The 121896-nt window shown below is 33.5% G+C and overlaps 3 protein-coding genes, 1 non-coding gene and 1 pseudogene across 5 annotated transcripts; 3 read left to right on the top strand and 2 right to left on the bottom strand.

The window, feature by feature from the left end:
- Nucleotides 1-703: 703 nt before the first annotated feature.
- On the top strand, nt 704-31625 carry LOC136983372 (uncharacterized). The gene is made up of 10 exons (XM_067280088.1): nt 704-818; nt 5899-5941; nt 6278-6406; nt 12539-12762; nt 13263-13392; nt 14011-14151; nt 20326-20502; nt 25666-25900; nt 27309-27437; nt 31082-31625. The coding sequence occupies exons 1-10, from the start codon at nt 763-765 to the stop codon at nt 31432-31434; spliced, it is 1617 nt and encodes a 538-aa protein (XP_067136189.1). The 5' UTR covers nt 704-762; the 3' UTR covers nt 31435-31625.
- A 4519-nt stretch (nt 31626-36144) lies between these two features.
- TRNAG-UCC (transfer RNA glycine (anticodon UCC)) lies at nt 36145-36216 on the bottom strand. Its single transcript has one exon. It is a non-coding gene; the product is annotated as a tRNA-Gly (tRNA).
- A 14-nt stretch (nt 36217-36230) lies between these two features.
- On the top strand, nt 36231-71352 carry LOC136983440 (leucine-rich melanocyte differentiation-associated protein-like). Of its 2 annotated transcripts, none has more exons than XM_067280174.1 (7): nt 36231-36485; nt 51983-52083; nt 54839-54965; nt 56268-56407; nt 60591-60717; nt 69306-69393; nt 71247-71352. In XM_067280174.1, exons 1-7 carry the CDS (start codon nt 36375-36377, stop codon nt 71324-71326), a joined length of 774 nt encoding a protein of 257 aa, XP_067136275.1. In that variant the 5' UTR covers nt 36231-36374; the 3' UTR covers nt 71327-71352. The 2 variants fall into 2 exon arrangements, with proteins under 2 accessions (XP_067136275.1, XP_067136276.1); XM_067280175.1 differs by lacking the exon at nt 36231-36485 and adding an exon at nt 49045-49508.
- A 2288-nt stretch (nt 71353-73640) lies between these two features.
- LOC136983371 (cation channel sperm-associated protein 1-like) lies at nt 73641-75386 on the bottom strand. Its single transcript, XM_067280087.1, has 2 exons — nt 75342-75386; nt 73641-74874 (listed from the first exon to the last, which is right to left on the bottom strand). The coding sequence occupies exons 1-2, from the start codon at nt 75360-75362 to the stop codon at nt 73858-73860; spliced, it is 1038 nt and encodes a 345-aa protein (XP_067136188.1). The 5' UTR covers nt 75363-75386; the 3' UTR covers nt 73641-73857.
- A 30232-nt stretch (nt 75387-105618) lies between these two features.
- Nucleotides 105619-121896, top strand: part of LOC136983427 (QRFP-like peptide receptor) — a 17616-nt pseudogene continuing 1338 nt past the window's right edge.

Raw genomic sequence — 121896 nt, 5'->3', positions numbered from 1 at the left:
CTCGTGTGGAGTCGGTATTTATAACAAATCGAACGGGCAATTAACTACCTTCTTTCTTTCGCCGGATTACCGAATTGTTTCCGCTGTCGATCTCGTCAATTTTAATTCAAATCTAGTCGGTAATTTGGCGCACGATCGACGTCCCGTTACAAACAACAACATTCTTTACGGGATTCTATCGTTTTCTGCCATGCCACCGCCGCTCGTTCCTAAAAACACGTCGTAGATACGACAAATTCTCTGTTTGTACTGAGTATTTACCGGGGAACTTCCTACGTATGTGTTCGAGTTTCGGTTTCGGGTGTAACCGGATGTGGGGGAACTGCGTGGTTTAAGTTGGAAGAGGAAAGGAACCGCGATGGCAGTCGTCTTTCGGTAGAAACGACTGGATTGGAAGGAAAAGGAAAGCGAAAAAGAGAATTGTCTCCACCCCGGTGGACGAAGGTCTGTGTCAGTCGGCGGCCAGCTGGGAGAGGAAAGGAGCCCGAGCCCCAGAGCCCGGAAGGGGGCGCCGGGGCCGCCTGGCCGGCCCGGACGGCCCGGGCCGGAGACGGAATTACGAATCGAACCGCGTATCGGAGCCGTGACGTCAGTCCGTGGGAAAGGCGAAAGCTGGCGATTCCGGGACTTTAACGATTTCTCCCGCGTGTTTTCCGTTCGTGCCGCGGGGTCCGGACGTCCTCGCGCCAGTCCGTGCCCGGGTCCGACACTCGCTCGAACGGCAGGAGCCCGCTCCTCCGGCAGATAGGGTCGGCCAGCGCCATGAGCGAGTTCCGGGCTCCCTTCCATTCGGCTCTGGACCACGTCCTCGACCGCAGGTAAGCTGCCGCTTCGGACGCCGCGCGCTTTAAAAACCCGACCCGGCCGTCTATTAATTAGCGGCCGGCGCGATCGATGACCCTTCGTCCTCGTCGGAGGGTAATCGATTCTACCGGAAAGACGATACGCTCGCGCCCCTTTTCTCCCTCTTTTCGCGCTTCCGGCCCGCTCTTTCTTTCCGTCGCCGGCGGGTGGCGTCGTCGCTCCTCCCGGCGCGCGTCCTATTCCGCGCCGCGTAAAGAGAATCTCCTTTCGGACGGAAGTCGTCGGGACAGGTGACTAGCTCGAGAGGTAGAGTTCGGCCGCTTCCGGATGCCGTTCCCTTCCCGTCGAGATGCCCGCCCGTCTTACGCCCGGCCGCATCGTAATTGCGCGTGCGGCGCGCGCACGGTTGCGGTGTCTCCGAGGAAGATGCGGAACTGTCCATACGAGAAATTCGAAAGAAAACAGCGGCATTTTCTCTATCTCAAAGGCAAAAGAAAACGGTTCCGAAGATTGACAACTTTTGTGTTGTCGCTCTTCCTCTTCCCTCGGAAAATTAACCTAGAATAACACCGGAGAAGAGAAAGGAGTGTTGACGAAGATCCAAAATCTGGTCGTTCTCTTCCGTTTCCGGCGATCGATGGTCAGGGAGACGGGTGGCGAAAAATCCGGGATTAGAAGGTCTCACCCCGATTAGTCTTACGGGAAACGAATCGGGATTTTCGCTAGATAATTTCCGTTTTCGACACTCTCTCTTCATCTGTAAGAATACGATCCCCGTTTTGGAGAACCTGCGATCTCCCGAAACTTCGCTTTCCTTTAATTAATATCGAGTTAATAACATCGAACGAATACCTGTCGAAAGACCCGCTTCCGGTTGAAATTTTTTCAATTGTCTAAAGCATTCTCGTTACTTTTACGTTTCCATTTAACTTTATGCGCGGTTGTAACGTAGTTTATAATAGCCGCATTTAAATTCGATCCACTCCGCATCGCCTCGATTATACCTCTTCCTTTTATAAGTATTAATTATTCTATATATGTGAAGTTAAGATTCTTTCTTCACCCTTCGAATTATACTCCGTAGCATCCGAAATTCCGTCGGATCTTTCTTCCTTACTATGAGAGAGAGTAAGGCTATAACTTTCTTTGTCTAAACACTCGTAGTTATAGTAAACACTCGATATTTTCAACCGTCGTAGTATCGTCTTCGTCTCTATACGTGTCGCTTACCCCCAACAAAATGTATTCTTTCAAAAATTGCGTTTTAAGTCGGAGGAGCGAGGAGCGTGAGAATGATCCAGATCGCGTTAATCGCTCTACGACGTTCGAATGTCTCGTTAAAAAGATAGTCGATGGAGAATAACTACTTCCAGTCTTCACCTCGAGAACGGGAACGAATTATTTCCGGTGTAAATCGATTAAAAACCAACGTTAGATCCTATCGAAAACAAACATTCCTAATCGGATGAAAGGTGAAGCCGCATTTTTTTTTCGAAACGACTTCCGTTGGTGGTGAAAAATATCGGAATTCTTCGAGTATAACGGCCTATAACAAACGAATGTAAAGGGTATTACGTCGATTACGCTATAAAACAGTTACCGACCGTTTTATACACCACGTCGACACCTTTCAAACAGTTAACGTTAACGTATTTCTTATCGAAGAAATTTTAGGAGGAGAACCGATCCAGAATTGCCACCGTAGGTTCTTCTACGCCAACAAATATCGATTTTTCTTTGGCCATTATACTTATTTACGGGTAATTCGAAAATATTTACCGGAAATAATTTAGTTTCTCGTAGATTTTTATTCCGGATTCTACCAGAAGCTTATTCTACGAGATATTCGGGTAGTTAATACAGCATCTCTGTCTAGACGATCAGCTTACATCTTAAAGCCGTGTGTTTAACGTCGAGTGAAAAATGTTCAGAAGTTTAAATCTTAAAATTATACAGCAAACTTGCTAATTCTCTTTACTAGGAAAGGATAATTACATTTATAATAATTTCCAGATATTTTTCTTCGACGGATTGTTTGGTTTGATGGCATAAGACGAAGCAACGTAAGGGCGATCTGCTCTGCCGAGGGAGCCAGTTTTTCGTAGAAAATCCTTTCCGAGAGGACTTTCTATAGGAAATCGGTTCCTATTTGGATGAAACTTTAGTCACTTGGTGTTAGTTAGACAGGTGAAGAAAACCCGAAAACTCCAAGCTCCCTGCCCGTCGGTGGTCGCAAACCCGCAACTGACCACCAGTGTCGAGTAATTTTATCCATCCAGCTATTTGTAAACCTATTTTTCTTGACAATTATGAAGCTATTTAGCTAATCAGAATCTTCTTTTTCCTCCATTTTCTAATTTTTTTCAAATATTTAATTACCGTCAAAACGAATCAGAAAATTCAGTAACGAAATACGTAACGATAATTTAATGGAAAATACTTAAATAAAACAATGGAAAACTCTTCAAATGTCTTTTCAAAAGCTTCTTGAATGTCGAGAAATTGTGAAGAACTACTTTTAATTGTAAAATGTGCAAAGAAATGATCCGATTAGAGAAATTTTGGTGTTTTAAACTATTTTATAAAATGATTTATCCGTACAATTTAGCGATGATTTCTGCTTGTATTACCTTTCTTTTATTCTATTCTGTTATATATAAAAATTTTACTTATCAGTTAGAATTGAGGAATTTGAAACTTTTCGAACTCGTTCCTCTTAAGAGGAACAGTGAAAAAGTCCACTTCGTAATTAATCAAACTTCGAGGAATTGTTACGGTGGCGAGAATGAAGTCCAAGTAATTGAAAGTTCCGATCAAATAATTCGAAACTGCAAAAACGAATTCTTTTCGCTTTAATCTAATAAACTTACCGAGGAAAAACTAATCGAAAGGAGAACGTGGCAATGGAACGAGCACAAATTTTCTATCACTCCTAAGAAAGAATGAAACACGAGAGAATAATTATCCTACAACCACCGAGACATTTTCGTGAGTATTTGAAGACCGGTCGACAGTACGCAATAATTTTTCCCCCTGTAATTGCTCTTTTTAAGACGTTTCGCGACGATTCTGGGAACGTTGAATCCAGTCGCAGGTTTTCTGGCAAGAAATTTGTTTTCTTTCGATTCTCCTCGATAGGAAAAGCATTCTTTTCTTATTGAAAGAAGGTCTCGACGTAATTTCTTTGTGTCTAGCAACCGAGTTTCGATCGTAATGATAATCAGACACGAAAACTCTCGAATATATCGTAACGGTGGCTGATTATTCTTTCTCCTACGATACCAATTCGTATTTACGTGTTAAAATAGAAATATCGACACTAATCATAATAGAAATTGCACAGGATAATTAAATATAAGTACAAAATACAGCAAACTTCAATGATATTAAATTCCTAACATATTTAATTTGAATATTTTAATAATATTTGTCAAACTCGAGATATAAACGAACGAACCATGGATAGAAAAATGACACAAATCGACAGTGTTTATAGTTACAAAAGAGAAACTATCGTTTGAAATACAGAAACACGGCGTAAAATTGATGCTGCAAACTATCTCGATCAACACCGATGCGTAAAGATAAAAAAAATATTCACTTTGAAATATCGACGTGAACAGATGGAAGGAAAATAAAACATTTCACCAAAAGCGAGCTTTACTCATCATTCAAATTTTCGGTTAATGTAACCCTTGGTGCCAAGATGGCGGCTCGTCTCTGATTCCAGCAAGGAAACAGTGGAAGGTGCCTCCTACTGTTTTTTTTGCTGGAATTAGAGACGAGTCGCCATCTTGGCACCAAGGGTTACATTAACCAAATTTTCTAATTAAATACACACACCCGAACTATTGTAGATAAGAAGTACAGAAAATTAAAACAATATAACAAATTCGTATTTATAGAATAAAGCTTTTAACACCACAAAACCTATACATCTTATAGGAAGTTGCAATCGCCTTGTTTAATAAGTTTAACAAACACATGATCAAAAGTAATATCAAATGAGATCCGTTTTTCTTTGTATTCTCGCAGAAAAATCATTGAATATTCCTTTGTTTTTTTTTTAAATATATATATATATATATATATTTATAATAGGTCCGATTTGTATTCGATGTAACAGGAGACGAAGGCGTTTCTCGTCCGAAACTTCGATATTCGATCTTTGTATTTCTTACAAGAGAGAAGGTCTTTTTCTTTATGCTATAGATAAACTCCGTTCTACACCCATTCATTAAGCGAAGCAACCGCGGATGAACGTTCTTTTTATTGATTTTTCGAGTTTTATTTATTTAAGTATGGCTAAAAACAACCAATGAAGGTTATTTAAACTTCTATAATTAATACGTGCGCTTAGATACAAGAACAGATATTTTATACTTTATACAAATGGGATATTTTCTTTCGGAAAGGCAAATAATGCCTTTCCGAAAGAAAATATCCCAATTAAAATAAATGCAAATAAACCCGAGATGAATAATAAAGTAGCAAACGTACAAAATAATTAATTAAAAATGTCGTAAAAAACGTAGACGTACGAGTAAATACGAGTAAATAGATAATGTGTCGAGAGATCCTATAATTTGTATTTGGAGTGTTCGTTTCGTTGGAGGACGTTTCTTTCTTAAATTCTTCTTATCTTAAAGAATATTTCAAGTTATTTCTCGATCGTTCAAGTGTTTTTCCTATTTCTCGAAACTTTTTTATTCCGGAGATTTGTAGATATCGTACACTCTCCACATGAATGTTTGGAAGGTAGCACGACACTCAGGCACTCACCCTTCGAGTGGCCATCCCCGGTACAACTGGTAAGTTAGAGGGGAAGCGGCATTTTCGGGAGCGAATGGGTGGGCGAGTGCGGAACGTCACGAACGGAGATAATCCATCGTTTCCGGCCAGAAACAAAAATATTCCTTTGCTCTAATAGTGTCACGAGGGCGAGGGAATGGTAATAGAGGGGAAGAGAGAGCCGATCTTAAGAATACATTAGCGAAAGAATGAAATAGTTTGTGTAGAAATCGCGAAGGACTGGAGCGTGCATAAAAACATGCAGATGCGGAAAGTAATTCTGCTTTTGTTTTTTTTTTCCAGGTTTCCGGAATCGTTGAGAGCGGCCGGAGAACGAAGATCGAGGGTAAGTGAAGCGTTGGAGGGAAATAAGGCGCGCGACACGCTACGCCGATGCTCCTTTCGCGTGCACTTTTCGTGATTAACTGGATTTTTTTATCGTCCTACGAATCGAAAGATCATTAAATCGAAAGTTCGACCCGATTAGGCCCTATTCGGACCTTAAATGATCTTTATTCCAAGAAGAGCATTCGAAAAGGATAGGTTCAATGGTACTAGCGACACTCACTCATCTGCGGTTAAACATCCGAAAGTAGAAGAGAGATGTGCAAGATAAATCCCTTAAATGAAGGATTTAACGTAAGAGGTACGACTTATTAACCTAATAATGTTTGTTTGACAGGAGAGAGGAAAGCCGGTCAATGGGAGCCAGTCGCCTCGCATAAGGACCAACGACGCTTACGTCCGCGAATCGGAAAGTAATTCGCTCACCATGGCTTTGATCGGTTGTCTGCCGGACAACGTACAACAGGTGAGTCTCTGACCTTTCTCTATCGAGTGCCGTCTGTCGATCGCGTCTATAATTTCGTCCGCAGGGGACACACTTTCCGATAAAATCCATCGATTGTCGGCTTTCCGCCACTCGTCCATCTGTCACGTTCTCCCTCCGCCCACCTAATTCGAGTTTCCCTCCATTAGCGCTCGTCAGACGTCGATTGTCCCAAACTAGACAAAAAGTGTTCTGACCGGGAGCTTTCTATTTGTTCAAATGCAGACACTACTATTAAATAGACGTTTAGTAGTGATGATGTGACGGGATGAACCTCTCGAGTGTTTCTTTGTATCTTTCGACCTATCTCTTTACTCTTCGTCATTGTACGATGCTTCAGTTTATTCGAGACTGTGAAATTTAAAATATTTTTGGACCGATTTTTGTAAATTTCGACTATTGTAATTTAAGCGAAATCGCTCGAGCTATTTTCTCCCTCCCTACAGGCATCTGCCTACGAAAAAGAAAAGAAAATAAGAGGCAGCAGCAGCTGTCAGACCGCATTTATGAGCGGCGAATTTCCAATTCTACTTAAAATAAAATGATAAATTTCATAAACTCGATGAGAAAGTCATGTGGTTTCGGAAAATATTTTTAAAACGATTTATATACGTATAAGTTACTTCAGCAAAAAGCGTGTCATGACGTTGTTCGCTGCCGATCTCCAGTACACACTCTCTTCTATTGTTACTGTCCGGGTTAACCGTACGATGGTCTTGTTGACAATTCTTTTTATTGTTTCAGTTGTCACGATTCTTGATGTTATTCTCGAAGTAGTTCAATGGTTTCGAAGCGTATTTGAATTCGTATTAATAGAATGTAAAATACTAAACTCTGTTACAATTGTAATGGCAATAAATACGAAAGACTCTTTAGCAGCTATAAAGCAAAATTCATAAAGTAACGACTGGAAAATAGAGGGTAATTTTAATATAAATAAAAGCGAAATGGGAGCGAAATGCATAAAGGATTAAAGTATACTGTACACGATGAAAAGAAGAGCGCTTAATCTCAAAATTTTCCACATTAATAGTTTAAATAATAAAGACCGAACGTTATCTAGAAAAGACAGTCGCCGAATACTATACATAGAAAAGCTTTCTTCTGCGTGAATGCTGGCAAAATGTCACGTCGATAGACAATAAGGAATACAAGGCGTGGAGTCGAAAGATTAAAAAACAACATTTTCGTCGAACGAAATCGTTGCCTTTTAATATTATATTACTGTTACACGGAAACGACAGTTTTATTGCGATTGGGTATAAAAATCCATTACGTAAAAACATAAGAGGACTTAAAAAACAAAAATAACTTACGTCTGACTATTTTTATTTAAAACAATTCAGTCTATTTTATTATTCGAGTAGTCGATAAGATGATTTCTATATAAATCGAATGGTTCAATAGTAAAGTCTTTTATATGTATACTTATACACACCTATTTTTTCTTGTTTCTCTTAAAAGTCAAATACAGTTTAAAGTTTAATTTAAAAAAAAACAATTAACTGTAAAAGATAAACGACGCCATTGCACTATTTTGTAATTTGTATTATATATTAATAAAATGCATTCTTCGACCATAGGAAGGGGCCCGTAAAGGAATAGACTAAGAAAAAAAAATCAAATCTCGGGACCGGCACTTTCCTCATCTCCTGAGATTTGCTTTAATCTTTTTTATTTGTTTTTGATTTTTAAAATAAAAAACTTTCATAAAGCGAAGTATTTTTTAAGATCATATTTATTTTACTTTATACTGAAGTAACTTCACGAGATAGGCCCTCTACTTCACCTTTAAGTCATATGCACAAGATGTATTATTCATAAGAGTCCACGATTTACAGTGTAGTTCTTGTTTTTTTTTTTTTTTTCTCCTGTTTTGACGTATATTTATTATTGACTTTTAGAAAAATAGACGAAGATAATGTAAGCAGAAAAAAAATCTATTATAGAATAAATGAAATGATTGTTACACGAATTAATTAACTAAAATTAGATGGTTGTAGTAAATCAATTCATTGGTTAATTAATGTAAATCGTTAACTTTATCCCTCCCGAGACCAAATCCTGCTACACTCTTGCTTCGAACGAACAACATTCAAACAATCGTCATTAAGTCCGACCTTACTCGACACCCCTTTATCTCTCCATCCCATCGACTTTTAACTACCAAAATTTAATAGCATTAACCCTCCTCCCAATAGACAAACCTTTCTACATAATTTCAGAAATTTTCGACTAAAAGCGCAAGAGTTATTAAGCTTCAAAGAGGGTGAACAAAATCGTACTTCACACACACAGGCACACACATATAGAAAAAAAACCCCCCCCCAAAGTCCCAAAAATGTAAAAATCTTGGAGGGGTCATTTTGTTAAAAATCAGAAGCCGCCCGACGAAATGTCTGATATGTAGTTTAATCTGGAAAACACTAGAGAAGTATTCAAATGACAATCCTTAATTGACTTCGATCGATTCGGGATTACTCGTTTAAATCAATTCTATTCAGACAGATCCGTTTATGCCAGTAGTTCTATCTTCCTCGATAGTTTTACCAACATTCAAATTCGAGTTTCGTGAAACTGTTTAGAATTTAAGTCTTTAATAGAGAAGAGATGACAACGGATGATTAACAATAATTAACCTGCAGTGTAACGAAATACCTAATAAGCGAGAATATATTTATAATATCGAGGAAATCTACCGATTGAAACAAAAGTATAAGTTAACGATTGATTTAGTCTATACGACATGGAATTGATGAATAAATGTATCTTCTTTCTGTTTTGTATTGTTTCTCGCTTCATTTGTCGTCCTTTCTATAAGTGCCTTGTTCTCGATGTAATATTTAAGCTGGAGTTCCAATACACAATACCATTCCCTACGGAGGAATTATCATTCTCTTTCTACCGTGTTAATTCGGTGAATAAAGCAAAAAGAATCTTCAACACACGATAACTAAAAACGGATTTTCAATTTTTATTTTATCGGATTGTTATTCGGGTGAACTCTCTAACGACAACATAAATACTTATTCGATATTTTGGTTTATACACTCTTTTTTTAGAGACAATCGATAAAATTTAGATTAGAAAAGTCAACGGAAATGAAAAACAAAATTACACTATACATTTTACTAGTCACGTAAATACAGTATAGCACGATTAAAATTCCAAATGTTGTCTCACATTGTTGTTTATTTTATCAAAATTCTGAATATTTAGCATTGTTAATTATAAACAATGAATTAATTACGTATAAAAATTCAGTTATTCAGTCTAATATATAAACTACTTTTGATAATTTTCTTATATTTTTAACAAAGGAACAAACGAAATTACAATTCGTATACTGTATCTTAAATAATGAAAATATACACTTTAACGAGTCCATACTGATTTTATTCCCATTTTATTATTTACATTTAATTAAGATCTAATCGAATATATGTGACGTGATTTAGGATTTTCAGTCTAATTAGTCGTTAATAAAAATTACTTAAAATATTTTATTTTATATTACTTTGGAACATTAGCGATGAGACATTATTTACGGAGAAAAACAATTAACGAATAGCGAATGTGACGACACACAATCGCCAAGCCGCTACTAAACAGGCGAAAATGAAATAAGCAATCAAATTTTCAGGCGCTGTTTCCAAGTATTTATTAGGTAAATTGCAAATACGAATGAATAGATTTATCCGTATAAATTTAGGATTAAAATACGGTGAGAATATCTCTCGACATTACAACTCATTGCAAATTAATAATACTGTATATTCAGTTGGATAAATTGAAATGTTGTACAGTACGTAAAATGTGTACTGATTTTTCCATAAGTTCATACATTTTTAAAGTGATGATCCTTCTAGTAAAGCCTTTGCGTATTCTGTTAGAAAATACATCGACTTGTTTTATCAAATACAAGTTAACTGTCAAACAAAATAACGTAATCTTAGATGTATTAAGCTTTGGAACAGATTCCGTACCGGATTTTTAAGGTTTTAATAACCGTTTTGTGTTAAAAAGTTACTTAATAACGTTTGTAATTATTAATTTATTGCAATCGTTTTAACAGTATTTGTGTTGTGTATTAAATAGTATGGTCCATTTCCTGTGTTTTCGTTTGTGCGTTGAACCCGAAAAGAATCATTCGCAATGCTCCATCTTAAGTTATTGTAGTAAGGAAATTTCAATTTCAAATACTCGTGAGATGGACAATAACACAGTAAAACACAAAAGCTATTAATTAGTTTTCATTAAAATGCAAATAAATGCATAATCTGCATAAAACGAAGAAAGATAAAGGTTTAAGTCAAGCAGAATAGAAAGTTAAATGTCTTTTTACGAGTAAAGAAAAATAATTGATGACAGAGCAAAAAACGAGTTCTAAGCAGCAATTATATGCAATTATCTGATATTTACAATTACGATTTGCGTAAGATTTTGTAAGAATCTGGTGTTTTCGATAACGTTCTTAAATTCTTTCGCGTGTGGCAGAGAAACTCTCCTTGTAGAATTGCGCTTTGTATTTTGATCAGTAAATCGTTGTATATTTATAAAGATACAGTTTAACCGAGCCCTTTCCTAATTTATAGTTAAGAAAGGGCACTCCCGTTTCCATTTATCCTAGAAGAGCAACGCATAGTGATACACGTTCTGTAGGTTGAAAGAGAATGTATCCATCACAAACTCTCATTGAATACTGTAAATTCGTAAATACTAATTTTTTTCTAGTTTTCTATCCGCCTTATTCTGCATTTCTTCGGATTGTATAACATTTATTTCATGTGGATTATTTATAGTATATAATTTGTCGCTTTCTCCGAGGAAGATGCCACAGACAGTCGAATGAATGATCTGCAACCAGTCAGTGTTCTTCTTATTTCGCTTTGCAGAATGTTAGATTTGTCCGTAGATATCGAATGTGATTCGGTAAATGATTCAGCAATTCTCCACGTCTCTTCGAATTAAAGCGATTTAAATAGAAAACAATGAAGTTATTGATAATTTTACGTAAGAGAAACGGAAAAGTATGCTGGCGATGACAACCAAACCTTCGAATTCTCATCTTTCCCGCCACTACGATAACGATTTAAGCTGGGCCAATTTTCGACTCCGTCAACATCGTTAGGTTAGCTTTTTAGAAACGATCCGGCCAACTGCAGACTTTCCCACGACTCGGCGCAACTATATCCGAAATACAATTAGACCTACCTCGATCGGTATTTTCTCCTTTTATACTTCTCTTCCCGTTTTAAAACGACGTTTCTATTAACTCTAACACTAATTTTCGTCTTACCATCCGATCGCGTACGAATCTACGAAATAAGAGAAGAGACACCGCCGTAACAATACCGTATTGTTTTATGAACTCGACAATAATAAAATGCATTGCCTGAGGAGAGCACTTCTATGTTTTATAATCGCGTTTAGTTTATAAAGGCGAACAACTGATGAACAATAAAAAAAAAATCCATGCTCATTCGCTGTGAATTTTATAAGGAAAATTAAGAGGAAAGCGAAAAAATGTATTCATTTGAAAAAAATAGTGGCGAGTTATCTTAAATGGAGTCGAAGGAATTACGAATTTAATGTTGAATGACTATAAAAATTGAATATCGTGGAGTAAAACGTATAAAATAAAGAAGAATAAACTTTAATTATTTAAATGGGAGAATGTTTCCGATCTTTCGCTATTATTCGATTGCATTTCTCTTCTCTTACTCTCGTCAATTATGAGTTTCGAACGGATTATTTTTCTCTCGTTTCATTCATTTTATATTTAGATATTCTTTATTGTGATAGTATAAAATGCCTTATTGAAATTGGCCATAAGATATTTGTGTTATCTACCTCCAATTTTACAATGCTATAGCCTATATTTTACCTAAGTCTTTTGTTCTAACTTCAATCGTTTTGTTTTTCTTTTCTTGTGTGTTGTGTACTGTTATTCTGTGTTAAAACGGATAAGTGAAAAAGAAAACTATTTGTTATGATATTCCTCGGTCCCGAAATAAAAGTAAAATTTAAATTATGTGTTCCATTGTGTTACTCGTTTTAACGTCGCTATGAAACACTCTTTACAATACGCTGTTTTATTTCTTCCTCGTACAGGCAATCAAGAGTTTCTCCATTCGTCCCGGTAAACAGCACATCACCTTCGCCTTTCCCTTTATGGAAGAAGCCATTCGAGGTTTCTGCGACAATCGCCAAACAACGGACATCGGGGGGAATCAGGAGAGACCTCGATATATCGCTTCGGGACTGTTCTTCGACGAGTGCTTCGAAGTCATTCACGGATTTCAGACCTACGTCACCATCGTTCCACACGTCAACAAGTACGTACACCACCGCGAGAATGCAATTTCAATAGCCTAGATATTTTTTAACGATATTAAAATATACACAGGTATATTTCAGTTTATCATTTATGTAGCGCATATATATAGTACGGTATACTGATATCAGAGAAGGTATATAAAAAATACGGAATAATGGATTTTATTACATAAAAACGTAGTAGAATCGTACGATAATTTCGGAAATGACTTTATAAAATCATATCCTTCTCCGGCATAAACGTCATAAAAGCTTTTCTGGTGATTTCGGAGGCGGAGGATGGTCGAAGGCGGCCATTTTCCGAAGGGAAAACGGCCGTCGTTCGATCAGAAAGACGTCCGAATTTGGAAAGGTGTCGCGACGACGGATGAAAAAGAAAATTTCGATTTTCCGCGCGGAGAAGGGAAAAAGAGTTTAAAAAGCAGAAGAAAGAAAATAATTAGAAAGTAAGTATTTTATTTTCTGTAAAATGCGGCTAAATCGCATCGATTTTACGCAGGAACAATCTTCCTGTTGTCCTGCTGACTCTGGCCCAGAGAGACAGCACGGAAGGCATCTGTCGACATTTCCAGAGTCTCGTGAGAATCTTGCTGGAGAAACCATCCTTGCCAGGATTATGGAAACTACCGGTAGGTGATCCTCCTCCTCCTCCTCCTCTTCCGCTTCTTTCGCATCCATCGAGTCACGCGCCTCCTCCTCCTCCTCATCTCGTTTATTCGCTCTAATCCTGGAATTACTCGGTGCGCAACTTAGTAACAGTCTGAGTCTAAATTATTCCTAGAAGTTATACGGGTTTCTCTATATAAAATTTAATTAACTGTAATGAAAACGAAATTCTCTCTTCAGATTTCTTCCCATATTTACCGCCGAGTAACAAAACTACGTAGCAAAGTGGGCGGAAGAAACGAATTTCCTTCTGCCAAAGATATAAGAGAAAACTTATTCGCCATACTCGAAGAGGAATACCGAAACGATTTCACTCTGGGAAACTCGGGAGGATTGCGGGATACTTTTTGCGGGACCACCTGATGCGACGGATCGGACGGCAGACGGCTCATTCATATATATCATCGTATAAATTTAAAGGAAACGGCGCCGCCAATGGCAAACGAGACGAGAAGATCCGATGTTGGTGGCTCGTTAGTTTTTCTTGGCCTCTCTGGCAGGTTTCCAACGCTCCTCCCTTCGCGGTTCGATCGCCCGTCCGTCTGTCGGTCCTTCTTCCTTATTCTCGATCTTTGTTACAGACTCTGGTGGCCGAACTCGACTCCAAACATCGGAAACTGGTTCTGGACATCTGCGCGGAGAGCGTGGCCGAACTTCAGGCGAACTCCTTAATACACTCTTTTCCTGGAAAAGCTCCGGAGCAAATCGTCCATCTGGTCAAGGTAAGAGAGATTATTCCCATACATTCTGCTGTTCATCTTTCTTACCTCTTTCCCTAGAAACTGTTAATTAAATTCGGGGAGACTGCCGCGGAAGAGACCAAGAAAATCCCTTCCTCTTTGGCGTTGTAGAAAATCGGTTCCTTCCTCCGTCGATCCACCCCTGGCGGCGCGCGGAGAACTTTCTCTGTTAGGATACGGCTCGGAGAGTGCCACCTGTCGGCTTCCCACCGTCGTCCGTTTCTCAGCGGCCGGGTTCTCGCGCCGTCGGCGGAAAAGATGTAACCTTACCTTAATTTTCCGCTATTTTCCCCCGGGACGCGAAGAGTCTGGCCTCTTCCTTAAACCGACTTCCCTCCCGCCGATAAATGGATGATTTTCCGAAACCCATTTGTTTCGCGGTGCCCTCCCGCGCCCATCTTCGTTCTTTCTTTCGTCCTCAATTCTCCCTTCTGGTCCGGTTCTTTTCCACCCTTCGTCCAGACTTTCCGTCCTCTTGTGTTGTTAGCATTGGGTACTAAGTCGGCGGTACTCAATAGAGGTAGGAAATTGCCTCTCGTAGATTACGTAATCCTTCGACTAATCTTCGAGAAAGAGTGGCTCTACTAAATCGATTAGTAGAGGAACGAACGTCGCTTAGTTGTCGAAAATTTACGATAAGCTCCAACTGCACAGACAAGGGTGGTGATTTCCACAATTGACAACGAACGAGGAATAAAACCTACAATTATAGTTTTAAGTCTTTCCGATAACACGAATTCAAAACGAACTTAGAGAAATCTCAATGATTCTTATACACGTAAACAAGAAGACAAGAACTGCCACAGTTTCCCGTTAGTTCCAAAGAAATAACACAAAGCAATATCAAATTTTGATGCGCGCAGCGTGACAGAATTTCAGGTTTAGTCTTTACAGGAAAAACAAATGTAAGAAAGACAAATGGCGATAACTTTTTTCCCTTTTCAACCGAGAATAGAACTTTTCAACAATGAGCATGGATGGCGTGATTGTTGCCGGTGGTGGCAAACAACCGAAGAGGATAGAGGGTTGCGAATTAACTAACGACGGAAGATCCTATCACTGGTCATAACATTAGTGGTTGCGCCGGGAACAGATGGAAAAAATGAATGTGATTCTTTTCTTAAATTGTTCGAAGGGGTGTGCGTAAGACCATCGTTTCGGGAAACCATCTTGGAGTCCAAGTCGGAGGTTCGAAATTTTCATCTTTTCCACATCTAAATTTAATGCATTAATTAGAAAAGAGTCTAAGAACTTACAAAGCTAATCATTAAAACCCATTGCGTGCCACTAAATTGCCTAATAAACAAGCAGAGGGGTAGATTAGTACCACGCTGCCACCGGAAAGAACCAGGAGCCGTATTCTGGTCACCGTCTCTGGTCTCTCGTCCCTCACAAGCTGGCCGCTGATTGGCTAATCCAAATGATTAGCCAATCAGCGACCGGCTTGTGAGAGACGAGAGACCAGAGACGGTGACCAGAATAAGGCCCCAGGACTCGACCATCTTTGCATTCAAACTTGTCTTCTTTCGGTTCGTTCTTGTCGACGATTTGTTTCCGATAAGTTTTCTTTTCAAAGATTCAAAACGAATGTAAATACTTAATTTACAGAAGCTCCGAAAACAGATAGCGAACTATCTTACATTTGTACTATTAAAAGCAATATTATCAAGATGAGAAATAGCAGATTTTAACAAGATAAAATATTGTAATTTTAAATTATAAACGATGTTATTAAATTTTCCTTCTGTACAGTACAGTACATTCCGGTATATGAACCGAAATCGTTTAACGTAGAGCGAAATTACGGAATAGTTTATAATAAATTTAAAAGAGAAAAATGAAATGTGCATAATTTTGTTAATAAATAGATTCATAAAATCATTACATTTAATTAGAAACAAAATAGGAAAAACACTACAGTACGTTTGCTAGGTATTACTTATTTCTCGTATTATTTCTTCGAAAGTAGCAACACGGGGAAAGGGGGTAGCGTGGAAATTTTATTTATATTTATGTAATTTATGGCATTAAAATACGAACATACGATGGCGAAATAAAACAAATTAACATCTCGAATCCTTTCTATATATTTTAGCCGTGTCTATTAAAACAATCTCTTCGACAAACTAAATGTTTTTGCTGAGAAACTCGGTTGCACTCGTCATCGGCGACGTAACCGACAACAAATCGATTAACCAATTTCGACATTCCCCAATTATTTATTTTATATCTTAGATTTAAAACTAAACGAAAATAATCGAATAGGGAAATGAGAGTTTTCTGCATTTAAATACGAATCGTTTATTTATTATTTGGACGTTTTTATTAGCGATTGACTAGTGTAGTATTCCAATTGTTGTTTATTGACAAGAAACTACTAAATAATCTTTATTTTTTTCATAATTAAGTAAAGGGTACCGGTTTATTTTCTGAAAATAATTCTTCTTCGAGAAGTTCTACCCGAAAAATGAAGTAAACGGGTCGGAACCTATCGATAGATCTTATTCTTCTTCTCGTGATTTAGGTACTATACACTTCAGAAATTTCAGCTATTGGAAAATGCTTAGGATGAATCACATACTCCCAAAAACAGTAATATAATCTGTAAAAATCTGAGTCATCCTCTTCCAAAATACATACAAGTTTAAGTGTGTGAAGTAGAAAAACATTGACGATTCCTATAAAGAGAATTGCAAGAATTTACTTTTAGGTGTAAAACAAATACAGCGAATAGACTAAAAGAAGAGCAATGTGGTTTAAAGTTGTAAACAGAAAATAACCCATTTTATTGTCAAATATTCGCATGATTGCAGCGTACTCATTTTTTATCTTTGGCAATTCGTCTATTCTTCCGAGTGTGTCGTGGCGTGGGGTCGACTCTAATTCGAATTTGCGGGTGTAAAAACTAGTGTCTAATTTTTCCAATTAATTGTTCTTACTATTCGGGTTATTATTGTCGTAGAAATTAGGATCGAAATTCAAATTTCTAAGACGTACTTAGTCCCTTATCTCGTGTATATCCTTTATTTACCACTTTATAAACAAACACCCGAATGCTTTAGGATTAAGATAAAGTTACATCTTCGGTTTTTAGTTTATTTTAATCCTACGAAGCGCTAAAAATACAAAAAAAAAATGTCTTGATACACCAATGTTTAATTTGCATATAGAAAGACACGTAAGCTGTAATTTGTGTAAAAGCTTGACGTCACGCAAGTCGGATAATAATGTTCCGATTCGACCAGAACGTAACTACAAACGAATGCATTTTGAAATTGGGAATCCGGATCGACCGGAACTTCCAATCCTTTTATATTATTAAAAAGCGCGCAAAGAATTGGAGAATTTGCAGAAAGTCATTCGAGGAAGTTTGCCACCCAATTGACAATTCGTCGGAATCGTATTCACTCGAGGGAATAATGTTATACGAATTAACTCCGAAGTAATGTAAGAAAGACTCAGGAAGGTATTATTTTTTCTTCACAAAGGGATGGTTCTTCATTAAGATACGGGACAACACCCAACCGAGATTTGGCTCATTTGTAATCCCACGCTGTAGTTCTTAATTGCGGAAACACTCAAACCGAAAGAACTCAGATAACGGAGATTCCCATTATCGTAAATATTACTTTTGGATTGTTATCGCACTACGTAACAATTAACGATTGTCTTTTTTTATAAATTACGAATCGAACAGTCTATGCTTAAAAAGTGGAAATTGTCGAGTTAGATGACGAAGACAGAAGAAATTAATAGAAGTTTCAGTGGAAGAACTTAAAAAAAAACAAAAAAAGATATTCACTATTTACTTCGAAAGTGTTGTAGTTAGTAAAAATTTGGAAACTTTGATTGGTTGCCATCATTATTCTTTTCTTTATTAAGCGAGTCGACTAAACAAGAATGTGCAATTGTCTGCAAATTGTCTCGGGATGAAATATCGCGTTAAACTCTCCGGAAAACTTTCGAGAACACTCGCCTACACGCGTCATTTGCTTTGGTTAAACGGGAGAAGGCAACACAATACGAAGGCATTTTATGAGAAGTTAACTTCTATTTAGATGTTAGTCTTAGACCAGTGATTTCTAAGCTTTTTTCTGCCACCGCCCACTCGGTTCCCTCGCTTCTTTTGCCCTTTAGATTAACTCACATCCCCTGGGATAGTAGCGCCCATTATGGGAGCCACAGGTCTAGTAGACACACGAAGAAGACCCGGGAAACTCTAAGCGCGCCCGAGTACAGTCCTTTACTAAAAGACGGTGGCGACATCTCGCGTCGAAAAGTCGAATTAAATAAGTATACCCTTTTATCCGGATGACCCTTCGTTCTTTTACGTAAGTCCCGTTTCGGTATCGATCCTTCGAACTCTCTAAAAAGAAGATTGTAAATGTTAAAAGGATCGGAGAATTTTTATCACGTCTACCTTAATTTACGACACGGTAGATACGTAAATAGACGGTAAGCGGACACTCCACCACTCTCTTCCCTTCTCTCCTTACTCAAATTTAAATCGAGATTTCGTTTTCTTATCAAATTCCTTTGGTTTCCCGAATGTTTACCACTTTCCGGTAACGTCGTCCTCTCTTCTTCCGACTCGTTCATCCGGGTTTTTACACTTTTTACAGATTCGAAATGTCGAAAAGTTTATAACTTCTCTCCCGTTACCTAATTAAAATCGATACCGCGAGTTTTATGTTTGCAAAAAAAAAAAAATGCCGCTTTATTAGGGCGATTCTTTTCGCACCGTCGGCGATCTTCCTCGTCTCGAGCTAATACATTCATTAAGCGAAGGTCGAACTTAGACTTAAATAGTCGTTTGTGATGGCAGTTACAACAAATAAACGATGAATTTCCTCAGAATGAAAAGTCTTCCGAAATTCGAATCCCGAATTTCTATTTTTAGATAGGATTGTTGTCCCGAATATGAATCTTCGAAATGAAGATAAACAATCGTGGTGACGAGGGTAGAGTTAGGAAATATTTCGGGTGTTTTCGACCAGGGACAGGCGACTCGTTCGAATTACATAAGGAAGAGTAGCCCCGGGGCATCTCTCCGTTCGATAATCCTCATCGATTTTCGGATTTTTTCCAGATTTTCGTTTCATCCAGATCTCGGACGACTTCAAAAGGACCGTCTTCATCTCGTTACCGGGATTTTCGTCGGTAAACCGGACTAGAACGAAACTCCAAACTGGAAACGTGAATCGATGATAAATTGATAAAATTCCGACAAATCTTCATCTTTTCCAAAGTGTTTGGCTTCCGATGAAATATCCACTTACCTACTTACAATGCTAGCTTATATATAAATATAACACAAGAGCCGAGACGGTAATTTCCTCGATTTACCGATAGAAGAATGAAGATTTTGTTGGCAGGAATTGAAATACCGAAGTGAGGGATGATTCAGAATGTGATTATCTTCAACACCTACCTTTCATTGTTTCCGTTCTTCGAAGATTTTGCAAGAAAAAAAACGAAAATAGTCTTCGTTTCTTAAGAAAGTTCGAGGACGAAATTGCGGACGACAAACCTTTTTTTTTTGTTCGAAAACTCTCGATAAAGAGAGGAAGAATCGATGGCGAAAAGCTAAAGATGCGGGATATCTTCGGAAACAAGCGATCCTAATTGCATCCAGTTACATAATCTCTCATGACGCAATTAAGACCCTCGAAGACGTAATGCGTTGAAGTTTTTATTACATTTTATAGTCCAAAAATTGACGTCATTCTTTAAAATCACACTCTAAACAAATACGGATACTTTAAATAAACTTTTGTTTCGTCAGTAGAATTTCTTTTTTCGTTAACTCTCTCGAAAAGTTAGTTCTACGACTTTTTCTATTACCTTTTTCCGAGAAACCGCTTTTATTCACTCTCCTGTTTCCTTAATTTTGTAATAGTTAAATTAAAAATTAAGGGCGAAGATGATATAGTTTTTTAAACTTTCACCCGTTTCGACCTATTTTAAGTTTTCTTTCGTTTATCGTTAATAGTATACGGATGTGGAAGATGGGGATGAAGATGCCCTCCTCCCCGTGATATTCTTCTCTTAACGGGGTTAACCGGCAGTCTCGTCCCTTTTCGATTTCAATTAATTAAGTTCAACTCGGAAGTTGGAGCCACCCACACCGACTAACCGTAGTTTATCGTTATTTAGGAAAAGTTGTTGAGTCCCTACCTGCTGTCCTACAGGGAAATGTTGCGGAGGAACGTGCAGCAAGTGGTTCGTCAGCTGACCAACACCGATCCCGCTTACTTCCTGTCCGTGACGGAACTGCTTCAGTCTCCCGGATGCAGTCACCTGGACTACAAAAAAGTCGATCTGATGTTCAAAGTAAGTGCCGTCGGCGCCGACGCCAATTTCTTCCGCCAGAGGGAGTTGGCGTCGCATTTTATCTCTTCCGGTTCCGCCGTCCAACGTCCCCCTCGAAGAGGAAGAAGGTCGCGAAATCTTTCGATATTATTATTTTTTATATCTAATGCGCTTCTAAAAATTCCCATTGTTCGCGAATAAGACCCATTTATTAAAGATATCATTTTTTTCGTACTTCGCGAGAGGGTACTTACTTTAAAATAATAACACATATAATAGGCCCACCAGTGGCCAGAAGATTCCATTCCCTGAACACTGGGAGTTCGGTCGTGGTTGACCGGGCGGTCTGACCAAGTGGAGTTTTCCGGGTTTTCTCTACGTCTGTAACGCCTGAATAGGGGCCAGTTACCCTTAAAAGATCTCCCGGAAGGCATTATTATCCGCGTAACGACAATTATTAACGCATACAACTACTGTTACATGACAATCGCGTCAAACTTTACCACGGGGCGATATAACCTAGAAGCTCATCCATTTCCATTGTTGATGAGGTGGATCGAAAAGTCGAGAAGAAACAAGATATTTATCGGCGGAACGAGGACGACGACTTATTCTAACCGCAAAATTTGAATAGTTTACTCGTAAAAGTATAAATAAAGGGAGGAGTGATGTGACGGACGACGTTGTTTTCTCGACTCTGTGACGTCGCGGGTTTACTCCCTTTCGTAAGTGATCATTTAGACTCTAGAATCCGAATCGATAAAGTTTATTGCTCCTGGACTCGAGACAAACTTTGATTAAAGATCTTTTATTATTGAGTTCGAATTCAAATTATTAAACTTGTTTTATCTTAAGGCAAACAATACGTGTATTGATGAATGTTACAAGTTAAGATTTCACTTTCTTCCGTTTTCAATCAATAGCGGAATGTCCGAAAACGGTGCAGGAAGGCCCAGGTTATCGGAAACACTACAAAAGGTTGACAGAAGAAACCCAAAAATTTAAAATGTCGCAACTCTTCGGGGCGCGGATCATTTTCCAAATTTTCTTTGTTGGAAACAGATTATTTGATTTCGATGAAAGACGGAGAAAAGATATTTGGCGCAACGTTTTCGACCGCATTCCAGGAATGGCAGAAAAAGGACCAGGGATGCGGAAATTTCTCGAACGTCACCCGAATGGCGCCTATGGGAGGCGCCAAATCCTAAACGGCCATCGCCCACCGTTTAAACCCTGGTTGGTTCTCTCGAGTCTCGTTTGTGGTGACGGTTTCTCTAATTGTCGCATCTTCTTAGAGTTCTTCCTCCTTCGTGTCCGAGAAATAAACTTTCTACGGGTTCTTTAATCCTCTAGACTAATAGCTTTGCCATCTTTCGGGAATTTCGTGTAGATTTTCCTTCTTTTACGAGAGTCGCGGCCGTTACAGAAGCTAAAGTCGAATTGTTCTGAACTGAGAATTATCGCCGGAAATCATCGCGAAGACAATTTTAAACGGAAGAAGAAGAAGAGTGAAAAAGAAGCTTGACAATTCGAATTTCAACGTTCTCCTTTGACTATTATTTCCGGAGAATGGTACGAAAACTTGGACACCGATTTGTAATACTCACGGACATTTCCGACATCGTTCCGATTGTCTGCCTATGCCATCCCGTAACCACAATATAATCAACCTTTATACCGTTGTCTGTCCAATTTAAAAGGTATTCTCTTCCTCGAATGATAATTTTTTCTTCTTTTATCCTTCTGTAACGTTCTTGTAGATTTTACACGTAATTTATTAATTTTTTGTGAAACCGTGTTGTATTATCTTAGAAGTGTTGAACACGAGATCGTGTTAGTAACAATCACATGCCTTTTTCCACCTTTATTTAGTATCAACTAAATAAAAGTGGAAAAAGCCATGTGATGTTACTAACACGATCTCGTGTTCAACACTTCTACGTAATTTATTATTAATTTAAAGAGAAATTCTTGTTTTCTCTGGTATAAACAGTGGACAAGTGGTGTTTCCAAGATATTGTCATATTCGTAACGCTGTATCCGTCGTAATAAAATCGCATAAATTATAGTAAATAAAACTTGTATCTTCATTAGGTCACTGTAAGCTTAATGAAAAAATCTAAACAAATGCACGTCGCACGTCGATACTCTTTACTATTACAAGAGTGGAGTAGCGAACGATTTATTTGTCGATTGATCGAATCCTAACATTTGGGGAATCAAATTTATGACTTTCGAATCGTGTTATCGATCTTCTCAAAAAGAGAAACCGGTGTTAAAACATAAAGTCGATGTCACTTTGCTGTTATCGAGGGCATCGACTATCCCACGTGTCGATAGCGATTGTATCTTTCGGAAAGGAAAAAGTTTCCGAAAAGAAGGTCTTGTTAATATATTGTGACGTCATTTCCTTTTTTTCGTTTCTTTATTCCGTTGAGAAGCGACCGAACAGATTGGCTTACGCTTCTTTATGTAAATTTGCTCGTTAATGTATTTAGATAAACAAGATCGAGAGTGGAAGAAAAGAGTTCGATTTGCATTAATTAATCATAAACAAAGAAGACAAAGAAAGAAACGAAACTTGACTATCTCAGCAATATAATTGCCAAAGCAGCAACCTCCGTAGATTGCTCTTTAGCGTTATTAAGAAAAACTGAACAAATAAATTAATAATTATAATAAAGGCACGGAGGTATCCGAGATTCAAAACGTTTATCCTATTTTTTCTCTATTCACTTTATCGGTTTTTAATTATAATAGAACTTTTTTTAATCTAGAAATTGAATGTTTATCGCTTCTATCAATTCTCTTAAGGTTATATTATTAATTTTAGAGTGAGACCATTCGGAAAATGTGGTTAAGGAAACGTATCAAAGTAGAAATAACAGTCGGTTGCGAAAACGTTATTCCCGGAAACGTCTAAAAAAAATCTAATAATAAATTTAACTTTTAGTGATTTTCAATTTTAAAAAGTGGTCGAATCGAAAAGGACCCGTCATAATCCTTTGGAATGGCTCCTTACGGGATCCCCATCGATCGAAGCTAAATGGACTCTTTCTCCTTTAAAACAATGTCTTTCTCTTATCGTTTAGCCAAAGTGTTTTGGCCAAGAGGTAATTGTCTGGAGGTAGCGATTCCGAGAGGCAATGCCTTTCGTCCCGCTTTCACTAAAGATTTAAGTCGCTTCGACTATTCCACTTTCCTCTCGATTATTAGCGAATCGACTTTAACAACAAACTTTTATCGACTAACATCTTTAAACTTTTCAATATTTTAATGATATTTTATAGGAGAGTTTCCGTATGGAGAAGTCGTTCCGTATAAATTGTTACGCTACGTCTTCCTCACCCAGCTCTGCTCCGAATTGCTAGAAACAAAAATAACTTCGTCAAACTTCGAATGCCGCCGTCGTTTTTCTATATATTAATCTATATTTTTAATAAAGTTGACACCTGTTTCAGTCCTCTGTGTTATTTTCTTATAGAGTAATAACGTTATTACTTTGTAAGAAAATATTGATTGGAGTAACGTCATACCTTACGTGATTGGCAAGGTGTGAGTGAGCGAGGAAAGGTGAGCTTTTCTTGCCAGAATATTGTATAGGTTTACAGTCTTATTTATCATTTCAATTGTTTAATTACTTTTTTAAGCATAAATTTTAGAGCCTGTAGTGTATATTAACGTAAGTAAAAACAGAATAAAATTTTAAGAAACTCGAAAAAAGCTTAATGGATCTTAATCCCGATTAATTATTTTCTTATTTCGCCTTAAGTTTTCTTTCCTATTATAATCTATTATTTACCCAAAGAGAATTATCACTACGTGAATGCTGCCGTTCTATAATGTCTTAATTACAAACACCTATCACGTGTCCTACGCTGGATATCGAATTGTCAAATGACGAAACAGGAAATGTTAAAAGAATGAAAAGAAAGGAACTAATGATAAACATAATTGGTTAATTTCAAATAATAATAATAAAACTCATCGAGATCTCTAATTGTTTATTAAAACTAGAATATTCAAATGGTGGAAACAAGAGAACCGTATTATTTGATTTTCCGTATTCTACAGACAAGAAAATGCAAAAATATGGATCCTGTGAAAAGATAATCCAGCGATTATCCTTTGGAATGTCTTCAAAATTCGAAATATATAGTTTCAAACACTATTCTGGTCATTTTAGAAGGCAATAGTAATGTTTTTTTCTCTTGAAACTTTACATAATCCACACAAATCGGGCCTGCGTATCGAATTTCATAGTTTGGAAGGAAATGTATTCTTTTGATAAGAACAAAACTGTTTTATATAAGCTTTTCATTATTTATATGCATTCTTGAATTTACTTGATATTATATACCCGGTACTGCACTGCACAGATAAATATGTAGAGGATAAACTATAGGCTACAATACGTTAAACATGTGAATGATCTCGAGTATCGTCGTTTGCAGCATTTGGGATTGAGGTATTTATACGAAAGACGTCAGGATTACTCGTTGGGATGATGCTTTAAGAATGGGAATGACTAAATGTAAATCATTACAAATTGTGCCACAAATAGAACATCGGCATTAACGTAGACGTTAATGTAAAACATCCGTCGCCAGCATGAAATTTTCAGTTTTAGTAAATTGATTTTGACTTTCTGCCAAGAGAAAAAGAATCTTCGATGCCGAAAAGGAGGGGGGGAAGTCGATTGAGTAAAGATTCGTTGATGTATACATTCTTAGATCGCATTGGTGGGAAGTGAAATGATGCAGAGAGAATTTGAAATTCCCTACATCAATAAACACAAAAATACAATCGTAAGAAACAATGCAAAACGTAATCATTATTAAGAGAATCCATTTAAATGCAAATATCATTATTATATATATGAAAAATGGCTTTCATTTACTTGTCGTCGAGACGTACTTTCCAAATATCTTTCACTAAAAACAATTCGTTACACTTCAGGTCTTTCAGTCGTATTATAATGCAAATTTTGTCAAGTCTTGACTTCAGAAATTCGAATTCATCCGAAAATTTTATTCATTTTGATATTTCAATAATTTTCTTTAATGTAAACGGCATTAATAAATCGCCGATATTAATTTTAGTACACAAAGTACACAGATTGACCTAGTGAAATTCTTCAATATTTGAAACTACCAATCATTTTTGTATGTAATTTCTTTGCAGAACCCGGGAGTTGAACCAGCCATTAGAGAATTTTGGCAGATTTGGGGACACGAACAAATTGCACGGAAAGTATTTCCGGTGACTCTAACGGCTCCTCCAAAATTAGGGCCGCTCGGAGCCATAGTGGGAACGACGGAAGCCATGATGAATGTGGGCCCTTTGTCTCACATCCCCGTAAAAGAAGGTCTTCAGAGCATCATCAAATGCCTCAAATCCCAAGATATATCTTACACAAGTAAGTATTTACTGTAACAATTGTAGAATTTGATTACTCGGTTGATAGTAGGGCCTACAATATATTCTTTTTACAGAATGAATATCCTTAAAGGTTAATTTTTCTTATTCCTTCACTTTGATTAACTGTACTGTTCAATCGAGTAAACTGTAATCCCAAAACTTGTGCATTTATCTCATTTTACATGACCCAAATTACTTTAAGAGATTTATTTCTTCTCTCGGGTTTAGTCAATGACTCTATTATGTAAATAAACTTCTGTAGTTCTTTATCCGTATTTTAGCAATAATATTTGTCTCCATGGAATTTGAAGGAGCGAAAGTAATGCATCACTGTCCATACATGTTTCTCCATAATTGCTCAAGCTATAAAAATAACAACATAATTGTAAATAAAATAAAATAAACATTCTTATTACCAGAAAAAAGATATTTGAACCCATAAATTCATTACAAAATGCAATTTAATTTCGTTATATGTACAGGAAACTTTCTATTGTTTAAAGTAAATAAATTATATATTAACAAAAGAGTAAAATTGGTTAATGTTACCTATGGTTCCAAAATGGCGGCTCGTCTCTGATTCCAGCAAATAGAAGAAAGGAAACAGTGGGAGGCACGTTCTAACCTAACCTAACCTATTCTAATAATTATGTACCATAATTATACAAGGAAAATTATTAGGATAGGTTAGGTTAGGTTAGAACGTGCCTCCCACTGTTTCCTTTCTTCTATTTGCCGGAATCAGAGTCGAGCCGCCATTTTGGAACCATAGGTAACATTAAGCGTAAAATTCAATAATTTATATATTTAACACATCAGAAATAATAAATTTTTGCTAGCAAATTACAAAGTTTGGAACGAAAAGAGAATGAATATTTTTTTTGTCAGTAGCGCTTCCAAATCCGAAATATTTTAAACGTACAGTACTTTTGTTTGTATATAATTTATTATACAATTTTTAAATTAAACTATTCATCACTCATAAGCTTCCATTCGAAAAATATGAACAGTAGAAATTTCACATATCAAGTAGTTTACGAGGACACGGAAAACAGAAGTCACATCGAACGATAAATGGTCATGTAAACTGTACCGTGTAATCTTTATGTGTTACGAAACTTCTGCATATACATTAATGTAAAAGCTTTAATCAAATGAGAAATTCGATTAATTTAAAAGGATTATATCGAGAGATTATTTTTGTTTGAGAACGTGTCTTCGACAATAACATTTCTTTTGTCAACACAATGGCTTTTTATATTCATTAAAATCGATAAATTTAACGAAAATTAAACTTGATTTATTCGATTATAATCTAACAAAACAGTATTTATTATAAATTTCAAATTTACTTTATATATTTGACTGAGTTTTTTTAGTAAATTTTAATAATAATTAAATTCCAGGAACGAAAGAAGATCGTCACGAGAACCAACTACATTCCTGCAATTGTACTATTTGCAGGATCCAACCATCTTCCGCTCAGACGTCCAGATTCAGACTCTATGGAGATCTGTCGAGAAAATTAACTAATGGTGAGGTATTTTCTATTCAATTTATTAAATATTCAGTTTACAATGGTTTCAAATTTATTCATTTAAATAATACCACTTTACATACATACTCAAACAATTGATATTCAGGCTCGCAGCTAGAGAAATAACAGTGACGGTATCTTTACTCAAATACCTCATTCTCTTATCATCCTGCTGTTTTTATCCCACATTTATGTATTCAATATTTCTTATATAATTCGTACAATAGATTCAACACAATATCTTCTGCTAACTAACAGTTACGCTTAAGGATTACAGAATTTTTTTGTGACAGATTATTCAATAATTATCAAATATTCAAATGCAAAAATTGCACCCAATTGTGTTTTTACACGGTATAGGCCTATACGTTCCGGAAAGTCTGTGAAAAATGGAGTTCATCCGGATGGGAAAATGGATAATTGGGTTTCATACAGCAAAACCCAGAAAAATAATATGATAAATCAACTATTAAAGTATGCTGTATTTAAGCAAAATATTTAAATTTTAGTTAAGGTGACGCTACACGTGGGAAATCTGCTAGCGGGGAGGATTTTCTGTGAAAAAAATTAGTCTCTATTTAAGTGTTACACGTGTGAAGAACACCCGGAAGACTCCATTCGGGCACCGATGTACCCCGTATTTAAAAAAAAAAAGTCAAAAGAAATGCAATTTCTCAAATAAGTCGTCAAACCTCGAATTTCATTTATGACTGCTTCAAATGCAGAATAAAATAGGAACGAAAGTCCTAGTGTCTGTACGTTCAAGAAGTAAAAAGCAACTAATTTATTAGAGTAGTCTTTAATGCGAATTCTAAGAAATTTTCTGTAAAAGAGAGCAATTTTCTAGAAAAAAAAAAAAAAGTTAATATTTCTAGAATTTAAAATCAAATGGAGATTTCTAAAATATCTATAGAATGAAGGCAAAATGTAATATTTAAATACTATTAAAAATTAGTCTTTTTAAATAGTTTTACTGTCTTCAATTTCTTTATTTTTTTAATATTAATACCAGAGATTACTACGTATTTACGTATGATAAATCGATTGAAAACCGGAATAAAAATTTCAATAACTCTACATTTGTTCCAACCGGGAATATAGGCTAAATAGAAAAGTTTAATCGTATCTCTTTTCAATATCTTTTATTTGTTTTGAAAGTAAACCGAAGAAACTTTGCCTCAATCTTTATATCGTATTATAATATTAAATATTCCCTCTACCTTAATCACTCGCATATCAAAGCTTTCGAGAGCTTCGTCTTCAATTCGACTGTACAAATACAGTAAATATTCTTTCTTATTGAATCTAAACTGAATATATTTAATAATTTAATCTGTTCGGCAAATTTATACATTTGATAATATATCGAATGTTGTAAATATTTTCTTTTTTTTTATAAGAAACTAATTGCATTATTTCAGCATCCTGTTTCCGGAGGAACTCCTCCATAAAATTTCAAAATTTGGAAAGAGATTTGTCTTTACTGATGTCGAAGAAATTCGATTATGTCTTATTTATATTATCAGATTATCTTTCTCTCTTATATAACTTGGTTTGTGTAATTCTTATGCAAAACAATCGTTTCCTCGTATTCGACGTGCAGAATTTTAGGAACTTCAAAGCTTCTTTTTTTGACTAAAGTTAATCGTAATGAATAATATTTCTGTATCCTCGAATACGCGAAATATGCGTATATAAATTCCGCATAAAACAAGACCGATATAATAAACAAGGAGTTAATTTTACAGAGTGGAGTAAAGGGTGCCACGGACGGCCGGATGGCCGAGCGGTAAAGGTGGCAGCCTACCGCTCTGGGGGACCTGGGATCGAATCCGAACGGGTCGAATAATCCCCAGGAATTTTTCGGGGGGTGGTTCGTTCGGATATGTCGGGCCCCGTCCCTCACCACCCGGTCGCCCCATTGTGGCCTGGCCGAACCCATAATGGGCCTACTAAAAGAGGCCCTCTTAGTGCCCACAGGGCGGAAAGAGATAAAAAAAAAAAAGGGTGCCACGGAGAGGATTCGAAGATTGAAATGCCTCTAGGATGTTACCGTAAAGAAGAAACTGTTCTTTTAACCCTCTTATGTAAACTACACTAGGTCAAATCCATTCTAAATGTGGAATAAAAGATATAACGATGAAAATATAACAGATTTTTTAAAACGTACGCAACTGATACGTGGAGAATGTCTTCTAGTCTCAAAACTGGAAATTATTTAAGTTAAAATTATAAATCCAAAGCTTAAAATTCAATATATACAACGATTCGAAATGTAATTCGAATGATAAAAGTTTCATCGAAAACAAACACCAACTGCCTACACGCCTGCAACTTCTCTAAAAAACAAAAACACAGAAGAAACTATTTAATAATTGAATAAATTGCGTAAAGCATCGCAAATCCGATAAAATACTTTTACGTATTTGAAAATATATATTCGTTTAAATGTTAAAATTACACCAGAAAGATCAATACTTTGTATTTAACATTTATAAATTGAAAATCTGTTTACGATTTAATCAGGAGTAAATTAATGAGTGAATGAGAAATAATTCTTCGAAGTAACAATTGCTGGAGAAGTATACTAGAAATAGTAAAATAGGTGAAAAATCGTTGGAATTAAAATAAACCTGTGTAATAGAACAAAATCTACGTTTATCGATGACAAGTTTGTCTCGTAGGGATAAATAATTCTATCTGTTACTTTACTTTATATAATTATATATATTTTTTAAACAAAAAAAAAAACAATTTTTCTGTGACTAAACCGTAAAAAAATGAGGATAAATTATTAAATTGTAGTTAAATAAATTAAATAATATGGTGACTTTTCATTCCTCGCAGGTTGTCATTATCTTTTCATTTTTCGTTTTCGAGTTTTATCGCCGTCAGACATTTATAGAGTATTTTTCTTTGACTATAATGAAACAATTAGTTTTATTGTTATACGAAAAGTTCTAACTTTATTGCTACAAAGGATTTATAACGTGCACTTTCTTTATTGACTTTTATTATTAGTGTTTCTGTAGATTTTTCTGTCAAATTAACTCGCTTATTGGTTTAAATGCCAGACAGTTTTTTCTCGGTTTTATTTCTAAAATTATTTAGCGTAAAATATAAAATTACTAACAAATATTATAATATTTTATAATTATTTCACTTGTTTTTAACAATATAAGAAGAAAAGTTCGTTATCCAGGAGATAAAATTTATAAAAGATAAAGCAAAGATAAGATATTCTCAGGGTTATTCCACTTTGCCAATAAATAATTACTTCATTAACAATGGAAATTTATTTCTCTGTTTATGGAGGAGCTAAATGAAAATCCCTAATACTAAATTGAATAAAAGAAATATAGAATAAAAATAATACTAAATCATTTCATTTCAATAAAAACACTAATTACAACTCAAAACAACAAATGCAGAAAAGTAAAACAATTGTTTGTGTTATGTTTATTTAAAGAACCGTATATATATATATATCTTAAATAAACAGGAAGTAAATTTAATTAATTAACATAAGTCTACGTTATGAATTTTATCATTTAGATTAATTTGGGAGCATTGTGAATTCATTTATTGTCTCCTAAACACCACGCCATTTTAAAAAATTCACTTTAAATGTTATTTTTTTAGGTTCTACGGAAGGTTCGGCATTCCACCTTCCTATTCAGGAGAGAACGGCATCGAGCGATCAAGAAAATTATGCGGGAAAATTTCGTTTTTCGTCTACCTATCAGCTTTATTCCGATTCGAGGATCCGAGACGTGCGCACGTTCAAGTGTTCCAAGGATCTACCTTATTCCGTTCAGTCGTCTCTGGTGGATTCCAACTCGACGAGAACGAGTTACAGTCATCGGTCGCTGGTACAGCCCGTGCCTCACTACTTTCCGATCAGTCTTAAAGCCTTCTCCCAGCCGCTAATGTACAATTACCCCATGCTGAACAAGCCTCATTACGCACTCGCGCTGAATCCTCAGCAGCTATAAAGGGGAGGAAACGAGGATTCGCAAAATTCAGTAATATACGTTGTAATTAATATCCCGCGGGACAATGTCGTCGTTCTTCGAGATACGTGTGCGTGACCGAATGCTTGATGTCCTTCGATCGATCCGAATTTCATTTTATATAAAAAAAAAAGTTAAAATTTGATGTAATAAAAATTTTGCTTATTTCATTACCCATTCTCTTTTCTTATTGTTACGTATACACATTTATTGTTTCAAGTTCAATAGCCTTGTTAATTTCCATAAAACAATAGATAACTGATTAGTTTGTTTCACCAATAAACAACTGAAGTATTGTTGTATCAATTGAAAGTTGACAACAAAGAAAACATTGTAAGTACAGTAAGAAATGAATTTCAAATTGAATATAACATAAAATTTAATTCCAGAATTGTCAATTAAATAGTTTTTTAGTATCAGTAAGAAAGTATGCCAAAGAAGAGACAATTGGATCTCGAAGAAAGAGTGCAGATTGTACACGAGTGTAAAAATGATGATTCTCTTGCTATTATTGCAAAAAGGCATCAAGTATCACGAGAAGGTGTCAGACAAATAATGGAAAAATATTTAAATTACAATACAGTGAGAAATTTACCACGATGACACCGTCCTAAAGCCACAACATCCAAAAAAGATGCAATGATTTATCGCGAGGCCACCAAAAACTCTTTTATAACAGCTAAAGAAATAAAAGAACAGCTTGTTCTTGAAACCAGTGTATTCGAATTCACGATCGCGTGAAAGCAGTAGATTACAAACAGATACTTGAAGACAATTTAATGGCATCAGCAGGGATTGAAAATGAATTTGTCTTTCAACAAGACAATGATTCCGAACATACAGCATTGCTTCTCAGAAAATATTTCAAGGAAAATGATAGCAAAGTTCACGAATGCCCACCGCACTCACAAGACTTAAATTTAACAGAACATCCATGGGACGAATTAGATCGCTGTATTCCTATTAGCCAAAGAAGAATTATTTAAGATTTGGGCAGGATATCATTGATAAATTAATTAACAGTATGCAAAGTCGACTTCTTCGCGTAATTCAGGCCAAAGGTGGTCCAACATACTTCCGATTTGACTCTTTCTCGGTGTTTTATCTCGTGTCAACTTTGAAATAATCTTGACTGTATATTCGCCTTTGAAGCTATATGTAATTTTAAAATTTGAAATTTTGATAGTGTTTTTATTCAAGAAATATTCAGCACACAAATCCACGTTCAAATAGTACCGAAAACGATTTTACATTTGTAAAAGAGGAGAAAATCGACTAGCGATGTTGGAATTTGAATATAATCAATAAAGCTATGTGTAATGACGAATAAGATAAGTACGTGAGAAAATATTGCGACAAAAGAATTAACACAACTGCTTGGCAATAAGAATATAAATGTTTACTTTCGGTGCTTTAATTTTGCAATTTATGGCTAATTATTTTATAATTTATGATAAAGTCTGCGCCTAACGGGAATATCTAATTATATTTAGTTAGAAAATGATATTAATTCCAAAGTGTCGTGTGCACGTTCATTCTCATTTCTTTTTCAGAAATGTCTACGCCATTGTAAATCATTCCTTCCCGTGGATAAATATTTTTGAAAAATAAACTGGGTTGTATATTAAGTTATTTTTAATATAAAATGTGAAACAATTTCCCCATCAGAATGATTAAGATCAATCATTCTCGTTTAACTTCACTTGACTATGATGGACTTTTAAAAGGTAACGAGAAGAATCCCGCTTAAATACCGAAATACTCCAATCATTATAATTATTATTTCCCTTAAAGACTTTTGTATTAATAATTAGGACTTCGGAAAAAGCTTTAATTCTGTGATGGAAGTAACGTATTTCGCCTAATTTAAGTTTACCCGTTCATTTTTTTCTTTTAATTATTGTTTTAAACTATTATATAGAACATTTAGTTCTGTTATTTTTACGTTAAATTATGTGTATTTACTTTTTAAGTTATCAAAATGGGCATAGTTTAGAGTCATTTTCCATTATTTCTAATGGAAAAAAATGAATTCGGGCTTCGAATAATTTGGAGTTCAAAATGTCTCTTGGATCGAATTAAATTCGAAATATTAGGCATCACTGTAATCTTTTTATTTTATACAATCAAACACTTAAAAATATGCTATTATATTAACACTAGCTGACCCGGCCACGCGTTGTTGTGTCTTATATTGTCGCTTGACAATTCAGATGTGAGTATTGTAAATGTTTCAGCTTTGATAGTAAGACTGAAACGGAAACATTATCAGTTGTATACACAAATTATGAAGTAGTACATTATACTATATGTACTGTACACAGAGTGTATGTAAACAACTTTCCAGCATTGCTCGAATGTATAGGGGAAATACGTACAAAATGACATGGCAACATAATTCGAATTTGGCGGTCTCAAGCGCGCAACTGACCACGACACCACGTTATCCGAGCGGCTTTTACTAACCTGTCAAAACGTGAACGCACTCCTCTCGTTCGCCCGGGTGCCATGGCCTACGACAAACATTGATACATTACGAGTTTTTTTCCTTGCAACAAGTTTTTTGTATAGATGGTAAGTTTTACACTATTTTATCTATTTGTGTAGCATCTATTTCAATCCTATGTATGTCGTTTTGCCTATGTATGTATGAGGACATAATGACATAGGTGTGTCATTATGTCCTCATAAGATTTAAAATTACCGGTATTTGGCCTCTAAATCCTGAAATATTTCCCGATTATAAGTACGAGCCTGCGGAGACTACAAACATACCGCTGCTGGAAGACACCTCCAATGAGCAACGTCATCAGCAAACAAGTCCTGGTCTAGTTTCCATAGCTGGGCCATCTACACAGCAGCAAGATGATTCATTTTCGCTTCCTGTATCCAACATTCTTCGGGTTGCTGCAACTACACGACCTCAATATCAGCTACAGAGATCCCGTGCCGCCACACTTAACGACAACAATACAGCCGAAATAACAGTACCTACCGAACAACAAACCGATAATTCATCTCAGGTTCCATCAGCAAACACTGAGCGAGAACTTATTTTTAACTCATTCAATTCAATATCATTCATCCGCTGCTACTAAAGAACATCCATCGTCCTCTACTCTTGCTGTGTCTATTGAGGAGATTTCTCCAGTCCCAAAAGGACGTTGTATAAATGGTCAAGGAAAACAAGCCAAAGGCTCGACAAACCTCTTTAGTTTTAACTTCTACTCCTAATACGAAGGCAATTAAATCAAAAAATAAGCCCAAAGCTCCACCAGAGAAAAGGAGACGAAACGTTAATAAAAGGTTACTTGAAAAAGACAGTAAATAAAAAAATTTTGCTGAAAACTCTCGAGATGATGAAGAGGACCGTCCGTGCATATATTGCAATGATCTTTCTCCCGATCTAAGCCTGGAGAAGACTGGTTACGGTGCTTAAATTGTTCGCGTTGGGTTCACGCTTCTTGCGCTGATGTTTCTAAAAGAACCGAGCGTTTCATTTCAACTTTTTTTTTTTATCTCTTTCCGCCCCGTGGGCACTAAGAAGGCCTCTTTTAGTAGGCCCATTATGGGTTCGGCCAAGCCCACAATGGGGCGACCGGGCGGTCAGGGACGGGGCCCGACATATCCGAACGGACCACCCCCCAAAAATTCCTGGGGATTATTCGACCCGTTCGGATTCGATCCCGGGTCCCCCAGAGCGGTAGGCTGCCACCTTTACCGCTCGGCCATCCGGCCGTCATCATTTCAACTGTTATGAGATTTTATCATAAAAACTTTTTATATTATTAATTATTATAAAATGGCAAATTGTAAATGACAATAACGAATAAAATGTTCATTAAGTCCGACCCCACGTGAGGTATAACACGCCTTGCATTTGTAGTTTTGTTTCTTCAGATCCTGGAGATACGCTTTGCATAAACCACAATAGTCCTTTTTGGGTCCGTAAAATGAAAGATTCGTGGATTTAAAAACTGGGCGATATGATGTCTCGATATTTTTGCATTTCTCAACGTAGATAGTCTTAAGTCCTGGAATATCAGGTACTGTATATTCTCCTTCCGAATTAGTTGGCATTTGTCAAACCACATTAAACCAATTTTCAGCCGGTTGTAGGAGGAGATTGCATTAATTGCTTATAGCATCCCTGGGCCATTTGGTACCCTTTTCTTTCTTTCGTAGGTGGTGGGTTTGTGGCTATTCGCCTTTTACTCCGAAAGACTTGTGGTTGATCGCTAGGCGACCGAAGGGCCGGCTTTATAGAAAATGGCCTAATCGCGAGCGGAGAATGAATGCCTTCCGGGCAGCGTCGTAACTAGTCTTTTATGCGCCCGGTGCGAGCTTCTGTAACTACGCCCCAAAACTATGATATAAAATTTGGCCCAGGTCATTTCTACTTTCCTTCAGGGTTTACGCTCTGTACCCGAGCACCGCTGGCACCGCCCTAGTTACGGCACTGCTTCCGGGAGGACTTTTATGGAAAACTGGCCCCATTTCAGGCGTCATCGACATGGAGAAAACACGGAAAACTCCATGTACCATTCCTCCCAATTACCAATTGCATTGTTACAGCATTACACCTCAACTAATACGTAAAAAAAAAATTATTTAAACTACATAAACCAAACCTTTACGATATTTAAAAAATATCTATTTATTTCTAAATATTAAAAAACGAAAAAAAAACTCTGCGACGGCCGGGAATCGAACCCGGGTCAACTGCTTGGAAGGCAGCTATGCTAACCACTATACCACCGTCGCACATTTCAACTCACCTCTTCCACGCACTTAAGAGCATTCGCCTTTCTACGCTCCATTTCTTATCTTCGTTTCGGCTTATCTCCGGTTGATAAGTTATTTTTTATTTATTTCGCAAGGTGACGTCGCCGTCGTCGCTCTATCGTTCTCTTGCCGTCAAGATGGCCACCTCCGACGTCTACGTCTCTTCGGACGACGACGACAAAAACATTCTAAAAAGCAGAACGGGAAGTTACTTCGACGAGGAATTCATTCTATGGAAGGATAATCAGGCGAGTGGAGTTTCTATTGCCATCGAATAACACCCTTACATCATTATTAACTGTTACCATTGCTATATAGAGTATACTTGAATTGCCTACAGATAACAATATACCTGTATACAGTTCAAGTTTTATTACTTATTTGATGAACACTTGGTACCTGCACTGTCACAAGCTTGATATTGGGGCCTAGTGTGTGGCTCTTTTGACTTTTGACAAATACTTAGGGATTTTTTGTTTCTTAGTAAAAATAACATTTATTCTTAGGTGTAGGAAACATTACAGGCCCCTAAGTTTCCTTCATTCCTGCTTGGTACAGAGATAAAGTACAAGTCAGGATAGTAGTTGATACAGATTACTTATCATTTATTATAACAAGGGTCAATGCTGAAATTATATTCCCAGGATGATATTATGTTAAATTATTTTCCTGCTATAATTTTGCGTTAGGATGAAATTGCAATTCTCGTTAGTATAAACGTGGGCGACGAAAAAGATATCGGTATTTCTTTTGCGTGGATACGGTCGAAAGAAACGAGTCGAGTTTCTTCCTTAAATTTAAAGAAACTTGGCTTTAAATAAATAAATTTCTAGCGTGTAAAATGTTTGTCGAAATTATATCACCCGTCACACTTTTATTTACCGAAATAAATAAAATTAAGAGTGGTTTAATTAAGATTATGTTGATTTGTAACCAAATTGGATCAATCATTTTCAAATTATTATAAGTTTTCTGTCTCAAAGATACAAAGTTAAAAATATCAAAGTTACAATTCAAATACTATAAAAAGAAATAATATCGAATGCATTTGCAAACTGTAAGATGAACATTCTTAATGAATTGTTAAAAATTAACAGATGAAAGTGTAAATTCTTGTTAATACAGAAAGTTTGTTACAAGTTTTTCAAAAGAATTTTTGACAAAAAATATAAACTAGTTATTAAACATAACTAATATAAATTAGTTATGTTTAATAACTAATAAACATATATGAATGAAATATATGATTATTAATTATTGAATGATATAAACTCTCCTACCCCATGTATAATGTTGGCACTCGGTCCGGTGATGACTTGTCGTACAATAAGGAAGGTTTTCCTTTGGGCTAAAAAGACTTTTTTCAATAATATATTAGTATTAATATTAAAAAGAACTTATCATTATGCTATGTTATATATAAATAATAAATAAGAATTTGTCAGAACAATTTGAATGTAATGATTATTTGTTATTAATGTAAAAAAGTCATTGTAAAAAGTAGCATCTTAAAGAAATGTTAATGTTGCTCACCAAAATAACCCAACTTAGCTACCTGTAAGCAGTGCCGTAACTAGGATTATGGACGCCTATGGCCAAGAATAAAAATGGCGCCTTTTTAATTTTTGTTATTAAATAAAAATAAAAATGATGGTTTATTTCTGAAATATATGTTTGTAGAAATTACAGATAATAAATACTATATAAATATAATTATAGAAGTGTTTTTGTGTTATTAATTTCGAATACATATAATACCGAAACCTTCTCGTTGGCCCCTTTATTAAATCGTCGCCTATGGCTGGAGCCACGTTGGCCATACCCTAGTTACGGCTCTGCCTGTAAGTATGTTGTATGTTGGATTTATGTTCCTTTATCCTGACCCCCATTGAACATTTGGTGGAGCCAACATACATCATTTCCCTATCCATCTTTTGTCTCTGATAGGGAAGCTATAAATACCCAGTAGTCTGTTGTGGTTAGGATGATCTTTTCCATTAACAGTATGTTGAAAATGGATGGGCATCTCCTGTAGGCAATATTGACCCAACAACTCTTTGCAATTGTGGTGTACAGTACAATGATTTTAAATGGGGGTTAAAAGTGAGGGGAATCCTCTCATTATCCTCTTCCTGTTTATCTTTTGTTATTTCTGTCGAACTGAACTGGTGGATGCTTCTTGTGCATTCACATAATCTTTGTACAAGGTCGTCGTAACCATGGGCCACGGCTATCTCTTCTATACTTTTTACTTCCTGTGCTAGCACAGGAAAAGTGCGTGAATAGTCTCCTAACCAAGGCCCTGAATGCTGCTATTTTGTATGGAAAAGGATCACACGACTCAATTGAAATATAAGTGGAGATAACACTTGGTTTACAATAAACAGACGTGCGTATGTCCAACCCTTCAATTGTGATATCTATGTCCAAGAAGTGGACCTTGGTGATGCTGTGTTGTTCCATCTCAATGAACAGTCTGTACGGATTGTCGTTTATTGTGTCAACGAATTGTGTTAGATTCGGTGCTGTCCTCCAGAAAATAATAATGTCATATATGTATCTTTTGTACAGGGCTGTATTGTGGAGGAAGCGTGGTAGGGTCCTGTTTTCTAATTGTCTGATCACATTTCACAGATGTCCCTGGAAACCAGACTGCCCATGAGAACACCTCTACTCTGCATGTATATAATCCCATTAAATTGAAATAGAGAACTATAACACACCAAGTGGGCTAATTTGAGTATGTATGTGTTGGTGCATTGCTCTATCATCAACTAGAGTGGCATGATAGAGCATGACAACACATACAGACTCAAATTGTCCCTGAGAGCACAAAAAATTGGTTATTGTGAGTCGCTCCCTTTTTATGTATTCATCCCAGTGTGGTGCAGTTAAGTACATAAAAATATTTTATGCCTGTAACAGAATCCTGTCCTTTTTTAAAATGATGAGAAAAGTTAAAGAAATAAAGCAGATTTAGTGAAAAGTTTTGTCTCATTCCAGCTCTGGTATGTACTGTAACTAATTATAAAATTCAAAATTATAGTAGTTGAATAGTTTAAGATGCAGAAAATATCGATATATGCAATGATTAATGATGGATGTGTGTTATAAGTGGCAATCCAAATCAAAATGTTCAGAATGAAAATTCATAAAAACAACAAGAATTAAAGTAATACCACTTGCATCTTACTTCTTCACATAGTTTGTAATTCAATGTATAGAAAGTAATATGTGCTGGAAAGAAGTAGGAAGCAAGAGGTATTACTTTAGTGAAAATTGATTTTGTCTATCTCATTACGTTCTACACATTAAATATGTAATTTCACCTTTGTAGGTTGTATAAATACTTTGTATATATAATTATAATGAAGATAAAGAAATAAATCTGTAAATATAGTTAAATAATAAAAAAAGCATTCAATCAGTCTCTTTCAAAATTATGTTTTTTTTCTATTATAGCTTGTTTTATGAATCTCTACTGGGCTATAAAAATGTGCAATAGTAGAGACTAAGGGACTAATCTATTTACTTACTAAAGGGAACAGATTATTGTTGAATCTTTGACAAGGTCACTGTGAATTAACAAAAAGGGCTTTTGAAGTTTTTAAAACTTCCCACCCAACCGAGCTAAGATATATGAAGCAATCTGTATAGAGCTTTTCATAAATTTTAAATTACTATAACAAGATAGATGGCTTAAATACAGTGTAAGTTAAAAGGAATTTCATACTTCACCATAAGTGAGATTAACTTGTGAGAGTTAATAATGTGCAAAAATTACTTCCTTTAATTTAATGCTTTCTCATATTTTACAAATTCATAATTAAATATAATTACTGATTAGGTTATTGTTATAATTATCTGTATATTTCATACATTGATACTATTATTAACACTCAATCATTTCATTATATTCCCAATTTTAACATTTTATTTTTTTATATTTTGAAAAGTTCTGTATTTAAGTACATGAAAATATGTTTAGCTAAAGTATTTGTAAGATACAAAAAATGTAATTTAGTTTAGTACATTTTTCATTTAACTATAAATGAATCTTTCTCTCTTTAGAATTACCTAAATAAATAAACTTATCATCTATGTGACAACTGTGCTATATTTAAACTTTCACAAACATTGTACACATCTGAAGGAAATTCCTATTGTGTGATATGCCTATTATCTATTAATCAGCCTGATTGATTTTACTGATAAATATTTGATTGAAATTTTAAGAAAATACACTGGTTTTATTTACTAAAATTGGATTTTTAATTTTTCAAATTTTTATGTCAACAATTTCTTAACAAAATTACTGGCATTTTAAAATAAGATTAATGTACATGTTATGGACAAAGTGATTAATACGGGCATTACGAATAATGATCAACAAAATTGGGCATTGTAATAAATTTCAATAATTTATCAAATTGACCGGTCATTATGAATACTGCTATCACCTAGTCGGGCAAAGTGATGATAATAAGTTGAAGAGTGATCATACAACATACGCTAGCCAATTGGCACTCAGTTGCGTGTGTTGCGTTTAGTACCGAATTTGGCGGCAGTCGCGACTGTTTGTGCTCTCGACAGATTCCTCCCGGAGGGGATCCGCCGGCAGGCCGCCGATTGTATAACGTCACTAGTTATTTATTCACGGTAGTTCTTGAACACACGTATCAATAACTACTATGTGTGAATATCTAGTAACGTTAAACGATCGGCGGCCTGCCGGCGGCTCCACTCCGGCAGAAATCCGCTGAGAGCACAGTCGGGACCACCGCCAAGATGGTGCACATAGGTTTTTACCTATGTGCACCACTATGTGCACATAGGTTTTGCCATTTAATTAATATAGTTAATAGTACTTAGTTTTAAAAGATTACATGTTCTTTTTAAAATACTTTGAAATAATTCACAAAAAATAAATATTTCTAAATGAAATAAGTGGAGGTTTTTTAATCAAATTTTAAATTCAATACTAAACATGATACACACACACAACTGAGTGCCGATTAACTAGCATATGTCGGATGATCATTCCTCAACTTATTACCATCACTTTGCCCAACTAGGTGATAGCAGTATTTATAATGACTGGTTAATTTGATAAATTAATCAATATTTATCAAATTACTGCCTGCCCTTTTTGGTCATTACTCATAATGCCCAATTAATCACTTTGTCCATAACATATACATTAAAAATTAGTAATACTAATAAGAAGATTGGTATGTAAATGTAGAATAGAATATGAAATTACTCATTTTTCATAAGTATTATTGAAATTAATTCTATATTTCAATTAACGATAAAAATGATTATATTTTTAATTTTAAAAAGATTATTAATACACATCAATACATACACCCATTTTAAGAAATTATGTTTTAGTGTTACAAAAAATTTATTGATAACTAAACTATAGACAACAAAATAAAAAGGTATGTTCCTTAATAAATAAATAATTGTAAAAAAGTAATACCATACTGTAATTGAATGTACTGTACATTTTAAAAACAGTTGACTGAGGAGGGGTATTAATAACCCGAAATGCATATTAACAAAATATGAAATAAATAGAGAATAAAAAAACTGCCTAGTGTCCGATTTATTGCACTTCATCATGCTGAGGAATAAAATTTTTTGAGGATTTAATGAGTTAGTTTAAATATTCTACATTATGAAAAATGTGGCTTCTTTAAAATTATATATAATATAACAACACGGAAGAAAATATTTATAATCAGTATTAAGTTTTAAAAAGTATTATTTAATAAATGGTGTTTATTGAAAGTAATATTTCTAGCAATTAAATTTTGTAAACAAATAATATGCTAATGACTTGCTATTTTAAATCAAACAATTAAAAAATTTGTTTATTTAATTTTAGCTGTATATAGTATTTTTCTTTCTTTGTAGTCACGTTTGTAGTAAAGTAGTTCTTTTTATAGTTTTTGAATATTATCTTATCACAGCACTTGGCTCTTATAATAAAACTACAGGAAGACTTGATGATAAATACACTCATTGACAAAAAAGTTACACATCAAGAAAGAGGCATTGGAATTGAATGAACTTTTATTAGTGTGAACAATAATAAATGTTTACAATATCACAGCCAGTGGTGAAGCATGGGTTTCAAACTAGGGGAAGTGCCTAACCGGTAAAGGACATTTTTTTTTTTGTAACTCTTTCTACTCTGTGAGCACTAAGATGGCCTTTTTAGGCAATCCTATTATGGATTCAGCCATGCCCACAGTGGGATGGTCGGGTGGTGTGGAACAGAGTCCAATGTATCTGGACAGATGACCCCCCGAAAAATTCCTAGGGATTTTTCAACTTGTCCTGATTTGAATCTGGGTCCCCAGAGCAGTAGGCTGCCACCTTGACCACTCAGCCATCTAGCCTAAGCAGGTAGTAAAACAAAACAAATTATTATCTGTTAAATGCATTTAAACAAAATGTAACTTCTTACCTTATCTTTTGTATACTAGTACTAGTTGGAAGAAATTTATTTGAAATTGAGTAACTAGTTAATTAACGCTGCATCAGCATGTAGTCGGAACGAAGCTGCTCGCCCCTTTATTTTCTAGATTATGAGGGAAAAAGAAACAAAGAATCATTCGTTCTCAACAATATATTTGATTTCTATTGGATCATTTAAAGGTACAAATATAAGGTCAGAATAAGCCATTAATTAATTGCTATGCCAATGTTTCACAAAATTCTGTCTGTCACTACGGGCGTGGACTTACAGATTGACTTGTAGCGATCTTTATTGTAACTCTTTAAAAATACTAAGTCAGTTATTTTTTCACTCGACTCAATGTAACATAGGTAAGACTGATAGCTGTCTCTTTTTTCCCTATATCTATTTTGATTTTTGGAAGAGTTAATCCCTGTGATTTATGTATAGTCATCAAGTATGCTAAGGTAAGGGGAAACTGTCTATGAGATCGCAATATACTGCCATCGTTCAAAGAGCGCGTTATGGGGATTATTGGAAACAGATTACCCTAGATGAATTCCACTAAAATAAACAGAGGAAGAGCTGGAGGGCAAGCATTAGGAGCATATATAATGTAGCGTATAGTTCCTAGTGAACCATTGACGAGACCTCCTTGCACCCATAAGTTGACTCTCGGCATGATTCTGGCATTAACTGAGAGATTCAAATACTTGGAGAGACCAAGAGCTGAGTCATCTTTGGATGAAGGCGGGGCAATATCTGGAGTGTTTTCAGATGCTATATAAGCAACAGGGTACTCAGTTGACTACAAGTAGTCTTTGTTGCTTTGTTTAACTTGCTCATTTGTTGGATATAGCCATTTGGAACTGATCAAGTTCATCTCTGGATAAATAGGCTCCATTTCTTGTCATCAGAGTGTTCAGATCTGTATCAGAGAAATCACCCAAAGCTAGATGTTGTAAGACATCTGTGAAGGAACTATCTGCGCTATTTTGTCTATGAGAATTACTAAGTTCAATGAACTTCTCAAAAGAATCAAATGCAAATGTAATGTAATGTCCCAACAAGGTAGGTACCTTGTTGGGACATTACATTGTAAAAAACACTCGAGAGAGAGGAGTATCTTTAACAGGAGGAAGCTGACGAAAATCACCAAACAAATAGACAGAGAATCCACCAAACAGCTCATCTTTCTCGGGGTTTATCTCCCTCAATCTTCTCTCGATCATGTAAAGCATTCTTGCACCAATCATTGACATTTCATGATGATGATGAATTTGAGCGACTTCATCTCAATCTGGAATTTCTGTGCAGCTTCTCCATTTAGAGATTGAAATTTCGTAATAACGATAGGAAGACAAAGGAGAGAATGGATCATAAAGCCATCAATATTGATCACTGCTGCTCCATGTTATAGAATAATAAGTTAAAAAAAGAAAACTTTTTTAAACTTATTATTCTATAAAGATTCTTTATATTTGTTGTGTATCTAGTTAGCAATAACATTTACCTTTCAAAATTACTGTTTTAATGCTTGTCATATTTTTCAACCACTAGATGACACTTCTACACATGCATGCAGAAAGCGACTAACACTTGACTTCATGCATTTCTTGTCAACATTGTAACTCTAGAATGAGTTGTCCGATCTTGATGAAATTTTCTTGGATGACTCACCATCACTCGAGGACGAACTGATTAAAATTTCAACTCTCAAAAATGATCCATACTGAAGAAAAACCCTATCTCCAGTTCTACAAAAACGGATCATTTTTGAAAGTTGAAATTTTAATCAGTTCATCCTTGAGTGATGGTGAGTCATCCAAGAAAATTTCATCAAGATCGGACAACTCATTCCAGAGTTATTTTGTTGACAAGGAATGCACAAAGTCAAGTATTAGTCGTCACTACATTCCGACAATGAAATAATTTCATTTTTAACAAATTGTGAAGATGCGCTGCAGGGGAAGCAGTGCTTCCATTGTTTCCTACCACCCTCCACCACTGATCACAGCAAAGGTACAATTTTATGTGAACAATGATACAATTTAAAAAATACCTTTAATACTTTGTAGGATCTTTTCTTGCCTGGACTTATGCAGTGACATGGTTGAACAAAGAAGCATGCTGATATAAGCACCATATGCTATAACAGATTTGGACATATGTAACTGCTATTCCAACCCCTTACACTTACAAATAACTGAAGTTGGATCCCATTTGGACTTACAAATGCTTGATGGAGGGCATTTGTAAGTGGGGTCAGTGTGCCAGTCAACACCGAGAGTAGGATAACTTGTCACCAGTGGTCCTCTACACTCTAATATGGCTGTTTTCCCTTCCCAGAAACATTTAGGATTCATTGCTAAAGATGATACATTGACAGTCCACAGCAGTTCATGCTTCTTTGTCATGACATCACTATGAACCCAAGTCAATGATGTTGGGGTGCTAATGGTAGGACATGTAGTGGTCTCTGTGCACAGAAAGTTGCCTCTGCTAGACACCTAAAATAATATGGGAAGAGATACAGTTCTGTAGCAAAAATTCCATCTATTTTTGCATAGTGGTAAACATTGTAGCTGTTTGTGCTTGTGTCACAATCAGATAATCATCTCTTCTGGTGGTCTTTCTGGAGCATCCAGAGCCTGGCTGCCATTTAGGTGTTCTCTGACATATCCACTGTCTCCTACACCTCTTCTCAATTAGGTCAGAACAGCCAGGATGGTGGAAAATTTATGCAAAATGGCCAACCTATTTCCCTAGCCTTTTTCAAACTCTGTCATTTGAGCATAATATTGATAAGCTCAAATCAGGCATGCCTCTGTTCAAGTACCTCCAAATAATATTACACTGAAAATTGTGAACAAGGTGAACCTGGTAGTGATTTTAAAGTACTGTAGTGTCATTACCTGGCATGTAACAGACCATAGCTGTAATCAATTGCATAATCTGTCTGAGTATTGTAGTAAACAGACAATCTTGATGCATGACATTTTTATCAATGAGTGTATAATTTCATTTATTTTTAATATATGTTCTTTATAATTGCATATTTCATTTTTATTTAAACTTTAGTGTTTGTCCTTTTTCAGAAAAAGTTAAATGTGGTTTTTTAATGAGAAAACTTATATATGAATAGCACGAAAGATTAATATTAAAGATAAACAATATAAATTAAATTTCAATTCATTTGATTTTTCTTTTTAATTTTTGTTACGTTTGAAATATAAAAATAGTTATAAAGCAAGAACGCAGTATTTTTTTATACCTCGACGAAAACATTGGAAACATTGATATGTTTATTCAATAAGATAAGGATTAAAAAATTATCAAACATGTGAACGAGAAATATACTTTTTCAGCTGACAATAACTTATAGACAGACACACGTATAAATGTTTCCGCGATACTTACGATTGTGTATTTTTCTTTGTAGAAAAATACATAATCGTGCAATACACCCGTTTAATGTATTTAATTATTATTAATTGTCAGAATACATGGAAAGTGTCCTTTTGTCTCCCTTGTATCCGATCTCCTAGTATCCCAGCCCTAAGTGATGTTCTTAATAGGCCAATATGCTTTTGTTATTCGAGAAAAAGTATAACTTTCTTATTATATAAAGGACGATAAGCTTTTCTGGAAGCCAAATCAATGAATTTCTTTAAAAAAAAAAGTTATAAAGAGTAAATTTATGATAAAAACGGAAATTACTTTATACATATAGAAAGGATAAAATTTCATCTTCATTTCCTGTTCCGTATAGATTTCTTAAGTCAGTATAACGAATACAAAAATACATCAAAATAATTTAATACGTTTTCCTTCAATTATTAATCTCGAATATATATATATATTTTAAATTGATACCCAGTTTTCATAAAATTACTAACAGATAGTAAATTTGATCTGCATTATAAGCAAAAAAACTCGGGATTATTAAACTTGATCTGTGTTGATTTCTAACGATTTGTCATATTTTATTAATTCTACTTCACTTACGTTTTTGTAAGTGATACTTAAAGTAACATAACGTTTTGACGAACAGAAACAATTCTTTAAATATTACCGGTACGTAGATTGTAATTGTTCAGACAGAAATAAATGGATTTGAAGAACAAAATTTAAAAAATCCATTACTCGTGATCGATTACAAGTACGATTTCGTTACTGCGATGTTTATTTTTTTCTTTTTATTCCGAGAAAATCTTCAAATTATACAAATATATATATATATGTAGGTCGAGTTTAATTGAAAATTACTAAAATAATTGAAAGTATAAAGCCAATTCAAATAAAAATATCTTGATAAAACTCTCTACTACGAATCTAAGAAACTTAAACAATAGCGAAGTTGAGGCCGAAGTTTTAAACGCGAGAACGTGTACGTCGGACGTTCGGCGCCGCTTTCCTGTAAGCTTAGAAGTTTGACAATGGCGTTTGGAAAGTCAGTGGAATCATGCCCGACATTCCAAACGCCACTGTCAAACTTCTAGACTTATAGGAAAGCGACGCCGAACGTCCGACGTACACGTTTTCGCGTTTAAAACTTCGGCCTCAACCTCGCTAATAGGTCCATGTCATTTGTCTTCAGTTCAACTGTAGGCATGTTTTTAGGCATCCAAAGTTTTATATTAAATTATGAAGTAATTATAAATTATAAGATTAATTTCGAATCTCATTTAAAACATAACTTACTGGAAAGTAATTGTTTTCGCTAGTGACGAGTCGCCCTTAGCAAAATACATATCGTTCGTAATTTTATCGGCTTATATCAGCTTCTATCTCAAATATGATTAACATTTCTTAGTTATTGAGTGATTTTTTTTATTTTTTAATTAATATACTTTGTATACATTTATCACAAATGAAGTAGATACGAGATTGTGGCCATTTTATATTATTTAAAAAATTGTCGCTACCGTAGGTGTTTTTTGTTTCTTTTTTTATAAAGAGGCATTGATATCTTTGCCGGAAATTTCATATATTTTTGTTGTTTTAACTTTTGAATTTGTTTCGATCGGATCGGTTGCAAATTTTATTAGAGTTTGGACGTTTTGGAAATTGCTTCCGTCACTTACAGTCACAGATTTCGACTTTACCCTTTTACGGTTGAATCGAAGATAGATTTTCCTGGATATATAACAAATTTATAAATGGAAATTAAAAATAAACACACACGCACAAAAAACAGGTTCTGTATTAAAGAGAAAAGCTTTCTTTGATATGAACGAAATATAAAAAGAATCTGATTTTGTAAATCTTACCAATGACTTTACATGTGTTAAAAATGGCCATAGGTGGTATTGTTACAGCCTATGTTCAATTAGATTAATGTACAGTACATATTCTATTATCGGAATTTTAGTAAAGTTATATTGAAACCTCTGTAATAAAATTTGTACACAATCGTATGCTTAAAATTCCGTGAATAGTTACTAAGTAGCATTACGTTAATTAAACCATCGCTAATGATATAAGTGTCGGATTTGTATGTCGTTAGCGTAGAATTTGATAGTGATACTTAGAAATAGTTTCAAAAATATCGTTTAATACTGTTTATAAAACGATATTTCAAATTGATTTTTAATCAGTTTTGCGATTAAACTGTATTACGTAAGTATTTGTATCCTGTACCAAGTCGACGTTCATAACTGTCTCGTTCTATATGGGCCTATGTGGCATGGATACGAATGACAATTAAATTGTAAATTACAATAAGATAATGAATTGTGTAGTACGTAACTATTAAAACTATTAGTCTTCCATTCCTAACAACGTTGATTAGATTCCAGTATATCTTTGCGATTTTGTAAAGTTATTTGCATCTAGAGTGGTGGAAAATGATTTTAAAATTATAAAAATTAATAAGCTTACTAAAATAAATTTTAAAACTTTCTCCAATACATTTTTATTTATCAAAATTGCGTTAAATGAAATACATAAAAATGGATTTACGACTTTTACCGTACGAGTTTTATGGTATTTTCTTCTAATTTACATTCTTGTCGTTATAATAATTAATTGTATATTTTATATATTAAAGTTTTAATTCTACAATAATATTCACGAAAAATAAATAAAATGCCTCTACAGTACTTTTAATTATTCAAGTAGGAAGGGATACTACGTGATACGACAATAATTTATTCCGAAGTTAACATTTTGCGCCCTTTAATACCATACGAAGTCGCTTGTATTTATATAAAGTAAATAGGACACCAGAAAGGAAATACTTCATTTTCTTTGCGGAAAAATCGTTTTTGAGCATTCGGATATTCTACTTTTTATGGAATATTTCGATAAATAAAATTTTAAAATGCCGAAGAGGCAAATCGAATGAGGGAAGGTCGAAGGATGTCTTCTCTCGTTTCCGTCTTTCGGATGTAATTTTAGCCAAGGGAATGATCGATGTGTCGCAACTCTTGTCAAAACTTAACATTTCCTGCAGCGTCAATTTTTAAAATTCGGTTAGAATTCCAGTTTGAAGGACACCCACTTCGTTATAATATTTTTTCTTACGCATTTATATATATAGAGCGATAGAGTAATGGAGAAAACATGGCGCGTTAATAACATTACTATGTAAATAACCAAATTTGCTCTCCTAATTAAGCTTTACGTCTGAAATATGTTTAAACTCGTCTTTGCTATATTAATAAATGATCCGGAAGTAAATTGTCCCTCGATTTAGAATCCGAATTGAATCGAGTTCTTTCCTATTCGGATGGATATATTATCCCATCTGTGCGTCGTAAAATCCTGGACCCATACATGTAAATTAGCCGATATTAAGGTAGAGTTACTTTTTCTGTTTCCATTTTTTGCTTAACTTAATTCAGTTATTAAATAAGTTTAAAATTAAATGATAAACAAACTCGAATAATTTGATTAAATCTCCCTTTATGACCACTAGTTAAAACTTTTCTAGTTTAGTTATCAAATTATTATTTGAATTACTTTATACTTTTCTCTGTGTTTACCAAAGTTAGAATGTTTCTAAACAAAAAAGTTTGTTTTAAAATTTTAGAATTTTCTAAATATTTTCCAATATTATGTCACTTTTACCTAGTTATAGTAGTAATTTGTTTATAATCTGTGTACTTCCAAGTGTTTTATAGGAAAACAATAGTAGAAATAGTATATTTTTTAAATAAAATTTCCTTTCAAATTATTCGGCACCCTTTTCTAAATTAGTTTACCCCAATAGTGGTTTAGAGAAATCAAACAATGTAAATCTATTATGTGAACTTACAAATTTGCATTACAATAGAATTATTTTTGGATTAGAAATATAAATAATGATATTTCAATTATTAAAATTTTATTATATTTGAATTGGTATTTAAATTAACATAGTGTATTTAATGTTAGAAGGATGTGCAATATAACGTTTAAAAGGTGATAGCGTCTTCTTGTGCTTTCTGGGTTTCGAGGAAACGTTAATATATTTGCATTTTTTAAAAATAATAAAAACTATTATTTTATTGAAACAAGCTGCATAATAATAATTTAAAAACTGAAGACAATCATAAATTTATTATAAGAAAATTAAATATTCTGAATATTATCATTGTAATTTATGTCTGCTATTCTCATATACTATATATTAATTGTGAGAAATACAATTTCTATCAATACATTTACAAAATTAATTTATTGTGAGAAAGTTAAAATATTTTTATACGAATAAAGTTAATAAAAGTCTCGTACTACTCATTTAATAATTCGTTAAATAAAAGATGGAAAATTATTACAAAAGCTAAATTAATCATATTAAACAAATAGAGAAGCTCTGGTATACAATGATAAGCAGTAGAATGTCACAATTTTAATTGATATCAAGTAATTAATTTCACAATCACATAGCAAACAGATAACAAATCTGTTAGGATATTCAATTAAACCATTATTATTTTGATTAAATCTTTTTTTAGTTTTAGAAATTTATAAATTTCTTTTATCCATAAATGTGTTTTAATGTATTGATGGTTAATACGTTTCAATAATTAATCATTTACGTGATTTCATTTTATATACTCGTTGGAATGAGTCAAGATATATTTCATGTTTTTAATAGTGTGTAATGTTATCTTTATCAAAAATTAAATATCCATTTGAAATATGCAATTTATTATTTAATACATATTCCTCTTAGGACTTAAATGAAAATTTAATTAATTATCTATTATTAAAGCAGTGAAAATATTTATATATTTTTAAATTCACAAATTCTAATAGGATAACACTATGAATGATTAATCAGTGGTTGAAAAATAAATGAAATATCACTTAAAATTTTATGAAGTTCCGTGTTTTCCGTGGCATCGAATAGAATAAATGTAATGAGGTATTGATGATAATTTTTTTATTAATGAATTTTATGCTTTGTCACTGTTAATAGTTTGAATTATACTGCATAATTCTTAGTCATTATTCCATAATATGATGATGATATTGGTATAATTTTATTTTTGTATGTTTATTCAAAGTATGAGTGCATATGATTTAACTGTTTATATTGAAATGGCATCTCTATCTAAAGTCAAGATTCTATGCTTAAGTTGGGCAGATTTTGCTTCTGTTTTCCATAAAAATCTATTGGTTAGAAAATAAATAAAAGATTAATAAATGCTTTACTTATACTCAAAGTAACATGTACAGTACTTATGTACAGTCTGTTTCACTCAGATCATAAGAAACACACACAGTGTAAGGAAATATTTACAGTTTATATAATTGCAAGTCACACATCCTTAATACAAAGTACCCAATTTCTAATTCTATACTCAGAATCCACATTAGATGTGAGTCCCTGACTCAAGCTGCTCTCTTACTGGCATTACTAAGATGATTGTTCCCAGACTCATCTGAAAGGAACCTGCTACCACCATCACTTTTCACTTTAATTAATGTCAGAGTAGTTGTCTGAGACCATAAAACCAGGCCCAATAAAATATTGGTCCACCCTTTGTTATACTAAGGCTAATAATTGATAAAGTTAGGCCCAGCTAACTATATCAAACAAATCAGGCAGCCAAACCGAGATCAGACTCCGATCCCGACACTTATAATTAATTATTTTATTTTAAAATATTTTAATCAATTTAGTTTTGTTAAAAATATCTGTAAATATTATTTAAAACACTAACTATTTTAATTTTAAAATGTACTACAAATAATTGTTTAGTATTAATTTTCAATATCTTAAATAATAAATAACAAGTTTATAAATTGAAAGAATTAACATTGTTCTTTGTTTTAATACAGTTATCTTACATTGGACAAGAATGTTATAGGATACCAGCCATACTTGGATTAACCTATGGGTCTCAAGTGAAAAGATTAGATTTAAGTTATAATTCCATTAGGTAAGTAGCGGAATATGTATTTTAATTTTTAGAGAAAAATTTTTTACAAATTTTTGTATACAAGATGATGAAAGATAATTTAATTGGGTATTTTCATACATTATATTTTTGATTTCGAAATATTTGAAAGTTTGATTTCATGCACAAAATTTTCTCTACTTTGATGTATTAGTTAATAAATCTATTGCAATTTAGTTTAATATCATTAGTTAAATTCATACAAACTGTAACGTTTTTTAAATTCTATTCTTGAAGAAAATATTAATTACTGTTACATTATGATAAATTTTTAACATTTTCATGTTAAACTAAGAATATTGTTCTCAAATTAAATATGGTTTTTTCATAGCATATTCAAATTGTTCCAAAGTTTTTGCATAGTTATTTACATTCCTTTTAATAATCTACATAAAGGAAAGGCCTTTTATTAATATTTTCATTTTTCTTAAGAAAAGTATTGAGTAACTACAAGTTACAATAGTTTTACAATGTACTATTGATAAAATTCTCTAGAGTCAGTTGATTGAGAATTAATCACCTCACATTGTCTGTTGTAGTGTTTTCTAATTTCATCTTCTCAAGATAACATCACGTCACTCCTGTACATCTATTGTCCTAGGTCCAAACTGGAATGATTTCTCTTCATGTAATGTGGCCACATACAAAAGTATAGTTTCTTATATATAATCACACTGTCAACTGAGAACTGTATATTTTTTAATTTATTGTAATATGATTAGTGAAGTTGATCTTAGACATATTAGAAAGGGAACTGAAATATTTTCAGATAGAAGTTTCTAGCTAACTGTTATTGTCAGATTAGTATTGACCTGTTAGTGGTCAGTGAAAGTTTGAAGGGTTGACAATACTTTGCTAATATAAAAAATTTATTTAAAAATATAAAAAATTTTACACATTTTTTTTGCTTTCAAATAAATATAGAAAGATGCATTTAAATTATGTAGGAGACTATTGAATGTGTATTTATATATAATACAGGTTTAAAATTGGGGATATCCCCCTTACAACACAACTTCCGTTTTCACTCTAACATCGTTTTGGAAATCCTCCATACAAAATTTCACAATTTTTAAGTGTAAACTCTGTTATTTGATATCTTTTTTTTATTTAAGTAAGCACGTATTGTCTCAAATTTGCCTACGGATTTTAGAATTTTGAAATTTTCAAATTATTATGTGCTTTTCGTCAGGTTTACTTTAGTGAAAACTGATAGTGCAATTTTTTCTTTCCTTGTCCTAACTTTTCCATCAACCTTGTGCTGTCATCATAGCTTTCAGATTTTAGCCTTTAAGACTGTCACTGTATTTTCTTTTTTATAAATTAATCTTCTTATTAAGTAAAGTTTATTTAAATATTTTTAGGTAGTGCTATTAAACTTTTTTTGATTGTCGGTATTACTTACGTACAAATGATTATTTCATTCATAAAAAGGATGAACTAAATACAGCGGTATCTCGGAACTTGAACAATTTGGTATTCGAACACAAATTCTGGAAAAAAGTCACTCGATATTCTACTTAACAAACGCAACCCACTAGAACAAACATTTGATTAGTAACATATTTTTATTTCATCATCCATAAAAAAATTTTTATGATAAAAATAAAAAGTACAAAAACATTGCTGATACTTCTGACCAAGATCAACAAAAAAGCTGAGATGATGATGATTCTTTGTAAAAAGAAAATACCTAGGTTTAACTAAAATTAATATTAATGTATAATACAGTATTTTTAGTTGTGATTGTTAATTAATTATTGATTTGAAATAAATTATTGATAGCTTTGATAAACATATTTCTCATAGTAATGAAACAGAATAGTATAATTTTGCTAACTTCTGGAATGTAACCCTATGTTTTGCATTAATCCTTTGTTTTGTATAGCATGGATTTGCATAATACAGCACTTTTTCAGAATGTAACTACTGTATTATATGAGGGATACCCGTATAATATTGTGTAATATATAATGTATATAACAGGCACGGGCAAATGTGGCTCTTTTTGAGTTACGTGCGGCTCTTGCCGAAAGTGTTATCCTTCCCAGCCTTACCGTACTATCCATCACGATAGTACAGAACTGCGGCTCTCATGCGTTTTGCAAAACCTACATTTCGGCTCCCACTGAACTCTTGCTTGCCCACCTCTGGTATATAATATTGAAGAGGGTCGATGGAAAATGATTTTCTTAAAAGAGGTCAAAACACAAAAAAGGTTGGGATCCCTTGGTTACATGATAAGCATCAAAAGAGATATATATTGCATTTTTTATTTTTATGAAAAACCTGTACAATAAAAAGTTTTATGAAAATTTTATTCTTTAATATAATTTCAATATGATTCTGTATCTCTGTTATTATATAAAACTAGAGAGACTTTGTCTGCTTGTTTAAAAATTTTGTGACAATTTATGAATTACTTCAAAAATATACAGACATAAAATGTTTTCCTTTATGTTATTTTTAGTTTTTGATTACATTTATAAGTTCAATTTAATAATTATTGTAGTTAGAACTGAAAATTTAATGTAATATTCCAAACAATATAATAAACAAATACTGATTTTTTTACATTAATATTGGTGTAAATTCTTTTATTATTATATCCTTGTTGCAAACTCAGTTACATTTTGAATTTGATTATTCATTTTTATGTGCAGAATGGAATTTATGAAAATAAATTTAATTATTAAAATAAAAATTACGAAAATGTAAATCTTGTTTGATTTTGCAGGACATTAGATGGATTGCAGTTGTTTCCAAATGTCGAAGAATTAATTTTAGATAATAACGATCTTTATGATGGAGTTGAATTTTTCTATAATCCTAATTTAACAACACTTTCATTAAACAAAAACAAGGTTTGTTTTGCATTTTCACTTTATTTTGTTAATGTTGAAGAATTAAAATAGTTCTAATATATTAAATTTTCTTTAATTTATTATTTTTTATATAATTCACATAGCTGAGATTAGTTATATTTTTGCATGTTTTTATGAGAAGCGATTTCTAATTCATTTCAAGCGTTATATAATAATGAACGCAAATTTTTTATATCTCGAAGCAAGAATAATTTTTCTTAAATGTTGTTTATTATTATAAATACAACACGAATAAGTTTTTTTTAAATAAAAAAGCATTTGAAAGATATCAGTAAAGTAATTATATTATAGAATTTTAATAAACTGTTAGAAAAAGTTTTGATAACTTTAGTCAATTTTATTAAATATTCCATTTCAATTATTCTACATTTGATCTACAGTATATCATGCTAAAAACTTCCTGAAGTGAGACAAAATATTTTGTACTAAACAATTTTGATAACCTTAATCAAGTAGTTTTTGTTTATTAAAATCCTATAGTACAGTCATTTTACCTATTTGTTTCAAATGCATTTTTATTTAAAAAAACAAAACTTATTTGTGTTCTATTTATAATAATAAGCACCATTTAAGAAAGATTATTCTTGAATTAAGATATAAAATTTTTTGCAAGATATAAAGTATTAAAGTGCTAAATTTCATGTATTTTTATTATAAAACTATAACCTTGAGAAATTATTTTAGTAATCTAATGTGTAGATTTGTGTATTTTTTAATCATATCTTTACGATGCTAAATAGTGTCTCATTAGATTATTATTAAATTATTGTCAAGTATAATAGATTATTAAATAATTTGATATGTATTGATTATTAGAACATTTCTGCAGAGTTTACAAGTCTAAATTCCATCGTCTTTTGATTGCAGCCTGTAAAATGAGTTTTAAATAATTATCATTTAATGAAAATTATTAATATACTGAATTTATTATATACATTTTTTATTCTTATGAAATAATTAAAAATTTCAGAGATTTAATAGTAAAACATTTGTTTGAACAATTATATAATTTAATTAGATTGTAGTAAACTATTCTAAACTGCTTTGAAGGATTTGCTGATTAAATTTAAATGTAGGAAATATATGGTTCTTCATTTACTTCATTTACCATCACTCTTTATTTTCTCATTTCAATGATTAAAATAAACAGATATATATTTTGCAGTTATATTATGGAAAATAGTTAACCTGTATACACGTAATCTTAATAACTTAATATTTTTGTATTAATAATAATAATATTTTTGGTGAAATCATTTGTTTTATAATGTCTTAATATAGTTTCAGGATTTAGATGGTCTATTAGACAGTATAAATCAGTATTATCCAAATTTAACATATTTAAGTTTTCTTGGAAATCCTGCTTGTCCAGATCAGTTATCCAGTAATGATAAGGATGATGATGATTATCAAAGGTATAGGTAAGTACCATACAGTACATGTTTGGATTATTATTATTGCATTACCTATATTTAAAAATCAAAATTAATTGTAAATTTTATTAATTCATATTTATATAGCTAAGTATATTTAAAACTATAATTAAACAAATCAGTTAATGTAGTTAGGTTACCAGTTAATATTAATAGCAGATGGTAGCTATATTTGTAACTAATATTCTATCATGCAATACAATACATATATATATATATATATATATATATATATATATATATTGTATTGCATGATAAGAATATTAGTTATGTATTTGTTAATTTTCATTCCAATTCTCAAAATTAATAATTTCACGATTCAAAGTTCTAAAAGATGAAAATTTCTATAAAATTGATTCAGTATTTCAAGAATAGAATAGTTTATGTATGCCATTTCATATTTTTGAAATGGCATAAACTATCAATGTAATAAAGTGATTACAGTATATAAATTAATATTAATACATCAAACCTGATAAAATTAAGATAAGGAGTAAAATGATACAGTAGCTATTTTTGATCCTAATAATTGTCATAAAGATACTGTCTTGCTTACTTTATATATTTGATATCTGATGTTTATGAATTAATTATTGCTTACAAAAGTAGTTATATTTTTTTATTGTTACATTTATAATATAATAGACAATAATCTACCAATCTGTTGCCGTTTCAGTTTTGAATTCAAATAGGGAAGGATTATTTTGTTTCTGTGATGATTCTAATTGATTACTTAATTTTACTTATTTTCATTTTTAAATTTCAAGATATCACATGTTTATAAATACTTTTATTTTGTTTATGAAATAACCGTAATGTTGTTATTTTCTAATTTTTTGATAACATGGCACAAATTTTTTCGATCTTATTTCTCTCTGCCAATAAATAAGTTGTGATTTAAATATTATATACTTGTCTGGGAAAATTTTAAAAACTGTTTGCATTCAAACAAATATTTCTGATTCTTTTAATATCTTTATTTTAGACTAAATAAATAAATAATTTTGATAATTATTTAAATGCTGTTATATAAAAATACATTAAATCATATAATTTTATATTTAAAATTGTATGTTTATAAAATATCATTTATCAATTAAGTATTTCATATTTCATAAATTTTAATATTACATCTACCTAAGAAAAGAATAATGTGTAGGTTCATAATATTGCTTTATAGCTGAATTACTTTTATCGATATAAGTTTAATACATTGTAAAATAATTTTTGACCAATGATTTAGCTTTTTATTTTTCTCTATTAAAGATAATACATATTTATTTGATAAAGAGATTTATCTCCTTGGGATAGGAACAAAATGCAAGAAAATAAAATACACTTATTTATTTTAAATCATTATCAAGTTGACATAACAATATTACAAAAGAATAATACTTTGATTTATTACTTGCGATTTAATATTTTAGATAAGATTTTTGATGTTAAATGCTATCAAATTTTTTAATTTTTGAAAGAAATATGAAAAATTAATAAGATTTCAAATATCTCATTCATTTTTCTTGTATGATTTCTTTTTAAAATTTATCGAGAGCCTTGGCAATGACTCCATGACGAGTAAAAAGTCAATGGCTGACTAGAATCGGATTTGCCAATTTTCAGGGGTTGATTTCTCATTCAAAAAATAATTGTTTTCTTGGGTAGTATGCAAAATTTCTGATTTTTCTATAAAGAGATTGCTGAAATATAGCAATCAAAAAATGAAAAATTTGCCAAAAGAGCTGTATTTTCTTCATTCTGTTCTTCCGGCGCTGCAGATGCTCATGGGAAAAATATACTAGGTCTAGAAAGTTCAAATTTTAAACTTAAGCCCCTCTTGTTATCAATAAGGTGCTTGCAAAACTTTCATGTCAATAGGTCTAGGTTTACAGTGGTTCCCCACAGAGTTATTTCATTTTTATTGCTTAATTCTATGCTTACAAGGATAAAATTGTATTGAAACAAATGATTTTTCTTGAAAATATTATCCAAAATAACAAAAGCTCAAATTTATGCCAATTAAAACTTTTTATAACGATTGTGCTAAACAGCATATTGAAAGCATTCGGTTGGCGGCTGTCACCAAGACCTAAGAAATGACTGAAATGTATGTTATTGTCTTAAGTCTTTGTGGGTGAGTTTTCTCGGCTAACAGGTCGGGGAGATCTGCCCACGGTCAAGATGGCGGTTCGGATTCGTTACGCGTTACGCGAGTGGGAATGAGGAAGCGGATGGGTCCGACGATAGAGCGGTGGCAGCAATACTCGAATAAAAGACATTAACAACGTATAAAAACAACAACAATTTATTAAGACTAAAGCTACAGTTACAATAGGGGCGAGCTACCGTCGCCTAGGGTTTGGATACGCGGAAGGAGAGTTTACACGAATTTGGGGAGGTCATACCTTGTGATCCAAGTCAGTCTTTCCTCTAGGTTAAAGTATCTTTGCAAGGTATTCCTTCATTCGATGTTGGGTTCCTTCGGGACTCGGGATGCACACACGCTGTCTAATCGACACTACGTAACCGACCACCTTTTCCTCTCTCGTCGCCCTTTTATCGTCTCGGTCACGTTTCTCTCTTTCACCAACCAGTACTATTCGAATGTTGTTCCTCATGATTTATGTTTTCTCCGTGGGTACCAAACAATAAAACATTTTATTGCTAGCGTTTGGTTCCGGCGGGTTTGAATTTTCACATCTTGATAATATAACACAATCATAACCAAAAAGTAATTGATAGTCAAATGAAAACATCTAAATTGTAAAAAAATTGCACCTAATAAAAAATTATGACAATTTAGATAAGTCGAATTTTTACATAGGGGTTGTTTTTTATTTTATTTTTATTTTTTTGGTAAAGATAGGCTTGGTACTTCAAATTGGTATCCAGAAGATTTTTTCCTGTGTTATTGTTTTCTACATTTCACTTGCTCCAGGCTTATCTTTACCAAAGAAAAACGCTTAAGGAAAAAAATTGATTGTCATCTAAACTGCCATAATGTTTTACTTCGTACAATTTTTTTTATGTCTCAGATGTTTTTGTTGGGTAAGAATATTTCAGATTATGTATATTTGATATACAGTAATTATAACTATAGCTAGTGTAATCAAATTGTTATTTAGATGTATATTTAAAAAGTTTATTTAAAGTAGTATCCAGCCATATTCTCAGTATAAATTACAGTCTCAAGAATAATCATAATAATATTTAAAAATGCTCATATAATGTGTCTACAGTGGTCAAATTTGGCTTACAAGCTGCATACAGCTCTTCTAGATCCTTACTGCATCATCTGTATACTAGTCCAATTTCTTTTTACAAACTTGGTACATATTACGCACGTGTATGTAATATTTTTGTAAGTTTACTGACTATAGACAGTACGTTATGCATATGGATCACTACTGGCTTGAACAGGCAAGTGAAAGCTGAGCATACATTTGCGAAGTCAAAAGAGTTAAATGTATGCTTACTTAGTCAGTTATACATAAAGTGAAAGTAAAGTAGCAGTGACATTTTTTATAGACTTTGATATCTATATAGAGCAATGATAACTATAGTATTGTAACTTTATTTGATATAAAATATCACTTCAATAAAAGATGTGGTTCTCATATTTCTGATAGGTGATATATGGCTCCTCTCATGACAAGGTGTGGCACCCCTGTAATGTGCTATATATCAATCTGATATTGAGTACTTATAAAACATAGGTTATTTCTTTTTATTTTTTACTCTTTCTGGCCTGTGGGCACAGAGAACTATTTTTTCATGCCCTTTATGGATTTGACCAGACCCACAATGGTGGTGGCTGGGCAGTGTTGGACTGCACCTGATATATCTAGGATAGACCACTCGTAAAAATTCCCAAGGTTGCTTGTCTTGATTTGATTCTGGGTCTTTCAGGATCACTTTACCACTGGCAGTTGCAGAGAGCAAATAGTTGAGGCAGTTGATGCACTTAACTACCTCAGTCATTTGACTGTTCAAGCTCTTGGACTATAAATACTCTGTTGGCAGAGAAATAAATATTATGGTTCTGGATTATAAAAATAAAATAACTTTAATATATTATTGAATTTAATGAATTTTAATAATCAAATAAATTTTAATAAATAGTTATTATTCTGTAATTGTTAAATAATATCAGTAATAATGAAATATTTTCCAGGTATTATACGTTATATAAATTGCCAAAGTTGAAATTTTTAGATTCTACTTCTGTGAAAAATTATGAAAGAAAAGAAGCTAATAGAATAGGACAATTCATGAAAGTAATTAAACCTAAAGAAAATTCAGTAAGTCTTCATAATTAAACTTGATTACAAAATAATTATAATTTCATATTTTATTGATAACTATAAGATGCTCTTCTATGTAAGTAAAATATCTAGAAAAATTAGCTAAATACTTGTTGAAGTAGAAATTAAAATTTGCTTATTAACACATTCATTGAAGTATAAAAACTAATTTACCTATCAATGTGCTGAAAAATTTATACATTATAGATATGTCCCTACTTACAAACAGATTAGGTTCCTGAGGTTTTGTCATAAGTTGAAATATTCATAAGTCAAAACTAACTTGGACATTTGAACACAGAATAATTGTTTATTGTTAATGTTTGATCCTTCAGTGCACTTAATAGAATATATTATGCTTGTTTACCTGCTTACTACTGCTTAGTAGCAGATGTTTCAAACATGGTTTTTTTTACTTAATGTACTTAGTTTTATATTTTCCAGTTTAGTTTCCATAGTAAAAGAATGATACTTCTTGCATTTATCTCCACTGCTAGATATACTATTGTGTTTTGGATGCATTTTTTTAAGCTCTAAACATAAAAGTTGATTAAAATTGCAAACAATAATGGAAAACATTGTTACTCCAAAGTTATTAAGTTTAATGGCACCTCGCAACTCACGTGAAAAGGAAAAATAACAATACACAATTGAAATAAACCCACATTAATTATTTATTAAAAATTTATTATTTATCACTGGCCAAAGACTGACTTTAATGCCACCCTATGAGTGGTAACAGATTTTAGAATCCATGAGAAATTTAAATTTTAGTTGTGTAGTCAAATTGTTTTTAACTAGGGGAGCATCTGTAATTGTAAAAAGAATGTTTTGTAAGACATTTTCTAATAAATTGTTTTAAAATATTTAATTTTAGTAAAATAAAATATATAAAATTTGTAAACAAAAATTAATTACAATAAAGAAGCACAAAAATAAACAGATTTATAAAACATTTTAAACAAAAATACAATTTTTATAATCATAATTCATAATACATTTCTACACAAATAACAAATTAATATATAGAATACTAATACAAAACCAATGGATGAAATATATTCTTTGAAATATATAATAAATGATATAATATAAGCAATAATATAAACAAACTTTGAGGATTCTCAAAGTAAACAAACTTTATATTATTGCTTGAAATTATATTACATTTGTTTATATATCTTTAAAATATAGGGTGAGGCAGTGTAGGATGCTGCATGTTATCTTCAGCACTGAGTATGTTGAAAATATTTATTTGATGATATGTAGTTTTAGTTTATTACTACTATAGTAAATTTTTTCTAATAAAGGATTTATTAAAAATACTATTATGAAGTCTTTGCAACAATTGTATTTTTATACTCTTGTAGATTTCAAAATTTATTTATTTAAAATTATTTCTATATTTAGGCAATATTTTGACTTCAGATTATTGCTATACAAATAAATTATGTAGAAGCCCCATATTTGCAGGGGTTACATTCTGAAAAACTTCCATGAATATAGAAAGGAGAGATACATTGAAAAAATAAGGTTGGAAGATTGAAAAAATATATGATTAGAAAATAATATGTTTTTCATGATGAAATTTTATCACTAATCTTTCTTTTTTTTTATGATAGATTCATTTTTGACAAAAGCATGAACAACCATGGGTGATGTGTCTTCTCCCTGCAAATGATTTAGTACTTAAATTTTGTCTTTGGAAGATATGATTTTCTTTGGTCTTTTTGACATTTTGCTATTTACATCTTTACATTTAGATGAAATTGTTGATTTGTAACAATTAAAGAAAACATAACTATCTGGAAAATAAAATGCAATGTTTATGATTATAATGCTTACTAATTTAAAAACTGATGTTTACTTCGAGGGTAATCCCAAAAGTAAGGTCTCTTATTTTTTAAAAAAGCAAAGAAACGTTTATTTTCAATAATGTTCATATCATTTTAAAGCTTGAACATTTATCTATTTTTTTTACATAATCGCCTTTCAGTCAATGTATTTTTGTATGCTCTGTGACAATTTTTTTTGTATGTCCATGTCATATCAGCTTGCCGCCATGTCGCGGGACCCATCTTGAGCATACCTTCCGGTATTGCAACTTTTCTGTTCAAATCCTATGAATAGTGCTTCGGTGAAACCCCAAGAACCAAAATGCAAAGATCATCCGGAGTGATTCACCAATCTTCACGCATGGTTTGCTTAACCTTTGTGACTGTCTCATCAGAAATTGATGGTCTCCCACTTCTTTCTTCGTCATGAATTTCAGTACAATCAGCTGCAAACTCCCTACACCACTTGAGGACATTTTTGACATCTATGCACGACTCGCCATACACTTCTGTCAATTGGCAATGAATTTCAATCTGTTTAACATGGCATGGCGGCAAGCTGGTACGACATGGGCATACAAAAATTGCCACAGCGCATACAAAAATGCATCGACCAGAATGGCGATTAGGTAGAAAAATAGATAAATGTTCAAGCTTTAAAGTGATATGAACATTATTGAAAATAAATGTTTCTTCCTATTTTAAAAAAATAGGAGACCTTACTTTTGGGATTACCCTTGTATTTCTGTATTTTCATATTCTAATATTATGCAAGAAACTAAGAGATACCATCTACTAGTGCAATTTAATGATTGACAGCATGATTTGCAATAGTGTGTGTTCAAGCTAACAACAAACAACATTTAATTTTCTCTTCTTCCATTGTTTCATTTCTTTTTTAAACCTTTCTGTAAATAACTAAATTTGGGCTAATTAATATGAAAAATCATTACAAATATTGAACTACAAATGTGTGAAATCATTGAATAAACAATGTGCAAATATAGAGCTTCTACTGTAAACATCTACTTAGATTTTAAATTTTTTCATTTCTGTAGTATATATAAAAATATAGGAAAAGAGCTGATTTATTACAGTTCTGTACATTGATTAAAGTATTTTTATCTGCTTCAAATAGTCATTCAATATATCATTTTCCTCTCATCAATTCCTTAAAATTCCAGATCATTTTAGAAAAATTGCTCATAAGTATGCTGAATTCAAAAATAGGGGATGCAAATGTTACCAAGTTCAGAATACAAAAGCATAGATTATATTGATATACATATGAAATAGGAATTTTCATTATGATTACCTAAATGACAACATATTATTGATGAGAATTTTTCTGAATTATTCAATAACAGAATCTTGTAAGTTGTACTAATAAATAAACTTTCCAGTAAAGAAGGTACCATTTATTCCCTATAACATTTTAATATAATCAACTTAGAGATTTTTGTTTTCTTTTAGTCTTTTAATAATTCTTATGTCATTAGGTTTGAACAGAAAAATGCTTTTCTGTCAAAATTGGCGTAATACAGTAGAGAACCGAAAATCGGAATCAATTGGGGACTGGGGTTGTTCAGATTAGTGATTTGTTCCGATTACCGATTATGTATGAAAAAATATATTAACTTGTCCGATGTTCAAATTTTTCTTCGTTGCGTGTCGCTTTGTGTTGAATTTTCATTGATTTTAAGCCTAACGAAAATTTTTATAATAATAATCGAGGCTATCTTATCGTTAAAAATTATTTCTTCATTTTGTACAAACAAAATAAATATATTGAAGAATATAAAAACATGAAAATTATACTTTAGAAGTAAATTTAGTATCAAAAACGTTCGATTCAGCACGACACAATCCGACTGAAAATCGTTCCGATTACCGGCGATTCCAATTACCGGGGTTCCGATTAACGAGTCTCTACTGTATAAGAATATTTTACACAGTCAGCCAATTTCAAGATATGATGAGACTTTCCTAGATAAATTATAAAGATTGACAAAAATTAACATCTTGAATAAGAGTTTTATAACCAGAAATAGGTACATGTAAGAAAATGTTATTAACTTTAATCTAGAAAAGAAAAAGAAATTTATTAAATTGCATATTATAATTACTGTACAATTCCATTCATAAAGATCTGAATACATTCTCGGGTTTTTAATTCTCAGCTTTATACATTAAGGAAAGTTATTCAATAAAACTAAAAGTACAGATGAATTCTTTTGATATTAAATTTCAAAACAAGTAAAAGCAAAGACAAAAATATTTACTAGTACTTTCATCAAAATTACAACTTTACCTTCTTCAGACAAAGAACAAACTGGAAAAAGATCTCTTACCTATGAAATAGAGTTAGCAACAGATTTTAGAATGGATTTAAATGTAAAAACTTTGAGTGTTTTGAACCTTGATGTTTTGTTTTTCTGATAAGTCAACAAGTTCTCTGATGATAAGCTAGGAAACTTAAAATATTTGGAACTTGTTAGATTTTTATATTATTTTATATTGAATCTTCAATAAATTCTACTATTGAATCTTCAATAGTAGAATTTAGCTATTTATAAAGTTTGGAGGTTCATCTTGTTATAATAAACACATCAGAAAAGCAGACTGTAATTTTGTACCACCCACAGTCTGCTTTAGTGAAATAAATAGGCATCAACTATTACAGTGAAACCTCATCTATCATTCTCATATCAACAGTTTTTCTGCATCTATCAGTTGTTTTCTCCAGTCCCAAATAAGAACCCATATATATATGCATATATATAATTTAATTTTTCCTGTATTCTTTGTTCCCACAAAGTTCATTTTCTCTCAATGTTCATTCTGTATTTTAACTGAAAGAAAAATATTATCCTGCATCACTTGCTCTACCCAGAATAGAGGGTGCTAAATTGCAACACTGATTTTTGTGTACTAATAATAAAAGCTCCCCATATTTAAAAGTTTCATACACAAATGTTAGTTTGAAACTAAACCAATTTCCCAAATACTTCCTCTTAATATACTGTACTTATCTAATAACGTAATAAAATACAGTACTGTACTATAATATAATCGTGCCAAAGACACACAGCTTATTGTCTTTTTCTGGATAATTCTTGTGCTTATTTACATAGCAATTAAATGTATTTTATTTTATGTACTGTACATATTGGGTGTGTTTTCTGGTAAAACAAGCCAAATATGTACAAATATAATAGCTTAACTGTCTTTTAACAAAGAAGCTTAAAGCCACTTTGTTAAAAGACAGTTAAGCTTTTCCCACTTTAATTAAAATTGCCTTACTGTCCTTATTTCTAATGTTATTTTTAATTGTCTACATGGACATTACTCATTATTAGGACTTTATACTGGTGTTTACATTTGACACAAGAATGAGAATTAGTTCAGAAATAACAAATTTTCTTTATTATAAATACCAGATTTTGGTTTTGATTCTTTCTATTTCTTTTGATAACTTTTCACCTTGCATCTTCTCAAACCCTTGCAAACTTTTCACTTTGCATATTCCCACTTTAAGTTAGTCACTGCAGTGAAGTTCCAAGTACTAAAAACAGAAGTTAAGATGGCTGCCATTATAAATTATAAGCATATTATGTGAAGATTGTGACATACAAAAATGTATTTTGAACTGGTTATCCAAAAAATTGGAAACAGATTTTTCCACAATCTTCTATACCAACATAGATGTTTTCAGATTTATTAGTAATGGCGAATGCACACCTTATACTGTTGTTGTTTACCATATAAGTAATGCATTTTTACATGATATTGAATTTTTCTGATCAGCTGCCTCCGATATATCAATACAGTAGGTATTCTTACCAAAAGAAAATAGAACAAATTACAGTATTTTGATGATACAAAACTGTGTTGTAATTTTTCTTTGTTGCTTAAACGTAGTAATGTAGTGTAATAAATTCAAACGCTTGGCATTCTTTCATCTTTATTTTAGTTTACACAGTATTTTAGTTTATTATGCAATATTCTTCACAACTTTTTAAAACGTAGAATAAAGGCATGTTTGTGTGCTAGCACCATATCATTTAGTATTACAGAAAGTTATCATATAGGTGTATCACTGGAAAATACATGTTTCGTATGAGATAAACAATAAAAACATCAACGTCATAAATTTCCCATGGCAATTGTTTTCCTACATCCGTTGTTTCCTTCCCAACATCTCACTAAAAATGATAGATGAAGGTTTTACTGTATATGGTTTGGTAGAGGACATCCTATTCTCTAACCTTCTTGTTATAAAGTATCTATTCTGTAAAAAGTCTGGAATCTCTCTCATATAGTCTTATTAAAAGTGTGCTCGCTTACAAGATTGCTGTTGCATTTGCATTTTCGAGATTTTTTTCTTTCACAGTACTGTACTGAGACCTCATCAGCACCATCACTCTGATTGCAGATGAATCTTTACATCTTGTCAGCAAGGTTGTCAATATTGCCTGAATCGTGGGAAGGAGTAGTAATGTTTTGCAGACCTGGCAAAGCACTGAAAATGTCAAAGATGAGATGTACTGATCAACCATGAGTAACAATTTCTGCTCAGGATCAGTACTTGATTCTTCTGGCTCATTGTAATCCTAAGACTACTATGGGTTCCTGGATGCCATCAGAGTCCCTGTATCAATGCTGATTGGACAGTAACCTGCACTGTTTTTGTAATTGAAAAATTGCAAGAATATCATGAAACAGTCAATATCCACGAATAAACCATTAATTAAAGAGCTAATATTAGCTCCTTAATTAATTGTTTCTTTTTGGATGTGATTAAATCATTTGGAATTGTTATTGCACTGTTTTGAGAATTATTGTAAAATATTTTCACAGTTTTAACAACAGAAATTTCAGTTGTTAAGATTTCATATCACAATAGATGACTAGATGTATACCAAAAACAGAGAAATTTATGTATGATTTTTATATATAAATATTTAACTAATAATTGGAAATAAATTATTTAATTTATTGATTTATATTTCTGAAATGCATTAATAGATATTTTATGAAATCTTATTAGAATAACTATCAAATAGTCTTAAAATAGCTTATATCATTTATAAATTATGGGTCAATATCTTTTTATCTACAAATTTGACATGTCAAGCAATATCATGTCTTTTAACATCTAACAACTGCATAGAAATCAGCTGTTAAATGTCAAGAGTTTGAAAAGTTATATGAAGAAAATAATAAATGGCATTTTCAGGCATTTTCATTTAGTAATTTAGAGATTAGTATTTCAATTCTTATAACAAAATTTTAAAAATTTTCTTTACAACTTGGAAAAAAGACAGAAATATTAGAAAATCTATAAACTTTGAATTAAGTTTTGAATATATTTATAAAGAAAATCTTTACTTACGATTAATTTTATGTAAATCATAAGCAATTTAATAATTAAGTAATGTGTTCTGTTCAATCATCTTTATCAGAATCTACTAATTGAATTACCATATTTATGCTAATATGAAAAAAAGAATACTGTATTTCCATACATAGAAGAGTATGTTCTTTTATATGTAAAAATTGCATTTTTGTATTTTTGAAACATATATCCTGCTCTGCTTATAAGAGCATACCTCATATATATAGCAGGATTCAAAAGTTTGGAGAATAAACATATAATTTCCTGTCTTGAATAGTTTAAAATACTGATAAACAACCACCTACCAATTAATTTTGTTTGGTGGTGATACACTTTTTCCAACACTCATACAGCTTCCGGAAACATTCCTGTAAACCATTTTTTGCAACCATTCGTAATGTCTCCTGTGATGCTGCCTTTATTTTTATTTGATGATTCAAAACAACACCAAAACTATCTCAAGCTGTTTATGATAGATGGACTCACACAAACACCACAGAGTTGGACATAAAATGTGACATTTGGGGTGAGTCTGTCTGTCATAAACCGTCTGAGAATTAACAGTATAAAATTATGAAAATTGATGTATCTTGACTAAAAAGATTATTTTTTAGTAAAGCAAAATTCCTTAGATAACACCAAAGTGAAAAATGCTAATAAACACTTCAGGATTACTTGAATGTTTATTATGAAAAATTATAAATTGTTTAGATGAAAATGTAAATGTAATATTACTTTTTAATTGTTTTAATTGATTATTTAAATTATTGTTTGTTGTTCCCAAAGGCGTATCCAGCGAGGGGCAGGGGGTGGACAGCTGCCCTTCCCTATAAGAAAAATTAAAGTGTAGTAATTGACACACAGCACAGATGTATCAATTTAGTATCAGTTTGAATAATGAATATTGTGACTAGACTAGAGCCCTCTATTGCAAAATCTCACTCTCCCTCCCCACTTCCTTGAAACTAATATAAGTTGTCTCCTTCCAGTTCAGATTCTGGGTATGCTGCTGGCTGTTCCATTTAGCATTTTACTGCATTAAAATTATACTTCCATTTTTTTTTTTTTCTTTAATTTGCATTGTAATTTTTCTTATCAGAATCAGTAGTCGTTTTTAAAGTTAAAATGTAAACAATTAAAAACAAGGATAATAATGTAATAAGAGAAAAGTATGGTAATACTAGAAACATCCTTTCAAAATTTCTTACAAACCTAATATATGATTTTTCAGATTTTTCACCTGATTTAAGATGTAGTTATATTTACAGTTTTAATATTTGAAGGTAAAAGAATTAAATGCAATATTTATTAAGTATTTAGTAATTAAATTTTTAACTATATTATTATTACAGCTAGAAATGAGTGATGATGATGATACAATCGATGCTCTATTTTATAATCCATTACCTCCAAGTCAACCGAAAGAAGGAACACACAGAGGTAATAAATAGTTTTTATAAAAATATAAAACATTTATTTTGAAAATTTTGCATTCATTTAAGTTTATTGACATTATAGAAAAGTAAAGACATTAAGTTATATTACCTCCATTTGGTATTGATAATTAGATTATTGGAAAAGCATTTAGTACAGTATTTACTTACAAACTTGTCTTGCAGTTGTTTGTTTTACAATAATTTAATAATCCAGTCATAATGATTGTCATATGAAACATATATAAGAATGTTAACAAATTATTATATTCAGAATATTTGATTATGCTAATGTAATTGATTCAGACAAGAAAGAACACTTCACACTAGATGTTAAATGACACGATGCACCAACCGGCTTCAATATTTAGAAGCTTTTATAAATTTTTAAAGCAAGTTTAAACGCTACATGTATCAACCGTAAGGAGGGACTTTTTCTGTTGACAGTTTGGCAGGCCTTTACAAACCAGCACTATAAGTATTTAGTTAACATAGGATCTCTTCCACATATACATTTTGTTCCATTTTTCATAATATTTAGGCAGACACTCCAACACCTTCCATTTGTTTTAAATCCATTCCATTCTCAACAGATAGCGATACGATTTGCTTGATACGAACGTTTGAATTTTTAATTTTAATTTTGTGTTCCGTCAACGAAAGGACAACATTCATCCGAAGCAGGGCTCCGAAGGAGTCCAAAAACATTCGCAAAGTGCAAAATTGCTTGCATGTCACTTCTATGAGAATTTTAAGAGTGGTTTAAAATAGAATTAAATAGCATTATTAGAAATTGAGTAAACCTTGATTTACACAATCTCATTCAATAATTTTTATGACTTTAAATATTCCTTGGAATATGATCAAAATGTATTCTTGCTTTGTAAGCATTATATTTCACTAGCAGAGATAATTTTATTGAAATATTACAGAAAACATTATAATAAAATGAATAAACAGACTATCATCCAAGAATCTTTGTGTCTTATTCTATCTTTTCAACCTCCACAGATATAAAATAGCTACAGAAACTTTGGAAAAATGCATATTTAATTTTATTCTATATCATTTAAAGTATATAAAATTTGTAGTCAACATGTAGACTCTCAGCTACAAACAAAAGAAGATAAAACGAATTCGATCATCAAATTAAATGGAAGTAATGAAATATGAGACAACAACGAATACCAATAAAACTGATGCAATGTTTATTGGAAAAAATCAAGAAGTAATAGCTTTCATTTTCAGTTGTAAACTTACAGTAATTGAAAAAATTTGCCTAGACACATTAATCACAAGTGATTTTAACTTCCTTGAAATAATAAAACAGAGTTAATAGAACCTGTGAACATCACCTATAAACAGATTAAACAAATATTTGAAAATAACAAAACAAAAATAAAATTGATAAAACTATTATAATTTGAAATAAAGAAATTAAAAGATCCGCAAGCCTTCGAATCAAATTGTCTACAAATAATTAGCGTAAGCTAAACGGAAAGAAAAATTAAAAAATCGGACAAAAATTAAACTATCGGTAAATAAACTTGCCGACAGCCATAACATTATACAATAAAAAGGTTAACTTGTCGAAACAATGGTATCTCGTGACAATACAGAAGGAAGTAGCTTGAAAAAGTACTTACAACCGTAGCCATACAACTTTTTCAGATTAACTAGTAGAAAACAGTGGAAAAACATTTTCATGCTACTCATCACAGATGGTAAAGATCTAAGAACAGATAGATGTATAGAATATGGTTATAAACTAATACTAATAAAATAACGTAGTAATATAATATTTTGTTTAATCCTATTATATTAACAATAAATTTGTGTATTTTTTTTTCTTATTTACAGGAATGTTTGGAATCGTAAAACATCATTATACCGGAAAAAATTCCGAAGGAAACAGATTTATCAGAAATCACGAACTGTAATTTCGTAGAAGAAAATTTAATTTTTTAATTGAGGACTATCATTGCGTATTGTATTTTGTCGTCGTGATACCGTACACGTGAATTTGAATATATATAATATTAACATTCGAAATTATTATAGAATATTTCGGTTTAAATTTCTATAATAAATCGTTTCGAACGTTATAAATACATTTGCGGAACGTAAGTACGAACCCACAAAGTTAATTATTTCGACGGGTCCAAAATTTAATTACAAATTAATGCCTTAAGATTACACGTATATTATTATTTATATTAATGTAATTATTAATTATTTAAGCAATACTACTTCGACCAGAATAATAATCTTACTATATGCCTGGACAAAGTTGCTAAAATGTCTTAATTTTTACCAATTCATTTCATTAACTTTTCGACCTTTCAAAGCAGATTACGAAGTAACTAATTATTTTACAAACTCTTCAATTCCTCAAATAAGTTTCCATTCTTGACAAATTAATATTTTTTATATTGTAAATGAAAACATATATATGTAAATATTTTTGTTTTATATGTAATTCTTTAATAATTTTATATTTGATTATGTAAAATGTATCAAACACTTTAAAAATTAAATGAATATAAATTCATTTTATAAGTTATAAATGAATTATTTTTTATGTAAAGAGTTTACATTTTATTACACTGTTTTAAATATAAACAATAAATATATCCCTATGTCATTTTTTTTTTTTTTTTTTTTGAAGGAGGCTGGGATATATTAATTTGATCTAATCGTTATTGAACAAAAACCCCGTTGCATGACCTGTCGATAAATTAATTTTGTACATCCTTCTATTGTATTCCAATAGCACAGTAGACTTTAACGAGAAGTGTCGCGATTTTTCGGTTTAATGAACGTATGTTTATACATATATAGTCAACAGGAAAACTTCTTGCCAGATGAGAATAATGATGATAACCTAATCGGGGAAGTTAGGAATGAAGTGACTCGTATTGTTTCCATTCTCGTTATGATTTTGCTCTATTTCTACAGGCGTTTTGTTTCATTTTTACTGAAAAACAAGTCCCTTCTTTGACTTGTTTTTTAATACATTTTCTTTTTACCACTTCTTTCCGGATAGAGCCAATTGTATTTCAAATTTCGCAAGAAGCTTTAAAGTACTGTATAGAGAAGGAAATTGTACTGTATTCTTTCCATCTGACAAAATATTGATGGAAATTAATCAAATTTTTCTTAGTAAGATTTTAAAGAAACACGTTCTATTTTCTCGTAATATGATTCACTTTTAATTCCGACAATATAAGTGATTTTTTTTGGAGCATAACTGGGATTAGGAGATTTAGATTCAGCTACGCTATACGAATTAAGTAATTAACTTCACTGCGTTAAATATTTCGGCAATTCTCTGCGACGTTTGAACTGGATGCATAAAGAAAGATTGGAAAAATAATTACGTGATGCTCCGTCAAACTAGACGTTCGGGTTAACGAAGGACTTAAATACTTTCCAAAAATATCCGTTGAATAGAAACGTGGTATTTCTGGAGAAAATCCCATCGTAAATACTTAGATCCTGCCTTTAGCTATTTGTTCTTTATCGCGCTCGAAAAGTACTCGCGTGATTAACCACTTATTCGTCGAAGTCCATTTATTATCCGCTTTAATTACTGCGGCAAATTAAGTGCAAATCGTTTAATTGGTTACGGGAACGTCGCTAAAATCGATTAAATCGTTTCCGACGAAACCATTCGAAACTATCTCGAACCCAAATCTGAGGTAAAATACCAAATTTAGAATATGATTCTGTCGCATATTTCCTACTTTTCCTTCTTTCTTAATGTACTCTACACGTAATATACGTTTCTGACGCCATCGACCCGCTTTTTTTTGTGTTTATCAACACCGTAATAATATAGATATTTTCCATTTGTCTGGAAAACTGTGGTGACATTTTCTCGGAAAGACACGAACTGTTTAGCGACGTTTAACACGAAAATAACGCGGTGTAAAATTGCTTTTCAGTGTTTATTGTGTTTATAGAGAGACCCGTTACGACTAGGATTTTTTCGAACCGTCTTATCGTCCTCGATGTTTACAAGGTTGAAATAAAAAATAAAATGTAATCGTGACGGCCGCGCTTCGCTCTATTTAACGGTTTCAGTGGTTCCTCGTTACCTGGCTAAACGTTTCTAAGGATTTTTTCGACCGAAGGTCGGCCGACTCGGATCTTCTATTCCTAGTTATTCCAGTCGTTCGTCTTTCCGGTCTGTAATTTCCGCGTGTGTGGGGTGAAGTTGTCGACGCCACTTCCGGGTAGAAAGTTCCGAACTTAAATATAAAAAAACTTTAATAAAACTATTCAGTACAATTGCTAAGATAAACTGAGAGAGGTCGAAACGTGCCGCTTACCGCGTTATTCGACCTACCTATGTACAATAATTTTGCCCGTTTTGGGGAAGGCATTTCCGGTTTCGCGCGTTTTACTTCCGGTTATTCTGCCGGAAGCCGATTGGTTGGAGAGAGTTGGGAAACGGTGGGGGTTTACTTCATTGCTTTTTGCCCATGCCCTCGATGGCCCTGGCGAATTGGCCGAATCCTTGCGAGAAGGCGAACACTTTGTCGCTACCGGCGTGCCATTTGTCTCCGTAGGGTTTGGTCCCGTGTCCTTTGTGGTGTCCTCCTTTGTGATGTCCTCCTCGGTGGTGTGACGTGTGGTGTTCTCGGTGTCCGTGCTTCTGGTCGTAGTACTTTCCTCCCTTCTTATATCCGTCTCCTCGGTGTCGGTGGTACTTTTCGCGCCCGTACTTGTGGTACTCGTCTCCGTACTGTTTCTTATCGTGATAGTCTTTGGCGTCGCGCAACTTGTGGTACTTAGCCCCGTGCATATCCCAGTGGCCGTGGTTGTCTTTGTACTTTTTGTGATAATCTTTGTCTCGAAAGATATCGTGGTAAGATTTGTGGTCGGCGTATTCTTCTTTGTGGTACACGTTCTTGAAGCCGTGTCGTTTGTGGCCCTTGTCTCGATAATAGTGGCTTCCGGCCTTCTGCTTCTTTCCTCCGTGTCCTCCCCAGTGTTTCTTGTCGTGATAACTACGGACGTCGTGACCCGAGTGGTGACGCCCTCCCGATGTCCGACCGTACTTGTCGAAGTGGCGTCCTCCTTTGTCATCGTGTCGATGACCTCCTTCTTTGTGCCAGTTTCCGTGATTTACCGCGTGGTGCCGGTGACCCTGGCCGTGTCCTTCGTGGTGCCGGTGACCCTGACTGTGTCCTTCGTGGTGCCGGTGACCCTGGCCGTGACCACCGTGATGCGGGTGACTCTGACCGTGTCCTTCGTGGTGCCGGTGACTCTGACCGTGTCCTTCGTGGTGCCGGTGACCTTGACCGTGACCTCCATGATGTCCGTATCCATCGCCAGTGTACAGATATCGATGGTGATCGGGGTAAACGGACGAGGAGGGTTGCAATTCGTAGATGACTACTGTCTCCGGAGTTAGGTCCGTGGCAGTCTTCAAAGTGGTGAGAAGTTCTTGAGTCGAGAATCCGACAGCGAAGAGTAGAATCTGAAAAGAAAATGGGACCAGCTTATTAACTACAGTAAATGAGTAAATGTTAAATGCATAAAAGTCGAGTTACTCGCGAATTAATTCGAAATCGTTTTTTTGTAATTACGGTTATAAGTTTACAGAGGATACGATCAACGATATTCATACTAACAACTTTTAAACTCTCACAGAATATAATTTACACGACACAAGCGGAATTCTATAATCGTATCCATATTTATGAGCATACAGTTTCTGTTCGCCGTTGGCTGTTCGGAAACAATGTGATACAGATTCCACGTAGTTTCCGAGAAATTACATTGCATTTGATCCAAATTTTTCAAAAAGTCTTCTTTAAAAGACCAGGAAATTACAATTAAACTTCTCGCTCGTTTGAGGCATAAATTAAGAAGAAGAATGGAAGAAGACACCCGAAAGTATCCAATACTAAACAATAATAACATCAAAACGAAGAGTCTACGTACCAAAATGGATGCAGTATTCATAGTTTAATCCGAGCGAAGAATAGACGGCCCTATGCTCGATCGACCTACTTATATACGTCGGTTGTCGTCACGTGGCTAACACGCGCCGCGTAACAACGAATTATCCTCCCTGAGCGCGACTGTGCCCAATAGTTTCTTTTATCCACATTAAATAACGGAGAGGTCGTACCGTTTATTCTTTTCGACGTTACTAGAAAGAAAAATAAATAATCGAATGGTGTAGAAACGTGGAAAGGCGATCCCAGTATCTAAAACTACGCGTGAAAACAATACTTTTCCGATAAGTGCCACTATGACGTGACCTTTAACCTTTTTCTTGTATTTAGCTGTACTTTAATTCTCCGTTTCCAGAAAAGAGTCGTTCGTATACTTTACCGAAACTCTAAGTATAGATTTATTTATATACTGTACAGTACAGTACGTAAACACTAAACTAACCGCCGTGGACACTAAGAAAAGGTAGATTAATCCAATACAAAACGTAAGATAAATCTACTAATCCAACATTGGAAATAGAAGTGAGAAATAAATACATTTTCTGATATTTTTCGCTCGATTTCTTACGCGTAACACGTGACTTTCTATCAAAATTAACACCGAAACACGTTACTTTTATTCTCGTTTTTACGTCTTCTTAAGCTTGCCTCTATAGCAGGGGTGGCCAACAAGTCGATCGCCAAGCCAATTTTGGTCGATCGCTAGCGATGTTTTGACTTAATGTATTATATTTGTAACCGAACGCAACTGTATGCATGCAGTTATGACTCGACTCGTAAGCAGTGAGTGCACTTCATACTGAAACAGTGTATAAACATAGTATGTATTTCACACTTCCCCCTCCCCACTTAGACTATGCCTATGATAACAAGTCGATCGCGACACATTTTTACGATAAAAAGTAGATCTTATGTGCACAAAAGTTGGCCACCCCTGCTCTATAGAGTCGAAGGAGGTGAAAGATGTAGGAAGAGGCACGTTTTTTCTTCCTGTACTTTTTCATTCAAATAAAATTATGCAGTAATTGTGTGGGAGGAGGAAATCAGATTCGCATCATCCGCTCTCTACCATTGTCCGTTTCTCCAACCAAACCAAATAATAGAAAGTAACCAGGAAAGTAACGTAATTGCCAAGATAAGAGCGCTCTTTGTCGGGTGGGTCCGTTTAATTTCTTTGAATTCGAAGAAGGATGGCGTAACGCTCGTTAGTGTACCCAGCGGTGACGGCACACTTTGTAAAGGTGAGTTGCCGATACCTTTCGTCTAACTATTGCTCCGGAGGAGAAAATAACCCGACATTTATCCGGATTGATCTTTTGAATCGAAACGATCGATCTTCCTAGAATAATCGTCAAAAATGTATTGATAATTCTGACTTACTGGAATCGGTAAACGACCGTTTCTCGCTATAACGTGGCTCTACAATTAGGAAGAGAGGAGGAAAATCTACGAATTTCCAATTGTTCGCTGGAACGTGACGACTTAATAACTGGCTATTTAACGAACTTAATTGCATTTTACATTATCGTTTACGATAGGATAATTTTATGAGATTTAAAAAAAATAATCTACGATTTTACGTGCTATCATTTCAGGGATCTTTTAAATATACAATTCTACATTTCTTTCCCGTCTTTCTACGTAGAGATTAATCCATTTTATGAATAATTCGCCCGGGGGGTTTGGGAAAATGGTGACGTAACGGAAGTAAAGATCGAATTTGCATTCTGGTTAACTTCCGCTCCGTGTGAATTCTTTACTTCGAAGAAAAGTTCCGAAGATGGGTTAAAACGTTGGCAAAAACGTAAGAAATAATATATAAAATGGAATATTAAATATATTTAATTACAACAAACGGAGATTGCGATTGGCTGGAAGATTTAATCTTTTAATTCATTCCGAAAATGACGACGTCTGTTAACGGAAAATTTTGGAACTTTCGGCGTCATTCATGGCCCGAAGTGATGCCTCAAACGTAGATTTTATCGTCTTTTGGAGACTGTCGGTGTCGGGCAATCCCGAGAAGCGAGGAAAATCGTTCCCACTTCCACCCCCGCGCCGAAAACTTTTGTTCGTTAGCGACAATTTCTCGGTATCTCGACCCATTTACGGTTACCTCTGGCAACGAACGTTCTCTCCGCCCCCCGAGATTCTTCGTATCTTCGAAGTTACTTTAAGTGGACGTTCCCCACACTTCCGGTCGTCGTCGACGTGTTTCCGGTAACTAGTAACGACGGCTTCTCTTTCGACCCAGTGACCTTAGATAGCTCTTCGAGGCAATCAGACCGCGACGATGTCTTTTGACGACGATCGCAGTCCTTTCTCGCATCGGCGATCGTCGACGTCTCCGCTCCACACCCTCCCTTTTCTATAGAAAAAGACTTTTTACCGAAAGTGGGACGGAAGAACGAGAACGAGCCGAGATCTTTCGTGTTTTGAATGTCGAAAGAATCTCCCCGTTCCTCTCTTTCTCTGCCAGAATGTGAAAGTTAGAACGTCCGAACCTCTTATAATTAAATCGTGACGTCATTATGGAAGTCCCTTCTCGATGCATCGAGTATTTTTAACTCTTAATTTACGCTCGAAATTTGACTCTAATTGTTATAGAATATTTTTCAAATTATGTAGATAAATTGGGTAAAAAGAAAATAGGAAATGAGAATTTTGACCCTTTCGAAGAGGTAAATATTCGGGAAAAATTAAATCGATACGTCAAGCATCAATTTTCTAACATATTAATTGTTCGAAATGAAAAGAAAATGCCAACTTTTTTAATGAAATTAACGAGGAAAAATTGCTTATAAAGCGTTCAAAATTTGGAAATAATTTCCATTTTTTTTCTTTTTTTCTTGGTATAGTCACAAAGAATTGTCCTCTGTCGTAAACCGAACGATTTTCGTGCATCACGCCCGATGACTATCGCATTTTATTCTTTACTATCCTTTTCTTTGTATTGTATTTAACCATTTCTTTCTTTAAGAAATCCGCTTTAAAAATCACAAAGGAACGTATTCACCGAGGAAGTGTGAAGCAACCGTTTCCACATTCTCTGTTACCTTTTGTCCGGGCGGTTAACGTTCCTTTCCACTGTTAATGTTTCTTTTTGACTCGCTACCTTCGATGATCAATGAACTTGGTTAAAAGATTGAATTAAACTTTTTATTATCTATAGAAAAAAAGGGAGATACTATATATAAATTATTCCAGTTACAATTAAGGAGTCACTCGGTATCAGTCTCTTATTCTGTTTTGGTTGTTACGTGTCTACCAGGTAATTTCTATCACTAAACATTTTACGAGTACGATTCGAGTGTTTCGTCTACACTCCACGTGTTATCGTACGAAATGGACTCGACTATTTCAACAAATACGTTGAAGAATAATTCGAATTTTCATTCAATTTTAGTTTTTTTTGGGATGGAACGGTGTGAAACACGTGTCGTGTCACGTGGCCTTTGTTTCTCTGAAAAGGTTCGAATAACCATGCAAATATCTTCATACAGTTGATTTGAGGGGGGCGAAAATTTCTCGGAAGAAAGAAAAATTTCTTTGCGCGGTTTATTTTCTACTTACGCAAACATTAAAAGGAATTAAACACGTATATAAAGGGTGCACGGTCGGTGACGAGATATCCATCGAAGTGTGAGACTAGAATAACGTGAATAACTACTCGATTATTCGGGGTTAACAAACAGATTTTCGTGTCGTGCTACAGAGTTGTGTATCGCTGGATAAATCGTTTCGTTAAATATCGATAGAAGTTTTCTGTTTCCGAGAGAAGCGATATAGTCTAGCGAATTTGTAACAAAAGTCCGGCGCTAATTTTCCGTGTCCCGATAATTTTCCGGGCCGACGACCAACACGAGCCACTCGTCACGTTAATCACTGGAAAATCATTATATATCCCACCCGGAAAATAAAAGACACTGGTCCGTTTCTTGCAAAGAAAATTCGGGTGACCCTCCGAGTCGTGTTGGTCCAAAGTAGGTCGGATCCCGAGTCTAATTCCTTACAAACCGTCCCTTTCTACGCCGAGAAGTCGTGGACGATTGCCAATTCTTCTCGTTCTTGTTATAGAATTTCTATTGTCACAGATAATTTGGCCATTCCGGAAAGCACGCGGCAATTACTTCCACGCAGTTAGACACCGGGGGGTATTTCAATCTGTATCTAATTTTCTTACCGTTACACCTCTGCATTAACTACGATGTCGTGTCGGCAATTTTAAGAGTAAGAAAGATAACAGTGCCTTTTTCATAATTAATAGAAACGACCCGATAATTCTTTCGAGCGAAAACGAAAGAAAACGAAAATGCTTTAATTCGAAGATAAAAAGCGAAGTGAAAGAGATAAAAAACGTAATTAGAATGTAAAGGATTGAGATGATGAAGGGTTAATTGAATAGATGATACGCTCTGCCTAATTATTAGGCCAAGGTCCACTTCGACAATACGCTTGTCTTTCTTTATACATTCGCTTAATTCTTTGCCCTTAATGTTACTTGTAACCTTTTGTTTCAGTTTAGGACTATTCGTTAATGGCTTCTCCGTAACAAAAGAAAGATGGCCGCTTCATGCGGTAAGTCCTTAAGAAACCATGTTGAATTTGCGATAGAACGTTGAGTTAAACTCCAAAATAAGACGAGTTTGTCTACTGTATGAGGATCTAACACGGAAACTATTAGGCCTACACCCGTTGTTAAATCTGAATGGTTTGGTAGGTTATAATAGTGCATATAAGTGATTCGAACTGGAGAAAATCGAGAACAGCATGCCTTAGCGTAACGTAGAATACAAAAGAATTTGTCAAACAAAAAAAGATAAAAGAAGAATGCTTAATAATTGAATATAATTGCTAGACGATTCTAGCAATTATATTTAATTATATTGCCTAAAATCTCTAAATCAACTACACCCGCAAATATTTTCGATCGTCATCTTCAAAATATGATAATTGATTCGATGATTATTTACTGGATTAATTGGAAAAATTCCAATTTGATTTTCAAATATTTCCATAATTTGCACCTTCGGCAGTGAATCTGATCATCCCGATTGATCGAAGACTCGTAACAAAGATTCAAATCTCGGTGTGTTCGATTAATCTCGAATCTCGCACTCGTTCACCCCTGTATGGATCTCTTGAGGGTTTTTGCACTCATTTTGTAAAAAGGTATAATTATTATTTAATAGTAGAAGACACCGTATTGCTTTTTACTTGGTTTTACTTTATTTAATTTTCTTAACACAAACCACGACTCTATCTTGCAATGCAGCGTAAGAACTGCAATTGCATACAAGTTTTAGAATTTCAATAGGAAAGGACAAGAGCAGAGACTACTGGTGTAGAAAGTTCTCGGGAGCATCACTTCGTTTACATTTTATTAGAAACAATAGTAAGTGTACGTCACGAAAATGTACTTTTACTTTAGGTGAAAATGTTAGATTTTCGACCCATTTCCTTTAGTTCCCCAGGCGAAACTGGTATTATTGTAACAAGCTTTAGGCTAATTTGTTATATAGCTTGGGTTTTCCCTAGTGTCACCAGAAAACGCCCCAAACTTAACATTGTTCTTATCTACACAGAACGGACTTAAGTTCGATTATGAATTTTTAATAAATAAACGTAATGAATGGATTAAAAAAAAGTAGAAATTCGAGTGTTTTTACAGTAAGTATTTATCGAAAAAGAAAAGAATTGTTCTTTAGATGGCGTAGATGTTTTAGTTAATTTGGCCGAATAGAATTCATTTCTTTAAGAATATCTAATTGCCATAGGAGACATTTCTTTTGCTCTCGTTTCCTCGGACAATTTCTTCTATCAGAAAACAAAGTTTTACCATCGCTTTATGATCATTGAGGTCGACGTTTGCCACATTCTTAACTTCCAGAAGAAAAATATTTTTTTGGCGTGTTTATTCGCAGGAAATATTTTAAAAACAGATCACCTACTCAGACTCAGCTTCTTAATAAATCTACTAGATACATCCAATACACCTTATTGCTGAGAACATATATTTATTCTTATAACAAACGTTTTCGGCCCAATTTATGGGCCATCTTCAGGTTACAGTCGTTCGACTCTAATACAAAATCGAACTCGTTCAAAATTCAATCAAATTAGAACATACGTTATAAATTAAACTAATAGAACAAGTATAATCCAATAAATTAAATCAAAATAAACCAAACATGAAAATGAAAATAAAATACGGTACTGGCCGTAAACATTAAGGAACAATTCCTTATACATTAATCCAGATATCTATTGAGTCACGGTAGACGCATTATTACGTGTGTTACTTCTTACTATGTATTTCCAGGATGACGGTAACCCCGTCGCATCCTTATAATTTAAACATCTGTCAGCCAAACTTGCTCTGTAAATTTCGCATTTCTCAGTTATGGATGAGAGCGTTGGCGAGCATACTTTTGCAAGAATTTTGGCATCCTCCCATTTAACAACCGAACCATCCGCTTGGGCCATCTTTGATAATGCTGTTGTACACTTGTTTTTAGCGACATCGTACCGGTGTTCCTTTATCCTCACTCCAAGGTTTCTATTAGTGACTGATGTATATTCCGGCAAATTCTAATGACCCAACGGTTTATAAATTGTCCGCATTCAGGGCCCTAATCAGAAGAGCGTTTTTGTATTGCTCAAATATAATGGACACGATGGATGAGCTGGGTAGAATCAAAAAGGTTGCAAAAGAGTTAGGCTTTGGAACAAATTCTATAGAGCGTTTAATAACGGCGTACGTAAAGCCTAGGAGCAACTCTAAGAAAAAACCGGAGACTGGGGGTAACTTCACAAAGTTTACGTATAATAAATTTTTCTTCCCGATTATGAAGCAAATAGCGAGACACAAAAACGCCAGTATAATATGCAAAAGGGCCCCCACAGTCTATAGGTTGATTAGAAATGACAAGGAAAGAATTGATGATAGAGAACAGGCAGGAGTATATGCAATTCCCTACAAAAATGACCAGTTGGGAATAGATAAGGACTACGTAGGAGTCACTAATAGAAACCTTGGAGTGAGGATAAAGGAACACCGGTACGATGTCGCTAAAAACAAGTGTACAACAGCATTATCAAAGATGGCCCAAGCGGATGGTTCGGTTGTTAAATGGGAGGATGCCAAAATTCTTGCAAAAGTATGCTCGCCAACGCTCTCATCCATAACTGAGAAATGCGAAATTTACAGAGCAAGTTTGGCTGACAGATGTTTAAATTATAAGGATGCGACGGGGTTACCGTCATCCTGGAAATACATAGTAAGAAGTAACACACGTAATAATGCGTCTACCGTGACTCAATAGATATCTGGATTAATGTATAAGGAATTGTTCCTTAATGTTTACGGCCAGTACCGTATTTTATTTTCATTTTCATGTTTGGTTTATTTTGATTTAATTTATTGGATTATACTTGTTCTATTAGTTTAATTTATAACGTATGTTCTAATTTGATTGAATTTTGAACGAGTTCGATTTTGTATTAGAGTCGAACGACTGTAACCTGAAGATGGCCCATAAATTGGGCCGAAAACGTTTGTTATAAGAATAAATATATGTTCTCAGCAATAAGGTGTATTGGATGTATCTAGTAGATTAAAAACAGATTTTTTACTTTAATTTAATTAATTTTAATTTTACTTTACCTTTTTCCTGTATAATGCTTAATAATCTTCGACTGAAACATTCTCTTTGCCATCTTTCGTTCCCCAATGGTCAAGGTGGATGATCTCACTGAACACCGGTATTTGGTTCTCGTTATGGTTTCTCAGACGGGATTCCGGTTGTTTTTTTTTTAACCCGGGAAATCCCGCAAATTTCTTAAAAGTTCACTTTTTCCTGAAATCCCGGGAAAAGCAAATGAGAAATCCTAGTTCGCGCTTCCCCAAGTGGAGTTTTCTGGGTTTAGTTCACGTTTCTAAGGCTAGGAACACACATGCGTAAAATTGTGTGTCAGAAAACTAAATCAGCTTTCAGTTCAGTTTCTGTTTTACGCTTTTATGCCAGAACACACACACGTAAAAATTCTGGCTAAATAGGAAACACCACTGCCACCAACACTGCTAATTTTATTAATTTTTCCCTCTCGTGTATGTGAGGTTTACCAATCGGCTGCGTTAGTCAGGATTGTCGCGCGGTCACGATCAAGGTGTGGGAGTGAAAGAAACTCTCATACACAGACTGTTCGTCTTTAACCCGTTTATATATAACAAAAGGTTCTTACAACAACAATACACTTTTATCGGGTGACAGAGGTCAAATATTCTGGGTCCCTTTTCCGGATGACGAAGGTCCAAGAGAAAAGTTCTCCGATGGCCCCGGGGCGCACTGTTCAGTCCTTAAGGGACGGTTCCGGTAGAAAGAATGATTCAGGTTTTTGCACAAATGCTAGGCCCACTTCCGAAGCTTCACATATAGGCTATCTATTCCTTTGTACTTTCCATTTTTTCTCTATTTTCACTGCTATAATATATAAAATTTAAATTAATAGACTTGTATTCCGAATTTAAATAAAGAACGTGCGATCTAAATACTAAGCCTATAAATCGATTTTACTAGACCTACCTGTTATTTGAAATTTTGCACCTACAGCCATCCATAAACGTTGTTTAAATACAGTGTCTTTATACGTGACACTGATGTGGTCGAACGGATTCAATAAACTCTTCTATTTCATTTATTTTTTGTTTTTTCGAGACCGTCACAATAGGGTTGACCCTCATTGCCGCCATTGTTAGAATAAAAAGCACGTGTCTACTTTGACGTCACAGAAAAGACTTCTCTTTATTGGAGAAACTTTGGCGTAAAAAGTAGAGACACGCTCTACTCTTTTTTCAGTTCTGTTTCGGCCAAAATTTCAGAAAAAGTTTTACGTTTTCTGTTTTATGCTAGATTTTATGCTGAATTTTACGCATGTGCGTTCCTGGCCTAACAGGGAGCCAGTTTCGTGTATAAAGTCCTCCCGAAAGCCATCCCACTCGGCTGATCTCCCACGTGTTGCTTTACCATATACAAATAAACGTCGCCATCTTTTTTTATCGTTTCATTCGTTTTCTTTTTCGTATTATGTAGGCTATGTGTTTCTGTATTGAATTCTGCGGTAGCATGCTGGTTCAATTTACATTTTAACTAATAATACACTTGTTACGGACAGCTACTGGCTTTAATTACGAAACCTTTAGGTATCTTTCTATTATTATTTTGTATTCGTTGATTCAAACGGACATCTATCTCCATCTAGCGATTAAAATGTTCAATTATACATTACAATATTTCTAGATCAAGCCTGTTTTTGGTCCTGGCTGATTTGTTTTGTTGCACATTCGATACCCATAAGTTATTTAAACTTTTAATTATTGGGTATCGAGGACTCGTCGCTAATTTACCATCGTTGAAACTGGTACACCACCAAATTTCTGGCAACGCCAAATTACGAGAAGAATATTAAGCTGGGTGGCCACAGATGGCATTGTGTGCACGCTTATTTAAATTATTTACATTGTGTTATTCTTAGTTTCTTTTGCTTAAATTTAACCCTAGCTATGGCTTTTAAAAGAAACGAGAGTGCCAGTGGTGGTGTCAAATACAAACCACGTCGATTCAAGATGAGATAGAACCGTTGGAAAAAAGGATCTTAGTGTTTCGGTGCGTAAGTTGTGTCGCACCTGTGATATTGGTTCGTCAACTGTTTACGATATATAGAAGCAACGAAGTACTAATGTATTAACGTACAAGTATTTCATTTATTGTAGAAGTTCTTTGGTAAGGCCTTAATATACAGTTGAAAGTATGGCTGGGGGCAGCCTCTTTCCAAGTGTGAAAAGTTAAGTGGTGCCATCTGTCGACAAAAATTTCCTTATATTTTACTAATTAAAAATACAGTATACACGTATCGAGTATACGAAACACTAAAGGCTAATGTTAAATTACGAATTTGTACGCAGCATACCGCATTTAGTGTGTATTGGGAGAATTATGAGTCTTTTCGGGAATATAAATACAGTATATCCTATTTGAAAGTTCGTAACTTATACAGTGTATCGAATTTCTTCCTGTTCGTTAAGTTTTATGAACGTTTCGATTGGAATCTATTTATAAACGAGCGTATGTAATCTCGTCTCATTACGCGGCAAATGTCTCACCTGTTCTTGTGTTTTCTTACGAAATTACACGCGAAAAGTCGCCAGGTTTGTGTTTCTGTCGCCAAATATTTGTCGATAGATTCGGTTAAATTCAATAATTACATGCAATTGTGTACTACGATAATTGTATCTCCAGAAATAACGTTACGTTAACGTAACATAATTATATCTCCTAAACAATTGCTTGTCTCGAGACATTCCCTGTTCGCTTTGTCCACTGAATTAACACCGAATAGAACGATGTACTGTATTTTTTATTGGAATGTGTTTATAAAGCTATACCGCTTAAGAATATAATTTTTTGATCAATGTGTTTTTCTAGATCCGTTTTAATATCATAGAAAGTAAGTTGTTGATACGAGATTTTTTCGTTTCCGCTCGAATGCTCCGGTTTTTATGAAATGCCGAACGAAAAAAAACGAAACTGACGTGGCAAACAACAACTTTTATTAAAATCGAATTTCTTCTCGTATTGTCGACAGATGGCGGAATCTTCACGTATCCGCGGTGGCTTCGCCTCGGTAATAACAAACGAAAGGACCTGCACCGAAATAAGAAAGTCGGGTCTGTGGAGAGAAAGTCGCGGGTTCGGACCCGAGTAATAGTCCAAAACAAGAGAAAAGAAAAATGACGAGGGGAAGGCGAGAGTTTCGTGTTTGGTTCCTCATTTCGGTCCGTCGCGATCGCTGTCGTAAGAAGTGGAATAGCTCCTGTAGTTACCCTGAGCGTACTCTTCGTTTTCCTCGTGGTTGTGAGGGTCCTTACCGTCGTCGTTGTCCTTTCTGTAGTAAGCGAAACTGCGGTTGACGGTTTTGGGGGTAGGTTTGGCTCTTTCTCTATCTTCCGGATGAAAATGGGAGGAAGAGGACCGACGATCCTCGGTGGCAGCTTTGTGGTTTTCTTCCGGTCTCTCTTTGTATTCCTCTTCCTCTTCGTGTTTCGATCTGGAAGATTCCCTTATCGACGGGCGATCGTAATCGGAAGAAGCTCCTTCTACTTCGTCCCTATTGTCGGACGATCTCCTCTGCCCGTAAGGATAATAGAAGGAAGGATAATTTCCGTAATATTGGCCGTGAGGATAGACGGAACTGCCGTCGTACTGATAAGGATCTTTGTAATAGCCTTCGTACTTAGTCTGGTAGGGGTAGGCATTCTGATAGGCGTAACTGGGTTTGTTCTGCGTAGATTCGTAATGTCTGACACCCGGTCTGGCCGTGGATCTGGATTCCGGATAGTAGCTATTGGAATATGACCCGTACTTAACTTCGGGTATTTTGACAGAAGCCGCATTGTCGGGATGAAAGCATTCTTTAGTCATGATGATGACTCTGGGTTCGTTGGCTCCTCTTTTGGATCTGTGTGGCACCTCTTGGATCTCTTTGATGACCGTTCTGCATCCCTTCTCGTCGTCGTCCACTTTAGTCTTCTCGTAATTGGGACGAGATTCGGATGAATACGTTTTAGGAGGAGGAGGAGGATTCTGGTAGTGACGATCGTCCGGAGATTCGGAATATTTGTTAGAGTAAGGTGCGGAATAGGATTTGGGTCCGTAACTCTTTGCTGGATATTTAGGATAATCGTAATATTTGGAATAAGGACGATAACTTTGTTTTTCGGAATTTTTCTTGGAAACATATTTGCTAGGTTTGGGATGAGAATAAGATTTGGGCTCGTTGGATTGAGTTTGCTTGTAGGAGTAAACGTTCTTCTGCGGCTCCGCATTCAGCTTCGCAGTCTTTTGCACAGACACTCCCATGTTTCCTATGGCTAGTCCGATGTCAAGAGGGATGAAAAGATTATCGGGAAGGACGATTCGAGCCTTGTTCTGTTGGGTTTTGTGCTGTTCGCTGGCGGCCACCGTGGTACCCGTGACTTCACTCAGAGGTGCTCTCTTTAGAAAGGAAAGGTCGGGAAGGTTGGTGAAGGAAAGTCGAATGGGCAGGAGCGAGAGAGTAGGAGTGGATTCTTTTCCGGCGGAGACGGAGACAGCCCGTTCGTATTTGGGGGATTCGGCCGGTTTGGCAACGGGAGCCTCTTTGGTATCCGAGGCTTTGGGACCATCTCCCGATTCGGCTACGCAACGGATGTTGGTGCTAGGTTCGGGTCTCAGCTTCTCGGCATCTCGAAACGGTTTCCTCTGTTTAAACGTCTCGGCTACCTTCTGCGCGATGATCTCTTTCATATCAGAAGGTTGGGCTCGTAAAACTTCCGGTTCCGTATCCGGTATGGAATAAGCCATCCGATGCAGATTGTCGGAAGCGGAAGAAGCCAAGTCACTCTGAATTTCCATTCTTTTCTCGCCTTCTTCGTTAGTTACTAGACCTGTACCGACGGCGGAACTCATACATCCTTGTCCGATTAGACAGACGAGAGTAGCAAATACCTGCGAAATATAATCCGCATTAATTATTAAGAAGAAAATGTTATTAGTATCTATACTTATAAAGTTAACAACTTGCATATCTTTTAATTTCAAACTCTAGAATTGTCACGATTCGTGCGGATGTCAGAAGAATACGGTCGACATTCTACAGGAGTTACGCATCGCCTCTTCCGAAACACAAAATATTTAACTTTTCAAAGTAATCGAGCAAAATGAAAATAGAATAGAATTTTATACATTTTACTGAAAAAGAAATACTTTTTGATTACTTGTCTGCATTTATTTATATCTTATTCCGTTAGTGTCATCGAAAACTTGTATGGGTCTTTTGCCCTATTATTATTATTAATTTGTTTTGAACAAATGATATCTTTAGAATGTTATTAATAAATAACAGTCTTGAAGATTTTTTGTTAGTAAAAGTAGCATAGGAACCACTACGGCACGGGAAGAAATCCCCAGTTTCCCTTCCTCTCAACGGTCCCGTCTTCTCTATTTACTACCACCCATTACAGTTATAAGAGAATGTAAGCAGAAAACAGTGTATAATATTTACAAAACGATTGATTATATCAAAAATATTTGAAAAATGCAAAATGCTGCGGTTAAATTTATTGCTCATTTTGTTTAAACGGGTCTATTTACATTCGCTACGGTCGGCGAGTTTGTGCCTTTATATTCTTTTTAAAAATAGTGTATTTTATGGCCGAACTAACAAGTAGGAAGAATAGTAAAAATAATCTATTCATAACGAGAGAACAACAAAAAAAAAAACTGCTCTTTTTACTCGTTACGGGACCACACGCCAATGGATAATTGCCAATAAATTACGGTTATTAGTAAATATTCTTTCTGTGGGAGTATCTCTCCATGCGAAAAACCGTCAACTGTAACATATACTTCATTTAAAAAGACTTAAAACCATTTTGTAAAAATAAATATAATCGATTTGACTCGAACTTCGACGATTTTATAACTCACGAATACTTGGAACAACGTGGTGTGTTATCTCCTAACAAGACCTGGTAAAACACAAGAGACTTGTAAAGTGTTATTTGAGATTTAAAAATGAAAAAAAAATACATCCAATTTCATATATTCTAATAATTAATAAGTGGTATTGTTCTCTAGTTAGAATAGAGCGATGTATACGATCGTCAGTTTGTTCATTATATTCGAGTACTCGACTCATTCATCAATTATTTAAGCCGTAATTTTGTAACTTTAAATGCCAATAGATGCATTTAACCGAATGTTTATTTCTAGACGTGTCCCATAAATATTTTATACCGGATAATGTATTGATTTGCGAGTGTATATAACAGAGAGGATGTATTCTAGTGAAAGCGATTTCATCGAATTTAAGTGACACGTGTGTGGGGTAGTAAATTATTAATTACGACGTCGTCACTGAGTACATCTACTCCCGCTATAATTTTTTTCCCTCTTCTTAAAATAAACGGTTGGTGGCATCGATACGCCAGGCGTGGCAAAGGTGCAAGGCACCGACTATTTCCCTCTACCTTACACACCACTATTTTTGCCTTTTTTTTATTCCGTAATTAAAATTTTTACTCTCGCTTTTCCTTCCACATAAAAAGTATACTTTGTTTATAAATACCACAAAAAATGACGGATTATTTTCTATACCCATCAGTGTTTTTACCCGATTTAGGGAAAAATCGCTGACGATCGTCAATTGGAGGGAAAACTTCCCTCTTCGTCGTAATTTTGTCGCCTTGGAAAGAAGGAAATTTTAATTTCGTAATTATTCAATTCTCTATTTTCTACTTTCTCTTTTATATTAGAAATGTTCCTACTAAATTTAAAACAAAAATAATTTAGCATTAACGCTTCGAAATGTAGGAAAGTGGGGACGATTCCCATTGTTCTTAATCGTCGCACTTTCTTTGTTACGTTATATTGTTACCGGTAGCATTGATCTGCGTAATAGTTGTTACTCCGGTCGTTTCACGCTCTGTTATCGTTATCCAGACAATAAGAATAACGAAAAGGTTGTCTTCTTCCTCGTTAACGAAACTGATAATCGATAAAGTTCGATCTTCGAAAGTAAACTTATGTACAAGCTAATCTCTAACTTCTTTAGACAGAATTTAATCATTTTGTATTCGAAGAGTTTCGTGTTATCTTACATCGTCGTGTAATAGCAATCAATTAACGCCTAGACAATTAGAGTAATACACAATTGCCTAGATATTAGACGTAGCGAATCATAAGACGTAATTGTCGTCACGGAAGTCCCTACCAGGCGCGAATTTCTGTAGCTTCTATTTGCATTTTAAGATAGATTCTTATCGATGAAATGGCACATTCCAGAAATTAAATCAGAAATTATCTACGATACTATGGAATAAAAGCGACGAAACTATAAGATTTTCGAGAAGAAACTAGACACGATGCATTTTAAAACGTGGCGTATAACGGTCGGAAACGATGTTTTAAAGGTATTTATCGACTGTTGGAATTAGTGTTTTGAGTGGAATATCAACGAAAAACAGTAATTCAACAGTCGATACAAACTTATACATTGACTTATTAACGCATACCAATTTTCCGATAAGGTCCGATAAACCTAGAAAAGCTCGTTAATAAAGCTTTTAAACGTTTGTAGTTTTAATTTATTTACTTTCTTACTCGTATAAAGAACGTTTTATTTTATTGTATTTCCAATTGTTGACAAATTCTCGCACGTTCCAATTAAATTACTAATAAAATAAAATCGATTTATCTCGGTTATTTCAAGAAAAATAAACGCAATTAATGCAATTTATCCATTAATTAAATCATTGTTATTTACTATCGACGGCTCGACTAATTTATCAATGATTGGACAGAAAAAAATCTACGTTGTACGAAATTTACGTCCTAAAACAGACTTTTTCTCGTTCGCGTGTTATCGCGGGAGATGTTGGAAACCGGGAGCGTGCGGCGGAGATGGACTTACCCAGAGAGAATTGGTGGTCTTCATGGCCAGTCGACGGGAGCCCGGGGGTGAGGACGAGGCGCGCTTCGACCGAGCGAATGAAGTTTCGGAGGGGGAATACCCGGTTAAAACGGTGCAGTCGGTCTCCACGCTCCCCCGCTCCGAGGTCTGGTTGGCTGGGCTCCAGCCCCGGGGCTGCGTGTTCGCTGGATCGCGACGCTTTTTCTCCTCAGACCGTTAGCCGGAGATATCCGCTCGCGCTGCTTACTTCCCCCTTCCTACCTCCTTTTCCCTTAATTAAGATTCTCTTCGGATCCGTGCCCCAAACTTCTCACGCCGGAACGAAGATCGCCGTCTTCCTCCCTGCGCTTGGTAAAAAAACAAAAAATAAACAGGAAGTGTCGAGTGGGAAGAGGAATACTTCCGGTTCTTTTTCACCAAGAATTTTTACGCTTCTCTCGATTAAAATTAATCTCGATTAAGCTACTATTGCTTCCACGCAAACCGGGAGATTTCTGGCGAAATCTCCCGGTTTACGTTAAATTTTACTGTGTGACCCTCGTTAAAATTAATTTTATTTAGATTTATATATCTAAAATCAGTATATAAAACTTTAAATTTCTCCCCGTGTTTTCTTGTTTCTTAATAATCGGGACTCGTTTACTCGCGTGCCACATTTCCGCACGGAAATTCCGACCGGAGGACACGCGACAGTCTCCGACACAAGATCGATTCCGTCGGAAAGAAAGAGTCGCGCGACGAAAGGCGCGAAAATTGCGTGTCGATCGATCGGGAGGTTCCGGAGTCGACCGGCGACAGGTTCTCTTCTCGTCACCGCGTAAAACCGCGATAAAAGTCGGTTTCGCTCCATTAAAACGGTAGCAATTAGTATTACTCCATTGTTCGACGCTCTAATTGTCCGTCCGGAAATCGGTAAACCACCGACGCAAGTTGCTCTCGTGTTGTAAAGGCTACTTTCTCGCATCGCCTTTTGCCTGGAAAGTTCCGACTTTCGCTCCCTTCCAACTTCGATTTAACGGGTGTATTCGACCGAAGGATCGACGAATCGCGCGTGTTATTCTCGCACGTAACCAAATTAGTGCCACTTATTTTTAGATATTCCGTTAGAGTCGAGGAAACACCAAAGAGGTGATTGCGGTTTCGTGGCACTTAAAGCCGCGCCGGTGTTTCCTTCGTTATAATTGTATCGCCTCCGTCCGCATTCCGTCCATGACTAAGCTCCGTAGAGATGTTAGAAAAAAAGATAATAATAATTTATTTACATTTTTTTAATTGTCATAATGGATGAAAAGTCACAACAGATTTTTAAATTCCATTTAACTAAACTGCATAATTTAATTGTAGTTAAACGATAAGCCCTTGGAAGATAAGATTTTCGTAATAAAATAAATTATTGCAGCGTAGAATTATCACTTGTTACACCTTTTCTAATGGTTGCTCCTCTTCTTCATAATATAGAAAATTCGAACCTAAACAACAACAACGTTAACTTCTAACGTCTATTATTTTTGGGCGGTAAAATAGAGATAGACGGGGGTTTTATGACAGATAGAGATCGATAACCATGCAAAGCGAGCGATGGTCGTTACCGGTGTTGACTACACTTAACTAAATTACAGGTCTGCTCGTTCCTTCTCTTATTTATCCAAAGAGAGATATTTGTACTGATGAAAATTCGATGCTCGTGTATTTGGTGTTCACCTTTTTATTGAAAATAGACGAAGAAATAAATAAAGTTTGATGAGCTTTAACTTTTTTTATTGTTTAATAAATTACACAGCAATCTAAATGAAATGAATTATTACGATTTATTCTCTCTACGGTGTTAAATTTGGCAATAGAAAAATCATTGATTTTCAATTACTTTAATGGAATCTTAATATCATTTTTCGTGTGAAAAAAATGCCATCTTATCCATTAAATCGGAATTTCCTATAATATTTTGGGTAAAGCAATCTCATAATTTATATTATAAACCCGTTTGGAATTTAAGAAATATCTTAAATATATTCTTTAATCACTCGTAAAGAAGTAATAAACCAGTTTTAGGATTTCTAACGAGTTTATTTAATCCCGCGGAAACTTTTAATTAAATGATTTCTTCATAACAAAACTTCCGATTGTTTTTCTATTATATAAAAAAAAGATATCTTTGTAAAAATCTTTCCATCCAGTTCTACGACATATTAATATTGACCTATTTTTGCTTCGTAAGTAAAAAAAAAAACGGTATTTTTCAAAAAAGTAATTAATCTTACGCGTGTTTAATGTAATAAAAACATAATTATATCCTCCTTTTGTTCATTCCCCTTGAATGTCGCTAATGGGAAAACACAATTAACAAACCGTAATTTTTCATATATTATTACAGATCCTTATTTTTCAATCACCAGTAATGTTATGACATATAATCATTCGTGTATAAATTGTATTCGAGATATCAAAATCTAGGTAAATCGAGTGGAAAACTGCAGATGAAAGATAAGTTATCCTAGATAAATATCGTCACGCGCTCGAGGGATGTTATCTCCAGCATCCCGTCACGTTAGAATGATCGATAGCGATCATTAGGTACGATCGTATTGCCGGTGATTTAACCTTGTTATCGATAGAACGAGTAAAAAGGTGACCAGAGGGACCGAATCATCTCTTCTGGATACACAAGAAACTACAAGAAAGAAACGACTGTAAATAGGAATTATTTAAAAGGGTCAACAAATGTATTTTATCGATTATAAAATAGAATTTTTCACATGTTTTTGTTTAAAATAATCCTATAAGTAAATTATTGTCCGAGTTAAATAGACCATAATCTATGGTTTCTTTCGTACTTTTTATCTCGATTTTTTCCCGAGTTCTATATTTTGTTTTATTATTATTATTTTTTTAAATAAATATCTCGTTATTTTTAAGAATGTTGTAGACCGAGTCGACCATTTTTAATGACGTTTCTGTCATTTAACAAAGGGTATTTGTCGTTTGGATTTAATTGAATTACATCTATATATAATTAAATTGTATCTACTGGCAATTTACAAAAAAAAATAAAAAAATAAAAAAAATAAAAGACAAATAAATTTATTTTTTGATACAAATACTATACTTATATCGACGTTTCTTTTTAAAATCGTTATATTGTATATAATTATTTATTTCTGTAGATATAAATGATAGCTTCATTACCGAATTCAAACTGATTATCTGGAACTAGACTTATTCTTTACCAGTGATTCTCAAAGTAGGTGCTACCCTCCTTGATATATAAGGGTATCTGTCAAGGGGTATTGGAAGACAAGGGAGACAAAGTTCATTTTTAAACAATACATATATATATATATATACGGGAGACCGAAAAGTTTGTGAAACACTAGCCTAGACAGCCTAGAAACACACTGTGTAGAAACAGTCTTTTCTTATAGAAAAGAATGTAAAAAAAAAAGTTATAAAGCATTGCGTATTGTTAAATTTTTGAGCATATTTTACTGTATAAACCTCTCTATAAAACACTCATTCGCTTATTAATTTCCTGTAAGAAATGTTTCTAGGCTGTGTAACGTTTCTACACACTCCAGAAATATCCCTGTAAGAAAATAAATAGTTATATATGTAAATTTGTTTTATCTAATCAAGAAGTTTAGAAACAAATTGAAAATTATGTATTATATGATTAATAAATTACTTAATGAAGCAACAGAAAATTCTAAATGGTTACTTGTAAATTGGTACTAGAGAAATTCTATAAATTTATTCCTCTTCTTTGTAGTCTAAAGGCAATTTTAATCTCTTTATTAGGTAACTCGTCACACCTTAAGAACCTATTTACCTATAAAACTATTTAAGTGTTTCGTTGTCGACACCGATTCCATTTATTATTATATATAACTACAGAAGAGAAGACACGAATTCGGAGCTATAAGTGAATGTGTATAATCGAAACACTAAATTTATTTTCGAGTATTACGAAGCAAAAACCGGTTAATCGCGAGTATTTTACTAATTGTATTGTTCATTTTGTTGCTTTTAAAGGAAATAATGTGGCTGTTATTTTTTTTTCGATGTTTCACGCTTCGATTCGTCACTTTTTTGATCGGTGTCCGATCTCGGATCGCTCTAAAAACACAAAAATGAACAAAGAATCCGGTAAATTTCGCCCCCTTACCTTCCTCCATAAAGCGAAAGTTACGTAATTGTAACGTCAGTGATAATTTGTAAATATCTCTTATAGAAAGAGTAGTTTCATCCTTTCTGCTTATGAGAATTATTATTTTAACTAGTTAAATATAAATTAGCATCATTAGTAACGAGGGGAAATGTCACACGATATAATTTTACAGAGGAAATATCATTGATAAGTACAGATTACACGCATTGTCTCTCCCGCCATCTATGATCGAGGGACGAAACAGAGTACAAAATTATCTTTTAATATAGTTAAAAATAAAAACTACTTTTCCTTTATTTATTTATTATTATTTTTTCTCTGTTTTACAGATTGTGGAGCGAATCGATTACCAGGAAAATTTTCAAATTCCCATACTTTAACAGGAAAAACGGTTCTATCTCTAACATTAAGCATATTTTTCTATCTTCGACGTGGACGAATGCCGACGACATTCGCTTCCTAATGTGCTAGGAATGAATCAATCGCAGCTATTTTCATAATTAAAAAAACAAAAGTCGAGTTTATTTTTGATTATTCTCACTCTGTTATGTCTCCGTAAACGTTTATTACCTTTTAATTATGATTTTTATTCCATTAATAAGCTTGTTTAAATTATAATTATAAGCCTTCATCAATGGAATTTCAATAGGCGAAATGATTTGAATGAGATGTATAAAAATCTCGTTAAAACACGAGAAAAGAAGGAAACGAAACTTCCTATACTTGTGTGGACGGCATAAATATTGGACATAAGATCCATTGGTCGATCGAACATAATGGAGGAGGAAGAACGATTCTATAGCCTTCTACCTAATAAAAGGAAGTTTCCGTACGGAAAGTTTTGGAAGAAACCACTCTCACTTTCATATTTTCCTATCGATTCTACGAAATTTTTGCCAAAATCTTTCCATGTCAACGAAGAAAAGTGGAATCTCTTTGATTCCCTTTCCGTTATTAGATTTTACAGACGGAAATTATCTATATATCTAACAGAAAAGAAAGTTATATAGGCCCTAATAGACGATATTTTCTCCAAATCGACTCTAAAACTAAAGCGAATTTTAAGAAATGACTAAATTTTAAACAGACAGAACATTTTTTCTTCTAGTTTTATCCCGTAAATCGGATAAAACGAGAACAAAAAGATACTAATTGTGGAATTTAATTAATGTTTTGTAAGACAATCGAAATTCCCAGAGGTCGTCGTTGCTCTGATTGTTTCGTCACTAGGACAATCTTCTTTGTCCTTCGCTCCAATTCTCGCTCGACCCTCCAAAATCACTTAAAAATTACTGTTCCGCGCTAAAGTTTAATTATAAATCGACATTTTTTTTTTGGCTAATCAGCCATATTTTAAATTATAAGATTTTAAAATAGCTTTGTTAATAAAACAATAAATATAAATATACAATTTATTTATTTTTCATAACTATTTAGCTTACAGCAATGAGTCAGTAACTTGACAAGCAATATCTATAGGAATATTTAGTGAGAATTTCGCATCCCACCCCTTATTATTGAATTTGTATTGTTTTAAATGTTGATCTTACGCCCTATTATAACGTACCCTAAAATTGACGACGGGTGTTTAATTATGTATCGTAAGACGTTGGCTCTTCGAATCCGTATTCATAGTTAACTCCAAATGATTCCTCTTGACCTTTCCTCCATCTTTTCGGTTCATTTTCGTAAATGTAGTCTCTGCTTTCGGACGGATCCCTCTGTCTCTTGGGATAGACCACTCTCTTCTTCCACACTCGCACTTTCCCAATTTTTTCGGGTCGACATAAGGGTCCGGGACACGGAGACGAATCCTGAACGAAACTAGACAAGTGCGAAGGTTCGGTTCCCGTCCAAGATAGCGAATCGGTAGGGTTAGAAGGTATCAAACCGGAAGTCGGGGAGAAAGGAGGAGAAACAGGAAGTATTTGAGAATCGCGTGTTCGAAGATCGAGGGACGGAGAAGAAAACGGCCGAAAGTTTTCCGCATCTAAACGGAAGTATCCGCGATTTCCCATAGGGCCGTCTAAAGGAGGAAGAGGAGGACTCCAGAATGAAGTCGGGCCTTCCGGTCGGACCGCTCTCGCCCCCCACGCTTCACCCGACAGAAAAATCAATTTAGTAAACCATAGGACCAGCAACATCTGTTTTAAAAAAAAGAAGCCATTCGTTATGAATGATATTCGTTTATTAAGAATATTGATTTTATTTTTTGAATTATAAATTACCTTATTGATTACTTATAATTTGAGACGATCGATAAGAATTCGATGACGAATATTCTATAAAGAAAACGAAGAAAAAATTGTTGAGAATATTTAATTATGCAGAAACTATTAAATCTACTTAATTCTTAGTCACGTTTTCTAATTTCTTACCACATAAGAAATAATTGTATTACAAATAGAAACGGAAAATTAAACAGTACCAAGATACGCGTGACAATAGACAATTCTTATAGATCAGTTTTAACATTTTTATCAAAGAAGACGTCGATAAAAGGTATTAAACTTTATTTCCTACGACGAACGTGAAGAGTGTAAAAAGCTCTTACCTGTTTGCAACGTCGATTTTGGTGGAAATATTCTTCTCCTTTCGGTTTCATCTCTTATATTGCTGCAGATATTGTATAGAAGAGTTAAAGCGAAGAGAATACGCCCTTCCTGGTATGTCAAGAAACCATTCAGACACTTGTCGTTTCCTCGAGGCGTTAACTTATTAGCATACTTGGACAATTTTAGACATTAATACGATTCGGATCGGTTCTTCTTCTTTCATCACGAGACTTCTTTCGTGCAAAGAACTCCCTCCTTCGTCTTTCCCAAATATTTCTGACCAAAATGTTTCGTTTATCTAAGTCACACACAACACAGAAAAATTTTCTGGAGTAAAAACGTATTGTTATATATCACGAAATACTGCAAGGTATCGTCTAGAATAATTGACTTTTTACTCGAAAGATAAAACTTTTATGAACAATCGTACCCTAAATGAGTGAAGTGGCGGATTCGGTTTTATTTCTTATAAATACAAATAATCCAGTAAAATATAATAATAGGATCTACACACATTACTCAATTTTAGTTTATAATGTTCATTATTGTTTGTTACTGCTGACATTTCACTTTAACCTTTCATTGTTTGTATAGTCCTGTGCTATTAAGTTCTGTGAAAATGCATTTTAAAATGGTCAACGTTATCTTAATTAGGGTGATATATTTTGAAGCGTTAATTAAGAAATGCCACCGTCAACTACGATAAAACGTAAATAATTTTTAAAAAAGCGGCAAGAACGGATAGAAAATGTTAAGATTTTCAACAATTTCAGTTACAAAGAGGTCATCAAAGTGCATCTTCCTGTTTGCTTCCGAAAGGAATTAAACTTAATGGATTTTTTCGATGCGTGACCAGATTTTAATTAGCCTAATTCTTCGATAACCCCATCGACATTTAAAAGAATCCATTTTTTTAATTATTATTATTAAATTTATTTTTATACAAATCTCACGAAATGCGAACATTACAATTCAATTTATCTATTTAATCGTTTTTCTGGAACCACACTTGTTGCGAGATACACGACTATTCCATTGTTTCTATACGAGTTTGTGTGTTTTTTTAATGGCATCTTTTTATCTGTCTCGTCTCTTCGATCCGATAAGCCAAATAGAGCAATTATATTAAGGGTAATGGATATGATCACGTCAATAAACATAAGTAATTCAATTCTGGTTCTTCGACTCTTAATAAAAAGATAATATGAAGATCTAGAAAAGAAAATTGGATCATTCTTCTCCGCTTATTAAATTGCTTCTAACGACAAGAATAACCTAGAACTTCGAAAAGGATAAAGTGAAGAATAATTTAGAATGATCAAGTGATATAACCGTAATCAAATTTATTGTTATGTCGAAATCAACAGTCCGTAGAAGAGACTTTATAAAAAGAGAAGCCAACTTTATTCCGGTAAACTTAACCATTTCGTGATTTGTGACTCTCCTCGAGTGTCCCGGTTAATGAGAGGTTAACGAATAGTTAATACCTGCTATCAGAGAGTTTTTAACTGTGATAAGTCCGTCGTAAACGGGTCATATTAAGAGAGAAAGAGTATTTCCCTGTAAGGTAAAATATTAAATTCATTTTGATGCTTATTACGGTTCGATTGGTCGATAACTGCCAATTCTAATCGGGAATATTGTAGTTAACATCTTTTGTTTGTTTTCGTCACGCTTCATCTCGTCCGATATAAAATGTCACTCTCTCCTTTATCTTGTCAGTAGTCGTTGTTACGTAATCTATAATACCGGGAAAAGCCTTACACTTTTATTTTCTAAATTCGTTATCGATTGTACGAAAAATTATAAAGTTTTTAACTAAATTTAAAGAGTACTTTTATATACAATTTGATAATTCGTTCTATTTAAATATAGCATTTCTGGTTAGATTTCGTGTAATTGTAAAACACTTCACAATTAGATACTGTATTGTAAGTATTGTACGCTAATTCCTTGCAAGTGGAGATTATTATTGAAGCCGTGAGCTTATTTTTAAATGTAAATATAATTGTTATCCACAAAATAATATGTAATATTCCCACCAGTGATCTAGTGTATAAAACCACAAAACATGGGTTCGCTCCTCACCAACGTGGAGTTTTCTACATTTTCTTCACCCGTTTAACGACCAAATAGGAGCAAATTTCTCAGAAAAAGTCCTGCAGGATGGCATCACTGCTGTCCTGTCTCATAAAACCATCAACCTATTTCAGTTAGAATGTATTCAATTTTGAGAAACTTCAATTTAAATGACTGTTTATGAGAAGATTTGAAAAAGAAATTTCATCACCCCGAAAGTTTGTTCAATGTAAAATATACTTAATTACTAGAATATTTCATTTGCACGCTCGGGAAAAGTAGCTAATGACATTCTTTATTAAAGTAAAAGTATAATTAATAAAGCCACTTGACCCGGCATTGTTAATTAGATAATTACTTAAAAATTTTTCCTACGTCTTAATTAAATAAAATATATAAAAATACTCGTCTTCGTATTTGAATATTTATATTGTTTATATAAAGAATATATTGTTAATCGCTTATCAGACATTCTACGTGGAGGACGGAGAGTCTAACAAGTCTATTTGAATATAATAGAAACAAAATATAAACGAACATTATTGTCTCATTGTTTTATTTCCTTCTGGGCTTAAATTCTGTGTTTTTTAGTGGTTTTTCTACATAATATTCTATTTATAAATGTGGATTTTATATATATATATATATATATAAAACAGAGTAATCCTAGTAATGATGTATCTTAATTATTATTGCGTGTAACGAAGCGAAAAATATTTCGAGTATTTGTCGATACGAGGAAATATTTTCGGTGTTGAAATTTACTTAATGTTTGGTTCAAAAAACAACAAATGAATTATAAAGTAACGATTATAATGATGCATTTTCACAAATATCTTTTATACAATGGAAATTTAATTCTCGTTTATTCGGCGATAGACACACAAAAACTCATTAAAATTCCCCGATTATATTTTAACGAGATTAATATACTTTTTTCTAAATAAATAACCTCTTTCGTACATTGCTCGCTCTTAATCCTAAAAGTTCAATCACCGAATATTTCGAACACTATTCATTGTAAAGCTTCTCGTTTATCCGTTTGCGGTATTTCAAATTACCCTCATATAACGCGATATTAATGAATGAATTAAGATCAATGGCAGAAAATCTACTTAAATATACGTAATGCACACTGTAAATTAAGTAAGAAAAAAGTATATTTATTTTACTGTTTCACATTTTACTGGAAGCATATCCTACTTTTTTATGTTTAAAGATAAAGGGGATTCTATGGGGAAGTAAAAGATATTTACCGAAATTCTTTTATTTTCTCTCCTTCTACGGCAAAATCAATATTAAATCTGCTGAAAGAGTTTTTTATTTGAACATTTCTATTCGGTCTGACTGTTGGAAATTCGAAAAAGTGTCTCGAAGTCTATATTTTTAGTTAGAAATGAGACAAGGAATCGTCTTTCCTAACGACATTCGACCCGTCTTACGAAAAGATCTCAATCCTTTTACTCCTTGCATCGTGCTATTTCTTCTCAACACGATAAGATTTTAAAGAGGAAAAAGTACAAAGGTATAGCGACGTCAATTTTCAAACTGATTTACTTAAAATACTGTATTTACAAAGACGTACTCATCGATTATTATATTTGTTACACCAAAAAATTGATCTCTTTATCGAATTATCAGCTCATAACTTACAATTATGGTAAAACGAATTAAGAAAATGGAATTTTTATCTTACTTAAACGTCCCAATTTAGTCGTATTTTTATTTAATTTTCTCTTAACCGTGATGTTACGCAGGCAATGTAAAGAATTTTCACTACTGCAAACGAGTGGTTAAGTAACGTTAGCAACCACCCCGTGAAGAAAATTAAACAAATCAAGTTTTATTTAGTTATTCATTTGTAAAAAACACCCGATTAAGGTATTAGGAGAAGCAAACAAACCAGAGGATATCTTCTTCTCTGGTACAACCGAAGTGCTTGGTGTTTGACGAGTGTCTCTCGTGTAAAAAACTCTACTCGGAGATAGGAAATTCACGTGAATTAATACGCTTTTTTACAGGAATATCGCCTCCTTTATCTTTGAAGTGTTTACTATTTTACATCCTTGTATTGTCTTTCAAGAAGGTCGAAGTAAAATCTACCTGTACACACGTGTTTTTAAACTCGATTATATTTAAAAATACACCCTATTTTTAGTAAGAAAATTTTTAAAAAAATATGGTTGTCCTTGTTTAAGAAATGGTAAAATTGTTTTTGTATTCTAGTCAAAACTATTTTTCTTTTTTATTATTATTTTCAAAGGTTTATTGTGAAATCTTCCAAATAACTCATAAAATAGAATAGATCCATAAGATTTTCGCGATTTTATTGGCATCAATCCGTAAATGTTTTTATTATTATTATTATTTTATACTCTAACTCAAATATTATAAAAGAAAAATACTTTTGAAGAAGGATTAGGATATTTTATTGGTTTCTTTATGTGTCGGAAGCACAATTCAACAAACCTCACCTCCAGAATTCTATCTCGATCCCACTATATTTGAGGATTAAAGCGAATATATTATTTATTTTATCGAAAACTCTTCCGTCTTTACTGAAGTAAATTATGGTTTTGTACAGTGGCGGGTTATCCTAAGGGCCCATATCAACAGGGAACCCCCATATTCTATGGGTTATTTATATTTCTAACACCGGATGGTTTCAACACCTTACGATAAAATAGTGTATGTTAAAAGCACTGGAAAAGGAATCTATAAATCATTGTATGTAAAACTTTAGTATATTATTTTGTGTATAATTTTCACCAGCATACCAGCAGTAAGAGCAGTGTGACACTCAAAAGTATAGATAGGATTAAAACATTCTCAAATAGTCTTCGATACACTAGAGCATAATGGACCACTGAAAATACTCATTCCGCTTACATTTATTTAATTTCTGTTCGATTGTTGGCACGAATGATTTACGGTAATATTTAAAAAACAATAATTGCATAGATAAATAATACATACAAATTTTAATTTCCTTCTTAAATATCAAGAAAATATGGTGGTGGAAATTGTATAAGAAGGAAAAGGATGCTTTCAAAGTCTCTGCTTCTGCTAGGAAAGTGTTTATCTAAACAAATATTTTTTGCTATTAAATTCTTATTTTATATTTTCCTAACATGTAGGGTAATTTATAGAATAATAGACGCAACATATTTTAAAAAATGGCGTGGTAAAAGTTTTATTTTAGAAGGCATTCTAAAAAATTCTTCAGCATCAGGAGATAATCGAGTGTATCCTGATACTTCGTTTAATGTGTCGATAAGAAAACAGATGTTAAGACAAAACCCAAATATTAATTAAGTTTCTTGTAGAAAGTATAGAATAATGATTTTAGTTAGAAAATAAGAAGAGAACGTAAAGGGTAAAATCTCCATTTTTTTAATTAAGCCGAAATACCGATAGATATTCGACCCACTTTAAAGAATAAGAAAAGAATTGTTAACTAGATAAAATTTCGTCAAAAACAAGACACTCGAACCTTCGTTTAATGAAGCAAAAACATAATTGAAGTCGAGTACACCATCGATTTTATATAATAAGTGAAGCGAAGTAATTATTTTTTATAACTTTTAAGAGCAAAATAATGTTTTAAACTTATCTCGTCTACTAGTACTTTATCAATGAACAGGACTTTATTATACTGGATGCAGCAATTAGGTCTTACAGATCAGAAATAATATTGTTTATTTAAATGTGTAATTCTTTATATAATCTACGCTCGCAATAGGTAAGGAAACATTAAAAGCATGACGTTGAGTAATATTATACAGTGTTAACTTAATATCTCCCGCTTACAAATGAAGTATCATTGAGAATTTCTAAGCTCTTTACGACATTATAAAAGCACTTAGAATCCAAGGTTATTCTCTGATCGTTTATCGATTCGTGTCAATAACAGTAAAACACGTTACTGTCGTTTTATTAAGATTAACTTTGAATTCAAAGAACGTAGAACCAGAGTAGAAAAGACTAATGCCTGATCGAAATCATTTAGGATTGTCTTCAACTTAACGTCTTGGACATATGCTATGGAAGTGGAAGATAAGCCCGAAAGATCTTGAAAGAAACAACTTAAAATTAAACCTTACGAAGAAAAATGTCAGTGATAGGTGTTGAGCAGAGACAATAGTATCGATCTGTCAAAAATTTGCTCAATAATTGAACTGGAAGTACTTATTCTCAAAAATTTTAATAATCACATATTACGAGGTCGATAAATCAATACCAATGGAATGATTTTAGTAGGGGGAATTAGAGATAAAAATATAAATTCCTATAGAAGATAAAAGTAAAAATTCGGAGATAGAAAGTAATCATTGTGATCTTAAAAGACGAAAGTATTTTTTTCGAAATGGCAACGATAAAGTGTTTTCTAAAGCGACAAATCATCACGTACTAAATGTAATATTTTTTAAAAAGTTACAAGTGATGTATGGAGTATAAATAGAAATTTCTATCTGAAAACAATGAAAAATACTTTTAAAAAATCAAGAAAATATCAAAAAGGGCTCAAAATCAGGCGATATAAAAGTATAAATACCACATAAATCATTGCAGAGAGAATGGAGATTTAACGTTATTTTCGCGTACAAAAATGACAGTAGAAAAGTAAAAGTGTTCGTCAAATTTTCACCTCAACAATATAAGTAAATGCTTCTTCTATTATAGAAAAAAATATCTCATACGCTATGTAGCGAATATATCAGAGTCTTATCACACTATCAGACACGAAAATGACACTTCTATCATTAGAATGCACCCTTATTTTTGGTATGTATTTCAGTCCTTGAACCGTCTTTGGTTCAGGGTAGTGTATTTAGTGTACCTGCCCCAAATTTCCTATTTTTAATGAATGAGTTTTACCCTAACGTGTAGATCTAATACAACCCATGTATTTATCTATAGCTGAAGAGGGTCTTAAGGATTGAAATTCATACCAGAAATAAAGAATAAAGAGTAAAATAGAAGGAGTCGATTTACTTTTATACTGTTATTATGTAGATGAATTTGTTTCTTATGACGTAAGTGATAAATTGTTTTTCGAATTTTGCCTGATGTGTTGTATAAATTATCATTAATTGTTCGAAATTTAAATTTATTTTCTCGATATTAAAATATTCTTAAACGTTTTCTTAATGTTGAAACGATAAATTCGACTTAGAAATATATTTTTTTGTTATTTCTGAAATATTCATAAATTGTGCGGAATAAGCGAGTGAAAATTTAGGTTAAGCCGAATATAAATTATGAGTGCATCAACAGGAATTGCGGAATTGCTTCGTTTTCCTATTATAAATTTCATTGTACGAAGAAACGTCTATAAATAATAAAGTAAATATAGCTTGTAAATAATTATAACTCTGGGAAATTATTTATATTCTTGTTGTAAATGATTAAATATCTCTAACATATTAAATATATGTAAATGCAATTTGTGATTTATATGGTGACAATTCCTGCGGAAATGTAGCTACAAGGAGGATCGAAGTCACCGGATTCCATCAGTAGCAGAACACATGCAGAAAAATACTATTTCCTCTTCAAAATAAATCATTTTGAAGAGAAATATAGAAGTAAAATGACCCCTTATTGTTTAATTTATAGCACATTTCTTTGTAATTGGCTCGGAGAAGGTTATAGGGTTACATGTTAAATCATCTGTTCCCTTTAACAGTAATGATTATCTTCCGTTAGAGAGAAAGGAGCGCGATTTTTCTATATCTACATCAGATCGATCGGACGTTTGGAAGAAGAGTTAACACTACGTCATTGTTCCATCGACCAACAGAAAAAGCGCTTCGAGAGATGCGCGCTCCTGATACTTCGTTTATAAGCTTTATAGGGAGCAGGGAGTTAGTCGGTCTTCCGTCTTTACCCGTTTACTCCGGTCCTAGAAATGGAGGATGCGATGTGTAACGATTCGGAATGGCATTATCTTAATTTCTCTTCATTAGAATTTCCTAGCGACGTCTCCCTTCGCGAGTTCACTTGGAAGGAGTACGTAAAGATCGCGAGTTATTTGTTGTTGATGTGTGCCACAGTAATAGGCAATTTAGGCATCGTCTTCGTTGTAGGACTCGACAATTCTATGCGCACCACAATTAACGTCTATCTGGTCAACTTGGCAGTGGCCGACCTGTTGATCTGTCTGACTTGCATGTGGGTCCATCTGTGCAACGATCTTACAGAACCCATCTACGTTCTGGGGCCTTTTATGTGCAGTTTTAACCCCTTTGCTCAAAGTAAGTTTCCGCTTCTTCTAATATTTTTCAAACTTCTGTTTATGACACTTATTGAACTCGAAGTAAAGTTTAAGTCTGAGAATTGGGTAATCGACGATTCTTCTATATTGGCCTAAATAAGCCATAACTTAATGTTCTTTAAAATTAATCACACTTATTTTTTCGAGATAATACTATTGAACATCGTAGTATCGAGTAAAACATGATTAATAATACAAATTTACTATGAGAAGATGAAACACGAGGGGAATAACTGGTTCCTCCGACTCTAAAGCAATCTTGGCTAAATTTCGATGTTTATATGTTGAAGAGGTGTTGAAGTGCATGAAGAACAGAACAAAGATTTATTTGCAAAAATATGTTTTTAATTCGATAAAATTCACTAAATTGACAATGGTAGAAATATTGCACGAATAATCTTATTTTTATATTCCCTTTGATTTATTAAATGAAACTATCAGCGAAACGTCCATTAATCACACAATTAGAATATTAAAAGAATTAATACAGTAATTAATTACATTAAAATCTTTCTAAACAAATTCTGAATACACATGGAATATTTAATGAAAATTTTCCATTACTTATTATTTGAGAGTTTTGATTAATGTTTTATGTTTATTAATAATTATTTTTGGGTGGAAACATTTAATAATAATAATAGTTGATCGGTTTCTTACAATAAACAAGGGCATCGAGTGACGTTATTGGGCTATCATCTCCCTCTCTCGTTGACTCTGTATGTAAAATCAAATCAGATAATATCTTTATGAGGTAAGGATAAGAAAATATTAAATTATAGTATGGGCATTGGGGACACAATTGATTATCCAGATAGTCTGGCTATTTAATCGATCAATAGTTTTTCTCATAAGCCACTTTTCCTGATATCAAAGCATCGACGAATTTAATATACGAATAAAGAAACGTTTATTTTTGATGTCACAAGCATATTCAATGATAGAGTATGCGAGTGACTGAGTGAGTCGCTCGCATCATCAAAAACCTGAGTGATAATACTGTATCGTATGGTAAATTCTTTACAAGCAATTGAAAGTATCGCGCTTGAACACTGTTTTTCCTATATTAATTGCAACGAGAAATTCCATTGTCGTTCAAAAATTCGCTAAATCCATAGCACTAGGAGTTCAAAACTCGTCTTCTCCAATTTCTCAATGAAATTACCAGATATAGTCACATGACCCGATTAAAGAATTTCACGTTTTTTCTACCAGTTTGCAAGTGTCTGGACTGTTATTAACAAAATCCACTTTTCTTTTAGGACAGCGGTTCCCAACGTTTTTTGACTTGCATACCCCTTGGCAGTTCATTTTCCTAAATTCTACCCTATATTAGTAAAATGTTTGTACTTTATATAGTTGTATTTTAAACTTGTGTCAACTGTAAATAAATAGCAGTGAGGTAGCAAGGAAGGTGCACAGAGCTCCCCCAACAGAAGACTACCCTTTCATTTGTTTCGCACCAAAACATTACACGTGTCTTGAAAAATGCTTGGTAATTGCTCACTTTCCAAAATTTTGTGTTTCAGTTTTTTAACTGTAACCTAACTGTTTTCAACCACCGAACACTTGGGCCATCTGCCTGGTGGGGATGCCTTCCGAGAGATCTTTTAAGGGTAGCTGGCTCCTATTTAGGCGTTAGAGACGTGGAGAATAACCCGGAAAACCCCAATTACGTTGCCAAAGGCCTCAACGCAGAATCTGAATATTCTTATAATACATCCTCCATTAAGAATTTTTTTCGCGTACCCCTAAACCACCAAGCACGTACCCCTAGGGGTACGCGTATCCCCGGTTAGTAAGCGTTGTTTTAGGAATTTTAAATAATGAATACTGATAATTAATTAATAATTTTTTATTCCTTCTACTAAAAGATTGATCGTTTTGTGTTCTAAACTGTCATCTTTCACGTCACGTTCCAAAATGTGCTTGATACAAGTTTTCATTGAAAAACTTTCCTTATTCAAATAAAACAATTTAATAACGCCACCTTACATTTTCTAGGATTATAAAGCTATATGTTGTAGTGTTTTAATAAATTTTATTATGTTTCCAGTTGGTGTAATACAAGTGCAGAGAGGGTATCATCAAATGTGACCTCCATTTAACTCGGCTCATTGACTAGGAGACGTATGTTATAGGATTATTTTCCTAAATAATGTTCACAATGTAGATAATGTCTTTTTGAATAGTAACATAAAGAATACTAACAAGACATTGATAAGTTCGAAGTAGAATTAAATTGTTTAAACATCACAAGAGTAAAAAGACCATCCCATAATAAGCTTAATTACATGCACTTGTGATGAGTGTGCATACATAACATCGGACATATTATGTTTTTAACTTGAGCGGAAGTAATGCATTTATAAGTAGCCTATATTCAATTAAATAGCACCTGAATAGATTATATAAGTGACTGTATAATAAAGTGAGCTTTGCTTGTATAAGGAGACCTTTGAATCTCTGTTCGTGACGAATTAGTTTGTAATGGGAAGAATTTATAGAGAATGAATATATTTGTTGTAATAACTGCAGGGCGTGACAGGGGAGTAAAGTGAAAAGCGAACTGCTTGGTTTGAACACAGAGTTTAATCTAAGCTGTATATATTACACATACCAAAAAACGAAGGGAGATAAGGTATGAAGTACTGTACAAGAATGTAGTTATATAAACAAAAGTTCAGACATCATCTGGAATGTCCCTAAGAGAGTGTCATGATACTCTCACCAACACTTCCCCTCATTCCAGTGGGTGCTTACGAAATTATAGACCAAGGTGTAATAATAAATGCGATATTGATACATGACTTATAAGATCGACTTCATATTTAAAAGTCTTAGTCCATTAGCGTGTTTCGAGTAGTGTAAGCCTTTTGTTAAAAGATCGGCGAGCATCTTATCTGTAGAAATAAATGCGATGTCTATTCTTTTTCGTTCAACGCATTGACGCACGAAATGATGTCTTATGTCTATGTGCTTACTTCGCGAGTGAAACATTGGATTTCGAGCAAGTAATTGTGCTCCTTGTTATCGCAATCAATTGTCAATGTGGATTGATTGCTTCTTGAGAGTTCATCGAAAAGTTCTAGTAGGTGTAGAGCTTCTTTAGTAGTGTCTGACTGATAATGCCATATATTTGGCTTCGCTGCTCGATAAGGCAACCGTGCGTTGTTTTCTTGATTCCCATGAGATTGGTCCACCAGCGAGCTTTAAAATGTATCCCGAGAAGGAACGGCGATCGTCTGTCGATGCTCCCCAGTCAGAGTCTGAGAATCCTATAAGTGGCTCTCCGGTTGTCTCAAACGTCAGGCCATGATTGGTGTCCCTCTTAGACATCGAAGGATACGTTTCGCTGCAGTCCAGATGTGTTTGGTCATGTTGGGTGTTTATACTGGCTCGGTTTGCTTACTGCATGTGCAACGTCTGGCCTGGTGCAGATAGAAAGATAAAGAAGACAACCAATTAGTTTTTGAAATGGAAATTGCTTCAATACCTGAACTGATGGGTTTTCAGGCCTGTGAAGTTTGGAGCTTGGATCAAGAGGAGTTGCGACTTGTTTCGATTTTTTCCATCGAGAAACGTTCCAAGATTTCCTCCGTATATCTCTTTTGGCACATTTGGATTATCGTCTTCCTCTCCTTTTCTCTCTGGAAGAATTGTCCCAGATCTTTCACGTCAAATTCGGACACGAGAATCTTCTTTAGTTGGGCCTTTTCGATTTCGTCACGTGAGACAATTATGAGATCGTCGACATAGATGATGACAAAGGTCAAGTTGTTCTGTTTATTCCGAACATAAACGCAGGATTCAAAGTTCAATGGTCTTAAACCCAGTTGTTTGAGTTCATCATCCAGTCGTTTATACCATAGGCGACTTGCTTGTCGTAGACCCACAGAGGGCCTTGTTAAGTTAACAGACTTTGTTGCCTTCTTGGATAGATTGCAGCATTTGTTCTGCTTTGGTTCTAGTCTGTCCCGTTCAGTTTTTAATTATAACTTCTAGGAATATTTCGATTTGGTCTGGAAGCTGCATGAAAATTTCTTGGTCTATGTTTCCATTAAGGAACGCTGTTTTCACGTCCAAGTGGTCGATGAGTAAATGTTGTTTGGTAGCAATGGCCAGCACAGTTCGAATGGAGTTGATCCTTGCAACTGGTGAAAGGTTTCACGGAAGTCGATTCCAGGGCATTGAGTGTAACCTTTTGCTACTAATCTCGCCTTTCGTCTTTCAAGAGTGCCATCTGCATTGTATTTGTTGCGAAGGACGACACAGCAACCTACAATGTCTTTGTCAGGAGGACGGTTGGTGATGCGCCATGTGTCGTTTTCGATGATGGAGATGAACTCACTTCTGATTGCGTCTCTCCATTCTTGAGCAAACGAGCTTGAGAGGGCATCCTTGACGGAGATTTCAGTGTTGAATGCTATTTCCTGGATGACAGAAACAAATCCACTTGTATCGCTCCCTTGTTGAACGTTTTCTCGGTTCAGTTCCTGATACTGTAAATGTGGCCTTTCGTTTGGTGTTGCGAAATTGAATTGGTCACCGTCATGTTAAAACGTTTAACATGACCGGTGCGGAAGTTTTAACATGAACGTCGAAGTCTACCTTTTAAGCCAGTTTTGATTAGGCGTGGGCGACCTGGACCCCTCCTTAGTTTGCTATCCTGGATATTTTATTTCCATCGTCGTCTTGTTGGATAGTGTGACAGGTGTTCTCTTTCCCTTGTTCAATGTGTTAGGGATGGAGGTTTAGTTAACGCAGTGATTACTTCGTGGCGATGAGTTTCGTTTTCTTGTGATGAAAATTCTCCTGAGATGAATTCCTCAAAGTCGTTATTCGAGGTTTTCAGTTCAGTCTGAAGTTTATCTAGAGTCGCAACTTCCTTTTTCCGAGTTGGCATCCAAATTCGATAGGCTTTGGATTGTTCAGAATATCCAATGAATATGCCTTCTTCAGAGCGAGGATCAAATTTGCCGATAGTTGGGTCCTTATTGAGTACAAAAGCGAGAATACAAAAGGTTCGAAAGTGAGAAATTTTGCAATCCCTCCCATTCACAATTCTGTAGGGTGTATTATTGTCTAAAGCTCTAGAAGGACAGCGGTTCAGGATAAAGTTTGCAGTTTGGACGGTTTCAGCCTAAAAGGAGGTCTTGGGTTCTAACTGAATTAGCATGCATCGTGCCATCTCGACCAATTTTCGATTCTTTCTTTCGGCCACTCCGTTTTGTTATGAAATATGGGGACGGTTAAGCGTCGCTTTATCCCACATTCTTTCAAATACTCGTCAAATTCTTTGTTACAATATTCGGTTCCGTTGTCGGATTGAAGACATTTGATTTTCGTGCTGAACTGTTTTTTTTTTAATTCCTCTTCAGAAGGTCCTCTGAGCCCATAACCTGTTGTAATAAATGCAGGATGTTTAATAATCTAAGCTGTATATACTACACATACCAAAAAACGAAGTAATAAGGTATGAAGTACAAGAATGTAGTTATATAAACAAAAGTCTAGACATCATCTGGAATGTCCCTAGGAGAGTCTGGAACGTCCCTTATTTCTTCAATATCATTCACTGATTGTAAGTATTAAGAAAAACACTTGGGTTATCCCTGACACACGGTGTATTATTGGATTATTCTCTGATAGTATTTGAGTGCATTTAATAATTTAGACTGTATTTGGCAACTATTTTAAATTTTGTCTACAGAGTAAATATTTTTGCTTAGAAATATTTACTTTGTACAGTATTAAGGACGTATTTCTTTCCCATTTCCATCACATAGAACATCACATTAAATGTTCTCGTTAAAATTATGTAAACAGTAAGTAGCTGTATGATACTGAAGGATGATTTTTGGTTCTACAGGGCAGTGCCGTAACTAGCTATTTCTGCGCCCTGTGCAAGAATTTGCATTTAAGCCCCTTAACTAATTAGGTTTGGAAAATTAATAAAACAAATAGATGCATTTTGGGCCCCCCTTCCAAGTGGGCCCTGTGCGGGTGCACTGTTGCACCTGCCTAGTTACGGCACTGCTACAGGGAAAAATAGATTTCCATCATTTCTTTGAAAACGTTATTGAACAAATCGGTTTGAGACTGAAGAGAGTTTGTCGTGTGGAAAGTTTTTACAAATGGCGTATTTAACCATTTATTAATAAAATAAAAAAAACTATTTTCTCCGGGGAATGAATCGATTTTTCAGTGTTCAAACTCGTTTGAAATGAAAATAATGCAACGTGATCAAATTAAAAACAGGACGTATTTCAATTATTAACAAATGAACTATTTTTATCAAATCACAAACGGGATTTGAGTCTAAGTCGATTTCTTAATCTTTAGTTAATTAAAATTCATTAAAATTGGATTTATTTCTTGAAAGTCATAAAAGAAAAGGAATTAATGATTTATTTTAGGGAAGGAAGAAATCTAATTTTATATTATTAAAATCAGAATTTTAATCATGTTTAAAATCCGTTTCTTCTTCCCCATTTTTTCTTTTAATAACATAAAAAAACAGTTCATTTAATAACTTCAAGAATATGGCAAACTCGTCGAAAATAATTATTAATTATTGAGGAAAATATGCAATATTTCTCTATAAATGAATAATTGAACATTTCAAAACTTTTAAAATTAAACACGCTGTGAAACGTGGAAAGTTTTCATTGAATTGTCATTTCACATCTCAATATTTCATACTCGAATTATTATGATTCTAACTTTTATTTCCTATAAAGACTTTAATATTCTGAATTACTAACAGAAAGACTTGTGAAACAAATGAGAAGTTAAAGACACAGAGAAGATTCATTATTCTTCCCCTTACTTCTCTATACTTCTATTGTTTTTGTTTTAGAATTTGCATACATTTTGTTGCTATTTCTAATGATAGAATAAAGTAAAAAAGGTATCTTCGGTTCGAAGGATTAGACGAATATATAGAGACTTCCTGTCTGAATATTTTAATATCTATTGGAAACATTCTCGATTCCAAATTTAATTCCAGATCTGAGAAAATTAAGACAAGTTTGTTAGGAAATATTTGACCAGTGAAACGTCTTGACATTATAGAGGAATCCGTTTGTTAGTTTTTTTCTATTGGCAAATATTTGTATGAGGGATCTGATGAGGATTAATCGATTTTGTTTAAGATGCTTATTACTGTTAGTAAAGGATTAGCTTCTAGTGTTTTCCTTTGTTTACTCATTGAGATATTTTGCAATTTATGTGTGTATTGTTTATTTCATTTTTCGGAAAGAACAATATTGAAAAAATTTTATTTATAGTTTTAATAAACAATTATTCATAATCTTTCTCGATTATATATCCTATTATCGTTAAGCTATTATCGTTAGTTAATCTGTATTAATTCTAGTGACTGGGAAGAAATTTCCACAAAGGTTATACGAATTTGATTAAAACCTTTTCTAATTGGCAGTGGCGTGTCTGACGGCTAGTGTATTGACTCTATCTTCCATATCTTGCGACCGATTTATCGCTATTATGTTCCCACTTCATGTCAGGATTACAAAACAGAGGACGGGAGCCGTCATCGCCGTCATTTGGATCGTCTCTATGATAGCCGCCATTCCATTTCCAATCTATAGAACACATGTGGAGAGACAGGTGAGTGTAACGTACAACTTCCATTATTAAATAAATCGACTCTAAGATACTATGACGAAAATGTCGCGATTCCAGATTGATTGTTTGGTTTTTAGACAAGAATCCCTTCAAATTATTTTTCTTTATTTAACAATAAGCACATATTTCAGTGGAGTGATTTCTTGGAAATCCAATGCTCCGACGTTTGGCCTCACGAAGTGGTGTATTCTGGGAAGAATTGGGTAGATGCGTCAAAAGTGGTTACAGGAAAGAAGATCTATTATACTTTCGTTACAGTTGGCTCTCTTCTTCCTGCCAATTGTTATCATGAGTACTTCTTATTCCCTCATCGTCTGGAGACTGTGGATGAATAAAGTTCCCGGAGAGAAAAATTTGGCTAACATGAATGTTCAACACAAAGCTAAGAAGAAGGTAATGAAAAAATTAGATCTTATTCTTTTATAAACAATTGATGCTTTCTTATTAATTATTTTACACGCAAACAAAACATCTGAGATGTAAAAAATTACGGTAATTTAGATGACAGTCAAATTTTTATAGGGGTTTTTTCTTTGGTAAAGATAAGCTTATCACGCTTTGAAGCGGTACCAACAAAATTTTTACTTGTATTATTGTTTTCTACATTTCTCTTCGACTCTTATTCTTGTATATATGTAGTCAGTCTGTGACTTCTCGTGTGACTCTCAATCTTTACAATACCTTCAGCTTGTTTTACGAATTAAAAAATTTACAGCTTATATTGATGTGTAAAGAAATCATTTGGTTGGTGGAACCATTACAGACAAATATATTAGGTTGCTCTAGCAAAACGCTTGGATATTCTCCGATTAAACAATAGATAGAATGAAGTCTATACGTTTGGACAATCAATAGAGATCACGAAATAAAATAATAATGGCATCAAGTAATATGTGATACTTTCGCTTGACCGAAAGGAAATCGATAACATTTAAGAGAAACGACTGAACAAACACTCATGCAAGCTGTATTTAAGTAAATACTTCACAAGAACAAGAATATTATTGTTTAATCTGTTTCTCTATATTAGCAGAACTATGCAAATAACTGGACCGATTCGTTGGACTGGGTTGTATTTTTGAAGACAATCTCGTAATGATATTGTATTTTAATAACTAAACAAACATTTATTGTTTTTTAAGTACGTTATCTTCAATTAATATTCACAAAAACTAAAGAAAAAAAGTTTCAATTTTATTTAATCCGCAACGTTTTCGAAATTTCTTAAAGCAAGTCAATTTATAAAATTATTTTTATTTCCTTATTCTAAATGTAAATTTTAGAATAATGTAAATTCTTCTCGGATTATTTTTCATTTTTGACAGAATAGAGTAGAGAATAAATTGGTTCACAAGATTTAAACAAATTTTTAAAATGTTCGTAATAAGAATGCTTAAATATCTTAAAAGAAAATAGCTTCACTATCAAAATTTATTTTAAATTACAATGTTTGTTTATTTTGTAGAAAAAGAACAACCAAAATTTTCTTTTGTCCGGAAGAAAACGATAAAAGTTTTATTGTCTAAGATTTAAAAAATAAAAATACGTTGCCATTTGAAATCAAAATTGTCAACTCACATAGACAAATAAGTATGAAAATATCTCTAGAGAATTATCGATTTAAAAATTTTTTCTTATAAAGGAAGAATATAAACGTATCAATAAAGTATTTTCTATCGTTGTTTGCTTCCGTTTTCAATTTCATACATTTTCAGTGCAAAACTTTCTATATATATGTGGACATTAGTGTGTACGTTTGTGGGTGTGTTCTCTTTCTTTGTAGCTTAATAAGTCCCGTGTTTCTTGACAAAATTATCTGAAATTTTTCAGGGAGGTTTGTGTATTAGGGGAATTAATGCTATTAAATTTTAGTGATTAAAGATCGAGGGGTAGGGAGAGAAAGGGGGTCGTGTGTTTCTCGAATAGGGTCGGACTTGATTTTACTCGTTATTGAAATTCACAATTCTTTTTATAAAATTTATGTACCGATCTTCAAAATTAAGTTTTTTATCATTTTATAATAGTTAAAAATATTAAAACAAACTATTTTTAACTATTATAACAGATGTTTGTTAATGAGGGGTCGTAATCTCATGCCCAATGGCATTACTTATATAGGTCTAATAAACATATAAATAAATAAATTTTTATCGTAACTGCTTTTTAGAATTTTTAAAATATAAAATGGTTCGAATTCAAGTGAAATCTTCACATTTTTTTCATCTTCCTGCATTTTATCTGCCCGAACTGTTGCGGCTACATAGAGCAATACCAGGCAAAAGAAAGTGTTTCTTATTTTCAAACAAGAAAAATGAAAATATATTTTATCAGTAGAATTCAATTTACAAGAAATTTTCACTTAATCTAATAGAAAACTGCGTTAAAAATCTTATTTTTAACTTTATAGCCTTAAGGGAAAATACAGGCAAAATTCCGATTTCTTCAATTGAATACAAAGAACTTTCTCCTTGTCTCGAATTTTCGTTAATATAGGCCAACCCAAAGCATTTCCTATTAATAATTCAAATGTAATAAATTAAGCTATTTTTCTCGTGTTATTGTGTATGAATAAAAAATTACGAAGAGATATTTACGTGTTTATTAAAAGGGACTTTACACAACAATACATTGTTTATTTTGTATCAAATGGATGAAATTACGAAATGATTAAAACATTTTATACCACTTTATCGTTGTGAAAATTATATTTTGCAATAAATTTAAAATTTTAAAATCCCTTTATCAAAAAGCTTTCGCTTAAATTAAGCATTTTCAATTCATTATCGACGAAGTTTGGTTAGATATCTAACGATCTGTTACAATACAGACGTAATAATAATTATATTCTTATGTTTTACTGTCATATTATTTAAACTTTCTGGCATTTTATAACAAGGAAATTCGTGTATCAAACGAGTAACACGGAGAGATATTAAAAATCTTTACCCAAGGCAATAACTTTCCTAAATACGTAAAACAAATTGGTGACCGAAGTGTCCGAGGACGAAAATCAATATTTTTCTATTTTATTGGAAAATAAATTTGGAAGATTCGAAGAGGAATCTTTCGGGTCAATTCCTTCCAAAATTAGAATTAATTTCTCTAGAGAGAGAAAAAAAAATCGAATTTTATCGCTGCTTTTCTAATCTTCGAATCAACGATTCAAAACTTATCTCGTTGAGGAAGACTTTATAAACAATATTATTTAAAAAATGGCGGACGTACGCTAAATCTAAGGAGAAAAACTTTTATTTATTATAAAGAATACAGGCAGATTCAAATATATCTGTACATAAAAACAGATCCACCCGTAAGGATGATACATTTGTTCGCGTGACATCGTACAGTACTCGTTGATACACGTTAGGAAGAAGCTTTCATGTGTGTTTTCAATCAAATAATGCTCACACATATTTTGTAATTTCATACCCTTTGCTTATGAATGGAAAGCTTTCTTTTATGTACAGAAATAGATATAAGTGATTATATTTTCTACACAAAACGTCAGACAATGGCAATAAATTACTCTTTATCGTTTCCTCACGTTCATTACAAGAACTGTAAGATTTTTAAAAAGCTATGTGTAGTACTGTACATTGGAAAGAGAGCCTGTACGTCGCTGATCCACATAAGTAAATATTTTCGTGTTTGATATTTTTGGTATATCTGGCGAATTTAAATAATTAGCGATTAGTTGTTTGGTATTTTTATTCAAAAATATATCGAGTATCTTGATATACTACGCTAAAACTGTATATGTCTCGTAACCTAATCTAGTAGTTGCTGTTTTGAACCCATGTGTTATCGGGGCGAGATGTTGCCTTCTTTGGGGGCATGTTGTGACCTTGGAACAACTTGCCCCAGTTCATCTGTACCGGTAATGCAGTAAAAATAATGTTTTTTTTTCCTTTTGCAGTATGCGGACTTATATTCGAAAAACAACACGGGGTTCTGTATCTCGGGAGTTGATGCAAAGAGCTGCAGATGCAGTTATTAAAGATGGTTAAAAAATAAAAACTGTTGCCAGAGAATTAGATATTTGTCATATGACGTTATATAGATTTGTAAAGAAGTTGAAATCTGGAGTAGAAAACGCTGCGATTGGCTACAAAAAAGTAAGATTGGTCTTTATTGAAGAACAGGAAAACAAGTTAGCAGAGTATTTGTTAAATGTAAGCTTTACTGACGAAAGACAAATCTTGGATCAGCCAAGGTCATCAGGAGTTGTAAATTTGCCTGCAACTTCTGGTGTTATACAAGAACTTGGAAAGGATGTTCCTTTCTCCCCTTTTCTTTAAGTAAAAGTTATAAATGTTGAAACGTAAAAATGTTTTCTTTATAATAAAGTTAAGAAAAACAAATAATTATTGATAAGATATTATTGATTAGTCTTTAAATACGTACTTAGTTAAATAAATTATTGTTTTTTCTTACATATTACACCTTCCATAGATCTTGTAACAACTTGTCCCACCCTGTTAATAACTAGCCCCGAACCGGGGTAAGTTGTTACTTTCCGACTTTAGGTATTGTATTATTAATTATAAAAAAACTTACAAAAAATCAACCCCAAAAACTGTATTTATAGCAAAGTTAGATATATTACTAAATTTTAATCTCTTAATACTTATGCTAGAATTATGTTTCCTTAACAAAATATAAGGTTGATTAAAAAACGGAACTTGTAGCCCCGCTCTCCCCTACACAAGACATTAATCTTTTTTATTTTTTAAAGTAAAAACAATCGAAGTATCTGTAGCGATTAATGATATATTGGACATTCTTTCTTTAAAAAAATATAATAAATAATACAAACCAATGTTTGAAATAAATTGTCTTAATTCAGACGCTTATCTTATTTTATGGTATGTTAAATTAATCCAATTTTTGTTTAACGTGTAATAAAACTACTTTTCTAGTAAAGGTATGAAACAGTTGTCAACAGTTGAAGTATCAAAAGAATTCGAGATTTTTATGAGTTTTCAAAGTAATTAAAATCTTCCATAAAAGTACACAATAAAGCTTTGATTAAAATAACGATACCATTAATTTAAAAGTTATTTACTTTATATACTGTTAAATGTCTTTCAGGTGATCAAGATGGTGTGCGTGGTTCTGGTTGTATTCGTGCTCTGTTGGATGCCATTTCAAGTCATTGTCCTCTATTCACAATTCGGCCAAAAGGAAGCTCTTGTACGTATTCCATCTTTTATATCTCGGCACGAAATTTACGATTCTTTTATCTCGATATTTAATTAATATGAACAGAAGTTTTCCAAGTAATGAACCGAATTCTTAAATTTTATGACTTCGCTTAGAATTTTACCATTTATAAATTTATTCATTTCTGTAAAAGTAATGTTCGGTTTACTTTATTTCTAATAAAATGTTATAAAACATTTAAAGTATTTATTAAAACTATTCAAAATCACTTCGGACACAGAATGGTTTTAAATAAACTATTTCCAGTTGACACTATTGACGTTAGAATTAACGATAAAACATACGTTGTGGGACACGTAAAGAGAAGTTTAATGTAAAAATTCTAGGGCATTAGAGTGATTAAATCGGGAAATATTATACATACTGATAAATTCGTTTTGTTTATAGCCTTTTTACTGCCGACGTCTAGAATTACATACGTCAATCGTTAATCCACAATGTGCCTTGCTTGACGAAAATGCAAACTCGTATAGTTATTGGTCACACGCAACCACAGAACAACGGAAGTTTTTATTTCATTCCAGCAGAAAATTCCATTACACTCCTTGCTATTCTTTAAGCGACGGATGATAGAAAGGACCTCAAAATTTGCAAAAACATTTCTTTAAATATCACACAAATTCCAATATCGTTAAGCCACCATTTCAATAAGATGAGGAAGATTGCATGCCTTTTTAGAAAAGAGAGAAGCAAGCTACTTCAGACTCCGCAAGATGATGCTAGGTACTCTGCGGCACAATGCCTTCGAGAGGAGGAAAAGCGCAGAGTTTATAATGGGCACTTGAATGTGATTTAAAAAGATCAATAATTTGCCTGTTACACGTTTCTTGCCACTGACGTTTATGATAGAAGGATTTCTAACAGGCTTCAAACTTTGCAGTCACTATTCACAGAATATGTGTCTGCTTTTCTATTCGATATTAACACCAAATTTTCACAAAAATACTGGATAAAACGGTGATAATTTGAAAAAGATTGATCTATGCATGCTTGACGGCAGTTTTTACATGTAAGGTTCATAGGTATGTTTTTTGGGGATTTTTAGTTTATCAAATAAAAACTCTTTTATATTCTCAAAATTAAGCTTTACGATTAATAATTTAAAAGATTTTTTTAAAAATAAAATCTCATAACAGATGGCGCCACACTCAATTTTTTTAAACTTTCTTAAATATTTTTGCCGGAAAAGTTATGCAACTCGTTGCTGAATTTTTTGTGATGTGACAAGTAGATGATATCTCTGTTGTATGTACATTGTACAGGGGGATCCGGCTTGTTAATAAACAGATTTCAAATTTCAAAACGTTGTGTTTTATTGCAACAAAAATATCTCTGTATCGAGCAACTTTGTGCTTGATACAGAGTTATCTTTGCAATGTATACGGTTAACTTTTTTAAGATTTCCCTTTTATTTGGTTCCTAGCATTTAAAAGTAACTTCTCGTCCTTAAAATGGGATGAGGATGTTGCTTAAATAGTGACAAAGACTGCCGTGCAATATTTCCGGAATAGCTTTTATAGAACTCTTATTATGGAGATTTAAATTGGAAATGGCCAATTAGTAATAATTCCGGTAATTAATGGTTAATAAGTTTACCGTTTAACTTATCGGATATAATTCAGAATCGACAGTAATCGACTGGCAGAAGAATCTCACGTCTGCTTAAATATCATTTGCCTTTTATATGAAAAAGGACATTACGATGCTTTTTAACGTAATTTCTTGAGACATATTAGACACATGCCTAACATTATATACGCCTATATCATCGATTTAGACTTGTTAAAGCAGATTATAAAGCAAAAAAATATCATTTTTATTGTTAAACATTCGAAATACTACACAGAGATGTTTACTCGAAGAATAATATTACAAAATCTTATCATTTCTTTTACGAATAAAAGAAATGCAAGAGTTAATTCAAAAACAATATAGGCTAAAACTGCTCAAAATGCAAAAGTATGACAAATTCCTAGTGTTCTTTCTCGCTTAACTTTTATTTTAAATGCATTGAAATATCGATGTTCGAGGAATCTACTGTAAAATCTGTTGACTGAAGTTATCATTTACAATTCTATTTATTATTTTAAATAAATTTACTGATGTTGAATGTTTCATTCCTTTCAGCTGCAATTTAAAAAAAAAATCTATTATTCAAAGTATAAAAGTTATTTGAAAAGTTTATACAGAAGCGATTCTCTGAAGTAAAATCGAGAATTTATTATGGATCAACTAGAATAACAATTGATATCAGAGATGAACGAATGTATTTCTCTTCCAGTGAATGTTGTAATTTAATAAGAGACAATAAAAAATGACCTGGATTCAATTTTCACATTTTTAAATTTACTTATTTGAGTATTCGATTATACAAATTGATTTTTCTGGCTAAGATTATCTAAAAATAGAGAATTTCAATAATATCAGAGTATATACTTTCGTGGAAAATGAGTTCAGTGACACGTGTAAAAGACAATCTCTATAATTCATTAATCTTTATAAAAGTCACCTAAAGTATATATCTTAAACTTTTGTACCATACCATAAATTAGGAAGCATAAATAATATTTATCTGTAATAACTCAATTGAAGAATTTTGTCTACAAGAGATTTAATACGTTATAAAACGATCCTATTACAATTTTAACATTAAGACATATATAAATACACTCCATTCTCTTTACAGAAGTCCAATTACTTTAATAGAGAAAAGCATTACAAACAATTACAAACTAAAGAATGATTTTCCGTGTTTTTTGGTCCTGTCATACTTCAAACAACTTAGCAAAATTTCATGAGTCGTAACACGCTTCTATGACATTACTTTTCAATTATAGATTATTTCTTGTATGTTTCTGCACCATTAAACCATTACTATTATAATTTTAGATAGTTTAGAGTGTTAACCTTATACATTATTTATACATCTGGCAAAGCTTTCGATTAATTTCTTTCGAATTGTACAGTGAAAAGAAGTTTTATTCTAATGGAAACTGTGGGAATTCTTTGCAAAAATTTTCCAAGTTTACCAAGAGATATTGCGTTATTAAATTTAAAATTACTGTAAGAGCTTTTTAAATTT

The sequence above is a fragment of the Centruroides vittatus genome, unplaced genomic scaffold (assembly GCF_030686945.1).
Source record: "Centruroides vittatus isolate TY-2023 unplaced genomic scaffold, ASM3068694v2 contig_882, whole genome shotgun sequence".
Lineage (NCBI taxonomy): Eukaryota > Metazoa > Arthropoda > Arachnida > Scorpiones > Buthidae > Centruroides > Centruroides vittatus.
The sequence above is the reverse complement of the archived record's forward strand: the minus strand, read 5'-3'. Positions and strand labels throughout refer to the sequence as shown.

Bases quoted from the DNA above. Each gene is read 5' to 3' on its own strand.
- LOC136983440 (XM_067280174.1), top strand. From the start codon at position 36,375: ATGGCCACCTCCGACGTCTACGTCTCTTCGGACGACGACGACAAAAAC. The intron at 36,486-51,982 runs GCGAGTGGAGTT...GTTTTAATACAG, and splicing joins TTCTATGGAAGGATAATCAG to TTATCTTACATTGGACAAGA. The intron at 69,394-71,246 runs GTAATAAATAGT...TCTTATTTACAG, and splicing joins GAAAGAAGGAACACACAGAG to GAATGTTTGGAATCGTAAAA.
- LOC136983372 (XM_067280088.1), top strand. From the start codon at position 763: ATGAGCGAGTTCCGGGCTCCCTTCCATTCGGCTCTGGACCACGTCCTC. The intron at 12,763-13,262 runs GTACGTACACCA...GATTTTACGCAG, and splicing joins ATCGTTCCACACGTCAACAA to GAACAATCTTCCTGTTGTCC. The intron at 27,438-31,081 runs GTGAGGTATTTT...TTATTTTTTTAG, and splicing joins GTCGAGAAAATTAACTAATG to GTTCTACGGAAGGTTCGGCA.
- LOC136983371 (XM_067280087.1), bottom strand. From the start codon at position 75,362: ATGAATACTGCATCCATTTTG. The intron at 74,875-75,341 runs GTACGTAGACTC...TTTTCTTTTCAG, and splicing joins TGAATACTGCATCCATTTTG to ATTCTACTCTTCGCTGTCGG.